This window comes from Daktulosphaira vitifoliae, unplaced genomic scaffold (genome assembly GCF_025091365.1).
Source record: "Daktulosphaira vitifoliae isolate Bord-2020 unplaced genomic scaffold, ASM2509136v1 Scaffold_4, whole genome shotgun sequence".
NCBI lineage: Eukaryota > Metazoa > Arthropoda > Insecta > Hemiptera > Phylloxeridae > Daktulosphaira > Daktulosphaira vitifoliae.
This window is the reverse complement of record NW_026099575.1, coordinates 23,431,362-23,575,540: the sequence shown is the minus strand read 5'-3', so window position 1 is coordinate 23,575,540 and position 144,179 is coordinate 23,431,362. Positions and strand designations below refer to the sequence as shown.

General features: G+C 25.8%; 1 protein-coding gene and 1 long non-coding RNA gene across 3 annotated transcripts; one reads left to right on the top strand and one right to left on the bottom strand.

The window, feature by feature from the left end:
- Positions 1-43,036: 43,036 nt before the first annotated feature.
- Positions 43,037-135,735, top strand: LOC126903854 (inactive tyrosine-protein kinase 7-like). The gene is made up of 5 exons (XM_050682365.1): positions 43,037-43,574; positions 116,607-116,815; positions 120,652-120,862; positions 129,065-129,379; positions 135,251-135,735. Exons 1-5 carry the CDS (start codon positions 43,493-43,495, stop codon positions 135,373-135,375), a joined length of 942 nt encoding a protein of 313 aa, XP_050538322.1. The 5' UTR covers positions 43,037-43,492; the 3' UTR covers positions 135,376-135,735.
- Positions 50,974-64,679, bottom strand: LOC126903855 (uncharacterized). 2 transcript variants are annotated; one of them, XR_007703622.1, is made up of 4 exons: positions 64,209-64,679; positions 52,124-52,245; positions 51,821-52,030; positions 50,974-51,461 (listed from the first exon to the last, which is right to left on the bottom strand). It is a non-coding gene; the product is annotated as an uncharacterized LOC126903855 (long non-coding RNA). The 2 variants fall into 2 exon arrangements; XR_007703621.1 differs by lacking the exon at positions 64,209-64,679 and adding an exon at positions 58,650-58,837.
- Positions 135,736-144,179: the final 8,444 nt, after the last annotated feature.

Sequence of the window (144,179 nt, the reverse complement as noted above, 5' to 3'; positions counted from 1 at the left end):
GCACAACGTCAAAGAACAAACTATTATTCTAACAATAGCTGAAAATCCAGATGACGTTGTTTATTTTCAAAAATAAATGATCCAATTTCTGTGAAAAATTTGTCCACAATGCAATAATATAGCTAGATATAGTTACCAATAAAAAATATATATAAATAAATAATCTAAAATTTAGATAATTTATAATTAAATTTTAATTAATTATACATTTATAATTCATAACAATTTCATTTAGATTATAAATGAAATTATTTTAGAAAATTGTTCAAAGAATAATTGTTGCTAATGACTAAGCTCTATGTATGTATTATATCCAATTTTTGTAAAACTTAACTTATTAATTGAAAATCTATAATTTATTTAACGTATAGCAAAGAAATAAAACGTTTTTAGCATATTATATGATAATAAGTCTCTTAAAATAAATGAAATAAATAAATATATATATATATATATAATGTAATATGTTTATCATAACCCTCTCAATTACACACAAAATAATTAGAATATTGAGAAAATTTATTTATTTTTTTAGTTACATATTAATTTAGTTTTAATTTAATATGTGTATTGATATTATTCCTTATAACTTTTAGAACTATAAACTTAATTTGATATTTTCTTTCATACTGGCAAATCAGTACTAGAGTTTTGTTATCAGATATCAGTTGCTAGTACTGGTGTGATAATTTATCTGTTATTAATACTGGTACTAAACCAAAGAATCTGCTTGACATAAAGTTCTGTATAACAATTTGTCATTAAAATATAATCTGATTTTATAAAACATAGCAATTATTTAATTAATTTTTTTTTTCAAATATAGAAAGATTTTACAAGAATTATTTGTTATAATTCAAAAAAATATATATTAATAATCGTTAAGTAAAAATAATGAAAATAAATGAAGGGTGATGGGCTTAGTGAGAACCTGATGTTGTGGTTCTATCGGGGTCGTATGGTTCAAGGGTTTAGAACGACAAAGACAAGTAGATATAAAAATATATATTAAGTTCCTCTTATAGAGGTAGAATAAACTTTTGTCTGGTTAGTTTCTAATGTCCTAACTAAGAGGCAACGAAACGGCGAAGCCAGTTCACGAATACCTCGGCAACGAGACGGCAGAGCCAGTCCACGAATACCAGAGCCTAATTTATACAGTAGAAATCACGCTAGGTTTTTTTAAAACATCTTTAAGGCAACGAAACGGCAGAGCCAGTTCACGAATACCATATAACGTGATTATGTATAATTTCTTTAACCAACCAGTCAAAATTGACACTTTAAGATATTAATTTAATAAATGATCTATTGCTTTGTCATCCTTTACTCAAATTTATTAACTCCAAATAATTGGGATAACATAAAATTACTTACTTCTTTTATTCTTGCAAATTGCTGCAAAATGATTTGATAAATATCTCGATATGTTTATATATGTTTAAAAGTATTTAATTCGCACTTCTTCAAAAGATAAATAATTAAAACAAGTTCTTTTCATATATAAATAAAACGCGTAAAAGTCAGCCGACAACAACACAGGGCTGTGACTGATAATTGTTTCTTTTTATTCTTATTTCAATTCGGAGAAAACGAACTCTCTTGCTCGCTATCACTCCTTGGAGTCTCTCTAGAGTCTCTCCCTGACTCTCTCTCTAGAGTCTCTCCCTGNGCTATCACTCCTTGGAGTCTCTCTAGAGTCTCTCCCTGACTCTCTCTCTAGTCTGAAAGGATTTCAGTGCTTTTTATAGTAAAATGATAGTACCCCCAATCCAGGGATATTGTTGTCAGCGCTTTTAGTGATCTTTTTAGTTTATTGTATTTATTATACATTACATGATAATTATATTGAGATAACATATATAAATAAATAATAAGAAATTGTGTTGACACATCGTATTTGTTATTACAGATAAATCATTTGTTTGTTTACAAGTTATTTAAAATACAGATTATACATTTTTATTAATAATTGTAAGATGCGTAATGCAAAGCATTGAGCATATTACGACATATTTTAAGTAAATTATTTATGTTGTACTCATATATAAGAGCATTGTAAAAATTAAATTAATTTTTAAAATGAAAAAAATCAGTTGTTTTTTATTTTATTAAAAAATTTTATGAACTCAATCACTTATATTTTATAAAAACACAGACTTCATANTATATATATATTATTGGAATCTTTTGAATTGAAAAAATAAACAGTATGTTATAAAACTATGAAAGAAATAATGATTAATTAAATTAATCATCAACAATAAATAAATAAATGAGGGTAAATTATCAATTTTTTTTAGCAATTTATTTTATTATTACCATTTACACTTTAATGTAATTGAATTATTATTAAATGATTTTTAAATGTTTCATTTTAGAAATTTCAAGGTATTTCCGAAAAGATTATAAAATATTATTTGAACATATTCAATAATGTTTAGTAAAATTGATAGAAAATTAAACGCGATAGGAATAGCAAAGTGAACTGTGGTGTTGAACACATTCTTTTTTATCATAAATATTATCCATTAGGTTATCCAAAAAAAAATTTGTTAATTCAAGGGAATAATTACAAAAAGAATAGTGGACATTTCGGAACATGCTACATTCTGGACAATGGATTTTACCGAAAATATAGATTGAAAGAAGATTTATACTAGGATGTGCATGCAAGCATGATGGTATGGATCGAGATCCCATTGGAGTAGTCGACCGAGTATAACGGTCCCATTGGGTTTCCAATAGTTACACCAAACAGAAGTGCAAAAAAAAGGATAATAATAATAATTTCTCTATGATTGAAAAATGTCCGCAACACGTTTGATCCCAGTAGAGTTAAAAACTTTTGGATCTGACTTTTTTTTGCCAGTGACGTTGTATTTTTTATTTCCACGTATGCGTTTCATCTGTAAAAAATGTATACTGCCATTAAACGTAAAAAACTTACACCAAATAAAAATTGCCCTCTGAAATTGAAAATTAATGAAGCGTTTGAGAAAGACGACACCCTCGACAATGAACCTCAGTGTAAAGTGGATTTTACCTTTTCAACCGGATCTTTTCATCGCTGAAAATAAATTCCAATTCTCAATACTATCCTGTAATAAAAATATTACAATGAGTGTGTGTATGTGAGTATGTTTCTTTTGTTATGTAGTTGAACAATTTAAAGTTTTATTGCAATGAAAAAATGTATTAAAGATATCTTAACAATTGAAAGAGAAAACTTAAGAATGAATAATGTTCTGAAACTAAAGCATTAAATATTATTTGCTTTACTTAAATGAAAAACAAATTGTAATTTAAAAATTATATTTAACATGATTTTATTAATATACTTCAATGGTATCAATTACATTAGTAATTCTAACCAATAGTAAAAAGTAGCCTATGTCATTGATTTACACAAAATTAATATAAAATTAATGCTTTTCATTTGATTAAAACTGTACTAAGTACAAATAGGATGAGAGCTGTTATAAAATTTTTAAAATATGTGGAAATTATTATAATCACTTTAAGTAAATATATTAGATTTCCCAAGAGGCAGCTTTGAATGGCCTCTGAATTATAAAATTAAAAACAATTTTTTGCTCATGTTTTCTTTAGTTTTATATTTTATATAAAAACTACATGTAAGTGTTTATTTGAACTTTCACTAAAAGTTGTCCCCTTTATCAATATAGCGCCAAAGTATAATATGCGTTTGTTCTTTTTCTCCGACCAACAGTAAGCAGGAATTTATGAATTGCAAAAACTGCTGTTCGGTAAAAAAAGATAGATCATATATGATATGATTTATGTAAATGTCAACTGATTTGGATGGAGTGAGTACAAACAGGGATGACACGAATCTATGTTCTTGTACAAAGCAAATGTCTGTCCGATCTAAAACAACATAAAAAACCCTCTCTTAAGTGAGACGTGATCCGTTCTGCACAAAAATCGTTTTATGTCACCGATATATTATTATTATTTTATTTTTTTTTTTGCTCGACGTGCATCAGAGTTTGAATTCTATATTGGTCGATCGACCAAATAATACGGATAGGATATAAGAATAAGTTTAAAACTATATTACGGTTAACATTGGCTCTTAAAAGCTAACCGATTTCCTAAAAATTGATTCACCCTTCCGTAAGAAACTTTCTATCAAACCGATTCAGTAATTGTTTTCTTATTAGAACGACATCGTTGTAATAATCTAACCTAGATTTCACGGTGCATTGGTTGTTGTCAAAAATTATTACATATACACATACATATGAACAATATTTTTATACCATTGAGTAAACAATTTAAATGAACGTGCAGCTAAACGTCACAGAAATAGAACAGATTCAAATTTCTTTTATGTGGATTACGTCCAATATATTTGACTCGGAAGAGAAATATTTGAAATAAACAATTTGATGTACATTAAGATTCATATATATTCAATGCTACCTCGGTAGGAATTTTTCTATGGAACATTGAGAGATTATATTTTAGGCATCTTAAAGTTTTTAGATGACAAATAAATTATTTCGACAGACAACGCCATCAAATCGAATAATATCATACTCATTTAATTATTTATTTAGTTTACTATGAAATATTAAAATAATTATTAAAAAATGCAAAGGTTCATTTTATTTGGACAAATAAACATAATTTTGTTCTGCGGTTATGTTAAGATAATAATTTTGTAAAATAACAGCTCATGTCTTATCTAAACTATTATCTTTAATTAATGCAATTTTGGTTACATATTATACAGTGATTAAATCTCAAACCATTTGACGAAATTTATCGCTACTTAACATACAGTAACATATATCCTTGCTGAACTTTAGTTATGAACCTATTTTTGAAACACTAGGCTTAATAGGTTATTTTAATGCAATCAGGTATCCGAGAATTCTTTGTAGATTTTAAAGATTAATTATTAAATATAAGTCATCGAGCCATGTTTAAAAGTTAGTATAGTATAAATATATACACAACCACAACGCTGAAACTGGTATCACGGTATATATAATTGCAAAGGGTGACATTTATCTGTTGCCGTAATAATTACTTGGGTAAAATATGATTTATTGTAGTGTTTTATCAATATTAGGCTTTAAAAACAATTTAAAATATTTTAGCTATTAGAAATTTCACTGGCTTATAATTTAACACTTGTGATATTTATTATAAGTTAAAAATACATTTGTCCTGATATCGTATCTTCTATATGTAAACAGCTCTACATTTAAACAAAAAATATTGTTTTGGTGTAAAAAATGATCATTTTTCGTGTTATAATTTTCTTTTGAAATTACTCTGAAAATAAAAACAATATTGAAAACTTTTATTTCTATTAGTTGCATATATTTCTTGAGTTATCAACCAATAATTACTTTTTAGATCATTTCCTTATATTTAAAGGGGTTTCAACTTTATTTTTTAAATAGCAACATACATTATTGATTAGATTATAAAATAGATAATAATCTAATTAAGAAAATGACTGGTCCATAGCAAATTTTGAACCATTAATTATGAAATTATTCTCATTTTTATACCTAGGCAAGACGAAGAATACGGTTGGGCAATGATTAATGATAAAAATAAAATCACCTACTCTCAGTCATACTACAAATTGTCAAAATCTTCTAAATTACTGGTTCAAATTTTAATATTGGCCAGTCAATTTCTTAATTAGATTATTTTCTATATTATAAGCTATATTAAAATTTTACATTTTTGAGGTTAATGTCTCCGACTATATACGATTTGTAATTTTTTGATGTATCGTTGAAAAAAAAAAGGTCCAATGAGAGTTGAGAAAAAGCAGTGACATAAACAAATAAATAAAAAAATAAATACATCATAGTAAAATTTAAATTAAAGCTTTGCATCGAAGCTAAAAATTAGTTGATAAATATATTATTTTTTGTTGATCAATACAAACGTGTAGCTGTTTTGTCTATACAAAACGCCTTCTTTAAATTAAAAAAAAAATTCTGTTACTATTGGAACAAATAAAATTATGATGAAAAGTTAATAACGCACCTGATTTATTTTTTCGTGGTCGTTTTACAAATACTACTTACGAAGTACGTTTCACTATTTAGTTATTGGTAATTTTTAGACGTGCTATATTTTTAATTATTATTTTTTTTAAATCTTTAATTAGTTTTTATGTTATGCATGTTATTGTTCATTTACTAATTTTTATGTTTAAAACATTTAATTTCAAAGTTAATTGACCCCGTTCATTTAATATAAATCAAAAATTAAATTATTTAAATGAAGAAAAAGTACTCATTTAAATGTTAAATTCCATAATTAATATGAAATACATACTTTTTAATTGGTAAAAGTCAAATTTCTTATGTATTTAATATTGTATAATAAAATATAAAATAATAGTAATTATAATAACGATAATAATATTATATATTATAAAAGTTTAGGTTTTTAATGATATTCAAATAAAAAAATATAATTTTACATATTTGATCATACATTAATCAATTAATTGAATAATTCAGTTAACTTCGAGATTTATTAATTTCAGTAAGTTTATCAAAAGTTACTAAAAAAATAGAACTTATAGATATTTAACACAATTCTTCTTAGGTTCAATGTTTGTACACGCAAATTAATATTATTACTAAAAGTAATATAACACTTATTAAAAGGAACAAACATTGAGAAATTAGTATTGCGATGAACTGTAAATTTAAACATTAACACAATGCTTCGTCTTATTGTGTGGTCGCTTGTATATGTTTGCATAATATATTTTATTAATTCATTAATGCAATGTCTTTCTCACTCACTTCATTATCTTTTATGTACATTACACCCCACAGCTTTTGTATTTCGAGCTATCCGGAATCCGCTGACTAGACAATTTACCGGAAACGATTTCAATCCGGTCACATGTAACGAGTACACTGCGCTCAGCACAATACATTACCGTATCTGGCAATGCATATGAACTAGATATCGGCGATTATCATAATGTGTACAAAAGAAAACGTATGGTAATGCACACACTTTTTTCTGTTCTTTAATATTGCAAACGCGCTTAAAATTTCGATATATTGAAGTTTAGAAACAACAAATTCAGTGCGTCACGTGTACCATGTTATGAACTGCTCTATATACATCGTATTGTTCTAATTTAAGTTTTTTATGAATATGTAAATAACATTTTTAAAAATTATAACAAAAATTATTTCCTATCGCACAATAATCGAATAACAGATTGAAATTAGCAATAAACATTTAAGTGTACATTAGTACAACTTTTTATTTAACTAACGAAACAGACGTTTTTGATAAATCAATAATTACCAACCATTGTCATTATGTTTATATGATGAAAAAAGGCATCTAAAAGTCATAGAATTATATAGAAGTAAATCTGTTTACTGTTATGCGATACTGTAAAAGGATAGAGTGATAGTATGTTTAATATTCAATTGTTTTGTTTTAGAATAGCGTTAATTATATTTAATGCCCAATAGAATAATATTAATATTTTGCTTTATGTACTTTTAGCTTTATAACTGACAACCGCAGTCAATTTTTATGTTTAAAATTTTATTTTACACTGTTTTTTACAATTGCTTAATATTAATAGCGAAATTTCAGCAAAAAAGTCAGTTTTGTTTATTGAAAAATAAAAAATATTCTAATTTTAACTTTTTTACTAAAAATAAACGATTTATTAAAAATTTTCAAGATAAATAATATAAATCAATATTATTTTATGTTATATATGTTTTCAACAAAAAGCAATACTTTATGAATTAATATGGAGAAACTAAAAACTACCTTTATTTCAAATTTTAACATATATTGCTTAAACTTCAACAAAACTATTTTTTGAACTAGTTGAGCAAAATGAGAAATATATTTGACCAAATTTTTAAAAGTTGAAAAATAAAGACCATCCTAATTATCAAAATAAAATTATTTATGCACTTAACTGTAGCTGTCTGCATAACAATTACTCATATACGAAAACTCACTTCATATGTAATTGTACAGGGTGTTCAGTACGTAAAGAAACAGGTCAATTATTACAAACAATAAGAACAATAGAAAGCCGTTCCCTTACTTATTTATTTATTTTTCGCTTTATCTGTCCATTAAGGGCCATAGCGGTCTACCTCCGAAGAATGAGGTTTCTTAACCATTTATACTCCGGGACGGGTGGTTAGTGCGTCGCCGGTACTTATTCCTTACTTATTGAACATTATATATATGAGTTTTTTATATATAAAATTGAAGAAGTTCAGTTTCTCTAAATAAAGCGGATAATATAATACGTATAACTTGATTGAAAATACAGTTTAACGTTAAGACGCATAAAGTTGAAAAATGGCAGTAAAAATACTTTGTGTTATTCTTAAATTAAAACGTAAAAATGTGTTTATTCATTATAAAAAGGCGAATATCATCAAATATTATTAATTGAATAATATTTTTTTGTTCTTAAGTTGTATATTTCTATCATAAAAATGTATTGGTATTTTAACATCAGAACAAGTTATAAGAGATTTTTTTGTATTAACCAATGTAAATTTATAGAATACAATTCTGTGCAATAAATTGTAAGGGTACGCGATGCTCTGATCAAAACGGATAATAACTCTGTCCCTTACACGATGCCTAAAGAAAAGAGGGTAACCAATCTACTTAGTAAACAGACTAAGGTAAAATTAAAAAAATTGATAATTAAACATATATTTTATATTTTAAGAATAATAGGATTAGAAAAAATCATGTTATTCAATTTTAGTGTCATAATTTAACTAAGCTACTACTAAATACTATAAAAAAACAAATGTTTTTCTTAATTGATCTAATTAAAAATGTCCAAAATCTCGCGATAAGTTTAATTAATGTGATCAGGACACATAAACATCATGTTATAAAGTTAAAGCAGGAATTACTATTTCAGAAAATTTAAGTAAAGGTTTTTGTCTTTGAAGGGTTGAAAACAAATTTAATTTAGTTTCATGTATTTCTCGATTTATCAGACATTAATTACTTTTTAATTCATAATTTTTAATGCACTTAAAGTGTCTAATATTTTTAATTACAATATACATTTATAATTATCTTTTAAAATACAATTTTTAGCTTCGATGCGAAGCTGAGAAGGTATTAATTTTACTAAGATGTGTTTTTATTATTTTATTTTATTTTTTTTTGTGTCTGTTACCACTTTTTCTCAGCTCTCACCAAACCGATTTTTTTCAACGATACGTCAAGAACACAAATCATATCTAGTCGAAGAAATTACCCTCAAAAATTGAAAAAATTTCCTTCGTTTCCCGTAAATGGGGAAAATCTTCAAAAAAATTTAAAATTTAAAAAATTGCTAATTTTCGACATTTTTTCATTTTCTTTTACTTAAAACTGTCATAACTTTTTTTAAAAATAATCAAATCAATATAATTTTTTTTATAGATAAATGAGGTATTTTCCTATTGTTTAGTATATTTTTTTTGTAAATCTGACCCTTTACTAGCCCACAGGAGGGGATTCAAAATGACTACTTTTTCACAAAAAATTAACTTTTTCAACTTAACTTTTGAAAGTGTTCCAGAAATACTGTCACTTCTAAATATTCCTTAAATTAAAGTTTATGTAATATACTTTTTTATGAAAAAAAAAAATTTCGGTTTTTGTTTTGTTTTCATGGTGAAAACGGACATCAAAGTTAATAAAAAAATATCATTAGATATTTCCTCTTGCCTAGGTATAAAAATTATAACAAAACAGTAGTAAACATGTTTATAAGTTAATCTTTCAAACTTCTATATAAAGAAAAAACGGTTAACATCAGCTGTTTTGTATAACTGACAAATATATTTATCAAGTGAACTTATTTATGATCATTTTTCAAAAAAAAATATCCCAAACTTCGTAATCTTTTTCTAACTATTAAGTAAAACGGCGAAAACTATTATAAAAGAAATAGGTCTCATATGAATTAATAGATATTAATTAGTACTTTTATTATATTCAGAAGAGAAAATTGGAAAATTTGCTAATACCTGATGTTATGATGTTCATTAAAATACGTTAAAAATTAATTTATTTATATAATTAAAATTAGAGTATGCATAAATGTGTTAACACTATTAAGTAAAATGTGAACCACAAGAAAGTTTTATGCAAGCAAAATACTGAATTAGTCTTTTTTTCCATCCATTAACTTATCCAGTCTTACCCTATCTAAAAAATATATTTAAGCATTTTATTACACTACTTTATCCGTTTCTCCTAATATTCGAATAATACAAAGTTTTTGGAATTTATGATAAATTACGAAATACAATGAGATTCAAACACGAAATGAAATGAATTCATAAAAAACAATTAATTGTATATAAGTTAAAATTAACTGATATATAGAAAGGAATTCATTCAAGTAAAAATCTCTTTAAGAATAGTTTTTAAAAATGCCTATGAATTTGAATGACAAAGTATGTAGCATCTCTTCACCTTCACATTTGTATTCTAAACCATTTGTATTGTAAGTTGACACATATCGTCGATGTTTTGTAGAAAGGGCGTAATCCACAATTTCAAAATTTTTCACGGGATACTAAAATTCAGTGCAGAAAATACAGTTTTAATTATGATTTTAGTAATATTATAATTAAAACTGTATTTTCTGTTTTTAGTCTTCCGTGGAAAATTTTGAAATTGTGGATTATGCCCTTTCTACAAAACACCGTCAATATAATTCAATAAATCGTTTTAGGGAATCTAGCGCAAATCATATTATTTAATGATCAATTTACTTTTAATCTATTAACAACTTAACAACTTAGATATTCTTATATAAAATTGAAATATATAACTTTTTAACTGAATAATTAGACAATACACTGATTTACCATAAAAGATTCCAAATTTTATAGTCATATTTTGTTAAATAATATTTCAATATCAGGTAAATCGCTCATTTAAATTAAATCATTAAATTAAAGCCATATTGCAATTGAGTTTATTTAAAATATAAATAAAACTAATTTAAGCTTAAAACATTTATTTAAGTGCAATTAAAGAAATTACAAGGTTTCGTTTAAGAATTTTGATTAAATGAATACAAGTAAACTATTCTCGGTACAATTAATATAAAATGTCTCATAAATAAAGTCATATATTTAGCATGATAGTGAATTACTAAGTAGAATACAGTAACGGTTCATAAACACTACATTAACACACATTTTGTAATGACATATATTTAGTAGATTTTTTAGTTTATCAATTGAAGTGTAATTGTAATAACGTGCACATTTCTATTTAAACATCTAAAAATTAAGTGCATTAGTGGATAGTATGGGGAGTAATAAATAAACGAAAAGGTTTTTTTACCCGAAAATCCTGTCAAAATGACACAAAATTTATTGGTTGTTTTAATAGAAAGATTCGGGTCGATGAGAACACGGTTTCCTTATTCAATTGATTCAACAGATCAATCATTTAGTGTGTGGTACTGGCAGATTTATCTCGATTGCCATATCCTGGACAATATCTTCTTATACTATCCCCTTTCAACGTTTGAATTTTCTTCTAATTTTTTATGTCTATGTTTTTGTGGACATTTCCGTAGCAGTTTATTTTGTATTTTTTTATTTCCTCAGTTTTATAATCTATTATTAGTGTCTTCTACGGAGAAGGCATTCATCATGTGACAGTTTATACAAAATTATTTTACCACAGAAATCCGTATTCTGTTCATTAAATTTAATAAAATGTAATATTTTATAAAAATTGGATGTAAGTAGTTATTCATATCTTTGATTTTTAAGGGAAAATAACAATGAAATATGATTCACAAAGACATTAATATGGAAAATATAAAATAAAAGATATTATTAAGTAAATTAGTAAAGAAATTTATCATGACAGAAATTTTGTGACGAATCTTGCGGTAACAAAATGAGAAAATAAATGGCTTAGAAACAATACGTTTTTGATATTATATCATTTAAGTCGCAAAACGTGGGGGGCGTCCAATTTTTAAATTTCTCCTCTTTAATTTTGAAAAAAACTAAATATATGATTATACAAAAATAAATTTTAGAAAGTAAGGCGTTAGATATAATTTTGCTTATGTGTTTCATTGAGTATTTAAAATGTCGGTAATTTATGATTTAATACTGTAATATATAACATGTTCTATTGGAAGTATTAAATTTACAAAATTTTAAAGTTTATATAATTTTTGTTCAGTTTCAAATTCAATGTTGATTGTTTATAATGTATAAATTTATTTTTTGGTAAAAATTGATAGATACAATTTTATTATTGAAAAATTAATGTACTTCTAACTTTTTTTCTTTAATTTTGTATTTTTTTTTATAACGTTTTCATTTTTTGTAATTTTATAGAAATTATAATTTAAAATATGATTATTTTATTTTATGATGTAAACATAATACAGTAATCATTTTCATAAGACTTAATGATATTTATCATTTATACAATATTTTATTGAAAAATCATTGATATTTAACTTTTATTATAACCAGATAAGTGTTAAAATTTGTAACTATATTTCATTTTTTATCATATTGAGATTGACTTAATCAACCTCTTCAATGTTTTTAGATGACAATAAATTTCTAAAAATTAAATTTTAAACAGAAAATTTTTTTTTGTTAGATCTGTGAAATTATTGTCTAAAAAATTAAAAATTATCAATGTTGTTTCGTGAACATTTTTTATAATTGAAATAGTATAATATTAAAAAATTAAAGTTTGGAAATTTTTGTAAAAATATATACTTTATTATATTTCTGTAACGAAAATATATAAATATAATATATTAATCTAAACTTACATTTTATTTAAAAATCGTAGAAGTTCTATTTACATGGATACATTTCTTCAAGTTAATTTATTTAGAATGATTATTTTTACAAGATTTTTAAGCTATGACATATTTGTTTTGTTTTGAAGTGTTAAAAATGTTGTTAATATTTTTTATATCTAAGCTGTCCACCCTACTTAATGTAGTTATATTATTATAAACAATATTTTTCTCATGTACAACATAAATAACCAGCATTTAAATTATATAAACAAGTAATTTTCCATCCTTTATATGTTTAGTTTTAGCAATGGATATGAACAGTAATTCATCGCTGAAATACTTATTTTTAATATAATTAATAATAAAAAATGAGCTTCTGTAATCACCAGGACTAAATGTTTTTATTTATTTCACTATCGATGTTTAACAAAGTTACACTAGCGTGGGTACCAGGATACAACGTTGCACTGGAAATGAAAATGCTGACTTTCTAGCCAGGAAAGAAGCAGAGAACATCTATGTTGGACTAGAACCTGTGGTAGGACTCACTGAGCAATTGCTCAAAGCGCTACCCAAGAATTGGTGAAGAAAACAACACAGGAAAATCTGGAAGTACTTACTAGTCTCTAGACAATCTAAAATGTTTATCAAGACCCCCGGTTTACTGCTGAAGATCTTAATAGCATGACTAGACATCAAATAAGCACTTTGACTGGTCTACTGACAGGACATAGTCACTTGCTTAAACATCTTTACAAAATGGGGTTATCGGAATCACCATTGTGCAGAAAGTGTGGAGTAGAAGAGGAAGAATTATTTCACATTATGTGCTAATGTGAAGTCTTGTCCACACTAAGATCAAACTACTTGAGTAAACCTTTTCCTGAAAAAGAAGATATTAAAAACCTAAGCCCAGAGAGATACTTAATTTCGAGGGAAAACAGGATTCTTTGGTCATCTATTAGGGTGATTTGATGGTCCACCCTCATCAATGATAGGTATAATGCAACAACACTTCGGTGATAACACATAGGTGAATAACCAAATCAAGAAAATTTGTTATGAGGTGTGCACAATGGACAAACAGGTCTGAGTGTATGGGCATTATGTCCACCTCGATAAAAAATAAATCTAATAATAATCAACTTAAAATAATTTTTAAATTATTATTTTTATATTATAAAAAACTTGTCATTTGTTTTAACCTTATTGTATTTCTCACACTTCAATTTTTTTTTAATTTCATTTGCACCAAACTTTTGAAATATATGTATATATATATATATCGATAATAAACAAGGTACTCTTTATTTTTTTGCTTTTTATGTCATTTGTATATTTAATTATTGGGGTCCTACACGATAATACGTCGTATTTTGGTATTAAGGCACCGGATACAATTCCGCTAGGCTATGTAGATTTCTCGTCAAGCAATTTCATTTAGAAATGTCTTTAAAATTGATAATGTATAAAAAAATGAATGAGTACATTCAATAACTTTTACAAAAATTGTTTACGATTGGATTTCAAGAGGGGCATTTTTTCCTAATTCATATATTTTAATTAATTTAAAATGTCAATGAATTAAACGAAGAAAATTGATCTGCTAGCTAATACATTCACTTCATATAATTAAGAAGTATTATAATTTTATTAAAACTATAGTAAGATTATAAAAACGAATAATGATTCGTTAAACTAATGAAAAATATTTAACATGCCGAATTTAAATTTATCAATTGCATGTGTGATATATGTAACTATTTGCCTATATAGACATTAAATAGTAACAAAGTCTGTGTATTTCAAGCTGGTTAATTTTAGTTGAAATTGAGCTAATCATGTTTTGAATTGTTATTCGTTGAAACAAGTGAAAATATTAATCCCTTTCTTGTTACACGAACACAATCCAGTAATTCAATTACTGACGTGAACCCTTAGGGAAGTTTTTTTTAAATAAGTATCCAAGCAATTAATTAACAGTGGGTTAGTTGCTGATGCCAAGTTTCTCGTTTGTGTCTATGTAAATATTTTTAACTCCTTTTAATTTTACAATTATTTTCATTTATTTCAATTTCATTTTACATTAAACAAATTTGATTAATTGCAAGAAAAGAGTGTTACAATAATAACTGTTTTAAACGTGAAAAATATGTATTTAGCTTATAATTTGTTATTTAAGTGTACATCTAATAAAGAAACAATTATTATTTTTTTATTAAAATAATTAAATTATTAAATTGTACAAAAGTAAAAGAGCAGAAGAGTATTTTTCCTGTAAATTTTATAATTATGAAATATTTATTAAATACTCTTGTTTTAATATACGGTTGACGTATTTAATATAATTATACTTAAATATCGTACTAAGAAGCTGCAAATATTGTTTAAAAATATATAAATATTTTTTCATGTCATCAGACATTACAATTTATTAATACAAGTGACATATTCATAATTTTGTTAATTTCTACAGAGTGATTCTTTTCTTATGAACCACTTATTTAATCTAAAAATAAAATGTTTATTAGTATTTTTTTTTCTTTTAGCTACATTCTTATGTCAATTTTCAATTGTCAAGTAATTTTTACATTCAACCTTTATATAGTATAAGGGTGTCAAATTTAGTTACACATAATTAACTAGCTTGTTTATTAGATATTGATAATGATCTTATTAAGAAAATCATTGAATGATAACAATTTTTACACCAGTATTTCAAAAGTTATTAAAAATTTTATGTAATAACTAATGGCGAGGTGCAAGTGCTGTTATTTTTATCATAAGACATTTCTCGCCCTCATTCTGCCCTCCTTCTCCTTCCTACTTCTAAAAATATAATATATAATGTACAAATATAAAATATAACATATGAATATTGTTTTATAACTGATAAATTAAAAAAAGTATGCATTTTAATTTCAATTAGTATGAAATTTACATTTCAGAATAATTATTAATTGAGGTGAAAACTTTAAAAGTTTTTATATATAATTAAAAAATAATAATATAATAACGACATAAGAGAAATGAAAATATGATATATTTTTTAACTATAGTTTTTTGCATGGAATTTGCGTGACGAAAAATGAAAAAATTAAAGTAAAGTCGTTATAGAAATCTGGCGTTCCTTTCAAAACTACAAAATAAAACGTAAATAGCGATCGTGAACATTTTCAGGTCAAACTCTGTTAGTTTTAGATGAATATAAAGTTTATATAGAAAAGTAGGTACATTTGTCATGATAGTAGATTGATATGTTAGTATTCAAAATGTGCTTCTTCAAAAATCGTTTTCTACAGCTTGACTTTCTGAACTCGTCTCAGTTATTATGTCCTACAAAAAGTGTACAGAGGCAAATGCATTTTAAATGTTGGTGCAGACCACATTTTACGTAGCTCCTGGGTATATTTGATATTGTATTCCGTACGATTAAGAGGGTCTGTGACACGGCATATGTAAAGAGTTAGCGGATAACTGTTAAATGATAAGAAAGCAATTTTGTTTAATGTGCTGCAACAACCACGATAAAGTATTGCAAACGACACGTTACACGGACAGATGATTGTAAGCAAATGCTCATTATTCTCAGCGTTAAACTACTTAAAAATTAATTGTAATTCGGTTAATATGACACAGGCGTCCATCTTAAAAATAATTAAACATATTATTATTATTGTAAAATATATATTTAAAAATGTTTAAACTGTTTCTATAGTTGTTTTCTAAAACGTAATACTAAAAATACTTTATAGAGTACAGTGATTTTATTTATATTTTTACATTAAGAATTGTAATTTGCGTCGACACTATGTACAATTTGCGTTGTAAAGATTTAATGGATACATATTTACACGGCATTAAGTAACGGTGTACATACTACTTTGTTTTAGAGCACCTGTAAACTTTTGTCAACTTTTTGTTCAGTGTTTGTTTTATAGTATATTAAAAGGTAAGACGGAAGTATATTTAGAATTCAAAGCGCACGCCACTACCATCCACGAAAGTCGTCTAAAAAATCAAGACGATCGAATAACTTTCTTGAATACTCATCAGTTTTAAGCCTATTCTCTATCTGGATAAATGTACGCTAGTAACACTTCAACATCGTATTTAAATCCCAAGATAACTGAAACCGTGCATGTGAAAACTAAAAAGAATCAAATCAAATCAATATTAAATTACAAATAATATTATTTTGTAAGCCGCTTTTTTAAGTCGCGCTTAGTTTTTTCTTAGCGACCAAGAGTTTTTTATTTATAATAGATGATTTTTTTACCCTGTTACGACTTTAAAATGAAAAAGAATGTTTAAAGTTGAGTGACTCAACAGATTTAAATGTATAGAGCACAATAATTGTAAAATACTGCCTAAAAATATAATAAGAAGATATAAAGAGAGAGTGTAAGTGTTAATAATCTAGCTTGACCTTTGTATTTAAATATTTTAAGAAAAAGACAATAAACTAGAGGCTCATTTTTATAAATAAAAAATATTATTATACATAAAAGGCGTTTCACATTATAACTTTGACACAAATAAATTAAGCTTAACCGACCGTGTTTGCCTTTAATACTCTTCGTCATAAAACTCACTTGCATTATTTTCATAATATTTCATAAAAAAAATGAAGGAATCGTAACGTCAAGTCTGTTTGTCTTTTTTAATTTCATAAAGAGTACGTTTATGTTACTAAAGTTTAAAAACTAAAAAATTATAATTTATCTCGGTTTTACCAAAACTATAAGAGATGCAACTAAATAAAATGTATTTGTGGAAATATATTGTTCCTATATATTATTTTAACGTTTTTTTGATATTAAATAAATATAAAATCAATGTAAAACAATGCCTTTGAAGGCTTTTATTTTTTTGGCAAAAGTACGTATAGTTTACCTTAATTATATGGGAGCAATTACTAAAGTATCGTACTTTAAATATAATTATAAGCTCACATTAAAACTTGCTGGTTATAATAAAGAAATAAATAATGAATGATGATCTAAATTATACAACCTTGACCAATTGATGGACGTTATAAAGAGTAACATTCACTTTAATTTCTATTCATGAGATCAAGTACCCCCGGGAGACTGAAGTTTGGCATTACAATTTAATAAAATTCTATGAATGGTTGGTCAAACAGTATACATTTTTTGTCGGTGAAAAAGCATTTTGTCAATTTTAATCGTGAAGAAGTTTAGCAACATGAATTATGCTATGAATATTTTTTGACAGCATTATGGAGACCTTTAGTAGTAAGTTAATGCTTATGATGTTAAATAGACTGTTTATAATTACACTAACCTTTATTAAACCGAGTACAACTAATTATAGTGACCAAATACGGTAGTTTGGCTTATTAATATATATTAATACTTAAATTATATTATATTCATATTTTTAAATAAATAGGTGTACTAGACACTATAATTTACGAAGTTTGAATTATAATAACCATGATTATTTTCAGTTGAATAAAAGTAAAAATTAACGTTCGAATATAATAAGGGTTATTCTGCCGACATATAATATGTTTACACATAATTTAGTAATAATAATTTAAAAACTAGATTTTAACAGAAAATTTTATAAAATTTTAATTGTATAACTATATAATCTTTAATAATCTTTAAAAGTAATACACCAGCCGAGTTGGGTGTTCATTAATCTAAAACGGCGACTAAACTTTAAATCACCATCTGCTGCTTTCTGACAGCACAACAAATCCGTTCGCGCTGGTATAGAAAAATCCTATGGTGTAGAGATGATGAAAATACAATTTGATATAACAAAAAACAATATCAAACTAAACTTTCATAAATGTAGAAAACTTCATACATCTGTGGTACAATAATTTAGTTGTATCTAATATGTACAATTGTTAACTGTGTGTAAAATTTAATTTGAACAGTATACTGTTATAACCTCTATAGAGGCATAACTAGATAATTATTTATTTATCTATGAATATAAGTTACACAAATATTAAACAATTTTTTATTGAAAATAAATGTCAAAATATTTGTTTATATTTTTGTTTTTTTTCTGAGGAATCGTTTGACAGCAAAAATAATAAGTATTATTGTAAAATTAGAATTTTTTTTGAAAAATATGAATATTTTTATGAAATGCTCATTTTAATTCATAATTTATAAACATTCACGAGAATCAAATATTACTTGTATAATACATAAAATGTAAAAAATTACCTTAAATTTAAAAAGCATNATAAGTATTATTGTAAAATTAGAATTTTTTTTGAAAAATATGAATATTTTTATGAAATGCTCATTTTAATTCATAATTTATAATCATTCACGAGAATCAAATATTACTTGTATAATACATAAAATGTAAAAAATTACCTTAAATTTAAAAAGCATTTATGTGGCTAAATTAATGTGGAAAAAATTAATGTTTTATGACAAACTAAAATCAATAGTCTCTTTTTCAAAAACGAATTACCACATCGTTAACACTATAGTTTCCAAGATGAAAGGGAACATAAAATGTTGGAAACATAAATTTAAACATTAAAAGGATAAATAATACAGTGTTTTTAATATGATAAGGTATTGTTAGGTTAAGACCAAAAATATTATGAACTTCTTATTAGTAAACTTGCGAGTAAAAATTATCAAAGTACATTTTATTAGGTGAATACATACCGTTTACTGCTGACTATACTTATTTAAGTGACTCTGTAACTTAAGATAGTAACTAGAAGTCTAAATTTCAAAATACAGTTTTACATCATCAACAAATAAATAAATAGTTAATACTTCAAATTCTTTCATATATCCATCTATAATCGTATCCTTATTACCAGATATCATTCCATCATCTCATCTATCTGTCTTCAAAATACTTCCTTGTCTATTCCATCACATCCTACTTTTAATGCATAGGCACTTATTACAATTAACACTTTATTCTTGAAAATTGATTTTATGACTATAATTCTGTCACTTTTCCTGGTTACCCCTACTACTTTACTTTTCATCTCCTCATCCATTATTATCCCTTTACCATTCTTTGCATTAAACTTACTTAAATATATTATTTTATCACCCTAACCTATTTCCCTTGCTTTCTCTCCCTTCTATTTAATCTGCTGCACACAACAAATGTTTACTTTTCTCCTCTTCAATACATCCACTAATTCTTTACTTCTACCAGTTAATGTTCCATAATTCTACGAACCTATTCTAACTTTGTATCTATTTTTATCTCTTTTGCACGAGTCCAGCCTAGAGTTGAGTGATGATGTTCTTACAGCGTTGACACTGTAAGCGTTGGGTACACCTGTACACATGACTGTTGAAACAGCTACCCCACAAGTTGTCCGGCTGGTATCAAATACTTTCTTCTTCGGAATTTCTCCGTGTTTAACTACTTTATATCATATCACCTGTTATCCCTGCGTACATCCGAGAGAGGACACCTAAATTCTGCCTAAATTTTGTTTAATACTTCTCTTTTTTTTACAAAATTTTATACCAGCTGCCTAATGCTGACTAATGAAGTTATGTCAGATCGGTCCTGACATAACTTCATTAGTCGCCTCTTACGATTGGCAGAGGGACCGTGAAAGTATTCCTATCTCCCATCCACTAGGAAAAAATGTCGTTTCTTTATTATCGTCAAAAAATAAATTGACAGATAACAAATTGGGTCCCCAATATATTATAATAAATTAAAGTATTGATTAGAAAATATTCTGAGTTAGTATTTCACATAATAAAATAGAAATATTGTCATTTTTTGATAAAATTCAATATTTAGATAGTATAAATTATGAACGAAATATAGTTGGTAAATCTCTAAGGTCTTGTAAACATTTAACTAAAGGTTACTATACATTAAAATGTTTCATTAGACAAGAGTTAAGTTGGGTCAACGCTTTATTTCTAGAGTTAGGATATATCGAATATGGTCGACAGTTACTTGACGTAAAAACATTAAAATTTCATACAGTTTGTATGTATAAATATTTCCGTTGCGTATTATTTATGTCTTCTGCGGAATGTAATGTGTCCATAAGACAATCAGAAAAACGTTTATGATGCCATATTAATATTTCTATAATTTATTTTATGATGATATTAATTTTAATATCCGAATGTAAAGCAACAGTAAATGATTAATATCGTCCAAAGTTATTCGTTTAGCACAAGAAAAATTACACCCCATACTAAAATACTAGAGAGTCTGTCATAAGAAATGTATTACAAATTACAATGTGCAACATGCATTTATTTCATTTTATTAATTTACTGTTTTGCCCTTTTTTTTACAAAAGCGGGTACTCTTTTTGATAAAATTATGTTTTTTACTAGTTATTTTTATTAATTGGTTACTTCAGTAAATCAATAATTATTGAATTGATATAATTATAATTATGTCAATTATATCGTATAGATTTTCTACCATTGATTATAAATTGAAATGTATCGAAATTGACTTCTTAAACATTCACTTAATGTTATATTACGTAATTTAATAATTGCATAATTTTGGCCATCTTCTACTCCAATTAAATGCTAGTAGTAAGTTTATTTTTAAAATAAGAACTGAGATTTTTATATTTTTAACGGTTCCTGTTGAGTTGGGATCTTAGAAAAATGTTTTATTTTATGATTTAGATTATGCCCAGGCTTTTTGAAAATCAAAATTAAAGGTTTCGATTAAAAACTGGTCTGAATCGGAACTGAAATAATGGTAAAAACCATTATTAGGTAGTGCACGTCAAGCACTGTCACATCACCGACCACACCGTCCCTCTAAATTATAAAATGTCTACTTTATTTTTTAAGTTATAAATTATATATTTTATAAATAATAACAGTGGCGAATTTCCGAAGGAGTTTGGATGGTCCCAGACACCGGTATTTTTATATTATACATACAGGGTAAAATCCGTATATTTATCTCATATATTTTGAACATGAATTAGCATGTTAATAGTAGATATTTAACTAATTTAACTAGGATTTACACACATCAAACAACACACAATCGAAAGTTCTTAATACCGAAGAAACTTAAAAATATTTAACTTTTTAGTATACATTTATGTAATTGAATTAAAAAATCAAATAATCTAATTGCAAAGGAACATTTAAAATTATTGGTTTTTTCATTATAAATTAAGTCTGAAATACTAACTGAGAACGACGGACCTTTTTATGTTTATACTAAAATAAAATAGCTAATTCACAGATTATATATTTTATATCTGACGTTGAATTCAAATTAACAAAGAATACACGATTCGTACTATGTATTTGCCCCACAGTTTACAGCTGTTACGCAATCGCTATTATTGTCATTGAATTAAATTCCCATATGTCTATTTTTATCGATGCCATACTTTAATCTGGATTCAGATAATAAGTAAGCATAATTACTTTATGAAAATATCCAATAATACAGAGTGGCCCACCACTCACTGACAATTTAAATAACTTTTGATCCAGTTAATATTTTTAGCTGATTTTTTTTTAAACATTAGTTAGACGTTAGGTCTATAGCTATATCTCAATAATTAATTTTTTTACATTTTATTAAAAATATTAATTATTTTTAAATTTTAAATAAAATGTAAAAAAAAATCTAAGATAGCTATTTTGTAGAGTAGAATTTAAGAAAAATTTTGTGAAATTTCAGACTATAAAATGGAAAAAAAAACAAGGAAACAGCGAGTTTTTTATCTTTGTCATTAACTTATCTGGTGTTTTGAAACAGAGTGTTTTAAATTTGTTTAATAAAATAAGATGAGGTTAACACAAATATACATAGCGTTCAGTAAGAAAGGAAACGGGTTTCTATTGTTCTCATTGTTTGTAAGAATTTACCTGCCAGATGATCATAACATTTGAAGAAAAATCTGAAAATGGGAATCGAATCAAAATACAGAGTGGCCCACCACTCACTGACAACTTAAATAACTTTTGATCCAGTTAATATTTTTAGTTGATTTTTTTTTTAAATAATAGTTATACGTTAGGTCTATAGCTATATCTCAATAATTAATTTTTTTACATTTTATTAAAAATATTAATTATTTTTAAATTTTAAATAAAATGTAAAAAAAAAATCTAAGATAGCTATTTTGTAGAGTAGAATTTAAGAAAAATTTTAGTAAAAAAATATCTTATTAATATTCAGTAGTAAATATTCTGTAGCGTTTTGAAGTTTGTGAAAATTTGAATTTTCATGTACTATTTTACGGTATTAAACATTGAAATACGTATTGAGAAAAGGACAGAAGAAAACGCTATCTTTTCAATATACTTTTGAATGAGAGTGATAAGTAATAATTGCCTTATCTAATTTCTTATCAAGGTATTAATGCCAAGTTTGTAATGTATACACATTATCATCATATGTATACACAGTAATCATGAAAAGATAGCGTTTTCTTCTGTCCTTTTCTCAATACGTATTTCAATGTTTAATACCGTAAAATAATACATGAAAATTCAATTTTTCACAAACTTCAAAACGCTACAGAATATTTACTACTGAATATTAATAAGATATTTTTTTACTAAAATTTTTCTTAAATTCTACTCTACAAAATAGCTATCTTAGATTTTTTTTTTACATTTTATTTAAAATTTAAAAATAATTAATATTTTTAATAAAATGTAAAAAAATTAATTATTGAGATATAGCTATAGACCTAACGTATAACTATTATTAAAAAAAAAAATCAACTAAAAATATTAACGGGATCAAAAGTTATTTAAGTTGTCAGTGAGTGGTGGGCCACCCTGTATATGATATGTTGCTATTACAACATCATAATGTATTTCACGTCAACTAAATTTATAAATTCCAACATTTCAAAACGAAATTTTAAATTAAGTCTAAAATTTTTCATTTACAAGAACATTAAAATGTTCTTCCTCCTAAAACCTTAAAACCCCTATTTTTTGATCTATTTAATTGCATTTCAGTAACAATCCGGATTTTTAAAAATATATAATTAAGATTTTGGTCGAGGCTAGATTTGCATATATGCAAAGGATTTTTGATTTCAAATCGGTCCTTTTTGGCATTATCTCAGTCATTGAAAATTATTTCATACATTTTATTAGTAATGAGTTATTACATTTATTTTAATTACTTAAATACGTTATGTACATTGAAGAATAATCAACGAACATTTAAGTGAGACTTAATGAAGTTTTTTTCTAGCCTTCCTACGTAAACATTTTTTACATTTCAATATTTTTAAAAATCATACAATATAATAAAAATAATACATATAATGCACTAAAATAGTCCTTCTCTTACAAATTTATTATCAAATATCCAAAGTACCAGTGCAAGTATTCCCATATTGTCAATACATTTAAAAATGAAATAAGGTTTTTTTTATATAGATGGCCTATTAGTAGATGATTTACAATTTAAAAATACATTATGTTCTTAAATTTCCGGACAACAGCAACTTGCTGAGATCTGAAACCATTTGCTTACTTGTAACGATCACTAAGCATTATACTAATTGAAGATCAAATATTTTCTGTACACGTGAAAATTTTCCTTATGGAAAAACGTAACATGAAAAATATTATCAAATTAAATAAAAGTAAAACACCAGTGGCCTATTTTTAGCTACACAAACACTTAGAAAATAAGGACACTAGCAGATCAACCTATCAAAAAATACATTTATAAGAACGACCGTCATACACCTCACCAAACAACCCAACTTGGCAGTAACGTTAAACTGTGCATCGAATCGGCAGACCGATGCGGAGCTATTTCCATATCACGATCTAGAAAATCATTACGTTCAAAATGACCTGCTTTTAGTTGGGTTCTTAAATAAAAATATTCTCCCTGAAAGTTTCCGTTTTCTCAAACAAGTGTATTATATCTGTAACATATTTTTGTGCTTTCATAAGAGCGTTCATTTTTTGAAATAAAAAAGGATCACTAAAGCGTAAAAACTTAATCGGTAAACCATATTCAACCGATGAACCACTAATTTTAAATCTGTCACCTTTCATAAAAGTTAACGAAAAAATCTTCGTCTCTTTATATTCATTACACGTATCATTTATGGAAACATTTTTTCAGAAATCACATTCATATGTTTATTAGTTTACATTATGTGACATTATTAAGATAATTAAAATTAGTAATTAAAACTAATTAAACTATCATAATACCGGTTAACAAAATATTTATTTTGTCTCAAATACTATAATGGAGTAACTATTTAAACCTATATAAAAATTATTAGTCAAAATTAAATAAAAATGAATACCAATATATTAATAAACTTGTTTATAATAGATCATAAATATTATAAATTATTACATGAAAAAAAGTTTGAATTTTAATGCAAAGCTAATAAAAACCGTTCCAAGTCATATAAATTATAAGAGTGGTTAATTTGAATTAATCAACTAAATAATTGTGTTAATAATGTGTTTATAACTTATAATTGATTATTTTATTAAATTTTTATGTCTTCCAACAAATTAAAAACTAATGATGTCTTATGCAATTCGATATTTTGATAGGCATTAATCTGACCTCCTCGTTAAAATTTAATTGAAATTTTTTATTTCACAAAAGAAAACAGTATAAATATAATAAAAAATTAAAAAAAACCCATTTTAGTAACATACCATCGTTAGATACAAGCTATATTTAATGTTTAATATTCTCATTGATAAAAATTAATAACAATTTAAAGAACGAAATGGTCTATTTTAATCAAATAAATGTTACGGAGGACTTCCCCAAATACATCTAAAACCCACCAAACAAGTGTACATGCCGCAATCACTACCTAGTGAAAGATTAAAAATAATGGCGATTCAGCTAAATAGTGCCCGCACCACAAGTATACTTGAGAAACAAAACAAATTTACAACTAGTGTAGGTATAATTATAAAAGGCCGGCTAAATAGATATGAAGTAAGTTGCTATAATCAATATAATATAGTGGCAGGGGATATTTATATTATGGATTAACATACGTAAATAAGGAAATATCAACGGGGCTACCATCGGTGTACACACACAATGAGGAACCGCACTATGTATAAGGCCGCCGATTTGACAGTACAGTAATTCTCTTTCACCACATTCATTCCACTAATAACATTTATATAAACGAAAGAAATGTTGAAATCACAACTTGACAAAAGACGTCGTTCAAAACATCAAGCTACAGATCATTAGCAGCAAGCTATATCATCGGAAGCAGAAGCAGCAGAAGACAAGCCACAGTAGTGGACTAACCATGACCGACATTGATACAGGGCGTCTTATTTAAGGAAACTTGTAACTAAACGTTTCTTTTCAGAATTATATTGTGACGTTTGAACGGCCGAGCACTTGACAGAGTATTTGATAAGTACACCAGCTGTCATATATTCTCCTGATTAAAGCTAAACGTCTGGACCTATTTGAGATACCAGCGGCTAGCGATGTGACCCTATCTCTTGTCGATTAAAACGGCCACCAATCACTTCACCGTGTATATATTGCGAGTGCGATAGATTATATTTTAAATGCGTCTTATTTTTAAAATCACAAATTTATAATTTTTTTTATTAGGGTCGGCCTGGCCTAGTAGATGGAAACGTATGTTTTGGCATACGGAATCCCGGGTTCGATTCCTAGAATGCCAACGAGATTCTTCTTGTGATTTTCTCATTGGTGGTATTTGGTCTGTGGTACAAGCCGGCCATATCACTCGTCCCGGTCATCATTAGCCTAGGCGAGAGCAATCTTTGACTACCTAACATTATAAAGAGAGCCACCACCCTCTATAACATGTTAAAATCGGGAAATAGAATGATGTAAAACGATCACAACACAACCAATTAATAATATTTTTTATTATGTATTAACTAACATGTACATAAATTAATAATTCTCAAAAGTCGAAATAAAGATTTTGATTATTTTTACCTAATTGGTTATTTAAAATAAGAGCGATATTATATACCGTGTCTGTATTTATTATGTGGTATTCAAACTTTTAAATATGCTACATCATTTGAAGAATTGCTACTCAAAAAAATAATCGTAATATAATATCCAAATGTAACTCAATTTTTTAGTCACTTTATCTCAACTAAGAGACCTATTATTATTTAAAGTAGTTTATAAAGTCGATAACAAAACACAATTCTACTATATTTTCACATTATTTCCAGTGTTTATATTTACTCAGTCTATCACATTGTCTGAATACAATGTGAACGCTCTACATCTGCTGTGATCTCTACCCTTCACCCAAGGAAAACAATAAATCGCAGACAAACATTATACTAGAGACGTAGTTGAGGTAATGTTTGCTTTCTAAGAGTAAACGTTAAAGGGAAAGACATTTTTCACATAGATCAAACCACCAGAAAATAAACTGAGTACAAATCGTCTTGTAGCCTATATTCTTTAATTATATTACTCTATCAAGGTAAAACTAATTTATAAATTGATTCAATGTTTTTTTTTTTATTTTAAATCATTGTCTCATAAAGTATTATAAAAGGCTAATAATAAAATCATGACTTATAATTTTTACTTTTATTTTTTGCTTAAAAATTATAATATTTAAAAGAATTTATTAAAATTGATGTCCCAAAAATCTTTAGACATAAATTTAAATTAAATAACTTATTGGGAAAGGGACACAAATTGATTTTTTTTTGCGAAATGTATTGTTTGTCATTCTAGTTATTATATTTTTTTATTTTAAATGCTTTGATTATGTATAAGAATTAATTATAGTATTCTAACATAATTTATTGAATATACACAGGATTGAATTAAAGTAGTTGACACTTTGCTCAACAAATAAAGTAGTTTTTATCAATCAAGTATTGTGATAATTACTATTAAGTATAGTAATTATATTAAAATTAATAATATTGATTTGATTAAATGTGTTATATTGAATACTCAAAACAATTTTTTAAGTATGATATTTCATAAAACAAAATAAAATTCATTTTTAAACTATTATTAAAGTAAAGACCCAATTTCCAAATCACAAAAATAAATTAGCTCATGATTAAAATAAAATGAACTATTTCATGACTCATTTAATGGTAATGTATAAAAATGATTTGAATATATAAAAAAATAATTACTTGTTTCTTATGAAAAAAATTAAAGTTTGGAGTTAGGCTCTTATTCTAATAAGTTATTTAATTTTATGGGCAAAGAAATAAAAAAAATAGTGATCTAAATAAACTGTTTCAGTTTTATTATAGTTATTATTAAGACTAACTAATAAGCGTCTAGATGAATGAGTGATGTGACTAGAGGAGATAGGATAAAGACGAACACATAAAAGAAAGTATAGATGTAGTTTCAGTTGTGGATAAGATAAGAGAAAATAGACTTAGATGGTTTGTACATGTTATGAGAAGAGAATAATTGGAAGCTGTAAGAAAAGTTATGGAAATGAATGTTGAGAGAAGAAGTTGATGTAGAAAAGAACAAAAAAATAGATGAACGGATGTTATTAAATGCGATATGAGTACGACTGATATGTGTTAAAATGATGAGGGAGATCGTGTCAACTGGAAGTTATGGATAAAGGCTCCAACCTCGAATAGTTAAAAGCGAAATATGGAATAAAGGCGAGGAAAAAAACTATTTTTTTAAATTTCATATTTACTGTACCGTTTATGATTTTATTTAAACCCTAACATATACTTTGTCGCATTTTAAAATAGTTGAGCATTTCATTATTTATAGATGTGAATTTATAAATAAATTTAAAATAAAATATTTTTTTATTTTTATAACTATCAACTTAAGCTTAAAAAAATTCTTCATAAGTCAAAAACGAGTAATTTAATTTTTGTAGAATTTCAAGTTATGTAACCTACAACTGAGTGCATTAATCATTTTAATTAATTACAAAATAATGTCAGGTGATCGTTCAGGCAGCAATAATGTTATCTTTCAACCTTCCATCTAATGATAGAGAAAGAAAGGGCTTTGTGGGAGTGTGTTGTAAAAGGTTTACTGCCCTGTCATCGATACTTGCGTGGTACACTCACACGCAGTACATAAAACACAGTACACATTATCTACCACTTACATTATAAAGCTTTTTTCTTTTTGTTTTTCAGCTTCTACTCTCTTTACTGACACAAACACAAGTGTAATCTATCCTACCGGTATGCTTACACTAACAAACTTTCTTAATTGATGCTTCAAAATCAACTACACATTCAGTGTTGATATAAATACAACGTTCAAATATAATATAGACTTGAGAAAACTAATCGAAAAAACAAAATATAAAATAATGAACTCAGTTAAATGCCACCCTTAAGATGATTCTAAAACTCATAGATACTAATGCAATATAAAATATTTTTTATTAAGTATGAAGTTTAGGGTTCAAACAAAAATAAGATACCATAAATACTTGATATTTACATGATTAAGAGGTAGATAAATTATATTAGTTCTACTGTACATTTCTTTAAGTCAATAAATGGTAATTATTAAATCAAAGATAAAGTTATGACAATTAGTGCCTTATTATTTAACTAAAAAAGTTTATATGTGCAAGTGAAATAATTTTTATTATTCAATGTTTTTGTAAATATAAAACAAACATTTTAGAATATCCTTCAAATTAACAATAAATAGGGAATCTAATTTATTTTTTAAAGGAAATCGTTTTTTTTAAATATTTTACAATTTTTACATTGCTGCTCCGGTCTTGAAAGATTGAATATTACTTATAAAACATATATTTATAATATAATATTTATATTTAATTTATTGAGTGAAAATAGATGTAAAACGATATAGAGTTAGTAAAATTTTTATATATTCAACATATCTGCATTCCTTTATATATTTAAAATATGCCATTAAAATGATGAAATTTCTTATTATTACATTTGATGTGATAATTAATATATAATTTTGTACAAAATTTTAGTCAAACATTAATTGTTGACACATAGTTCATTTGTTCATTGAAGTTTATTAAAATAGTACAATTTATAAGTAAATAAAACTCTAGAGAAACCATGAATTTTACATTCGCTATAAGGTACATAGGAAGGTACACATAATAATTATCTAACCAACGCACTTGGCGCGTGGTCTTAGTACTAATCTAGATTGGTTCCACACTGTTAGAGAGGAAGAGCTGAAGTATTTTCAAATTAGTGGATTCTGTCAGCTAAATTAACTGGGTGTACTTTGTAATGTGCAAAACGCAAATGCCGTTAAATTGAACATCATTGTAAACCCAACTATAGTCCTCAGATAAGAAAACAAACACGATGAAAAAACGCATAACATTTATCTCAAAAATAATTAAATTTTACATTTTTTTAAACGTTTTCTATTTTAATGTATAAAAAATACAAAAATATTATTTCTTAAAAGTTTTTATTTTTTATTTGTAATATAGTCTTGATATAGAATTTTATTTTATATTGTAATGAATATATGTGTTGAAAAAATGTTGAATTTTCATTTACTCTTATAAATCAATCAACGTATAAGTGTCGTGAACAAATTAAATGAATAGCAATAAAACATTTAGAAGTCATTTAATTATAATCTCATATAATCCTACATGAGAGAATTGAATGAATAATTAAAGTGTTCATGAAACAAATTCAACATGATCTCCCGGGATTGTTTTTGACTCCTAAGAATCAATACAATACTGGGTGATTTATAAAGAATAGAAACATTCATTTTTCATTAAATAATGATCTTTCCCTAAAAATGTTTTGAATAAAGTTTATTTTATTTTTATGAACTATAGAAAATATAAAGTTTATTATAATCGAATGGTAATTTTTAGGTGTAACTTTTAATAGATAAATGGGAACCTATTATTACTTTTTACTATTAAATAGAAAATGGTTAAATAAAATTTTGGTTGGTCTATAAACAGTTATGTAATATTACTATTTTAAATAATAATTCTTAGGTATAATAAGAGGGGTGGGTAACGTATTAATACTTTTATCTATGAATTACGGTAAAAATAGAGCGACACTAAATATTATCCTGCTCTTCACCTTCACTAAATCTTTAAATGCTAATATCTCAAAAATAGATTAAAATAATTTAAATAATATAGGTTAAACAGGAATCCCTCTAAAAGTTACATTTAAAAACTACCCTTAGAAATAAAATTGTTTTACAATATACTTGATATTTAGTATGGTTCATAAAAATAAATACAACTTAATTGAATACATCATTTTAATAAAAAAAATCATTATAAAAAAAAAAAAATGGGAAAATTACTATCTCCCATTTTTTTCTATATATATAGTGTTTGATTTAACAAGTTAAGTTAACTAATAATCAGTCAGCTATTTATAATTTAAATCGTAGAGTTGTAAATCGGTTAGTCAAAACACTTCAACTCTGTTATTCATAAAAAAATATAATTTATCTGAATCAATAATATAAAGATTTAAAATTATAATTATTTATATTGTTTCATAATATAAACCTTCTAATCTCTTCTTGTCTTTTTTTTTTATTCAAATAAATTATATTTTTTGATGTATGAGAACACAGAAGAGTTGTGACCGTCAGACGAAAAGAAAATATTAGGGTTCATTAATAACTACAGACAATTTAATACATATATATTACTTTCAATGTATAAAAAGGTTAATGAATAAAATATCTCATCGACTATTTTATAATGAAATACATTTAATTTTTTTTTCATGTATTTATCAGATTTTCGTTTTATTAACGTTCTTATTTTCGAACTATTAATTTTAATAAAATGTTTAATTAAAGCAATCAAATTTTTTACGCAGCACAACTTAATAAAATACATAATTTGGTTTTAAAAAACTAACGTGAGAATTGAAAACTCTTACAATGCACAAGAGTACTAGACTTTGATATGTCGCAAATTTGGACTTTGAAATTTCGTTGAATATACCAAAATCACTGTAGTTTGCAAAGAACTATCTATGGAGGATTAGAGAAATGCGATCGGACAAGGGAGAATCCCATGGAAACGAGCGGGCAATTTATTTTCTACATTTTCGAGCATTTATCCGCCGGAAACACTCGCTCTTTTAAGGTCAGGTACTACATCCTGTAGACATTTTGGTCCATTTACACCAGCAATTCGTCTAGAGTAGGCGACAAGTTTGGCCAGTACATATCCGGTGGCAACGAGCATCCCGTCATTAAAAATCACAACGGTCGTCACCGGTAAACCACTCAAGGTTTCTCAATGGTAGATATCTTGATCGAGTGTTCACACAGGATAGAGAAATTATTGTTCTTTTACAACACAGAAAATATCTCCATGAACATAGTGTAAATATTTTTACAAGAGTTTTTAATATTTAATTTGAAACAACAGCTTTTTCAAATATTTTAAGTTGCAAAAATTATTGATTAACATAAATAAATAAATTTATTAATTTTCAAGATTATTCTTTCAATATAAATAAATTTGTTTTTATTTTTGAAAAATTATTTTTTACGATCTTTGTATATAAAACAGTTAAACACATACTAACAGTTTAATAAAATTTACTTATTTCATATTAAAAATGAACTAGTTGGTTAACAATATTTAATAATACGTCTTTTTCGTAGACAAATATTGAAATTTTCCTCTTCAAGTTGTTAAAATGCATTTTAATATTAATATTAACAGCGTAACATTAATTTAAAATATTGCAGAACTTATTGTTGACTTTTTATTCTTTTTAACATTTAGTAAAATAAGTTCTGATTTGAGTATTTATTCAGCGTGTTGGAAATTGAATTTTTATGTTACATATTTAACTAGGTTTTTCTACCTGAGATTTTTTATTTAATATTAGAACCACAGTGCTTAAGAAAAATCATATATTTTACATGCATGGTTTATAAAGTGGTATCAGAAGCAGATAAACTTTGGATAACGAAAATGATAATGGCATTGACCGTTTCAAATAGCACGAATATAAAGAAAATATAAGGAATGTACACATGTTGCTCAATGATGTAGGAAAAATGAACAATAGGTATTCATAAAAACACTTTCCATGGCGTAAATCCGATCAGCATCATTGAATATTTCTATCCTTCGTTATTCAATTGTGAAGATTCTTAATAATTCTTATACTAAGAATGTCAAGTCATGTTTGTAAAACAAGATATATATATTTTAAATGAAAATCGTATATATTTGTAATAAACAACAATAATAAAAATAGTAATTATTACTTTTATAATGACGATTTCGTAATTACTTATAATTATTATCAATATTTGTAAATTGTAAGTGTTATTTTAATCATATTTTTATCGCAATTTTTTTATATTTTTTATTAAAGTATTTATAAATACTCAACAAAGATGAAGAGTTATTTCATAAACTTAAATTGTAAATGCTTGAATTTTGTATATATATATATATATATATATTTGTAATTAAGTTATAAATGTTATATATAATCAAATATGAATATAAAGAAAAAAACAAATCCTGAGAATCTTTAATCAAGATAAATGTATACTATAATATTTCTTACTAGTACAATTATAATTAATGGTATAAATTGAGTTTTCTGAATATTTCCAGATATAACCTAAATATTATTAGTAGAAATGTATGATTTAATATTGTATGTACTAATGATTGTATAATTATAGTTATTATTATTCATAGTCATAAAATAAATAAAAAACATAACTTTCCATTATATCTGAGATAAAAATAATGTTAAGAAAAGGACTATTTTATTTTATTTTTAATTACTTTTCTAATGTAATACTTAAAACTTTTGTGTAGTCAACACAAAATAAAACTGCAAATAATTTTTTTAAAACCTGACAACATAAACTTCCCTTACTTAAAACCAAAGCTATAAGTTACAAAAATAACTAAAGCTGCTGATTTACCATAAATTATTATTTTTTTTTTCATGACATTGAAAATAATTACATGTAACAAATCATGTTTTTGAGTTGTTGAACTTTTCATTCAAATAAATTTTGAATCATTTTCCACAAAATTGCATTTTATAATTATTTTAATACAATTATAATTTATACTTTTGTATTATAATAACAGCAAATTCTAAAAATCGTTTTTAATATAGATTGTTAACAAATTAAAAGTGTAATACATATCATTTATTTTATATCATGTAACATAAATTCATATTATTAAAATGCGTTTAATGTGATAACTATTAAAATGAAAAATCATAAGTTTACAAAAAAAAAAAAAAATTGTCTTACAGAATATCATCTATTATATGACTATATATTTTTGAGATATTACTGCAAATAATTAAAATTGAATCGGTGTAATTTGAAAGCTGTGAAAATTCTGTCAGTGTACGTCGGGTTTGATTTAATGTGGCTGACAAAGATAAATTACAAACACATCTTCAGAAGTTTACCATTACAACACCGGATACGAAATTCATTTACGGCAAAATAGTTTTCAACAAACATTTTTAGGATCATTTAATACACTTTGTCAACAACAGCTGATGTCAGTGAAAAAGTAGCTTAGTCAAAAACTCGTTAAGAAAAAATTATGAATTTTATTTATTATGATGGTAAATTTCAAAATACAGATCTATGAGTTAATTATTGTGAAATATTTTAATGTTGACACTGACTGTCCCAGATAAAAAGTTTCATCGAAAAATGAATTCGTTCTAGGGTATATAACAGGAATTTGTTGAATTTAGTTTTAGAAGGTTAAAAAATGTATGAACGTCATTTCCCGTATCGGTAAATTACACTTACGGAGAATTAGGTCACCAAAAACTTTTTTATGCACCTCCAACACTCGAATAAAGTAAACAGAGTTATTGCAATGTGATTCTATTAGTAAAGTTTATGCTATTAAAAAAATCTGATGTCCATTTGTGTTAAAATACCGACACCTAACCACAATAGGTTACGGGTCATTTGCAACCCAAAAAGATACATTAAGTTTGTGAAGTCTTTACTATGCTGTTAAACCAAAGAGAAAACGAAACCCGGTACTTCTTGAAATTAGGACGTTTATACGCCATTTATCACAACATTGTTTTTCCAATATTTTTTTAATTTTTCTTTTGCCCTAAAATTATTCTAGCTTGCCAATGTGGCAGTATTCTAACAAACCTAATGTATATGCTGAAACTATTGCATTCGTGTACAATTTTATTTCATTATTATTTGTATAACAATATCATATTTGTTTACGATGCCAGTGTTTCATAGGAACGGAGGGATTTCAGAATAAAAAAATCAAATCGTATCTAACGAGTTGTAATCGAACCGTCATTCGATAACAAGCGGGTGTACTGTTTCGTTTCCGGTGAAAATAATTATCATACAGGTAGGTATTAGCGGTTATAGTAATCGGGTTATGTCTGAAACGCGACAGGAAACGGATAACGCGATCCCGCGGACTCCGTTGGGATTGTTCGATAGAATAGTATCGACGATTTGCCCGTGTCTAGTCAAAACCAATGAAGTCGCCATCTTTCAGAGTCCCAGCCTCGATGATCTAAATAATTATAATTGTGTGACAGAGAGTGTGGTGGAAATCGATCAACAAGCCGACAATCTTGATTCAGCGTTTGATCAATTATCTTTTGGACAAACAATGAAGGTTTCCACAACTGGATGGGAATATGTACCTGATGGGAAACTTGTGAAGATCTTGAGAAGCGATAGCGTCGAAACTGTGTTACAATCAACAAATGCGGTTTTGTTGTTGTTCTATTCAACATGTTCGTACTTATTTGACAAACGAGAGAATAACTTGTAAAAAATTATGATTTTGTTTGTTAATTACGCCCGGAGCATCCGTTGTTTGATGTGTTTTAGACAAAAAGATTGTTTAACATTGTTAAACGTTTCTTTTTTTTGGTAGAATGTAGCGTGATGCTTTAAACTGTATAGTATTCACATACATATCGGTTGCAGTATTTTTAAAAATACCGGACCGATATAATATAAAGTTAAATACTATTTTCTATAAAATTCTATAATGTTTTTCTTACAGATTACTACTACCATTATTTTTTTATTAGCCAGGGTGCGTATATTGCGAAATAATGAAAGTAGAATACGCAAAGGCGGCTAAAAGCATTGATTCAGAGGTTGGTACGTTGGCAGCTATAGATACGACATATAGTTGGGAAATAGCCGAGAAGTTCGAAGTAAAAGTATTGCCAACAATGAAATACTTTAAAGCCGGAAAGTACATAAGCGATTATACAGGATCACGTACTGCTAGTGATATTCTTAAATTTATGAAATTCATGAAATCCAAAGATACTCCGGTTATTTTGAAAAAAAAAAGTACACTTTCTGATAGGGTAAGCTCCACTGCTGCTGAATAGACTTATGATGATTTTTTCAAACGTAAACACTTTTATTAAAATAACAATTTATAACGAATAAATATGTGTTTTTCTTTACTACAATTTTTGTTAAATCTTACTTTAATGTAATGATTATCATGACTTTAGAGTTAAATGAATCTTGTCAAAACATGCAGGTCCTAATAAGTTAATTGTAGCACATCAAAATGTAATTCTTAACGATTGAACAAATTAGAAACAAATATAATTCATGTAACATGTTTCAGTGAATTCTGAAATGTATTTTTTTTTTTTTTTTGATTAATAATATATATTTGGTAATTAAATATAAAAATAATAAATAAATAAAAAACTATTGATCTCTAAGAAATATAAAAAATAAGCGAGGTAAATTTATTACCATCGTTTCAGATTATGACTTTAACAAAATAAAATCTAAGTTTATATCTGACATCGTCAAAAGTTCTGGTTCAATCTTACAGGTTCAAGTTAAAAGCAACCAGAAAACTGTAATAAACTTGTGGAATAAATTATTTTTATGTTTATTATTAGCAACGACTGAATAGTAAAATTAATGTAAAAACAGAAGAAAACGTCTTTAAAGATTCGATATAAAAATATTTTTTCTAATTTCAATGAAATTTATTAACAATTTAAATTTATTACTATGCGCAAAATAAAATTCATAGTTTCAGTTATTTTATTCTACTAATTTAAAACTTATACTGAAAAATCATACAAGGATAAAATTAAGTATGGCCGGATTAAAATTAAATTTTTATAATATATTTTTATTATCCATAAGGAAGAACTATTTTATTGAAAACCTTTTTTTCTTTCATTTTTATTCGGAGATTGTTCAAATGACTTGAAAATAAAAAGTCTCGTACATAGTTATTTAAAAATTCTAACAATTATGTTGAAGGTGTTCTAGAAAAACGTGCCATAGAAAAACAACAATTGATGTCAACATGATTTAAGTCTCACTGGGTAGAATAAAAGCTTTTCTTTCAAGAGAAACTAAAATCATAATTCTATTGTACATGGTTTTTACTGCATTTTCAATAAATATAGCAAAAGACAGCATCATTTTTTAAAATAAAAATATAACACATTTTTATAAATTAGAATATTCATATTTTTATTAAGTTCAATCGAAATAATTTTAATAGTTTTATGCGTAATGGGAAAATTCAATTGATTTACTTAAGTAGTATTTAGTAAACTTAAGTTATAAGAGTTTTATTATAATATAATAATTACATATTTCACTAAAATTTCTCTAAATTAATATTTTTTTAGAATAAATATAAAAGTTTTATTATAATTATTGCATTAAAATATAGCATTAATATTGATAAAATATTCAACAATCATTATTATTGGTTTAAATATACTTTTATGAAAATTTTGCCAGTGTTAAGTTTTTGGAAATTTTACAACACTATTCACTAATTATCAAACATATTATTCGATATATTTTTAATTAAAAAATATACAAGAATTATTTTTTATCACAGTGTTTAAAATACAATTAAATTACTTGATAATCTCGAAGTATATAATAATATAATTCTTCGTAATAGTATAAAATAATAATAATTATAAAATTTAATTATTTCATTTTTTGTAAATAAGTCTAGTAGCGCCAGTACAGAGGGTAAGAGACGTAGTTGCACTCCAATCAAAATATAGGAAAGCAAACGTATCACTTTAGCATCTCCTTCCAATGAAATCTCTTATTTTTCTTCTTCTCCTTTGCTTTTATCTCAACTACTTGAGGGTTTCCACCCGTATCCTAAACTTCTACATACATATACTTACATCTGTACACACACCATCAATCACTATCAATTATTACATCCAATCACCTCTTTTTTCGGTCTTCCTCTTTCTCTTCTTCCACGGCGTTCATTTCCATAACCGTTGTTACATATTCCAATTTCTTTCTCCTTCTAATATCACCAAATCATCTAATCCTATTTTTCTCATCTTATCCACAATTGACGCAATACCTATGATTTCTCTTATATGTTCGTTCGTTATCCTATCTTCTTTAGTCACATCACTCATACATCTAAGCATTCTCATCTCTACTTTGTTGTCAACTGCCCAATACTCTAAACCATATCATAGCTGATCTCACTATAGTCTTATAGAATTTAACTTTTACCATAGAAAATAAATAGGATTAAAACAGAACCCTTGGTGCTCACCTACTCTTATCATGAAATCCTCTGTTATTATACACATACTTCTGTATCTGTCTACTGAATCGAACAAATTAATTATTGCTGAAAAAAATTTATTCAGCCTAATATATCTTTAATTGAAAACAATTTGTAGCAAGGTAAGGGTACACGTGTCTGACTTTTTTTACATCGATAATTTATATAGATCACTTTTCGAACTTACCTAAACAAATTCTATTATTTAGTATTTTGATTTTTAATATGTAAGGCAAGTTACCAGATAAGTTTGAATAAAGTACTAAAACACTAAACAAAAATATTAAAAAATAATTAATTGAAGTCAACAGCCATTGTTACAATTTGGTTGTTTTCATAATAAACAACTAACGTCGGTTTTGTGTTTGAATTTTTAATAATATGAAAACAGCAAAAGATAACACAAGTTAGAATAATATAATATTAACTAAGAAATTAAGTAAGGAAGTTTATTTTTTCCATTACTCATCGTGATCAAATTAATAATGATAAAATTTTTTATTGTAATAAGCTCTAAAACTATCAAATACTACATATTTTTTCTTTTCAGTTTTTCATTATGCAAATTAAAAATTAAAAATATTTAAGAGCTTAGGTTATTTTTCTTTTGAAAACAAAATCAAATATTCATTCTTCATTTATAGCTTTAATTAATCAACTTTTTGGAGAGAAAAATATTTTAAACAATGTTTAATAGCTATGAAGTTCAAGTTTTGTTTCAGTGATCACAAAAAACTACTCAGTTAGAAACTTATATATTTTTATTTCACTATTTCAATAATTTATAGTCAATTAATTGGATGTTATCAATTTATAAATATTTCTTTAATACATAATTTTGTAATTGTAACAAGAAGTTCATTTAATTAATCAAGCTAATTTTTAAATTTTAATGAGTTGTATAGTTTGACGCAAACTTTGTTATGTGTATGACAAACACATGGTTACTGCTTAAGTTTATTGTTTAAAGACACAAACTTGAAATTGTATTTTACACATAACCTGGCTTTAATAATTATTTCTTAGAACAAGTTAGCGATAGAAAACTTGATATTTGTCAATATAATGTTTGTGCAATTTCTAATATTTCACAACAATTTTAAATATTTGTTTTAGGTTTTAATAAAATTATAAGATTGTTTATTTTTATTAATCATTTTACTAGAACTTTTAAATATGTTTTATATTTATTCATATCAGTTTTTAAATAAAATAATATATTTAAAAACCAACTCCCTCTTGCATCTATTTCCATCCAATAATTGTTTACCTACAAAAAGAGGAAAAATTTGTACCTAGGATTCTGGCATAAAAGCATCTTCATTAGCCAATGTGACAATATAAAATATTTAAACATGTATGTTTGAAATTATTATTTCTGTAATGCGATAAAAATTTTTAATACAATAGAATAAAATAAAATTTGATTTTGTTTTGAGAAATTTTTTAATTTTATACACTATCTTATTTATTGAAATTGTTATTAAAACATTTCTTTTTTTTTTCAAATAAATATTTGGATTTATTAAATAATTTTTATAAATATTATAGAATAACATAATTGTATTATCTAGTAAAAAAATGAATTAAGCTGTATTTTTTTTTTTTTAAGAATTAACTAACTATTTTGAATAATTGCAATACGGTACTATATGTAGGCAAAAAATATGCATGCATATTTACAAACAAATAATGAAATGATTCGCTTTAAAAACAATAATAATCAATATTAATTCATAAATATCATATTCTTTAAAATACACATTGAAATATATTACTAATAATGAACTTTATTTAAAAAAGGTGCCATATTTGTTCATAATATTTTTGTGACTAAATAATGTAAACTTCAAAATAGTATTCAAGAAAATATTTAGATTTAGAAGAAAACATGACTAATTACTACAAACAGCGTAGTAGCATATCTATAGACTTTCTTTAATGTATACATTTATCCTTATAGATAGTATAAGACTTTATAATTGATTATACTTTATCAAATTCGATGCAAACTTACATATTTTATGTTTTGTATTTTGGAATATTTCAAAAGTAAATGTTGAATTATTAAGAGTAAAGTAACTTGAAAACTTAGCATAGCTATAAAAAAGACATTTAGTCAGTTTATATTACAAGATCTCTTTTGAAAAAAATATTTCATTAGTCAATAAAAGTAATTCACAAAAATTATGTTCTTTTAAATGAGTTTTCGTATATCAGTTATTGTTATTCAAGTAGCTGCTTCAAGAACATAAATGTTTGTATACTATCAATATTGTAACTGAATTTATTTTCAAAATAGCTTTATTATAACTCAGACTTTTGGCTTGAACTTACATTTATTTTCAAATACCTTTATTTCTTTGTATAATTATATAATAATTTGAATATGCTACGATTATAAATTTGTGCGTCAACATTTCTAATAAAGTCCTAATACTAATTGTAAAGTCGTAATTAAGTTTTCACAATGAAAAACAGTTTATTAAATACATCATTAATGTTAATAATTATTACAATTTAATAACTAGTTAGTGGTTCATTAAACATTCAACTTTTTTAATCGAGTAATTTTTTAGACTTTAAATTATATATTTTTTAATTTTAAATCAATGTTTTAAATATAATTTTAATTTTAAATTGTATTTAATATTTAATTAAAGATGTGTTCTTAAATTTTTCGTGATGTATATGGAGTAACGTTGTAAAACTTGTTTTTACCATTAGAAAAATATTTTGAATTTTTAGGTAGTTTTTTTATAATATAAAAACTCTAATCGGTAATCTAACATTAATTTGTTTTTTAACATAAACTAATTTTATAATTAAAAATATAATATAATTTTATAATTAATTTATTTAACTATGAATTCTTTATTATTTTTTCATTTGAATGAACGAGATCATTGTAATAAATTTATATATTATTGACTCGTTCTTGTATATAATATCAATAGATATTATGTGTGTTTGTTTTGTTTTTGTTATTTAAACTTTAATTAAAATTTAAACCCGTTATCGTAAAACGAAAAGGTGTGTTTTACTTTGTTCACCATAATAAAAATAAAACTCTGAATTAAAAAGGTCTACAACTCAGATAACTCATGGTAGTAACCATTTAGTCTCTAAATATGGAAATAGGAATAAAACTGTTTTGTCATTACTTTTTAAACAATAATTTGAATAATGTTTTTGTTTACAAAGTAACATGTCAAAAATAATTGAATGTTAATGAATAAATTTAACATTTTAGTTATAAACAGCAACCAATGTTTTCAATAATATCTGTTTTTTGTACTTTTTTTTATGTTTAGCTTGAAAATATTTTTAATTAAAAACTTTATAATAATTTCAGTCAATAATGGTTAATTATTTTCTATAATATATTCAATAATTATAATAATTCTTATGCTCGCAAATGTTAATTGAAATCAACATACCGCAAGTGAAAAACTTTTCACTTTGTACATAAAATATTTTTAGTTTATTTATTTCACACTCGCTAGCATTTAGTTATTGTTTTATTAATTAACAGGTCATGTAAAGGATTTTGTCTGTCTCCTCCAAAAAGGAATTTCTTTTTATATTTCAGGACAGATGGTTTCCCCATTTCTTGAGTAAGTTTGTTGTCTCCAGTGACTGAGATAATATTTCACTCATTTAACGAAACAGCCTAAGACTAACTATCTAACAAGTGACAGTACTGTTGTTTTACCGTCTTGACCAACTCGTTCATTTTGCTCAATAACTGTAAGTTAAATAAAATATTACGGAACTATTATAAATATAATAAGCCTTCAGTGTTATTAAAATTAAATTCTACTATAAATCAGAATTAATTCTTCGTAACGTGATGAAATATTCAAATTGTACACGTCTAAGTCAAATTGTATGGCTATTAAGATTGACAAGTATTAATGAAAATGCTTCACTAAAGTAATAGAAGTTGTCTCAAGATAATTTCACTATTAAATTAACGAATAAATTTGTAGTATCACAAATACAAAACTTTTATGGGACAAACAAATATTTTTTCGACCGTTGATTGAAAATAACAACTATCCTAATAATAAAATAAAAATGTATTGTCAGTCGCGTCTAATTTATGTATAATTAAAATTTTTGTTTTGAGTGATTATCTAATAACAGTTATTGTTAGCCGCGGCACTCTTCAGTTAACGGTTAGCGTTAAGAAATCTGTTCATAAGGCTCACGTGGACCAATAATAAGACTTGGTCTAAAATGACATAAACACATTACACTTTATGTTGTCGATTGCATCTCCTCCACGAGACACTGGCGATTAAGAGGTATAGAATGAAATCTGCATTGTTCACGTCGTTTCAGTAGCACTGTAGTTTTACTTATGTGTTTTGCATAAAACCTTCGAGTGTAAAGAATTCGCTAGCGATAATAAAAGTAGCGACAAAAAATGTACGAGTGAAGGTGGGTGTATGGCAAGCACGTGTTTTTAAAATGTTTCCCTCGGGTACGACCAAATTGAATGAGTCGACTGTAATTATATTTGTTGTTAGAGTGGCCAGTGTTTGCGCGAGTCCATAAGTGAAGATTTCGCGAGACATCCGCGTATTGTGTCCCGTTAAAGTGAAGTATATTATGATCTGATGCGGCCGCAGACGGACAAGTCGTGTGCCGTTTTCGCCAGCGTGCAAAGGTCGCTTACGAGCGCAGAATCGTTTTGATCGTCGCTAGGAGGGCGGCGGGATACAGCAGCACATCACACGGTATTTCAGCGAGAACGAACCACGACGAATCTGTGCAGTGTGTTTAACGGTCGTGTGCTGGCTGCCGAATATTAACCATATTAATTTCCATCGCGAGTTCTCGCCAACTCGAGTGACGCTAGTCAAAAACCGCAAAATTCATTTCTCTGTAAAAATATATCTATTTTTTCATCTCGCCGGCTGAAACGATGAAAAAAATCACATCTCGATGAAAGTGCCGTCAGTGATGTCATATTGACAAACGATAGCATTAACTATAGCCGTAGCGAGTTGATATTTCGTTTCGTTTTTTCAATCTTGTGATAAGCAATCTATAATGGATTGAACGTTGATAAACACGGCAAAATGCTGTGTACAACCACTTGGGGTAGTGTTCGTAACATTGGCGTCATATGTCTTTGGATGACCATGATGACCATCTGTCAAGGTAAAAATGTTTTAAAATGAGCTAACTAAATTAATGCTTATCAGTTGTTCAAACTAAAAAAAAATTGTTTTCAATGACGTGAGTTCATAAATAATTTTTTAGTTGAAATATAAAATTCCATGTGATTAATATATAAAACCATAGAAAAGTTTATCATGAAAAAATGATAAATAATTGATTAATGTGTACAAATGTTGTTTAAAAAAATATTTCAAAAAATTTTCGGAAAGATCATTAATAATAAACGCAGGTACCTAAATTCTTTAATTATTTCAATATCATAAATTAACATTAATATTTTTTCACGCATGAATAATATCATGCAAATAAATTAAATTAACGTTAACTACGCTTCCTTAAATTTGATTTCTTTTTTTTTTTTAAGATTACTTTTAAATAATTATAAAATTGTTGATATTTAAAAAAAATTAAACTCAACATTTTTCTTCAGTATCAATTTGTTATATATAAGTAATTTAAATATACTTTTAACATATTAAAATTAAATTAAATTTATTCAATTTTAATATGTTAATATTAATGATAATAATAATACACAATGACTTTATACATCTTTAAAATGATTAAATTTGAAGAAAAACAAAATGGTCTTGAGATTATAAACATTAATTAGTTTAATTTTTCTTTCATATATTTAGATTTTATCCACAAACTATAGTTTGTATCATAACTTGAATCCCTAGATTAAAACACATTCTTGAAAATTACATCAAGTACAATATACTTGATGTAATTATACATATTATGTGTATTTATAATCTAAAATACGAGCATAGATTATATTCTATGATGGAGTATATTTTTAATTGTATCAAACAGGAAAAACCTGAGATACAGTCGTGCATGACAACGAATTCGACAATAGTTCAATACAGATTTAATAGACAACATGTGAATCACCATTTTAGTATAATACAAACGTATTAAAAAAAAAGCTGTTATGATCAAGTTATTAATTGAATTGCTATAAATGTAGAAAAAAAATATAGAGGAAGTGTTTTAACAAAAAATGCCACACAATAGAATACTGAAATCCCTGACAACGCATTTTATAGAGAAATTCGATTATACTACTTTAGTAGTGCACTACAATATTATTCGAAGTTTACAGGAGACCTCGTGGAGAAACATTGGCATCGGTTTCATCGAGCACCTCAATAAGTTCTTCTATTGTTCCTGTAAGAACGTACACAAATTCTGTTTAATGTGAAAAGGGGGGGTAAATTTGAAATTAAATTGATTAACATTAGAATATTACGTATAAAAATAACATTTGAATAAAAAATCAAAAACTGGTAAAAATAGAGAACAGTTTTGATGAAAAAGAAATTATAATAAAACATAAATACTTCCAACACAAGGGAATGATTTTTTTTGTTATTATATTATATTATATAGCTTTATAAAACTATTATGAATACAAATAATATCTTGGATTAACATTATTTAAGATTTTTAAAATAATTGCACGGTATTTGAATAATTTTCTGAAGTCTTTTTTTGTTTTTCAAGTTTTTTGAAATTATAAATGCCAATAGGAATTTTATATACATATACGTATCTTATGTATTACTAAGTGATAACAATAATATAATTTTTTGTTTTATAAAAAAGTTTAAAGCAGTCCTGAGTTTGTTATTAGTTATGTTCAGTTTTACAACTATGTTTAAAAAAGGGTTATGAATAATTAAGAAGTCATAATAGTATCATTAACTCGATTGCATGATTTTATGTCAAGGTAAAAAGCATCAATCATTATAAACCCGTTCGATTAAGCTTTAGTGTATATTAATCCTTTTAAAACACCCTCATCATAATTTTATTAGAATTATCTTATTGGTTTCTCTAATAAATAATTTTAACGATTCAAAAATTATTCGATAGTAAAATTAAACTCTATGGATACCAACACTTTTATTTTCTTCAGAGTTTAATCTGTAAATAAAAAATTATCTCATGTTTATTATAGGTAAAATTTATATGAACATTATGGATGATCATTTAAGTTCAAAAAAAAAAATTAACTTGTTATACATGGAATACGGATTTGCCAAACCTACAGATACTCAAATGTAATATAAGTACTCATGTATAATGTTGGTTATTCATTCAATTTCTAACATACACTTTTATATTTTTTTATATTTTGTTAAAGTTAACCTACGCCATAAGCAAATAAACAGTATTTATGATATAACAAATCTAATAATAAAAATATGAACATTGTTCAAAAAAAATATTATTATACTGATATATCAATGAAGTACGTTCACAATTTAAGAAATCAGGCCAATTGTTACGAACAATGGAAGCAATAGAAATTTTTTCCTTACTTACTGAACACCCTTGTAATGATAAAAATAGTATAGTATTCGTGAGGTAGTATTTTTGACCAATCTGGGGTTTGGTCGATTGGTTAGCATCGAGGTTCTATCGGGGTTGTAGAGTCCGAGGGTTTAGAACAATAAAGACCAGTAAGAATAAAAAGAAATCATTAAAATTCCTTTTATAGAGGTATTATACGCTTAGGTCATCTTGTAGTGGCCGAGGTCTTGGCCTCCTCTCAGACACTCAGTCGAAGTATATCACCAAGCACTAGTTATTAATAATAAAATTAAATGATTTTGTATTTTCAATTAATTTATTACTTTACCGCTTAATTATACTAAATAATTAGATTAATGTGAATTTACTTACTTCTTTAAGATTGCTTCGTAAAGATAGTCGATAGTCAAAATATTATATACGAAACTTTTTCTTAGATTGTTCTGATTCGCACACGCGAAAATTCTATAATTTTTCTTCTTAAATAAATAAATAAGATACCGATGCAAAATAATTATGTATCAATATAGTATTAAAATGTGCCGACAACACATAGGATTGCGGCTAGTTGAGAGAAATAAATTGGACAAAAGAATTCTAAATTCCGTAATGAATTTAGAGCTTTACAAGTCTCTTTTCCTCAATATCAGAGCCTTTTTATATTATTTTTAATAACCCACATCTTGGGATATTGTCGTCAGCGTTTTTAGTGATTTTCAGTTTATTGTATTAAGTTGAAAATAACATGATTTTTATGTATTCATTATTTTTAATTTAACCATTAACATCGATAATTAGAGTGGCCGACGTATTGTGTGACGAACCTTGGCCTATGATGGAATAACAATTTAGGAATGATAAAGATCTCGATAGGTAAGAACTTTGATTAAATTAACACATGTTTTTCATATTATACAGTTCCACGAAACACATTCCCTGATAGAACTTATTACTAAGAAAAAATAAGATAGTAATTAAATGAATGTTTTTTTGTAAATATCTATCGTATTATTTATTTTGAGAATGTGTAGTGTACCGATTTGAAAATATCGATGCGACCTGCTTATATTGATTCGATAAACAATGAAAGATGAAATTTCGGAGTGACAATGGCCATGAATCCCGTAGAATGAAATTTTTAATTTCCGTGGCCGACTTAATTGTTTTTTGAACATGGAATACTGTCGTAGCTTCCGAAATAATGGTCTTGAATTTTTCCTTCGCCAAAATCCATCTAACTAAGCGTATTGGAATCCTAAAGTCAACTTTATCACAAGTGACGGTTATTAAGTTGTTCTTTAAGGCCTTAATTAAGACCTTCTTTCTACTAAGTATTTTAATTTTTTTGTACCAAAAAGTTGCTCTTTTTCTTAATAAATATAAAAGAAAAACCTTTAAGGTTTAAGTATCACGATAATATTTAAAATTGATGAATAAAAAAACGTTATTGTGTATAAATTATTATCAATTCACTCAAAAATCGCGAGCTCTTGCAGTAATAATCATTACTCCCTTGCATATTTGATATTATGTTAAGTACTAACAAAAGCTATTTTGTTTATTTTTGATCGAAAAAAAACTTAATACTAAGTGAAATTTATTTATATCAAACAAATATTTCCATTAGTATTTTTGGTTGCTTAATTCAATTTATTTATTTTGGTATATAATAGTACTTTCTTCATTTTCCATCAAAATGAATATATTACTTTGTGAAGTACACTTTATCACAAACAGCGTACATTAATAAGTACACGTGTTAAGTTATTTTTAGGTTATTGGGTTGATATGTTTTTATTTAAGACTTTATTGTGTTAAACGTTTGCCACGTGGCAATTATATGATCTGAGTTACATAACGCTCACAGATTATTTAAATAATAAATTTCCCATATTTTAACAAAAACCTTGAGAAATCACGAGGAAAAACGAAAACACGACATAACAATAAACAATTAGTCCATTTATTAATATTTTTATAATGTGTAAAATTAGAACCTTAAAACATAATTCAAAAAGTTCACGGATTTTTAATATTTATTATGTAGGACATATTGCAGTACAAATTTGAATTTTTGTTTTTACCTGTTCATAGTATTTTGTGACAATTACATTTGTTAAAATAAAATAGTATTGAAATATTTTTAATATTCTATTTTTTTAAACAAGTTTATAAAATGTATTATAATTGATCTAATAACTAACAAGTGTACGATCATTTAGAAGTAAGACTGAATAATTGTTTTGAAACGGTTGAATAGATTTTTTCTTTTTGTACTAATTAATAAACACTTAAATAACATTGTTTATAAAAGCAATATAATATAAATAAATTATATCCAAAACTGTTTTTATACAGATGTGATAAGTTCTCAAAAAAAACATTTGACATTTTTATTATTTTATTTCATAGCATTGTTTCTTTTGAGAAGTTATTATTTGCTAATGTTTACTTAAAAAGAATGTAACATGATCAACACAATATTACCGTTTTAGCGTATACAAAGAAAATATATACGATAGACCATAGCCTGATAAATTCTTAAAAAATGTTTGTATCTCAAAATCCATCCGTGAAATATTTTTAAAATAATTCACATGGGAAACCTACGTTATAGTAGTTTTGTTTGAATATAGAAATTAAAAAAAAAACTACTCCATCATTTGTACGTATACATATGCCACTAAAAAAACTACCAAAACGAACTTCATTTGTGGAAATGAAAATTATAAAAATGTATAAAAAGCCTTGCAACAATTGTTTGAGCAAAATCATTTTGTACAATACGGTGATTTTTATCAAGTTGCAATAAGATAAAATGTTATTTCTTTTTTATCGTACTTTTTTTGTACGATTTTTATGAATTCAAAAACTTTTGTTTGATCTGCTCTGTTGATCACATTACAAAATTTATTATATGTATATTGAATGTTCAAAGTTCATACCAATAATTTTATATTTAAATCCCACTAAAATTTGATGGACTATAAAAATGATTTAGCATAAAACTTCAATACTGTTATCCAAAGTATTATTCATTTGAATATTTAACAGAGAAAAATAACAAATGCTCATTATAAATTTTAAATTTAAAACACTATATCCTAAATGATGTTTGAATGAAATTGGCCATTTAATTGAAATTTAAGCTTTTGCAAAGCACCGTCATAAATATAACTGAAGTATTCGTTTGTAAATACATGCGATAAAAACATCGACAAAGATTTTAAGTCGAATGTAGTTACGTTTTACCTTAGTTTAAACAAGTAATTTTAAGTATCTCTTCAAAGAAAAAGGAATTAGAAATTTCTCTTACGGATTAGATGGAAATTCTAGAATATAATAGATAATACATTTTGTATATTCGTAAAAGAAATAAAAACAATAATTTAGGTACTTAATGACTCAAAAAAATATAATATATTTTTTTAATATTTCAAATTACTAGTAACATTAATAACATACGTATGAAATTATTATACTTGTATTATTCTTTTTAATTACTTAAATTACTGTGAAATAAACAAATATTTTTACCATAGAAATAAAGCAGACTCAATCATTATTTTCTGAATGATTTTTGATTAGAAACTGACTGACATGTTTGTGTTTTTTACGAAAATGTTTCATATAAAACTATTATATACAAATCTTTGTTTACTGTAATTGTTTTGAAAATATTTAACTATCAAAAATTAAATTTTATAATATAAATGTATTTTAGCAGATTTGTAATACTTATGCTATTTAATAAATATTTATAGTTAATAATATTGTTCTAATATATATTTATACACTACTAATATAGTTATCTATTTAAGTATACATATAGTAACCAACATTTATTTCATGATAGTTTACGAATTATAATTAGAGTGCTCTGGTTTGTTTCAAACGCAACGATTCAATCTGACCTCAAAATAAGTTCAATCAACAATACTGTAAATACTGAATACTGTAAACGATTTCATTCAAAACTTCACACTAACTCAAATTAACTAATCCATCAATTAGGATCAAATGCTGTTTCAGGTAACCCAATTGGCATCGCAATTTTAAAAACAAAATGAGACCTTATATCATACATTATCATAAATTATTATAATATATAATTTAATTAATAATAATAGTAATATAAAGAATAAAATTATATATAAATTTAATATTTTTAATAAAATTTTGATTTCAATTAATATTAGCTAAACTAAAAAAATTGACCCAATCAAAAAATAAATAACAACTTAAAGTTAATATTTTTTATTTTTTAACAGTTATTTTTTCAGAGTATTTTTTACGAAAGTGTTTTATATTTTAATTATTAAATAAAATGCATTACTCAGTTCAAGAGAATCAAATTGATGCTCAAAAATATATTCACATTCTGCATTATAAATAAATAAATATATATATATATATATTTTTTGCAAAGTATTCCTAAATATGCTATAAAATATAAAAACTTTTACCAACTAATGGTGTGTTCGAACTAACAAAATTTATAAATGCATTTAAATACGGTACCTAATTATTAAATTCACACGATTCAATTAAATGTAAATGAATTTATATTAAATAAGTCTGGGAATGTAATTTACCTTTTACATAAAAGGTATATGATGTATATCATTATATGATGAAACCCACATACTTGATCTTGTGCAATTAGATTTCTCTCTTTGGTTATAATTTATTTTTACTGAACTCATTACGGGTATTTATATTACCCTAAAATTAAGTGATCCAACACGTACCGTTTTAAAACATTTATTTGATGATTTTATTGAGTCTGTCAATTATTATCTATTATTCTGTTAATTAAATAGTCATTTATAACCGACAAATTTTGTACGCAAAGTTTTGTAACTAATTAAATTTTATGGGGTGCAATTTAAACAATATCAATAATAAGATGTTTGCCATTAACTAAATAAAAATGAATTTGAATAATTTTATAATTATACATAATTTATTCAATCTAAATATTTTTATATTTTAATATTAGATTAATTCAATAGGGAAACTATTTTTTTTTTTTAATAATGTAGTAGGGATATTAAAAAAATAAGTTTTCCAGTAGAGATAGTTACATTGATTTTTAAATTAAATCATTGAAAAAATATTACAATTGAGTTGCAATTTAAAGACAACAAAATTAAGTTCACAAAAATGAAAAATATACTGCTTAAAGAAAAAAGTATAATTTTTTTATAAGTTATGAAACATTTTTGCAATTGGGTTTTCTGTCTAAGTTTAACGCCTGAAGAAAAAGTTTTTCGTACTGTTTTCAACGTGGTTAATTTTCAATTGGATAAATATTCGAAAAAAGTACAAATGTTAAAAATAACTTAAAATAATTATAGTAATGTTTTCTTTTCGTGTACCGGTAACAATTAATCATAAACAATTACTTAGACATGTCAGATCTGCCTGATAACTGTTATAAACTTTTAATTATAATGTTTCATTTATAGTTTATAAGAACAACAATAACTATTTAACAATGTAAAACAGAATTTTAATTCACCGTAGTTCAGTGTTCATCTGAAAATAAAACCATTTTTAATAAGAAATATGTAAATTTACTTCTAAGTACAATGCATTAATTTAGGAAAACCTGGGTTACTTTTTTACAGAAAATGATTAATTTTACGTAATTTTAATTTAGAAACGCAGAGAAAATTATGAACGTTCATTTAAATTAGACAATTATTTGCATCATTTAAGTATTGTTGGTTATTTTTTACATAATTTTTTTGAATAAAAACTTTAAATTTTCAAAATCGCTTATTTTCACGATAATTCCTGAATCGCCGCGACCTTTTATGAAATAATTTTTCAATCTACTAGTGTTCAATGAAAAGACGCAAAGAGAAAAATAAAATAGCTAAAATATGATAGACCTTTCGGTTGCTTGGCAACTCAATGGTAACTAATGGCATTTAAATAGACAGATCTCAGGTGCCTGGTGTCCGCGTTTCAAAGAAAAGATGAATTACATGTATAGCATAACGTCAAATACTATTGAGCCTCGTGATGATGATGTTATGATTGCAACGTAAGGCCCATAATGACTTTAATGATTGATAATGATTAAATACTTAGTTGTCTTCCTATAATTTAGAAAATAGTTACATTTAATATTACAGAGAGAATAAGTATTATTACTTAGTGTTAGTAATATTGAAATAAAACAAAATCATCACTTGATTATTATTATTCTAAAACTGTTTTGGAATGCTTATTATTTTTTGCTCACTATGTACATGTAAAAAATGGATAATATCAATTTTTCAATTGTCACGAAGCCGTTTATCCAACAAAAGTTCTAAATAAACAAAAAAACATAATGTTACATTGTGGTTTAAAAATATTTATAGTAAATTTACAAAATGATTTATAGTTTTTGTTAAATTTTGCGAAAGATCAACCAAATTTGTTATGATATAAAAAAGTAACCACGGAATAAAATCCTCCACTGGGTAGTTTTATTCACACAAACTATTACCCTTATAATTTAAGTAAAACGATACAATTCATTCAAAAATCGAACCTCAGTGTATTACCTATTCGACCATTATAACTTTCTTTTCTCTCTTTTAAGCTTCTCTAATACCTCGGGGAATACATTTTACTTTTTACACGTATTAAATCCCCAACCTACAAAAATACAACAAAGAAGTATGTTAACATGTGGCATATTCGTAAACATTTATTTATTTTCAAAAAAAAAAAAAGGTCTGTAAGATACTCTTCCTTTTGTGTCAAACACTTCATTGATTAGACATTATGTTATTTGTACGAATTATCAACAATTATATTTAATTCCATTATCCGTGTGCTGATTTAAAATTTTGTAAAACTATTTGATAATTTATTGAGCAGTATTTTTTATAAATAGTAGATATATCAATAAAAACGGATATTAATTTATTATATTTATATCGTTCGAAAAAAAATTTAATATGTTATCTGCTTTATAAACTATATCCCTTGGCGAGTTTCATAAGTTTATTTAGTTTTGAGAAAAACCACTGCATTCAAGTATTTATTATTCTCGTCACAGTTTGGTTTATCAGAAAATATTTTCACATTACTTTTCAATGAATTCTACATTAAAGAAATGCAAGAATTATTGATATCTTTAAAAAAAAATTACAATAATTATTCAATCATCCTCGTTTTTAAGTACTACACCTCGTGTACAAAAACTTTAGTACCCGTATCCATGATTGAACATCCATATCGATGTGTTCGGCCAAGTATATAAATGAATATATATATATATATATCGGATAATGCAGTGCCAAGTAAAATAGTCAGGGAGTCAGTTTATCAGACCGACATTTCCAATACCGGAAGCACCCAACCCTAGTGGTACCCTATCCACTGTGTACCTTATTCAACAGGAAACTTTCTATCTTATCCGTGCGAGGGAACGTGTCCTGAATTCTACAGATATCCGTAAAAGTCGCCAGACCTTAATAATTCCAATCGAATTCGCATGTGTACAACGGTATCTGTAAGGAAGAGTTTGTATAAATCCACTGCGTTGTCATCTCGACCGCAAAGAATATATTGGTCGCGATCATATTACCATATATCAGCGGGCACTTCGCAAATTTTCCAAAGTTATATTTATTTCGTTGATCCCATTCTAAAAAGTGCTCAATCAAAACACGGATATTTGCTTAAATTCTTTTGGAATAGATTGAGCGAATCAATAATGTACAAAAGTTTACAGAGTTTTCCAAATGTCATTATTTACGTTGTGTGAGTTTGTATTTTTCAAGGTCTACTCGCATTATATCAACTCAAATTTAAATGAAGTAAATTTTCAAGAAAACTAACACATACACTTAAAATTACAATTTAAACTACCAATTATTTAATTAAAATTCTATTAACGTGGCAGTGAAGAATACTATAGGGAATTCGCGCACCAAAGTTCCCTTTTATGTCGTCTCGTATGAATAATTCTTTAATCGGTACACATCTTAGTGCTGCTATTGAAAAGTTTATAACTTTTAATTGTTCTTATTCGTATTCCTTGAGATTTTTAATCTTTTAAAAAACGTATTTACACATTTATGCAGTGAAATAAAATAATTCCGAATAATGTGCAGTGATAGTTTTCTTAATAAAGTAAATTGTTGTCATATCGAAAGAGCTATTTAAACATGTATATTACATAAGTTTAAAATATGTTACTTATTTATTGTTTTTTTAAAAACACATAACCATGACGAATAATTAAGTTTAACGAGGCAAATTTTTTGAATTGTTCTGTCGCCTTGTTGGGTCCGAATAGACAGGCATGTTTGTTATTTATTACTTTTATGAAACCATAAATATGTAAATTAACAACTATTTATATCATAATTTTTGATAAAATAGTTTGAACCAAGCGTATACTTGGAAGTTGTCGAAACCGACAGCTTTAGTATTTATTTACTTACTCTGTAAATTAAAGCGAATTAATCACGATCTAAAGTTGTGATAAGAATAAAAAAAGTATGACGTCAGCTAAGTATCAGCTTTGTAGCCTGAACAATATCTCGAAAGTCTATTTAGTCTAATATTAATAATGTTAGTCATTAATCATGTTTGTTTAATATATACCAGTAAAGATATTTTTCAGAAACTGCTATATTTTATTTTTAAATACTATGGAAAAGTGTAATAACAATGACATACTTTCACAACAATAGATAATAGATGTATTCAGGGTAAGCGTACGTACAGCCACCCGGTGCATTTAAACAAAAGACTGTCGTAGTGTGAAAGACATACAATAGGTGTTACTCAACGTCGTGTATCACTATTTGTCATTGACTACTCATTTGTGCGCAAAACAAAATTTAGTTTACCAATTATTATGCAGTTGATCCTGTATCGTTATTAGAATATGCCAGTGAGGCTTTTGTGCGCATAGGTAACGAATTGCTCAGAAAGTGAACAATTTGTAAAAAAAAAAGCAACGCGAAAATGAATTCATTTCTGTAATGATTCTTCTCGACTGATCATCGTTAGTCACTTTAAACCAAGGGAACAATGGTACACACTAGAAATATCTCGGCAAATATTTGAGGGGTAACTGCTCCATTTTACCCCTAGTTTATGACAGTAAAATACATGCGAACTCTATGGCTTACCGATATTTCATGTGACTGGAACCAAAAAGTTTCATTAAAAATTATTGTTATGACAAAAATAATACACGGAAGCATTTCGCGTTTATGTATCTGCCAACCTAAACATGACCGTTAAAACCGATAACAATGTTTTTATTGTATTGTGCGTTTCGCATTGCTCATAATTTTAATAACAAACAGGACGCACCGAGAAGATCTAGAGATACATTCGCATTGATTTCGTGCGGTTCGCAAAATATCGTATTTTACATAGTTGTAGTTGTTGGTAATAATAGCCACGAGAATATACAGTACTAATGGATGTGGTAATAACACTAGTGTAGTACCAAAAGAATTGGTAGTAATGATTGTTGTATTTGATTATTATTATAGCTCTTATTCGATGGGTTTACAGGGTATAGGGAAGTGTTTGAATTTCCAACATCTGTTTTGTGGCATTCCTTCGACTGCGTTCCGATACTAACTTGTACCGACCCACCAAAATAACATTCGTTTGTCCATTCAATGCCGTGCCCCATAAAACCAGTTAATGGCTTGCTATTAACGAACACCCGAAATTGTTATTGTTCCCGTCCAATATTCATCTACCGTTAAAATATATATTATATTATATTTCGAACATCCTCAATCGTAACCCACTCGCATATCCTTTCGCGGTCTATTTATTACCACCCGAAAAACAACATTTTCGTACCAAGTTGTTGGTAAAATACGATTAATAGTTTGTAAATTTCATAAAGTCTGTAATGCAGTACAAAAGTAATAATTTATAGAATAATAATAATTTGATGTTATTCGAATGAAAATGAGCAACGCTTACAACAACACTTAAAATATAAATTAAATAACCAGTAGAAATACTCATATAGATGACAGACGATATTACACATAGAAATTACTTGATCAAATATACAACGTAGTACAAATTTGTTTTATTAATTCAATTTCCCTCCCATGACGAAAACATACTTAAAAAGACGCATTTGTTCTTGCGCATATTTTTCGTCTAAAATTTTGCCTAAAATAATTATAATTTTAATATAATAATGTTTTTGATAAAATTTCTATTTAAAAATGCACATATATTTAGTAAAACTTCTAATATTAATAGTTACTAAACACGGACCGTCATGTTAACAGAACGTAGAAAAATGTATACGGTGTACGAAAATAAAAAGGCAAACCATTGACGCTTTTTACTAAAAGCGTGATAAAAGACAATGAATAAGTGAGTAGAGAGGTTTTTGGCAATCGCTTATGGACGATAAACACTGTCTTTGAACGTTGTGGGATAGAAAAAAAAAAACAAAGTAAAAACGTCGAAATCAATGTGCGCGTTTTTATATTTATATGTAACACTGTATGTAAAGATAAAAGTATCCCTTTCCCTGCCCTTCCGCTCTCTAATATGATCACTTGATTTAAATAAGGATCGTTGGTTGACGGTTGTTCGACGGCAACGTCAATGGGCGTGCGATTTCACTCCATCGGTTTTAGCAACCCAGCCAAAAAAGACGACGTGCTAATGGTACGAGGTCTTTACCCGTCTTCTGGCGTGGGAGGCGTTTTATTGCTGCTTAAGGCAAGTATTCCATGCCGCCATCGCCAGAAAGTTTAAAAGTTCCCGACCCCGTGCAGGTTATCGAGTAGTGGTGGTACGCATTTAAACCTCGACCCCCTCGACCAAATAAACGGATGAAACCGACAAAGGAAGGTAGGGAGACAAGATTTTTATTATGTCATACGCATGAAATAAGTGTAATGGATGGGGAAAACGCGATACAGCCGACCGTACAGCGCTATTATGTTATTATACACTTTGTGTGCACAGCATGAGAAGTCTGCGGACACCCCTGCGTTTATTTAAACGCCTGTCTGTGTATAAAGTGCAAGCAAAAACTAATAAAAAAGTGACAGATTCAGTCCACGGAGTTGCTTATACGACAAGAAATTCGGTGACTGACTGTAAAGACTACAAACGTGGTGGTTATCTTGTACACGGATTCTTTGCTTCGAGATTTACAGTTCATCGAGTAGTATTCAGCAGTTCTCTTTATTGACATTTTGCAGTTCACAAACGCAATTAGTAAGTCGTTTAAACCTTCATAGATGCTAAGAGAAAGCATAATAATTGAAATTCGTAAACCATATTCGACATTTTCTACGCTGTATTGATACATTGGATTCGCTATTTTTTTCTAGGAGGATCACATCAGAGATGTCAATTACAAGACTACTATACTCTGTATATTATACTGTTATATAGTAATACGCGCTATAATAGTGTACTATCACTATGACATTAAATATTCACGATCGATAGTTAGTAAACTGCGCAAAATATTCAATTTAAATTTGATTCAAATCGTTATTTGTCGTCTTACATTATAACAACACAATTTCCAAAACAATATTGCAACTATTAGTTGCCAGGTTGTTCATGAATGAGATTTCTAATAAAACAGAGGCAAGTATTTGCATTAAGTAGAAAATATCTAATGTAATCTGAGAAAAATAAGACACGTTCATTATGTTTTTGATTAACTTTAGTGGTGAAGCGTGTAAAATATTCGCCATTCATTAGTAACAAAATTCAATATTTACGAACAAATCAAAGTAAAATCGACCCTCTATCATTATCGTAGCAGGTTTTATTTATAGCGGATAAAAAGTGAAAACAAATTCAAAAACTTTTTCATGAATATAAAGAGACAAAATATTTTATATTCTATTACGGGCTATTGATTTATTATAATGTTTGTATTGTGTCTGTACGAGTAACCCAACACCAGCATCATATAATTATTTTAAAAGTGTTGATTTACATGATGGAAAATGTTTAAAAAGTTTCTCAGAGTAAACGATTATCTCTTTGAAGATTTTTCTAATTTATTTGCTACTTTTTATGTAATTAAAATTACTCCGTACTACATAATTTTGCAACAACATTTTTTCACTAGATTCACGGTATCTTTTATGTATTATCTTCAAATCTACATCAGAGTACTCCATTACTTCCATTTCATTTATTTCCATTTAAAAAGTGGTTACTCAAAACACTTTTGGCTATTAATAATATGACGCACAATTTATATTCACCATGCCAAGTATTTCAATGTTTATTATGTAGTGTTTGTTTTCAAGTTACCTACGATTTATGAGAACTTGCATAAAGTTTACTCCTGACATCTTAAAAACGTGATTGGTTTTAAAAAACACGCGTATTATTTATTACAAAGCATTTTATTTTTTTTTTATTATAATTTACTTTTGAATGTAAAACGTTTAACGGATGTCGGTACTTTTTACAACACTACACCAAAATTAAAACTTATTTTGTACATGTTATTAGAATGTGCTGATATAATTATGAGTGTATTGTAATACGTAAAATTAACATTTAATATAATAAATATTGTCATAACTTAAATGAATTACTTAGATAGAGTCTATGAAATTACATCCCTTGAACGATTATGAAGTTTATTTATATTTGTAAAATACAGGTGTAATCAACTAATAGAACATTTAACACAGTAAAAAAAAAATTCATTTATAAATTATTAAATTTACTTACTTTTTTAATATATTCATAAGCTTTAAGACTTGACTATTTTTACTCAATCTATTTTAGCTTTGATGCGAAACTGAGAAGGTATTTTTTTGTTGGAGGTATTACATTTTTAAAATAATCCTAATTAATAACAATATACTATGGCAGATTTAATATTTTTATTATATATCCTATGTCATTGTGAATGCATTTCAATCACTTTTTTGGGCCACGTTCTTTTGTAAAAAAGTTATGAAGTTATGAGATTTTGCTGTCTCAAGCGTCCAGGGGTTTAAAAACAGTGATCTTCCACATATATATTATTGAATTTTTGCTGAGCTACATCCATTCGGTATCAGACTAAAACGTTTATTATTAATGAAAAAATAAACTTATAACGCAGTCTGAAACAATAATAAATGAAATAAACAAAAATAAAAACAAACAAAATCGACCTAGCGTAGAGGGTTTTACGTGAACTCGTTTTCTCCGTAGAATAAAAATTTTCAGACAACAGGAGAGAAAAAGATCAAATACGCCGTCACATCAATGAGTTTATGCGGACTATTATATGACTTACAGTATATAAACCAATTATTGTAATATTCTAAACAAAAAAATGCGCATTTTTTGCATGATATATTGATATGGAGTGACGGTAATTGGGCCTGAACTTGGCATTGTTAATCTAGGGGTGGTATCGAACTGAACGTATTTATTCTGGTTGGAATATTATGAAATACCCTCGCCTTAGATCGCCATCGCTTTATTGTCCTATGTCCATAATATATCAAATGTGACGTTTATAGTCGAAACCTTCTTCCATTCGCATTCATACCCGCCCCGGGCAACGTCAACGTAGTATTGAGATGTTCCAAAATCCTAAGGTTAGACACAAGCGATGGCGGAAGTCGGTTGCTGCGACAGACGCTTGAAATTAATGCCGGTTTTACTTAGAAACTCGAGATTCCGGCCGAAAGGCAATTTCAGAGAGTTTTGTTGCTGTGAAGTTTTATAAAAACATCTTTCTATCTGTTATCAGTTTGTTATGATTCTGCATAATTTATCACAAGTGTGCTATTTTCGACTAATAAACTATTGATGAGTATAATTTGCTTTTTTTTCTTTTAGTAGAATTTTTTTACGATTACAAGTCTACAAAATTCATTATTTTACTACACTACCAATGTTATGTTCCATGAAGTATTAATCAAAATATTTAGTAGTGACAGTACTCTGATGCCCCGGGCTATTTCATTCAACTCATATACTATATTTGGTGGTTCATTTATCACGAATTAATCAAAAAATAAAAAAATGTAGGGAATTTCTTTTTTTGGTTTCTTTTAGATACATTTTTTATTCAATTTATCAATCATGAAGTATTTTTTTTTTTACCTTATAACCTTCTAATGTTATCCCTTATAAGGTTGTCAACTTGATTTTTTAAACAGCAACATACATAATTAACCAATTTATAATACCAAATATTTTAAGTCAGCTCCACCTTACGGTAGGACAGTATTTTTTCACAGGATATGGGTGTTGTTGTTTATTATTATCAATTTTCTAGCTATATTTTTCCTAGAACTTTGGTATATAAATGTCAATAACTTCCCAAATATAGGTTTAAAAGTTAATATCGACTAATTATTTTTCTTTATAAAAACCAGTCCAGACATTAATATAAACTAGTTAATTATGAATGTTGTCATTTAATTTATAAAGTTGACGCCTTTATAAAGTATAATGAATGAACATAATAAATACTTCATAATAAATAAATAGAAAAAAACATGTACCTAAAAGAAATAAAAAAACAAATTCTATATACTACTTTTGTTTTTTCATTAATTAAGTAGAACAGAACAAATGAAAAACTTTGTAATTAATTTTGAAATGATTTTTAAAGATAATAGATTATTTTAACTTAAAATAATTATATTTTTAATTTAGTGTTTAAAACGCAGTTTATCCTATTTATTAAATCTTTAACTAATTTGTTTTCATAGATTTTACTTCAAGTTATCGTTTTTATTTCCTCCTTAATTAACGTACCACTAAGCTGTTTATCGAAATTAATCAAATATTTAATAAAACACAGTATTAGTTCAATCCAACCAGCGAAAAATTAATCAAGATTTTTTTGATCAAATGAATGCATTAAAATATTACAGCTACAAAAATTTAATTAAATAAAATTCTTAATTTACTAATTCTATACAAAATGTTTACGCAAACAATTATTCTACATTGTTTCAAAATGTTACTCAAACATATAAACTCTGATATAAAATAAGGAATTTATAGAAAATATTAAATTATATTTATGATTCATAAACTAAAGTTAGTATTAACAAGAAAACACAACTTAATAATTAATGTTTGCTTTAAATTAATGCAAAATATAATTTTCTAACAACCCTTACAGTTAACATTTATTAGCATACAACTGTTGGACATCAATGCAAATTTCTAGGGTAAATGAAATCCTAAGATGTTTCATTTGACTTATATTCAACTAATAATTACTATTAGCTAGTTTAGCAAGTTTGTTCCAAATCAAGCATTCTATTTTACTAATAAATACTGAGCAAAATAGTTACAAATAATTTTAATAATTAAACCAGTTGATATACTGGTTTAATTACAAGTCATAATATAAATTAAAATATTTAAAACTCCATTGGCTTTGATAGGATCAACCTATTTTTATAGCTATTAATAGTATTTCTTTAATTATAGAAGAATATATATTTTAATTAAAATTTTAATTATAAAAGACAATAAGAAATAAAAGATCAAAGACTTGTTAAACTTCTGATAATAAGCTGAAATCATTTACAATTAAATAAAAATTGTAGTATAAATTACTATTTCAACGTGTACGATACTGGTATATAAGTAGGTCGATTAAGATATACCAAAATATATACTTGGTTATATATTAATGATATCAGGTTACAAAAATTACTCACGTGAATTCATTGTCACTTGTCAGTGTTCAAATTGCTTTTTTTTGCTAAAAAGGTCCTATTATGACTCTCAGGTTACTGTCACCCTACCATGGATATTTTTCACTAATGGAATTACTACCCAAATCTCTTAAACAATTTGGTAAAATAATTTAGTTCAATTATAATAAAAGAGTTATTCATTTCAATATGTAAGCTTTTATCGTGTTATTATTTTATTATATTTTAAAACATCGGATCGTAAACAAAATTTAAAAAATATTAGTAATTAATTAAAAAAATAAATCTTATGTTTATACACACACTCATACGTAATAATTATCTAAATAACGAAATAATCATTTTTTTATTGATGTAATCGGCAACATCTATAGTATAATAATTAACTTTGATTATGTATTAATTTAATGGCTATATACTCTTTCACTACCATAAAAGTTAAAATAATTTATTTTTGACATTAACTATAAAATCACTTACCATTTCAACTAAATAATAAAAGTATATAAACAGCATCAATATTGTAAAAATATACAATTAAGTTAAAATATAGATAAGATAAGTTTACGGTGAATAATGTATTTTTGTATTAAGAAATATAATAGAATCATTCATAATAAATAATATTTTAGCTTTGATAAGTTGCTGAGAAGATATTGATTTTATTACATTTAATATGATCTGCTCCTATTGGATCGATTTCATTTAACGACATATAATATTTGACTCATCAAATTGTATCTAGTTTAAGTTATCAACGCCATTATTTGGAAAAATTCCCATAATAGAGAAAAGTGTTTCAAAGAATTTCAGTCGATATAAAGCTGTTTAATATTATTTTTTTTATTATTCAGTTTACATTAAAATAATTCTTTAAAATTTAGGCGGATACAAAGTGTATTTTCACAATAATATACTTTATTTGGAAATCCAAACGATAAAGTACTGAGGGCTTAAATCTAATGTCGAATTTAAAACTTATACTAAATATTTTATAATTATAAAAGAAAATGTTTGTGAAAACTTAATATTTATGAGAAAAATTATGCTACCACAGTAACAATGGTCAAATTTATAGTGTCTTGTTTTACAATAGTTCATAAAATCTATATGAAGTGTCAAATTTTATTCATTTTTCTATACATTTATTAAAATTTTAAAAATCTCATTGATATTTTTATCAGTAACACTTTAGATAATTTTTTTTCTAATGTGCATTTTTTTCGAAGTCTAATCCAAATTTTAAATATGAGAAGTGTTAGAAAGTAGTAACATACATACAAAAATTCTTTTTAGCTTAGATGCAAAGATAAGGATGACCGCTGAAATTGAACAAAAATGTAATTGTAGTGTAAAAAATTACATAATCAAACATGATTTAAGTGTTAGTTATAAATATTTTCATAGTAAATTTTTGCAACTTTTAATGTAAATTCAATATATATTGGCTGCCTTTTACAAAAAATATTTGAACTTCCAATGATTTAAGGTGAATTCATGTAACGAAATAGACACTTTTAGTTACTCTATTTTTCTTAAATTAATAATTATGTTAAGATAATCTTTTTTGGTATTTTTTAGTTTTATGTTATTCTTGATTTATCAATTATTTAGTTTTTTTTTATTCATGCTTATATATAGACACTTATATTTTATAAGGGTGCCAACTTAATTTTTTCAAATGGAAACATACATATTTAACTAGAAAAATGATTTAATTAAGAATATCTAACTAGTCGATGGTAAATTTTATTCATTATTTACAGAAGTTATAATTATTTAAAAAATTATAGTGGAGATAAAATGTGAATTATATTATTAAATACTATACAAAATTATTTAATCAAAATTTCATACTAAATTTAATTACTATATTAAGTATCAATTTATGTATTATATTAATAAGTCATTAAACTCGTAATGAGGATATAAATAAGAAAATAGGAATCCATACTTTTATATTAATTCTATAATTCCTTTTTAAAAATTAAACGTTATTTAGAGATTTTCATCGAAGCGTTTTTTGTGATAGTAATTTTAATCACTATCAGATATCATGTAAACTTATTTTCACTGTGCTATGTTTATTATTTTATTTAAATTCTGATAATGTTTTTGAACATCTACATTCTTTAAATCTAAATCAATTTAAATTTTTTAAATTTATTTTCAAGATTTTATAAAAAGGAAAACGTCCAGATAAAATTTCTTTTTTTAGTAATAAGTGAATAAAGTAAAAATTAGTAAAATTTTCAATTATTTTTTTCCAATTTTTCTTTATAAACAATCGCATTAAAGCTTTTTATGCTAATGATGTCAATCACTGTTAAATTTTAATTTATATTGGAGTTCTCTATGCCAAATCTTCATTACGCTCGACTGTATTGAATTTTCATTTTATTTCGTTTTATAAGCATTTATATTTTAATGCAAAATGTTCAATATAATTATATTGTTATGATAAAATATAAAAGAAACAATTATAAAAAATTAGGTCAAATGATTTTAAAATCAAAAACAACTTTTTTGGAGTAATTAATTCTATGACTTTTAACTAGATTTTCTCTAATCAATTTTATTTTTATTGAGATAATAAAATGAAACATACCGTTTGCATTGTGTTATTTTTTATAGAATAACTTCTTTGTTATTAATTCCCGAAACAACAAAGTGATAATATCAACATTTTTTAGCTTTATCGTTTATTTTACATATTTTTCTAGCAAAAAATATATTTATATAACATTAAAAAAAATAATTAAGTTAAAAAATGTGCTCGGCATAAGATTTGCGAGTCTCTGTAAAAAATGTGAAAAATATAGTATATACCAGAACATCTTTTCTTAAAAAAAAACATAACAAAACAAAACTTGTCGGATTGCGCTGAGAATATTTAATGTGTTCGGAAAAGTTTTTTTGTTTATGCGAAACGGGTCTTTCCGGTTATATCATGACAGCTTATTATTCACCGTGTTGAGAAATTCAGTAGTTAGTTCAATAATATAAAATATTATTGTAATATAATAATGCATATAAGCGTTTACGCATAGTTTCATAGATAATTTACCTACTAATAGCGTACAACATTCGAACTTTTTAATATACTGAAAAGTTTTAGAAGAATGAATCAAAAATAATACTCCGAAAACTCGCCTTATCATAATATTTAAATTTATAAAAAAAACATGTTATTTTTTCCTTAAATTATTTGCAAATACATACAATATAAATCCTATTTTAATATTATTACTATTTTTTTTTTTCATAAGCTTTTCCATATATTAATTGTCCGTGTGTTAATTTTCAATTCCTAACGCTCAATACGTTAAATGTGATTCATTTGAAAATATTTCAGTATTAACGGCCATGTAGCTATCAAAAATATATGTCGAAATACTTGTTTTATGACGTCCATAAAAAAATTCTATGAAACTTTTGTAAAAAGTTATTGTTTTGAATGTTATTTTTTTCTGCGAGTTATTGTTTTGTTTTAGGGTTTGTTAGTAACTAGGGATCTTTAAAGTATTTTCGTTTTACTGGGTAATATAACCCAATATCTTATTTTTACGCCTAAAGAGACTGGATACCTAATTAAAGAACCGGATTTAGTAGCTTGAGGGCCATAAGTAAATTATTCAACAGGGTTTTATTGGTTTGGTTGAGTTTAAATTAATTGTGTACTACAAGTTTGAGAATTAATTATTTTACTAAAAAAAAAAATTCATAATTTATCTTGATTGTCTTGATGAAACTGAAATCGGATGAAAAATAAACTTTAGTTTCATAAAATTATGAGAATAATCGATAGTATTAAATATCAGTGTTTGCATCATGTCATTGAAAATTGTTGGTGGTAACAAATATCCTCAACATTACACAAACGTTCAACACGGTCATGTTGGTAGACAAGTAGCTAACGAAATGTCGGACTCCTCTCGAGACACCAGAAAATATGATCACATTTATTAGTCCTTATGAACTCATGGTACTATATATTGATATTTGTTACAAAATACTGATACTTTATAACTAAAATACTGGTTTAAAATGACCATTGTATAACTAGTTATACCATACCCCATAAACTTCCGGTATGAATTATATTCATGCTAATTTTTTAATGGTACGACAGCGTTATTTGGATTTTTATTATAATACATTTTAAAAATAAGCATGTCTTAGGGAAAGTAAGTTTCACGGCAAAGACAACAGTTTAAAATACTCAGACATTTATAAGAGACAGTAAACATTATTCTCTTGTAAAAATCCCAACAAAAAAATCCTAGCACAACAAGCAAATTCGTTAAATATTGATACAGATGGAACAGATCTAACTGACAATTTTTATGAATTTTGATCTAATGATGATTTCACTGTAATTTTTTTTATCAAATTTTGTTTAGACTACAGCATATATTTTATTACTTATCTCTAATTAAAAAATAATAATAACCTAAAAACTAAATATTTCAAATTTTTAATATAGCAATATTTAATGTAGCATATTTTTTACAATAAATTTTGATGAATGGATAAAAATGTTATGACGAGTACGTTGTATTATTATTTTATTTTTAACATATCTTTTTACTATCAACAAAGTATTAAATGAAATAAAATTAAATGCTACATTTTACTCATATAATTGACATTGTTGTTTTATAACGCAGTTTTATTACTTAAAATTTTGTATAAATATACTTAAGATTATACGTGAGGGACAATTATGTGTTTAATGAGTATATTGTAACACTACGATTCATGCAAGTGTCATTTGACCTGATTGCGCTTCTCCATCCGTTATATTGCCATGGATTCGCATTGAAACTGTTTGCTCACTGATACTTCTTTTACCTCTTTTTTGACTAATTAATGATGTCCACGTGTAATGTTTGAATGACACTTATGATAATTATTTAACATCTCAAACACCAGAAGTCCTGCCGTACTTATATTATTATAGCACTAACAATACGTGTTAATTAATATTACATTTTTGTACCAAACGGCTCTATAGTTTTTACAGTACCTCTTATCTTTTTTTATGTAGTCGTGTATATCACTAACGTCGAACGGCGCGCCATTATCACACAGCTGATTGCTGTATGTTGTCATCGATTTCACAGTGTGTAATAATGTGTGTGTGTGTTTTTACATATCAGTGTGTGCTACATAAATAAATGTACCATTATAGCTTATTGAGTTAAAAGCATATAAATACATAGAGCGAGCATGTAGTGTAAGCGGAGTATGTGCAAATCTTAACATTTTTATCGAACCATCAAAATTTTTTTACTTTAACCCCTTTTTTATACATTATTTCCATTAAAAAATATTCAAATATTATCTCAGATGATCTTTAAAGAGATAATAACTTTCCTTTTTCTAAATTATTCGTTTAAAAAATATAAACATTTAAAATGTGAAATTCCATGATAATTATTTAAAAATCAATAGGAAATTTTAGAAATAAAGGCATAAGAATCAATTTTGGCCAAGAAGAGTATTGGTTGTTATAAAGCACATTGGTTCTATGAAAAAAATAATTTAAATTCTGATAATAATCCTTTTAGAGCTTTTTTTATTGTTAAAATTAATTTATTACTAATAATATAACATAAAAAATAGGGTTCTTTTGATTGTCGTTGTTCAACTAAGAAAACATAAATTTTAAATAAGTTATCAGTAAATTTTTCCTTTTCATGTATGGGTAACCATGGATAAAAAGTGTTTAATAAAATAAAAATTAATACTAAAATAGTATTAGATTAGATTAGATTGGTAGTATTTACTTTATTTTTAATAAATATTATTATTATTATTATTATTGGAATATTTATTTTTATTAAATAAATTGATAACTTAAACTCTTTTTTAGGTCAAATTTTACCTGTCTCAACTTGTATTGAATTTTTTATAGCCATTAATTGATGGATTTAAATGTTAAAACTAATTACTTATTTTAATTTTTCATCACATAAAATTAACTCCTGATTAATTATTATTTTTCATATTATCCACCAATGTTTAAAAAAGCAATTTTTATTTTGTGCCAATAGGTTATTTTGATGGTACTCTGTTTACATAATTCATTAATTTTTAATTAACCCGTCAAAAGTTTAAGCGTTCGGGTGATCCTAATAATAGTATTGCTAGTATGTTGATTTTTGACGTTAAAGAGAAATAGGATTATATTATTATTATTAGATAAAAATGAAATTGTGTAGAAAAATAAAAATTAATCTACATGTCAAGTCGATGAGATATTACGGGACACATAATTTACCGAATTCTCATCCTTTATGAATACACTCTAATTAAAATACATAATTTATAATGTAAAACTCATTTACGGGTAGGCACTAGAAGGAGATCCCGTGAGTGTACTGACGTTGCTATACCTCTATATAATAGAAAAATGAGTAGACTTGCATATTAATGAAATGTCGGTGATGAAACAATTTTTTTTTTTTAATGCTTAATCAGTCAATTTTGTATAACGAGTGTTAATATAAAAAAATCATTTATCAGGCAATATTAAATTTGCATTAACTAAAGTCTATTGAGTACTTACAAGTAACAAACATTGTTTTATATGATAAAAAAAAAACGATAATACTATATGAACATTTATTTTATTTTTTTACCTCATAACCAGAAATACAATAATAAAAGGTATTATTACATGTCACAATATTGTGACGTTATGTTTATGAAAAATATTTATTTAGGTAATTTTTCTTTTTAAATATTTTTTTCGTTATCATCTTTTCTAAAAGGTTGTATTTCATCAACCACTTTAAGTTAATGGACAAATGATTGTTTATAATTGGTAAACATTTTATATCTTATGCTCGCGTATATCAATTTTATATTAAACTGATTAAGGAACGTCATATTTTATAGAAAAAATGTATGTTATGTAAACGCGATAAAATGCTTTAAAGAGAATTTACAGAGTTATTTTTTATTTCAATTCTACAAAAAATAGCAAACCTTCTATTAATATGTTTTATTCGCATCACGAAGATCATTATCAATACAACGTGTTGTATTAGCCAAGTAGCTTCAGGATAAAAAGATGCAAGTACATCATGCGTTCTTCAAACAAAATTCTCTTTGTCGAGAAACCTCAAGCAATGACCTAATTGTGAGCACATTCTCTATCCTCATTATAAATGATGTTTTTTTTTTCAAGTTTTATTTCAATTATTTGGAACTGCGCATATATTAAAACTGTACAGTTCACATACTTTTTTCGTCAACGAATCAAAAACGTGCGACTTATTTTAAATGATTTATATCGACCATATATGTCAACATTTACCCATTTTGGAGAGCGAACTTAGGCAATTGGTGCAGAAAGGGCGACTAAAAGCAATGGTTCAAGTCCTGGAACATAACAAACATTCAGGGAGCGGTATTCGCCAACTTTCCGCTCGTTATAAATATTTCATCATGATTATCTGATGGCGACCACAACCGTTTATGTTTAATAGGCGATAATATTGTGTGTATATATTTGTATACTTACAATTGTAGTGTTCTTGTTTATGTATGAGAAAATGGGGTTAGTGTGCGAGTATATCCTTACTTTAGATTGATCAAGACCATCCCAATTTTTCTAGTTCCCTTTGGCTGTGAGAATTTCATCACGTGCTTTTACATGTTTAAACTTTTTTAGGCGTTCATACTTTTTTGTATGTAAATTGTAAAATATATACTTGTTGGAAATCATCCAAATCTTAAATATGATCATTTTCTTTAGAAATCATTTTTATTTCACATATAAATATAGACAGCATTTTATGTAAAGCTCTGAAATAATAAATATAACGCAATATGTTTACCGATATCTCTCGATTCAGTGATGCGTTCGAATAAATTTAATACTAATACATACATTGTGTGCAAAATTATTAACATCACTTCTATGCGATTTTTAAATAAACTCTTAAAGGAACTTTACACTTCAACGTCTATGTACAACTCATGATACCTTTCATTATTTTATATTAAATGTTTTACTTCTATGCGATATCATATTTTCAATGTACGTTTAACTTCTTGTTGATTTAACATCCATTGTTGTTAAATAATTTCTATTATAGAGGAGGTAATTTGAATACAAACTCATAATAAAATTCATTAGAACGTTTCTATAAAAATTTATATCAATAATATCAGTTATATATTGGCAAACAAACTTCTCAAGTTCATTAAGTAAAATCAAAACTATTATTAATTTAAAAAACTAAAAAATATTAAACTCAAAGCCAAAAAAAATTAATGAAAAGTCGCGCATACGTATTTCGGAAACAATGTTACCATTATCAACGCTAAACACATACTATGTGTTTATAAGTAAGTATATGTTTAGCATTGATAATGGTAATATTGTTTCCGAAATACGTATCCGCAACTTTTCATTAACTTTTTGTGGCTTTGAGTTTAATATTTTTTACTCCATTTTTTTAAATTTCATGATATAAAATTAAATATAAAATTTGTTGAACTTGGTTTAATTAATGCATTTATGGTCAAAGTAGAACAACTTTTTATTTAACACATATTAATATTATTGAAATGTATAATAATTATTATACAGACAAGTTGAGAATTTTACCCGTTAATATTGAATGTAGTATTAACGGAGTAGTAATAATTTTTAAAGCATTATTTATAAATTATCAACATTCAAAATGAAATCTATGTAACCTTCATGTCATTGAATAATGCACAATGGGTATACATTAGTCAACAACAAATATTCATTAAAACAAATTGAATATTACATGTCATATTTCCATTGAGCAAAATATATATATTAGCAGTAATGACTGATAAATAGTAACATTAAACATCACTATTTGAGAAGGATAGTATGACCGAGTCAGTAATGCTGCAGTGCTTGAGAGGTGGGAAATTTGGTTACAGGCGATTACATTTACTGAGCGAGAAATCAGTTCGTAGTTGCATTCATCTCTTCGGCGACAATCCATTTTGGAGTATCAATGTTTAAGAAACCTCCTTCTTTGGGGGAAACTGCTATGGTCTTAAAAAGCAATTAAAAAATATATATATACGAGCATTTGAATAGATTAAAAAACAAGTCAATGATAATTCATTACGAATTTATCGCCTAATAGACATGTCAAACGACAGCCATAATTAGATAACACGATGGGCTGATAATTTCATAATGTCATTTAACAGGAGAGTTCTTGTGAAAAGCTTAAAATCGACTTTGATCAAATATATGTTAGTCAAATGATTGTTTCTAATTGAATTTCATTTAATCATGTAATAAGCATTGATTTTTTTACTAATATGAGTTACTCATTACTACTCATAATACTTCCATTAATTGGAAGTATGAAATATTTACAGATTTTTCAAAATATGAATATTTTAATAATCACTTTTTAAAAATAATAAGTTATAGTTTTATGTTATGCCTTTTATAGTAAATAACCACAAACAACATTTTTCAATTAATAAAGTAACTAGACAATTGTCTAGCTATAAAGAAACAAAATTTAAGATCATCTTAAATTTTAATTTGAGTAGAATAAGTTTTGTCCTTATATATATATTAGATAAGAAAAGTAATGTAAAACATTCAGTAAAAAAATATTATATTTGTCAAAACATCGTGGACCACTGTGTATATGCGAAATGATTTGCTCGCTATGCCTTATTCAGAATCTTCGAAATTACAAGATAAAACATAATATTTCCTCTTCAGAAGTTTTTAGGATTCTATGCAGTGTATTTATACAAAATAATATTGTTCTACTCTCACTTATTTCCCCTTAAAATTGTATTAACATTAGTTTTATAAACGGAAACATGCATTTAAAAATATGAAAATAACTGGTCAATGATGACTTTTAAATCACATTTTAGAAAATTATTAATATTTAAAAATAATGAATAGTGATGAATCTCGGGATCATTTATTTTAATCTATAAACATTTCTAAACTGCTCACACCTCGGTATAAAAATATTTATTTCTTTTAAAATCGGTCATCATTTTAAGAAATCCATGATATATATTTTTAATAATCGTTTATCGAAAAATGATAAGAATATTAATTAAAATTGTACATGTATAAGTACACTCATGGTATATTACCACGAGACATTCACAGCACCCCTGTGATTAATAGTTTTATCATAATGAACTATATACTAAAGTGCATGAAATGTGATAAACCAATTTTTAGAAAATATCATTAAGTTCTAAATACTACTGAACATCTCTGACATACATGAATTAATAAAATATTTATATATTTGTTATCTAAATAACAAGAACCCTATCTTGTATGACGTTTAAATAACTTTTTACAATGTCATCTGGCTAAGATAAATGATTATAATAATTTTATTTAGATAAAAAAATTGAATTAATTATTTAGGACTCTCCAACACTGGACATAATCTTCATATGATGTAATATTTTTATTTTAAACTTCATGAAGTCATAATTTTTCAGTTATACTGTTGTTGTAGTACCAAGAGATAATTTTATACATTTTTTTTCAATAATTTTAATGATATATGTTGCTAAAGTAAGTTAAGTATCAAACTCAAGTCATATTTTTCAGTATGTTCAGGAAGTCAAGAGTTCTACTCCCGATCAATTGAATCATCCTACGTATCTAAACTCCACCTATCGCAAGATTTGTTTATTTTATATAGGTTGCTATCAATCAAAATAAATGAATATAAAATAAAAATTTCCTTGAAAAGTTGTTTGGTAAAATAAAGACGGATAGCTTGTTGAGTATGCATTGAATATCTTTCAATATGACATTATCATATTAAGTACTAAAATTAACCATAAAGAAACAAAATGTACTATAAATATGACAGTGAAAATGTGTTTACTAAATATCTAGTAACTATAAAACATTACCACAATGATTTCATTATTCAATTAATATTAATTTAAAATTCAACTTTAAATTAATATTATATTTATTCAAAATCAAAAATTGATCTTTTATCTCCAGTTGTGAGCTGTTAAAACTTATCGGCAGTATTTTACAGAATTAAGAACAACTTAAAAGTTTTGTAATAGTTAATGGGTAGAATTTTATCTTAACTTATAGCTGTCAATAGAAGTTAAATTTTAATAAAAAAAATCAATCTTATATGTTTGGAAAAAATAAGTTTATACATAAGTAGGTTGAAATAATGTATTTTTGTGCAAACCCGCACTTTTGTAAAATAAGAATCAAGTCATCATCATTGTTTTCCAAATTGACATTTAAGAATTTTTGAAGTACGTTATACTATAAGTATGTGCATTCATGCACGACAATAAAGCATCAATTTTGCCTACGTGATACGCCGTGTGGTAGACAATCTAAACGCGTTATCGAACAAATGTATTGGTGGTTCACCAAACACATGGGTTATATTAAAGCAATTAAAATTAACAGAACAAAATATAAGCTACCAGTAACAAAAAAAATTATTTTATAGCATTATATTTCGTGTAATAATTAACTGAAATAATTAAGACATTATTTTTGTATATATTTACAGGAAAAATGTGTTCCACATAATTTCAACAGTAAATATTTAAAAGTTCAGAGTATAATTAAAGTTATGATTAATATATATTCATTTAAGTTATTTTATATAATTAATATATAAGGTAATATTTCCATTACAATCAGTAAAAAAAAATACGTTTTTTTAAATCTTCAATAAGAATCCAAAATTTTGGCCCTTTAATAATTTAAGCTGAAATTTACTATCATTATAAAATGAAATGTATACGGTCAATTTTTGTTTTCGTCTAATGGTTTTTAACGATATAACTGTAAAATATTAATTTTGAAAAATACTTCGTAAAATATAATCATTAAATTATAAATGATATATTATTACTAAATATAGTTATTAGGTAGTAATTCTAGACCATAGTGGAAAGCAGAACAAGATAATCTTTTTTAAATTGGAATGTTTGGGAACTTTTTATAGAAATATTTTTTAATACTTTAACCAATGAAAAATGTTTTGAAAACATTTTAAATGAATACTAATGTTTGTTTCAAATTGCACTTAAACATATTTTACAAAAACAATATAAAATTGTTGTTTTACGGTGCGAGGTTTTAAATTAAGTGTGAATAAATACTTCTTTAATTATAATAACTAAAAAAACATTACGAATGAAAAAATATTCCAAATTTTAAGACTTACAATTAGAGGAAAAACCAGGGGAATTTTCGAATAACAATGAAATGGAGAAAGTTATTTTTCATTATTTGTAAATAAAAATAAGAATAAAATTATTTATTTAAGTTAATTGAATTACCTCAGATACTAAAAAAAATAAACCTTATAATTATCTATAAGCGTATAATAAGAGTTATTAGATCAATTTAACCATTTTATATTGTTATGCACCATTTTTTTTAATTAATAAGTTGATAAATTAAAAAAATTATAATATACATCTAAAATTCATTATAAGAGTGGAAAGGTACTCCTTTTTAATTGAGAAGTAAATAAATAATATATATTTGAAGCATAACCCAAATTAATCTATAGTATGTCTACTCGTTTCACTAAAAAATTTGTCAATATGCCCCAAGTGTACACAAGGTGTCAAATTTGGTTTTTTTTCTAATTAATTAATAATTTTTAAAATAATTAACATTAATTAATGAGCTTTTGGCAAATTGGACTTAATAATCTAGTAATATTTCTATTAAGTTTCAAGTTTTTATTTGGTGAATACTTTTTTAAAAATATTTAATTAAAACTCAAGGGTGTTAACATGTCCCTCTCTACCCTACTTACGAGTTTTCTAGGTTAATTGTTTGACCAAAGAATATTATATAACATAAAAAAATCATTAGACAGAAACTGTATTAATACATTTTTTGAATGTGAATACAAATTAATAATTTGACATTAATTTGTATAAAATCAAAATAAAATTAGATGAAACATAATTATATACCTATGCATAACATATATATTTTAACATTAACAAGTTAATAGATAAAATAAAGAAGATACTTTTTGTCTTTCTCAATAATTCCTTCTTTGAAGGTTAATTTTCAATTATAACAAATTAAGAATTTTATAATAACTATATATAGATTATAATAACAACACAGGCTGAGTTATGATATTTCACTATGAGTTCCTATATCTTATATTGTTTATTTCTTGAATAATTATTGTTTACAGTTTTCAGTTACGAACATGTTTATTTTTAGTTAAGGTCCTATTATTTTTAAATGTAATTGATTTCAAAATAATAATACATAAACTTTTTTTAAATTAAAAATATTTTATGTTTTTATTAATTTTTTTTTAACAGTGTAATATTCTGACAAATGTAAATGGTCTATAACCACAATAAATTCAGTCTGTCGATCTATTATCGGATGTATGTTGCGGATGGGACTTTTTCCTTTTATTTTCCAATGATAAATGGATTTTTATTCCATGTACCGGTTTTTCTATTCTATTGTGCTTTGAATAACAAATTAGAAATTTACATTTATTTGCACGCAATTTACCTCAGTCGTTACTTTGTTATAAACGTTGCTAGTAAATCTACTTATAATAACGATTGTAAACTCCACATTTATTTAGTCATTATATTATAGGAAAAAAACACTAGAAAGAATTACCTGAACAATTTTAAAGTACCATTCAAAATATCCGTTAGTAATTAAACTATTGGATTGAAAGTACTTGAGAATTTCAAAAGTTAATTATTGTTACAAAACAAAAACACATGTATTTCAACGAACCATATTAACTACTGTGATTTAATTTATTTTTTTACAGGTTTAGTTGGAAAATTAAGTTATCACAAAAAACATTTTGTCCTGAAAAAAGTTCACTTTTATAATAATAATTGTTGCGCTATATTCGACGTATGAATTGATATAACTAAAGACTTGAGTAAATAGTACATAAGACTTATGTACTAAAGTACATTAACAATAACAGAAGAACTACACATTTCTTTTAAAAAATTAATTCAAATAAACTTCTTTTAAATATTGTGATAACTGCATCATTCACGGGCATTTTAATTGCCTTGATTATTTTACGATACGTTGAACATGTAAAACTACTAAGATGAATATTTATATTTTAAAAATCTGACGGTATCTATGTGATAATTCTTTTATAGCAAAGGCCGCTTCGGGTCGTTAAGCATGTTTCTTTAAATTTCTTAGCAGCGTGTACATAATACTATAGAAATAAACACAAGTGAAAAAAAATGGATGAAAATAACATCTTGTAGTATAAAAAAACGGTATTGTCATACAAAAGGATGAAGACAGTATATATTTATATCGTGTATATAAACGAGAAAATACGAGGTATTATACGTGTGTCATAAATTCGTGCAAACATTGTTGATTTCTCATGTAAAAAACGACGTCGTCTGGCGAGGTTAACAGGCAATGGCATTTGCTACCTAGTGAATGTAACTTCTCGTTATTCGCGTTTTATTATTTCTTTCTCCATCTTTCGTAAAAACTGTTTAGCATAGCCATGCATGAAAACGCTTTATGAAAAATTATATTCTTTATTGCATTACTTGGTTTATTTGATATTTTATCATTTGTATGTGAGATTGAGCAATGATTTCGCATTATTTGATATTTTTACCTGCCATGTTCAATTTAAGAGCAATAATGATAATGACTCTTGCAACGTGATCAGTAGTTAATGTCCAGTATCTATATGGTACCATGCAATTGTGCGTTTCATAGTAAGGTTTTTCATATCAGTTGTCCATTTCGATTTACTTTTTTTTTGTTCTAGTTTAAACTCATTACGTCTGTATTTCTCTCCGTACACTTGCTTAAAACACTCTACGTTGTTTATAATTTATAAAGTAAACGCAATTTGCTAAAGGAAACATTTACAATATAAACAGCATGAAGCATTTCAAAATAGGATTCAATTGGATACGCTTCTCATGACACTAAAAGTTTTGCATGCGTGTTCATTTTTCTCGTTATTATTGTTTTCCAACATGCTTAAACTCTGCTATACGGAGTTATTTTGTTGTTATTTCATATTTTATGGAGTTGAAAATTAAATGCATCCAAAATAAATGAAAACTACCATAAAAACTAACTTGGGTAGGTGAGTTATACTATATAACATGTCATTTAGTTAGATAGCAATCACATTACACAAAAGTAATGCACATAACACCCTGTCAGCAGTTGCCGCTGAAATGCAATTTAAATATAGAATTCAGATGTATATAATACATAAAATGCTTTATGTATACACAATATAATATTACCATATGATTAATAATTTTATAAATCCAAGTGTTTTATTTACATAAAATATCAGCCACGTAAAAAACCACTAAGTATTCGATAATGTTATCATTTATTAATTAGCTTATAGCGTGTTTAGTATTCGTAGGAAATTTTACTTCCTAACAACCAAATATTTTGTACGATAAAAAAAAAATCATGCCAACAATTCAGAAAATAATTTCAAAATAAGTTATTAATTGGCTGTATTATATTATATTAAAATGAATACTTTTGGCATAATTCCATTGAACTTTTTTTGTAGAGCTGAAAATAGGCAATTTTTATAAAACGTAATATTCCTTTTTTAATCTTCAATTTTCACGCATTAAAAAGTAGCCAAGATATCATTTATACATAATTAAGAGATTAGTTAGTATATTAAATCACATATCATATTTCTATTGCGATTTGACTAGTATTCAAAATGAAATGCATATAACTTCATATAAGTTGTAAACATCTTTTTTACTTTACGTAACTTATAAAATTAAGCATGTATGCAAGATTCGATTTAAAAAAAAAATTTAATTAAATTTTCAATCAACTAATATAATATTATAATTATTAATATAATAATTGATATTCTAAATGTATCTTCTCATTATCTATAGATAGTTATCGCTACATTTTTCTAAAAAAATTGTATGTAGACGCAATAGATATTCAACGGTAAAGTTTTCTAAAACAATTTCAATTGTTTAATAAATTCAAATATTATCAACTCTAAGCTGCTTCAGCGTTTGAGAATATAAGCTCTATACTGAAAATCAACATAAAACATAATTTGTCATTTTCCTTCCTCTTTGAATTGCTTCCTTATAACGCCTGTCTGTTTGAGCACAAACCATAGTTTTGTAATTGTCCTGTTTAGCAAATGTGTCATGCTCTTTGGACTGCCAATTGTTAAGTTTTAAAGCACTGTTGTTTTCCATTTACACAATTTATGAAATATTACATTAACGTGCATCTGTGTCACCGCGCTATGCACTTAGCGGATCTCTGAGCCATCAGAAATAAAGTAATTGTTTACCTGTGTAAATACCAGGTTTACCAATAGAACCCCCCCCCCCCCACCTTAGAGCTCATAATTAATAATGTTCAAACATGTATAGTTGTGGAACAGGATTATGTGTAAGATACAATTATTGCCGTGCTCTGCATGTACGGCCTTACCTAGCGGTGTAGTTGCATTAGTAAAGATACACTTGTAGGCTCATTTAAATGGTCCGGTAAACTATACAGGACCAGAGCTTGTTTTCACTGCTTTGAATAAACAAACCCCAACAGCGGATTATTTATTTCGTGTAATTACTTTACATATAAATACACCGAGTATGTTTGTTTATTTTAGACTTTTAAGAGTTTGCTCTTAATGTAGGGTTACCTCAAACTTTATAAACGACACTGTAACAAGGTACTTAATTTAAAAAATAAATAATCGTATCTCTAATTGTAGTTATGTATTATTCTAATAAAGAATTACGATTAATGATATTTGATATGTAATGAAAAACATTAGTATTAATCTATTTTTAAATAGTGAATTTTCGTTTACATTTAAAATATTGTTTTATAAACTTATAATTAACTAATTTTAGCATAACACGCTTGAGGATAAAATTAATTCATTAAAAATAACATTACCAAAGGCTTCTCTAATTTTCTTGGTATACGGGAAACCTTTCTTTATTAATAATTAAACAGATGTTAATGCCACGACTTTCTTTTAGATAAATTACAGTAAAATTTAATTAAAAGTAGTCCTAAAAATCATTTTGAATTTTAAAAGAGTCGTAATAAGATATTTAAAAGTATTTACATTTTGGAAAACGTAGTAAAGTTTCATTTTACTCGTTCCTAAATTGAAAAATAAAAGATCATTAACGGTATCCGTTTATTCATAAAGTCCAAGTACAATTTACTTAGAAATCCTTTGAAAAAATAATATAAATTTTTTAGTTATTTGAATTAACTTGTAGAGTGCTGTATCATATTATTGAATATTAAAATTAAAATTGTGTTTGAAACGAATAAAAAATATACAAAATCATTCAGATCTACGCATATAAAAGAAAATTTCATAAAAATACAAATTAATTAAAAAAATAAATTATACTTGATATTACTGCTGCTATTAAAAAAAAAGTGCCACTTTGGTTGAATATTTTTCATAATATATTGAAATAGTTCCAAAATCTAAAAACTTGAATTTAAATCAAAATTATTACTACGTACTTAAAATACTTTCCAGAAATAACAATTTAGCAATTATTTGTTCTCTCAAATGTTATATAATTTTTGTACTTATTTATTAAATTTAATTTAGTGTCAATAACAACTTTTTAAAATAATTATTAATTAATCAAAATGTAGATTTAAATTGTTATGCAGTTATGATCAATTCTATAAAGAAAAATGTTATATTCGCAGAAAGAAATTATTAAGAAGTTTTTTGTGTTACAAATAAACATCATTAGTTGAATTAAATTTTTCCATGAAATATTTTCCTGTAAACATAAAAAACAATTTAATATTGAATAAAATACTTTGAATTAGTAAACAGTTTCATAGAACATCGTCATTTACTATTACAAGAGCAGTACAAATGATTAAAAATTTAATTAAACAAATAAAATGATATCAATTAATTAGAAGTTTCAACGGATAGAATTAAAAAAAAAAAATCTTCAAAACCAAATAAAAAATATGTTTTAATTAAAAGTACAACACGCCATTTATTCCTTAGCGAATAAAGTGATGCTAAAAAAAAGAATTTAATATTCGAAATTCATTTTTACAAATAGTTTCTAAATCGAATATCACTTTGAAATTCTTAGATTATAAATAGATTTTAATGTTTCCTCTACATATTATACTACTAAAAATTAAAATACTGTATTGACATTATCTAATATATTTAAAAATCTGTATAGATCACTGAAGTTTTTTATGTATTGTTAAAATAATGTGGAATTAATGCATATTAATAATAATAACACTATAAATATAAATAATAATTTATATTAAATTCTAATTGTATTTTTATTTTATATAAATGGCTATTTTATATGTAATCTATTGTCTTTAATTTATTAAACTAAATTGAAAATACGTAATAAATTAATAATTATAATTGATTCAAACTAATACACCATACAATACACGATGTGTTCAAATGAGTAAATAGAAAATTGTACACAAATGATAAAACTCTATAGTGTTTAGTTGTGATACTATTTGATTCTATCCCAAAATTTTAATTTATTTAAAAAATTACTTGAAATCATACATTTTAACACTCTACTTTTTGAAATTAAATCAAACTTTTTGGTACGAACATATTTAAACTACAACTAAACTAATATTATCAGAATTTATTTGTACTATGTTATAAAAAAAACTTAAATATAACCAAAAATCTTCATTATTTTAAAATCCAATGAAATCTTTGTACTCAATAAATAATAATTCAATATTATGATTAGATAAAAGTCTAAAACTATTTCCAAACTTTTCTGAAATAATTACTCGAAAGAAAACTTCATGTAACGATAAATTAACGCAATAAACGATTTGAAGTCTAAAGTGTATCTAAAAAGTGATTCTATTTTACTCAACTCGATTTCTCTTAAAATATAAAATATTTAAACAATTTTTTTGGGCTTTTATTAGATACATATTTATTTCATTTATTTATTATAATATATTTTTATGTTTAGCCTTAATGTATTACAGAGATGTATTTATTACTTAATTTTTTAATCGTATAACATAAAAAAATTGCCTAACTAAGTAAATTACAGGTTAATAAAACTTGCTTCAAAATATATTCACAACTTTGTATAAGCGAGAGAGCGACCGAGATAAATGATAAAAATAGCAACATCCGTGCTTTAGCTCCAGTGTGTATTTTAAAATTTTACTAACTTATTATCATTGTTAAAAACAAAAAAAATACTAACTTTTAATAAAACAATTTAGTAAAAGATATATTATTAAAATTATATGAAAACTCCTATTTGTTACTATTTATCTTTTTACTTTATTAATATTGTAAAACTTCGTTTTTTTTAAAAGTAATTATTGTCAAGTGCAACGTACACGTTGACACATTTTAAGTATTATGATATGCGACCTTTAAAAAAAAAAAAATGAAAAAGTTTTGTTTTTATATTATTAACTTTTTATATTATTAATTTTTAGCAATGCTAAAAAATCCAATACCAATAAAATTTAATGCTTTCATAATATTGTCATAAGAAAACAAATCAATGCACCTCCTTATATCTCTAATTATACACTCCATAACGACCTTAACTTAAAACAGTCTGTGAAGAAGCCATATCCTACTATAAAAGATTCCACATTAAATTAGTCTCCCAATCTAATCTCCTAATAAAATACCTCTCCATACTTTGTCCATACCTGAAGACCCACACAGCCGTTTAAAACGTAAGTGGTGCCGTGATCTTCTATTTAATAATATCAATTAATACTAATATAATTAAGTCATTGGAAATATAAAATAAAAATTTTAGAAGTATAAAAAATAAAAAAAAATCATGGGAAGTGTCACTAATGAGTGGTTTCTATTATCAAAATGTATTCATGTAAATTTTTCTACTCTTATTGTATAGGCTTATTGTGCTCATTGTACAGATTGTATATTTCTAATAAAAAATAAAAAAAATTTTAACTCCAAAAATGTATTATTAGTTTTCGTAACATCAATTAATGTAAATACATGATATTCAACGAAAAAAAAGGAATATTTAATAAACTAAATTCATTAGGAATTCAAAATGGTTTGTTAAACACAGCCCACTAATATAAACATAGACAGTATATTATTGTTCTGTTATTTCAAAGTTTCAATAGTGCTTAGAGATTTGAATATTAACTATTTTTTAACATTGACAATTCGTCATTATTATTATTCTAATAATAATGACGAATTGTCAATGTTAATGATTATTCTAATCATTCATTTGAAATTTTTCGATAAATTTCACTACATTTGTTAGATTTTCTTATTATAATAGTTTTGGAAGACTAATCGAAAGTTTATATGTATATAACCTATACATACTATGATGATTCCATGACTGTTAATTCAAACGTCTATAAAAACTGACAATGACTTAAAGCTATCTTATCATAGTTTACTTATTTCAGTGGATAAATTGTGCACAAGTTTTTTCATAAAATATTTTTCAAAAAAATTCTATAGGAACTATTCAATTTTTAATTAATTTTTGCAAATTTTAAGTATGCAATGTATACATTATATATGCATAATTGTCAATGATACTTTATCTTACGTTATATGAACATATATTTGATAAATCTAATTAACTTAAAATTTAACAAAACAAACTCGGGTATGTATTTCAACTATAATGTTTTTTACCTTTAATGTTCACTCTATAGACCATTTAGATTGTAATCTAAACCATATATATTAACAACTCCGTGTTTACATATATTTATATATGTGAGCATTTGTGTCTAAAAAACAGATATAATGTATATCTACCTTTTTCTAAAATAAGATTTGGAAGTATTTATATTTAATCCAAAAATAATATGCTTTCGGTCACTGAATCTTGTACCATCAAATTGTTTAAATAATTTATTAAAAATTTATTTTAAATTAAAATATTATACGCAATGTTAAAAAACAAAAATTATAATATTTGTTGGACATGATACCGGAAAATAAATAAACCAAATATTAATAATTATGATTATCAAATATACAGTAAACAGTATACGAAAATAATTATTATAATCCTTAATATAAAGTTAACGTTAAGACCAATACATATTGTCTTGAAATTTTCAATACACGTTAATTTCTATACATAATTATATTTAGTGAATATTCAAACAGTTTTGCATATACCAACTAGAAAGATAGAAAGGTAAATACTTGTAAAACAACCTGATGTGACGTTGAGGTAACACTTAACGATCTAAATTTATTTCAAGTTAAAACTTCAATAGGAATTCAATATTCCATTTAAAATAAAAGAGCATTACTTGTAGAATTTTTATTATTCTTTAATTTTACTATCAAGGTTACTCTATTTTTGGAAGTTACTCCAAACTACACATATATATATAGTGGTTTTTTTATTGAAATCGACTCAATAACTTACAAAATAATAATAATTTAAACGTTTTTTTATTGATTACTTTTAGTTACATATTATTCCTTAATTATTTATATACAATTTTGTTTTTTCAAATGGGGACATAAATTTTGAATTTAATAAAATGTTTGAAGTTTTATTTTAATAGTAAATGGTGTTTGAATTTTGAACATAACTTTATTCGTTAATCATATATAAAACTTAATTTTCAAATTTTTGAGTTAATATACATATATAATATATCTGAAATTACAAATACAGGTAGATATATATTTTTTTTTTATGACGTTGCTATCACAGATACGCTTATTGTCAATTTTAACTATCAACAATAATGCATTCTGTATTTCCAGTTAGTGTATTTATAAATATAAACTCACAAAAATGTGCCTTAATACCACACTTTAAGCATATATGTATTAAAAATATATGTTACTAAAAAAGTCCAAAATTTTATTTTTCTAAACTATATTTATTTTGAGAGAAATCGAGTGGTATATGATAAACTAATCATTCTGTATATTTCACTACCTTAAATATTGTAAACAAAATGATCCAACTAAAAAAATATTTGAAAATAAAACTTTTGAACTAGTATTTCGGAAGTTATTTATACTTAAAAATATAAACTGGAGTCTAAGTGCAACTTATATTATTTTTATCATTACAAATCTATCTGTCACGCTGCACCTCCTAACCAGGTATAAAAATGTTCATAACTTACGAAGTACTAGTTTTAAAGTTATTATCGACCAATCAATTTCTAAACTTAATAAGATCCTTATAAGAAATAAAGAATGGTCCTCAAAAATATTTTACCCATTATAAATCAAGAAATAAATACTATTAAACTAAGTAAAAAAAAATCCTTAAAATTATTTTAAAATATTTCTAGTGGTCATCGATAAAGCAATTACTCAATATAAAAAGTAAGCAAAAGTTAATAAGAAGTTTACACTAATTGCGAGCACAATCGATGAAAAAAAAAATCCATTATATATAAAAACAGTAATGGTTTATTTTATTTCAATTTAATTATGCTTTAGTTTTTTTTTCAGTCAATAATTAAACGAATTATAATAGTTCTTTTTTGTAAAGATCAATCTTGGTATTTGGTACATTTTTATAATTTTAAACCATGATTTAAAATTAGGAGCTTCGGTTATGCCTTTACCTTAATCCTAACCTAGTTGTAGTAAATAAATCTAATCTGAAATTTGAGTGTCTCGGAAGTGGCCAAAACAAATTTTAGAAATTCATGTATTCCTGGATCCTAAATATTTATTTTTACCAAATATAGATCAATCAAATTCGTTTTAACTGAAATTTTATTTTAGATATAAATATTACCACTTTTGAAAAAGAGTCCCCAGAAAAATATTAAGGGACTATGTATAAAAATATCTATGTTGCCAGTGAAGTATTAATGTTACAAAGAAAAATCTAATTAAAGTTAGCGTTTTCAACGACCGTTTTAAGTGTTCTTCTATAGCTAAAACCGCTGACGCCGCCAACCGTTTGTTATGAAAAAAAGTTTTAATTAAATTTACCAAAACCGAAAACTGAGACATAGTGATATGAGAATATTTTTGGATAGATGTTCCATTATTATAGCAACATTGTAACAGTTGCTTTATGAATTAATATTATTAACACGACAAAAATATGATAATAACTTATAAAAATGAAATAAAATTAGTAAACTTTCTAATAAACACGCATGCAAATGAATCATAAATTTCATTTTATACTTATAAATACGCTGTGAAATTAGTTCTTTAGCTTAAATAGATTCTCAGCTATTTTACTGATTAAAAAGGTAAGACACAGACAGTATTATAACACCAACTCATTAGTTTCCACGAACCGCGACAACTATCGCCAGTTAAAGGTTTATTTTAATTTAATCCACACTGCAGTGTAATCATGTACTTATAATTTATACAAAAAATGTTATCTAGTCCTCTAAATACAAGGAATTAACGTTCATGGAGGGATGTTGCAACACTACACTATTAACTCGTTGCCTTTCCATTTTCTCAATCTGGTGCTCAGAAATATTAATAGCATTACTAAATTAGTAGGTATAATATTTTGACTAAGCTGTATTTAAGTCTAATAGCATTTCTGCTAGTTTAGTGTGCCCTCTGAATTATAAAAAAATAACATTTGTCGCGATGATTAAATAGAAATGTTCATACAATAAAAACTATCCCTAACAAAATTATTACATCATACATAATACGCAAACTTCATGAAGATAAAGTCAAAAATGTTTATAAGGAAAAAATTAAAATGTTTGAATGTATTTTAGTAAAATATTTTGATTTGTAAAATTGTTTTTTCTCGTAAATTTGATGTTAGATTTGAAATATAATATCCTGTTTAAGAAGCAATAACTGTAAAAACTAACTTGGAATATCAAATAGATCTGATATTTCAAGTGTATATAGTAATAAGGTAACTGAATTAGTTATATAGCATCCCATAATAAGTGAACACTATCAGTATTACTTGTATTTTTAATTCTCTAACATCCAAGTTATGTGATTTTGTTGATTTGTGATACTTAATATAGAAAAAACAATTTTGATTTCTTTTAGTTGCATATATTTCTTGAGTTACCAACTAATACTTACTATTTAGAACCACCCCTTATAACTTAATGGGGTATCAACTTTATTTTTTTAAATGGCAACATACATAATTGACTAGCTTATAAAATAGATAATAATCTTATTAAGAAAATGACTAGTCAATAACAATTTTTGGACAAGTACTTGGAAAATTATTCTCATTTTTATACCTCGGCGAGAGAAAGAGTACGGCCGGAGATAAAAATAGTAATACCCACTCCTCAACTTTTTTTTAAACATTGTATTTACTTCGAGAGTAATCGAGTGATTAGTAATAAACCGATCACCTGTATTTTTGAAGTTTAAAAAATTACTTAATAACTAGACGAGTTACCCAATAGTATACATAGTACTACGTAGCTACGTACTTTTATAAAATTTAAAACGATGGTATTAAAAATAAACAATTACTTTCAAAAACTTTTTAAATCAATGTTATTTTCCAATTTACTCAAATATTAATACTAAAAAATTTAATAAAAAACTTAATTAATATCAATTTTAATTTAAGTTATTCATCAATCAATAATGAAAAGTATGAAATAAATACTTTTTAATATAATTATTTTTTATATGTATTTTTATTTTCACGGAAAATTCGTATGCTAACTAAAACTACTAACTATACATATATATTAGATGTAATATACATCTAATATAAATTTATACTATACATAAGTTTCCAACATGACGTTTTTAAATTGCTTTAGTTTTGGCGCCAACAACCATTACTATGCAAAAAAATTTAATTTTTTGTTCATTTTCTAACAGTGCTTTGACATTTTCATGACAATGTTAGAATATTGATTGAACATTCGACTACATATTCTGATTTATACAACAATGAATTTATAATATTATTATTTGTTTAAATTATTTACTTGGAATTGACGGGGATGTAAGACATGGGATTAAATGAGGGTAGGTAGAGTGGAGAGAAGCGTCTGGTGTGTTATGCGATAAAATAATTCCTATGAAGCTGAAAGGTATGTTCTATAAGACTGTAGTGAGGCCAGCTATAATGGTTCAGAGTTTTGGGCGGTTGACGAGAAAATAGAGCAGAGAATGAGTGTAGCAGAGATGAGAATGCTTAGATAAATGAGTGGAATGGATAGAAGAGATAGGATACGGCACGAACATATATGAGTGTCAATCGTGGATATATGAGAGAAGATAAACTTGGATGGTTTGATCATGTTATGAGGAGAGAGGAATCGGAACCTGTGAGAATAGTTATGAAAATGAATGTCGAGGGAAGAAGAGGTAGAGGATGACCAAAAAATAAATGGTGGGATGTTATTGAATGCAATATAAGGACGGCAGATGAGGGAGATCGTGTCAATTGGAAGTTTAGGATAAGGGTGGGTAACCCTGAGTAATTAGGATTAATGCCAGGAAAAATAAAATTTACTTAAAATTTGTAATTAAGATTAAACATAAATAAAAAAATACTTATATAGAATAATACATAGTATTCATTTTTTTTTTTTAATATACTCTTATATATACATTTTTTAAGCAACAGTTAATAATTAGTAAAAGTTCTTTTGATAACCATTAAACATACCATTATCATTATGTGTAACCATAGATATATATTTATTTTTACTATGTAATAAAAAGATATTATATTACCACATGTTATAATCAGTTAATTAATTTAAAATTGAAATTTTTATTAAGTATTTGTCTTATTTTTCGTTTTCAGGTAAGAATTATCCAAGTCTGTTGAATTGTGTATGCTATCGCAAATCGTAAATATTACTACATTCAAGTATACAAAGGAAAGTATTAAAATTGATATTATGCCAAAACTACTATCTGAAAAAAAACAGTGAAATTTATCACCAAATTGAAATTTCAGTTAACGATACAGTAATCCAAGTGCTACTCATTGATATATCTTATTATGCTAATAAATAGTGATGTTCACAAAAAAACCCTGGTGAACGACATGCAATAGTTTAACATTCTTCAGAATTCTCAGGACATAAAAATAAATAAGTTCATGTTAAGCCAAAAACTTGTTTACTTGATACATCTATTTTTGGTAATTTATTCTATCTCTCAAATTCAGTATTTTTTTCTCAAAAGTTGTATAAATAAACCGTCAATGATAATATAGAACACCATTGATGTATTGTTAAAAATATCAAGTTTATTCATTAGGCGAGTTTCTAACTTCAAAATATTCTGCGATTTCACCAAAAAAATTAATTTTTCTTTAAGCTAAAATTCGTTGAAGATTTTAAGTTTTGACATGAATTTCGCTTTTTATTGAATGTTTTACTTATTTCATTCATCTAAAAATTATTTGTTAATTTGAAGATTACTAATAAACTAATAAATTGTATTTTTTTGTAAGAATTTCGAACTCGAATAAAAAAGTAATGCTTAATACATATAACCATAGGAACGTAACAATTTTTAGTAAATAAATATACCTACATTTGATTTTCTAAAACATTCTCTCGTTATCAGAAAGATTAAAAAAATATTTTACAAAATCAATTGCTGCAAATTATTGGCGACTCAATGGCATTAAAACAATAATTAACTATTAACAGATATATTATTAACAAATGTTTTCAGTGCAGTTACAGTTTAGAGACAGCCCTTAAGTCGACAACAAATGCTTGTACAGTTTTGGTTGAGTAAATATAAAACGTGTACATTAGTTTAAAGTCACTAGCTGTGGCCTATGGCTGTGACGGTACAAGTTAGGTACAAATATTTACTTCCGTTTGTGCTATTGGTCTAGTGTGCGATTTGCCGACCACCCAAAACACGACCAGTATCACTGTGCAGCCCACACAGAAACAGCTTTAGACCCAACCCAACCCAACTCTTTAGAGTACCAGATGGACAAAAATATATATATCGTATATAGTTATTATTGTAACTGTTTATTTATTTCAGTAGTATAAAAGAAAAAACACTTTTGATGAAAAACTAACACAACCGAAAAACTTATTCACTTGCGATCTTCACGAAAAACAAAAGTAAATAAGAAAAATATCTCTTTCTAGACAGTAACAGTACAGCCTATCAATTTTAAAAGCTAAAATATTCATATGTTTTTCAAAATGTCTTCCTAGAGCACATCGGATTAGATTTCTATTAAAATTCATCAACAACTTAAGTCAGTGAATATTATCATAAATTACATTATTTTTATTTCGCTATAATGTAAAATTTTATTACTCTGTTGTGAAATAACTTTTTTTATATACTTACAATTTTCGGTTTGGACAATTTTAAACCATTTGGGAAGCTTTATTCTAGTTATTTATACTCTTTTTAAAGATCGTATAGGATCCTCGACATTTTTTAAGTTTCATAATAAAATAATAATTTTGTTTATTTATTGCTCGATAAAACGATTATACTTAAAAATATAAACAAAAGCAAACGCCGTTAATATTTAAAAATATATTTTTGTTGCACTCGAAGATTAAATATTGGAATTATTCGACACGTATAAAATAACAAGTGCAAGTAAATTATATTGTTGTAGTAAAGTATCATAATTTATTTCAAATAAAGTTTCTTTAGTATAAAATAAACGAATATCCATTTTGAGTTTTATAAGCTTACTATAGTACGTTAATACTTAAGTAGTAGTGCTCTGTAATAATTTTGAATTCATAAGTATTGCAGTTAAATATACAAAATTTCCTATAGAATAAAAGTAATGAACACAAAATGTTCTCGTTTAAACCAAAATATCTACAAAAATATCAACAATGTTTTAAATATACCTCAAAAAGATTTTCTATTGTAAAAATATAGTATAATTTCCACAAAAACTACCACAATACAAATAAATAAACAGTTGGAAAGTAGTATGTTTGATTTCCAGTAAAAATACATATTATATTACATTTTTTATATCACTTCAACTAAAATTTTTTTCTTGATAAATAATTAATTCTTCCAAAAAATATAGTTAAAAAATCGGCAGTATGAATGAATATACAATGAAAATTGTTAGTTGATTTTACTGAGAATTTTTTTTAGTTTATAATAAATTCTGAGTGTTCATCGGCTTTATGTTTGATGCTATTTTTTTGTTCATGCGAATATCGAACGAAATAGGATTCTTGGGATACTTACAAGTTATTAATAGAGTCTCAATTATTATTTACGAATAGCTATTGACGATAAAATGTACAGCACACACGATAATAGTGAAAATAAAGTAAATCTTTAGGGAATTGGTCGTTCAAGATTTCAGAGTGACCCACATACAACAGCAAAACTAGATACTCAAATGCGAATCCTTAGAATATCCGAAAAGAAAAAATCTAATAACGTTGGCATAGAATACTAATGAACTAGATATTGTGGCTATAGATTTGTAAAACGAACACTTAAGATTTTAGTGTAAAGTCTAGTCTACCCAATTAATGTGAAACAATAGCAGATGTTTCAACATAACTTCCATTTTGGAATAAATTGGGTTGATGATTTTTTTTTAAAGACCGGTGAGCAAAAGGGACGGGCGCTCCGGGGCCAAAGATTTGAGATGTCCATTTTGAATTGAACTAATCTACTAAGATATATTTTTGAAATACAATTATCTTATATTGACATCTCAAAGTATTTCCCTGAAATTGTATTTGTTTATTCTGCAAATAAAAACGGTTTGTTTAAAATTTGCTAACATAGAAAAACATTAATTATTGTTTGTGACTCCGACAATACAAAAAATATGTACATGTATATAAATATTCATATAAATACATAAATAGATATTATTATGGAGCGTCGTTATTATTATTACGATTGTGTTGAGTATCAGTATTAGACGTTTAATTTCCAATTTTGATTCTATTTTCTCAACTATGCCACGTTCATCTTTTTCGTGGATAAATATGCCAAACTTCTGTGCATATTTGTTCATGTGGTTCATCGTTGTGATTGCGTTGGAACACGTTTTTACTGATACATCATGATAATTAAAATAATTTGTGTTAATTAATAATGGAGACGCGTTATTCACCAAAACCATGACCTATCACGCCTTGTTTATCACTTATGTTCCATGATAACACCGAATCAGTGCTGACATCGTAAACTAGCCGGTGTGTTTCTGCTGATAGATCATGTCAGTGTACGCGTCGTGCGTTAACATAATTTTTATACACAAAATAATGTAATTAAACTGTATCACTACAGCCCAGAGCTTATAAGATTATTAATCAGGCCCTGATTCTTATGAGTACTTAAACCGAAAAATTAAAAAAATTATATTTGTATAAATTATACAAAATGTAAAATTGTTGATTTAATTATTGTATACTTAGACTTGAATTATGTTCGACCAAGACCGTCTTTAAAGGGACAGTCAGCCATCCACTTGGCAGAATTTAATCGTTTTAATCGGTGATTTTTTAATATAAGAGGATTCTACTAAACAATAATTCCTTATTAAGATTTAGACCTCTATTTTAAGAGAGAATTTAAAATCCCTTATATTTTATTTTAGCTTCGCCGTAATAGTTTTACATTTATTTGTACTTAATAGAAAATACGATCTCAATAAGAATATTACTTTTATATTATAAGTTATTGAGAGGGTTGGGATAGACGAAACACGTGTAATATAATAACTACATAATAACATTATTTAATCATATTTTCTTATTCTTTACGAAATAGAAAATAATGTTATTATGTGGTTTTTACCCCAATCCACTCAATTACTTACAAAATAATTACTATTAAAAGTAAAATCCAGATATTTTTATTTTTTTTATTTTTAGTTTTAAGTACTTTTATGGTTCATCTCTTATATTTCATAAAGGCGTTGACTTTATTTTTTTAAATGGCAACATACATATTTAACTAGCTCATTAAAATAGAAAATTATCAAATTTAGAAAATGCATGATTCGATTTTTTTACCAGTGTTTCGGAAATGATTATCATTTTTAAATATATAAAGACATTAGACTGTCGATGAGGTACGGGTTATGGCTATTTTAAAGTTATTAATATTTTTATATCTCGATAAAATGAGTCCGAGAAATGTCTAATGACATATGTTTATTCACGATTATTTTAAATTAAATTTAGAGATGGTTAAAAAAAGAAATTAATATATACAAAGCTATTAAATAAAAATGTTCTCCAGTATTAAATTTCCTAAAATTTTAGTACACTTAGGTTAGGCAATTTGATTATACAACAATCAAATTTCAATAACTTGCATGAAATATTTTGATCGTTAGAATAGTAAACTATTATACACAATGTGATATTGGAAATTTTATATCTCTACTTTTGTATAGGGTTTTGGGACATAAAGAAAGATATATGCTCATAACTGAAGGGTCTCTCTGATAGTAGCCTCACATATCATGTGGTAACGTAGAAAAAGAAATGTTCGTCATTCAATGAGTAGCCAAGGCGAATTTTTCATGGGATCCTAAACGTAAACATTGATTTTTTTCAATGGCGGTATCAGTGGCAGTTTACACGATGAGTAACTATAGTAAGGGTTTGTATGTGCGCGTAATGCCGCATGTTGTTTATAGCGGCTGCTGCAGATCCCGGGGATCATCGGGTTTTCTACATAAAAATAATACCCTCCTGCTATTTGTAACAATATAACATAAATATATCTCGGTTTGAAAGCTTTTTGCCAAAACGGCAATATTAAAAACTACCGACGCCGGAAAACCGTTGCTAGCGATGCGCTTTTCCAATTCGTGTTCTACACGTGTGTATGTTTGTAGTAGAAAATGAAAATTTATAGCTTTTTTGGTTTACCGTAGAAAAGTTTAGGAAAATCGTAAGCCCCAAAGTGTGAAAACGATACTTGATCGATTCCACGAGAATAACAATCATTTTCAATGAAAGTTTTTAATATTAATTATTACATTTTATTTTTTATCTATATTTTAATTATTAAAATACTATCGAGTTAAAATGGAAATTAATTTACTACTGAGATATTAATTTTATACAATTAGTAAAAATATAAAGTAAAGTTGTCAGACTTTTGTTGTGTAAGTCTAAAAGAATTTAAAAAAAATATTATTTCATCATTATATTTAAAACATTTTAAAATCTTTCTCAATCAATTTATGCAAAAACTTAAATATAAATCAAAACTCTCCTAAACATTTAACAGTAAATGATTTTAAAATAATTCAAAAAGAGAACGTTGTGATTAGAACACAGAATTTTACGAATTTAATAAGACACTTAACAGAGTTGCACATTTTAACCAGAGTTTTTGTCAATCAGTTAGAAACTTATCAATAAATTTATTTTATATAATCTATATGAAATGTAATTTATTGTTTCTTTTTTAATTTTTTATCTGTTATGTTAAAATATGTCTAAGAAATTATTCCTTAAAACTATTCAATATATTTTAATATTAACTATTAATAATGTAAAAGTTTATATATAAAATTATTTTTGAATAAAACAAAGAAACATAAGTTTTTTGAAATATTTACACTTCAAAAATGTAAGTGAACTATAATACATATTTTTTTTTAGCAAAATTTAATTTTTCAAAAATTTAATAATTTATTAACATGTATTAGAGCTATCCATTAACGCTAAAAGAAGAGATCTAGGGGTCTAGCTCCTTAATTTATAAATTCCTTAAAATAATTCATTAAAAAATTCAGCAATTATTATTTATTATTTTTAGGTTAGAAAAAATATATTATGTCTTTCTCTATTTTTTTTAATGTGATTATGGAGCTACCCCTGCAAAGGAAGGGCCTATCATGTAAAAAATCCTTAAAGCCTTTTTGGCCTTATTTTGGCCCTGAATAATTTATTGAATGAATACACCTTGCTTACTATATTACTACCATAAAACAATATGTTTGAAATCGTTTTATAAAACTAAGTGCACCTTAAACGTCAAAAGTATACGTCATTCAAAAATATTAAATAGTAAAATGTTGCGTATATTTTTTTTTTTTTTAGAATCGCAATGTAAAAAATTTATGAACTTCGAACTCTAAACCGCCATTAATCAATTGAAGTAGGAATGGATTCAATGAATACTTGATTTTTTACAGCTTATTTTAGATATCATGAAATTCAACTATTACGTTATTTTAAACTTGAATTTTTGTCAATAATTTTAATTTTCTTTATGTTTTATAATACAAGATACGTGCAGCGATACTCGCATCTCTAAAATATATGACACCCTTAATATTTGTTTCAGTTTATACCCATATATTTTATTAACTAATAAGCTATAATACACTTCTTCCAGGTTTTATAAAAAAAATTGAATTTGATAGACAAACAAGTTTATAGTAACTTTCCTCGTCGATTACAATATATAGCTTGTATAAGAGGTTAATTTAACATTTTCTTTTTCGCTAATTGAGAAAATATAAAAATCACTTCTTTTAACTTAAATAGTTTTCTCTGGTTTTTAATTTACGTAATTTTTTCTCAATTTTAAATTTTATATTCACTAATATTCTGAACTCTTCAATTTTTATTTTATATTTAACTTCTTTAATACTGATTTTTTTCATTTATATATTTTTTATTTTAAGAGGAAAAATTCCTCAATATATTATTTTGAGAATTTTTAGAATTTTGTTATTATTTGAAATTTGATAATTTTTGTATTAAATCAATGCAAGTATTTTAATTATTGGGAATATTTTTTTATATTAAAAACTTTAGTAAAATTTTAACGAACCCTTTTTTTGGACTTCACTTATAGTAACTCAAATTAAAAGATTATTAGTAGTACTAAAATGATATTGGGTTAGGTTACTATGTATTAATTAAAATAATATATATTTCTCAAGATAATAATATATATATCCCAAGATGTGTACATGGGTTTCATAAAAATTACGTAAATGGTATAGTGATGTTTATTTAGTAATATAAATTTTATAAAGATTAATTATCAATATTTTTAATACCAATAACACCACGAGTACTGCCGTTTATCTATGATTGATTAATTGAATGTAGCCACCTAATTATCTTTCCACAGTAATATAGTGACTATATATCTGTGAACCTCTAAATTGACTTCAGAAATAGGCACATATCAAAGATCTAACTCTGTCTATTAGATACGTGTAAACGCTATTGATATAATTAATTAATATTTTATTTAAGATGAAATATGTGCAAATTGCTAATTTTGTAAATAAAACAAAATTTAAATGATTAATTGATTTTCTTTTTTCCCACTTAATTTATGTTCTCTAAATACTTAACTTTATGAATGTTTGGACAATATAAATTTTATCTTGGAATTTCCAGTGAATATTTTGAAATAAGTAACTGGTTTTTTTTTTATTTAATGTAAATATGATTGCTTTTGATTCCTTTCTTTGCGTGTATGTCCAATTGTTTATCTGTGTGAATAGTAAGAGTACACTGAGAGTAAATCCAAGAATCAGCCAGAATAACTATTTATTTATGGTATTTATATGACGTCTACGTTACCACCCTAGTCAAGTTGTGTCACCAACGCTAATTTAATTATTTTATTAGTTGATTGTATTAATTACTACATTGTAATGGTACATTTAGATAAGATATTGTAAAGTAAGAGAAGTATTTTAAATATATAACGTGCGACAACATCGGATGGGATTTTTATGTTCGTTTTGTGGTGGCAGCGCTGGTGAAGTGTTGCCATGCATCGGAGGAGTGATAAGAAGTAATATTGGTAATTGGTTGTTTTTTTTTATGAACAACGTATTTTTTTTCTTCTCTCTAATATAAATTAAAAATAACAATATGAATTAAATGGATACATTAATGAACTATGATTGAGAGTACAGTGAACAAATGCGCACGAATATCAACTAACCTAAACTCCTAATCCAATGAACACGGTTTCACTGAAACTACGGAATTAAGGTCAGAAATTAAACTACCACTACTCATACACATACTATACAGCACATTAAAATTAATATGTTTATATTTATATCAATACTTGTATACATTTTATTATTGTCTAACTCAGAAAACCATTATTTACTACTTATGTTAAAAAATTGTAATCAAACCAATTTTTATATTTGTAAAATAAAACAAATACCATTTCAACGTAATACCTTATACAGATATCACAAATTACCCCAAACGTATTAATACATTGAAATATATACTTTTTAGAATACATTAAACATTTAATGACTAATAAAAAATAATAAGTGGTTATACATTTTTAACAATATATGTTATGCTTGGTTCAGTTTATAACTACAAATTTAATAATTAATGAGCTATAATACACTTCTTCCAGATTCTATAAAATAGTTTTGAAACTATTACAAACAAGTTCATGGTAACTTTCCTTGTTTACTAAATAAAGCTCACATAAACGATTAATTTACATTTTTCTTTTTTCGCCGATCGAGGAAATTTTAAAATTACGATGTTTGCTTATGACACAGCGTTGATTAATGAGTGTAGTAAAACATTTATAAACCAAAAATGATATCATTTAATTTTAAGAACGCCGACAAACATCTATGTAAGAAAATACAGTATATGTATAATTTATTAGTGACATAAAAAATGGAGAAAGTCAGTAATTACGAGAAAAATGTTTGAGCTTGATTAGTTTTATGAAACCTGAAAATAGTTGGAGAAAAATCTTATTAATGAAAATACAACATTTGTTTGGTCCAAATAAAATTTGTAAAGTCAAACACGAATAAAACAACTAAAAAATCTTTATACTCATTCTTGGAAACATTTTTCTAAATTAAAAAATTGTCTAGTTAGATATTGTTTTACAAGTGGAAACAACGAGCGCTATTTATATCTCAATCAGACGTACATTACGTTCGACCTTGTAAACCTGTCGGTACAATTTATTTATTTATCTATTTCAACCGTAATTGGCCAATTGACGATAGTGTCGAGAAGCTTTTATAGTTCGAAACGAATTATTTGTAAGGGCTCCGATGTTTTGACTTTTCATCGATCAAATCTCAATATGACAACAATTGGGGTCTATCATCGATTGTGTTCCAAGAACTTAGCCAAATTTAGTTCGATGTAACCTTACAAATAATGCAAATCGAGTGAAACGAAGGTTTCTGATACACAACTGATTTATAACGGAGGTAACTCTGCATAAATTAGGTGTGTGTTTGCTTTGCTAATTGCCAGAGACGAATCGGTGCGACGCTCTGCTGGAAAGGATCCAAATGAGTATTATCTCACTTAATGTCGGGTGGTGATGGCACCCACAATTCGATACAAATGTTCATGCAGTTCTAAAAACTCAATAGATGTCAATAGATTTTTCTTTTAAACATCTCGCTCGAAAAATAACAGTATGTTAGACATTGTAAATTAGTCGTCAATAATGTTAACTATGTTAAAATTGTATGTAATGGCAAATACATGAAACATTTTTCTGTTGAGCATTGTACGCCTGTTGGTACACTTGAATGGAAGTTATTGGATACACGGCCGCCTTGACCTATGCGGAACACCGTCCAACGACGTTCGCTATACACTATTTGATTTCCCGCCATCGTCGTCGTTGCCGTCGCGTCAAAACATCTCATTGGATTCTTCATAAAGCGCCTTTGTTTGGCTGTTGGTTGTGTCGTTTCCTTTGACGAGCTAATTTGTTCAGTGTTAGTTCTCGTGTTTCGCCTGAGATTTGTCGCTCCTCTACCGACCGACATTTGACATTAGCAAGTTTTGTTCGCTACACTAGTCCGTTCGTTAATGTCCATGCGAATTTAATTCGACATACGTCTACTTAAGCACAAACGCCATGTGTGCACCGTTTATTGACGTACACTTGTAATATAATTAGCCCGGTTTGATAGGAACCCTTCTGGATTAATTAGCCCTTTGGTTTTTTTATCCATTTTCGAGAGTTCGGTCTGTGCGTCTTTTTTGCCAGTAACGAGTGCATTTATCGCATCGTGGCGTGTCTTGCCCGTCACATAATATTAAAATGTCGTCGTCTTCGCCAATCACTGCCCTTCGTATATGGCTGTGTAGTTTCTCACGCCAATCGGATTATTGGATGTTCCCTACGAATGTTGGACTGCTGTTCAGTTGCAGTATAATTTGCAAATCCTGTCCATAATACTCTGACCTTTAATAACGGATCAGTGTATTAATTTAATAAGACACGGTTCTCTTGCTCTAGTATTGTTTACTAGCAATTCGTTATTTGTTTGCATTTTTAATTACTATTTTTCTCAATAGTAGTATTTATTTTTTATTCGTTCTCAATTATCACTTTTTAGTGACTGTATTGTTTATACATATCTAAAGCTGAATTCTCAACTGAATACAATGCTTATAATTAGTGTATTGAATATTTATATTTATTTGTTTTATTATGTGTACTAGTTATTTATATGGTTTCATTTATTGGCAATATTATTATAATTTATATTATATATTTGCGTGGTCGTTGGATTTTTTAATTTTAAAGAAAAATTCCAACATCAAATTCCTTTTATTCTCGATAAAGCATCCGTAGTCGACTGTAACCATTATATAGTGTAAAACCAGTAAACCGGCAAAACTCATAGCAGCCGATACAGTTTTTATTTAAAAGACAGTCGGCAATACACAATACCGTTATATTTACAATTTAATTAATAATTCCAATGAATTTGCTTTAAAATTATACTTTAACTCTGAAAAATATAAACGATCTTACATTATTCAAATCTCAAGCTCTTAAGATTATTATTATTATGAACGATAAACTTAATTAAAACGTCGCCCAGTGGAAAAAATTTAATTCCCGAGAATTAAATAACTCAAATATATTTCTTATTCTTATAAAATTTAATGCATACTAGTTAATTATTCTTCTTCATTTTTGAAAATATTAAATGAAAATTTATGTAGAAATGTTAATTTTATTTATAATTTCTAAGTTGGACAATTATTTTTAATTTAAATTAATCTTTAGAACTCCTGCAATTTTTACATATCTAATAAGTAATAGTCTATACTTGTGTCTTAATCGAACTAGTCATATGTAGAGTTCACTAATATAAAAAATATATTTCCCAAAGAATCTCGAATGAAATATAAAAATGTTCTGGCGGTTTTTAAGAATACTACCAAAATAATTTATTAAAAATATTACTCTAGAAATAAATTATTATTTTCTTTTAATCGTATATTTTGGGTTTTGTAATAATTAAGCACACAAAAGAACGAAAAAAATAGGCCATGTGGATAAAACACAAAGTTTTTAATCAATATTTCATTATTACGAAGGAAACATTTAAAAGGTAATTTACCAGCACAAAACAACTCGCAATTAGTGGTTAAATAGTTATTTTTAATCATTTTAAATGAATAGTAGGCCTAAGGAAAATCGATTCAAATAACAAATGAGCCTAATCAGAAAAAAAAATGCTAACCAGAATTTCTTTATTCTTTTGTATTTCATAACTCATACAATAGCTTTGTCAAAAACAAAGATTACACGGAGTTCTCTACAAATACAAACCCTTATCTTTTAGTGAGATATATTTTTTAAATTTCTTTTGAGAAATTTAAAGAGAATAAAGTCTGTCGGTTAGCTATCTATATTAATAAGTACTTAAGAAAATAATAATAAAGTTTATATAGAGATTGAAATCGATTTCATGTGCTCAGAAACGAGCTGGCTAGTAGATGATGTGCGATTATTCTGATTTTAGGATTAATGTACATCGTTTCAGAGGAAAACAATACCATTAAGCGTTCAAATAGAGTAGTGCAAGTGCTAATACTATAATACAAATATGTATACCTAATACACAAATGTCTTTAATTCGTTTTACATACAACTCCATTGAGCTAACACATGTTTACCGTGACATATTTGCATAAACTGAATCGATCATTACAAACAATTCTTCTACTCTAATCTATTTATTTATTGATTGATGATTTCAGAGCCTAAAATAATATATCTTTTGACACAATGTGTCCTTACAAAATTTAAGTGTCTTTTCTGAATTATGAAATGTAAGATAAAGTTTTGTAATGTGAATTTTAGTTTAAATAGTATAAATAGCGCTTTTTGAATAATAAATGAACTTTTCTATTCAAAAATTATCTCGAGGTAATTATGTTTTAAAAATTGTAACATGACAACCACAATAAAATATCTGTTCAGGCTACGGATTTACACGATGATTGAATAAAAAATTGTATTCCTTCAAATCGGAAGTGTTTTATGCTCTAGATATTTTCATATGTGCGTTTTATTAATCTTTATTATTTTATATGCACAAAATTACATACTTGTATATATATATATTAAATTGAGTTTGTATATTTAAAATGATATTATAATTTTCAATATACAACCTTTAAGTTTTTTTCAAAGCTGATAGCCACAAAAATGGTATTCAATGATTTTTAATGATGTGTATATAGAAGGCTATTTTATGTCGTATATTAGAAAATGACGAGATAAATTTATTAAATAATAACTTATTTAATTTTGCACCACTTCAACAACGTAAATTTTTATTGATCACCTTTGAAATTTTTAATATATTTTTTTTCTTCTACAATATTCCAAATTTCTAAAATTTTGCATAAAATCTATAAAAAAAAAAAACAAATTAAAGACCTTAAAATATTGTTGATTTTTCAACATCATTTCTACACAATTAGAGTCATAAATCAATCTATTAGTCATAAATCAAGCTTAAATTGAAACTATTCGATTTGAAATTATTATTTAATTAGTTAAACATTAATAAATGAAAAGTCTAAAGCAGACAACACTGTACTGCAAACTTTTTAATTGATTAGTAAAAAAAATTGGTATCTTTTTAACTTATTGATGTCGAAAGCCTACATCCTACCATTTTCATATTTTTTCATTAATATCGTAACACTACAATGTAGTATGTATTTGATAAACATAAAGTAATTTTTTATATACACAAATACATGTAGTTATTATAGAACACACAAATAAAAGTGTTTCGATTTTTCTTTATAATTCAAAAAATTAAAATAAAAATATATTTATTCGAGTTATATTCTTTAATAGATAATTATTTATCATGCTGCATAATTTTAATAGTTATTATTTTTGACAATTTTATTATGAGTATTTTGAACATAATATAAGTACTTGATTTAATTGCTAATTTGTGTAAATAATAATTTTGTTCCATAGATATTCTAGGAAATAAAGACTTTATTTATATCTTAAAATGTCCAATTAACTTTTTTTTTTAATTAGATGATACATACTGGTTAAACTACAAAAACGTTGTACGTAGTGCATATGATATTGTAACAAAAAAAAACAATTTAAAACCATGTACTGCTTTGTTCATAAAATAAAATAAAGAGTATACATTACAGAAATGAAAAAAAAGTTTATATCCAATATATTAGCACTATTAATTAATAATGTATAAATAAATACCTATAAAGTATTTCTTAATGAATCATTTAGAATCTAGTCGTGATTTGTAAGGTTTATTTCTAATGTATTTAGTCGCTTGTTGCTCGAGTAATGTACTTACGGTAAAGACTGCGCCGGAGAAGTTTGAGTCTGATTTCGTATCATAATATACTGAACGTTTTTTCATCGACCAACATTAGTGCTCACGTAACTTAAACGTGTAGGTAAAATATATGGCTATAACATACTATTACAAAAAATGTCTTTCCTATAGCACAACTGTATATTATGTAATATACCCTTATATTTTTTGCACAACTTCCAAGATTTCACCGTGGAAATATCTCTGCAAGCATCTATACCTGAATGCATAAAGTTATGGTTATCACCCAAAGTTCGAGTAAGTTTTTTATTATTTTTTCCTACATTCTATAATGTTTAAAATTACGCCTATTTTATGTTGTAATATATTATAGTAAATGTGATTTTAAAATAATCGCCTAATGATCTATAAAAAGAGAAATTAAATGATCAATTTATTTATATACTTTTATAATTTTTTATGCTGATAAATAATTTATGTGAAAAACTTCAACTTCTAATTCAGTTAGATGAACAAAAATATATTACAAAATAATATTATCCAATGGTAATTTCAAATTGAGTTTCTTCTGTAACGACTATTAAAAAAAAACACAAATAATTACTGACTTGAAATGCAAAAGGGGTTACTATAAAAAGTTCTTTAAGTCTTTAGAGTTAAAATTTAGCTAAAGAAACTCAAAGAAACCCCTTGGTATGGCTTATTAAACTCGTTAATATAACTCTTGAGTGAAATAATTTGTTATAAAATCATCAAAGTACAAAGTTTTCATAGACGTATACTAAATTGATGTATTAATTTTATTATATTTAAAAAATCTAGAAATTATTATTTTAATTATAATGTAAATATAATAACATATAAGTAATTATTATTTTATATAAATTTTAATTAACATAATTAGATGAGAGATATTATTTTACTTATGTAATTTAACAGCATCGATAAGCATTAAGTTTTAAGTATTTTTAGCGTTTTTTAACAAGTCGTTGGATATAACGACGATTCTTTAATATTTGTTGAAACATTAATCGAGTGCGTTGTTCAACAAAGCGATTTTCAATAGGCCATCGACTGAAATTATAAATTAATGAACGTTTTACTGATTGTTGGACGTAATGACTTTCTTGGTTTTATGTACATACTAAAGTCATGACAATGGTTTTTATCGACGCCCCAGAAAACTAATCCATTTCCTTTTTTCACACCCGGTGTTGGCAAAACGTTTCTTTCGATCGCAATTTCCGTTCTGGTGACTTTTCTCTGGCCCCTACCTCCACTCTACACGTCTCTACCATGCCATTCACTTTTTGTCTTTATTCATCTGTATCTCTACCACTACCTTCTTCCTCGCCTATCGTTTTAAAAAGTCGAGATTTTGCATTTAATTTAATGAGCCGGGTATTGCACTCAGGAAGAGGATAAATTGTCAATTGAACACAAGTGTTATTAATAAAGTGTAAAATCGAGCAGAAATTCGATCTTAAAAAAATTCTATAAAGGACTAATTATTTTTTGTCATTTCGAGTAAAGTGTCAAAGTTAATTTTGTAATAAAACTAAATACCAACTGTCTAACATTGTAGATTTTTTTTTCCAGTAATCTATAGGAATTTATGAACAAATATATTTTTATTACTTTAAAAAATTATAATAAAGACATAAAAATTTACAATTTCAATATACTATTTTACAGAATAATTATCTCAGAAATACATAAAATCATCATTTATTTTAAAATACCATAAATATTTTCATAGTTCCTATAACATTTATATTGTTATTAATTATACTAAAATACCGCAACATTACGAGTACCATTATAAAAAGAGTCGATTTCGAATTTTTAATAGTTGTCAAAATAATCATTATTATATACAGCTATAGTTAAAACCAATAGAAAAATAATGTTCATCTTTATTAATGAAGATTCGGGTAAAGCTTGTCAAATACGTTTTGTACTATGTTTAGGATGAATTTTATTGTGACAAAATATTACTAGAAACGATTATGTCTAAACATAAATTACACAGATTTTTATTAATGTACAGTGTAACAAGGTTCTTCTTTTTTTCTTAGTTACCATAAAACCTTAAAGATAATTTTATACGTATGGCTCTAATACTAAGAGAAAAAAATAATAATACATGTAAAATATTAAACATTTTAAATATTTTTAGTGATATATATTTTTATGTAAATAGTACACATATGGCTGATTAGGTTTGTCAAATAAACTATTTAATTTGTTTAACTTGTATTTAACATGTTAAGACCATTGGTTTAGACAGTGTATTTCTCCATTTACACATTGCTATTATAATTGTTTAACATTACCAGTTTACAGTTGTAGTGCAGATAGATATTTTTCAAATTATAAACTTGTAAAAACATAATTAAGACCATTATTTCAGAAAACTGCTTGGAAGAACTCTTTAAAATATATTCTGAAAATGACATTGATATAGATAAAATTACGAGAAAATAATAGATGTTAACAGATATTTTTGTACAAAAAACTAGTGTTTGATAGTATTTTAAGTCTTAACATTGGTAATAATGCTTTTATTAAAATATATATTGGATATCAAATGACTTATGTATAACCCCTCCCATAAAAAATCTGAACGTGCTGTTATTGGTGTAAATTGGAATAGGTACAAGGATTGATGGGTACCAAAACAGGTCTTTTGATTTTTGTATCATAGTATTTTTAACACATAAACGCCCCTGATCCAAGAAAGTAGTAAAATGTAAGGAAATCTACTGATTAAATTTTTTGATTAAAAAAAAAGTTAATTTTTCACAAACGAAATATTTTTTGTTTATTTACATTAAATAGTGAAATGTACAAAAATAAATTTAAAATTAAATTTTATCTCTGGAACTGTTGGGTTATTTTAAAAAAAATATGTGTTGTTGTTACTGCTGAGAATAAGGTATAGACTTCTATCATGACGTTAGTTTATTTAATAATTAAATATTCAAATTAGTTGTACTTGGTTTTCATTACTTGAATACTTGACTTATTGTACAGTATAAGAGAAAAATACAATACTATCCACCAAACCATTTAACTCGCCACATTACCACACACAACATGTTCATTATTTTATTATGTACTCTGAGACATAAAAGTCTACATAAAGTGTTTTAGATCCTGGTACTAGTATATAAAATGTTAACTATAAAATTTTATCTAAAAACTTTTCATATCATACTACTGTTGAGGCACCTATTATGATGAACTTTATTTTGTTTATACTTATTTTATTCCTATTAATAATAAAATGGTTAATTTTACTTAATAGTCAATTAAAAATTATGGTTTCAAAGAAATAACTAGGGGCAGTATAATACCAAAGTCTTATGCTTTATCTCCTTAAATACTGTTTCATTAAATACATAAATAGATCATTAATATTCACGTAACACGTGTTACTAGATCTTGCACGATTATAAATTATATAAATTCACAACTACATAAAATCAATTTAGAATAATATTAAATTAAAAATATTTTATATAGTAATGTAACGAACTCATTTCGACACAAAAACATAATTTTCTTACCTCCAATTCTATGTGAAAAAATTTTTAGTTTGCACATTAAAACTTAAATTTATCAAATCCGATTCAGAAATACTAATCTATTTTAGTTAAATATTAATTCAGCTAATTGTATGATAAAATAAACTCTTACAAAGTAATATTTATATACATTAGAATTAATGGTAAAAACATTATTTTAATACAAAGTATTTCAAGAATTTTAACAATGTTATTTTATAAATCAATAAATGAAAACAAAAATATGCTATATATATATATATATATATATATATATACATAACATTCTCTTTCAGTGTTGTAATTGCATAACGAGTTATCGCCTAGAACGTGTCACTAAATATTTGTTAGAAGTAAATAAATAAAAGTGTAAGGAGTAAACACAAAAGGAAAAAACTAGTACTTCTTGAATTTACAATCTATGACCCTATTTAACCTTCATTTTTTGCGCTAACCTAACCTTGCATTCATGAGAAAACTGTTTGAACAGTAGCCGCATATTGTTTGTAAATAACCAAACTATAGGGCACTGTTATTATCAGACAATTAAAATTGAAAAAAGCCTATTTATAATTTTATTATACAATTAGTTAACTGAAACTTAAAATAACTCAATATAGTTCAAATTTAAAAACACTTTTAATACTAGACTCTTTTAATTATCTTGGATAACTTTTATGCCATGTAATATTTTCCTTAATTATTTGAAAATTAGTCAATATATATGACTTCCAAAAGTTATTATATCGGTTTACTTAAGCGTTAAATTTTACTTAAATTTTTCAAAACCAACCTTTATTGAACAGCCTTTAACAATTTTTTTTTTTTTTTATTGAACATATAAATTGTTGTTTTCTAACATTACTTGGTGAAGTTTGATACAAAAAAAACATTTGAGTTGTTATACTCTGGCATAATATAAATAATATATTAAAAAATCAATACCTTTTCATCGTTCTCTTTATTAAAATAAATCTATTTAATTTACGTTATTATTTTATCAAGAGTTTGATTGAAAGATAAAATAAAATAAAATGTTTTAATAGAATAAAACGTTGTTACGTTTCACTAGCTACAATATTAGTATAAGCGTCAGATGTTTTAAGTAGGTAAATTTGTGAACATTTTTAAAGGCTCTATTATCAATGAAAACTTTTGTTACAACACCTGAATTTGCATACTATATAATTCCGCGCAAATATTTCGAAATTACGAAGTTCAAACGAGTATATTGAAGTAAACTTTAAGTATACAAGTCTTTACTCAACGAACTATGTATATTTCATAATATATTTACTTAATGTTTCCTAATTCATTATTAGACAGTCATGAAATTTAAATAACATTTAAATTTTAACAAACATTGTGGAAGCAGTCTATGCCACGTCAGTTATAGATGTATGCTCATATTTATATTATTTATTAACGACATTATTTTCGTCTTTAATAATTTTGTTCAAAAAAATTCTCTTACTCTTTATACGATATGAACAAGCTGTGTTTGTCACGCCCATACATCTGCACGCCATAAATAAGTTTTCAGGATAAAATATTAAAGTAATCGTTAACTAACAACTTTTTTCCGGTAAACATTTTTGCCGTAGATTTCGAGTTACAATTAAAGCTACATGTTTATGCTTCTCGAGTTATTGTAATGTTGAAATAAAAAATTCGAACATTAAAATTGTTAAAAAAATTACCGCTTCGTTATATACTCTTATTAAAATCGTTTTTCGCGAGACAGCTACATTAGAAATCAATCGCCCAGAGACCTTTAAAAAAATATTAACAAAGCTATTTTGCTCGCTATCAATAATGTCAATAAGAATATTAAGTGCTCGCAAGTACCCCGATCATGATAAGGTAGTTTGCATTGTATTCCGGAGTTGTGCGCATGGAATGTCAGTCATCCCTCGGGATATCGTCCGGAATTCCTGGGGGAAAATGAAATTTACCGTTTTACCTTTTACGGCGGCCGACCAGCAGTTATTCTTCATTTCGTCGAAGAATCTGACATGAAATATATTAGGGCCTATATGCCCTCCCTCTCTCCCACGGACGCCCAATCTACGCCTTCCAGCGGCCATCGTTATGTGGTCCGCGTATATTATTGCAGTGGACGTTCAGATGATTTTCCGGGCCGAAAAGTTTCATTTTGCCGGATAAAGTGATCTGTCACATACGGTGGGTTTCCCTAAGCCTCGCCGCTGTCGCTTTAAATCACTCGGACCTCGACAACCCTTATCGCCGCACTACGGAAATCCTCGCGTGGTATAATAAGCCGATAAAACGCATTTGTATGTAGGTGCTTTCGGACTATCGTAACGAAAATGGAACCCTGCAACGGTGTTAGGTTAGGAAATAAAAGGACGTGTGAACAACATTAAACATTTTGAATTCAGGTTTCGACCACGGTGAACGGCAGTAATGTACAGCCATAACGCTGAGCCATTTCATTCATTATATTAATTATACTTGGTCGTTTGTAGAATAATTAGTGAATTACCTTGAAGCGTTCGCCCAAAAATACTCATATGCACTGGAAAGAAATTAAGTTGGAACTCGGATTATTTGCAAAAACAATCAATACAAGCAAATCTGATTCATCGCCCATTTTTTTAACATTTAAATAAAGGTGACGCCAAAAAGTTTACTTTTTTACTTCAATATTCGGAGAGAAATGCGACATTTTACTAGTGCGCGCGTAGCGTAAAAATACTAAAGATATAATCGGCATAAAAAAAAACAGTAAAAATATCTTTAGCTCATTTTATTATCGCCCGCCGAAAAATCATTGGTAATTTTTTTACTAAAATAATATAATTTTATGATATTTCGTGTCTGAAAATATTCATTTAAATCTGTAGTCCGTAATGCATAAAACGCTATAGATTTTCTCGAAAATGTTTTTTTTTTCGACTCTGGATACGTAGTAATCTACTTAAATAAGCTAGACGAGTCGTGTGACTTGTAAAATGATGCGTGTAATATTAAAATCGTAGAATCATTATTCATACGTATGAACCATTGAGTAACCCGAAACTCGATTGAAATTAATTCTGTCTATACTTACCCTGATAGTACAGTTACCAGCTCGACTGTACTATCATTGGGTCGATCTGATTTTTATCAAAAATGCTTAGGTTACACGAGATATTTAACACTACCACTTGAGTAATTCTTATTTAAATTAAACTTGATTCGATCAACTTTCAAAGGTACAAATCAATAGTCATATTAAATTATGAACTGTTTACTATATATATAAGAAAATTGATTAAGTTTTATTCGTCAACATGTATTGCAAATATTTATTATGTACTATGTGTTTAAATATTGTTATTATTAGTTGCTAAAATTATAAAAGTTATTGATTTAGTGAAAATCATTATAGGCGTACGGTAGATTGGCTTCATTAAAGTCATATTTTTCCTGTACATTTACCATACGGCGGAGTTACTGAAGAATAAAACAATGTGCGCTTGTTAATATTTTAATAATTGTCTACAAGGTATTGAACAAACGCGTCAACAACATTTTCATCGATGTTTAAAATATTCTTTTACTAAAGATTTCGTGTCACCTATCAAGCATATCTATGTCAAAGTTTTCGTGTTTTGATTCGTCAAGTTAATTTCGAACCGCATAATATACACAATCGCAACATCAATGAAATATAACGCAAAAATGTTATTACAAATGAATTTATAAAAATTAAAAATAATGCTTACAACAACAATAATAATGTTGACGGAAACTAAAGAATAAAGAGGAACTTTTATATAAAACTCGTGAAGGGCGTGGAGGGACACTGATTTAATGGAGTTGCAAAAAGTTGCGTGAAAACGTCAAAAGCAGGACCACAGTCGTGATAGTGGTGGCAACCAGCGAAGATGAAGAAGAGACCGCCCGGGTCGGGACTGTAAATTACCCGAAGTGTTCCCGTAACCAACTAACGTCGTATATCATTGCGATAGAAGTTTTCAGCAAACAGAAGGGATTCCGGACGCGCTGCGACTCTCGTTAAAGTTGCCCGCGTATGTGTTAAAGGTTTTATTTGGCGTAGGCAGTGACAAAAGGCTGACTCGAGTTACGTGTGTGCGAATTTTCTAATATTCAGTGGTAGACGCACTACTGACCACCGAAATCCGGATGGTTAAATTTGGAGGCAAATATAAGCTGCACCTGCATAATTGTTTAGTGTGCTGCTCGTCTACTGAAAATTAATAAAACTTTATGACTTGAAACAACACCCAGGTGTCACATCATTATTGTTACCGGATATTGCAATCAAAACGACCAATTTAAAGTTGTGCATGTACTGGATTAAGAGAAAATTCAACATTTTTGCATGCTTATTGTTAATACGGATTAGTATTTTTCTGTTTATCTTATAAATTTATTTTAATAAAACATTTTTTTTTATCGAAGAAATACGATACAGTCTGTATAAAATATACAATAAGTAACAATGATTATAAATATATATATATATATATATATATATTATTATATACAAGTAACTTTGTAAAAACAATAACTCGTGAAGAGATTGCCCAATGGCAAGACTCCGGCTGACTTAAGTAATTTAATAAATTATTCAAAAATAATAATGATCATATAACATTTATTTAGGTGACTCCCATAAGAGTCGCCTATCAAGACAACAACTTAATTAAGTTAATAATTTATTAACAAACTATTTACTTATTGTAAAAATTGTACATTTTGTAAATATTAATAAAAAGATAATTGAAAAAAAAAACAATATTACTAAGGTTCTAATGACAATTTTATTAGAGATGATTTTCCTTAATAACATGATACATTAAAGTTTCTTCAATATTTTTAGTTAGCTTTTTAAGTTACTTATTTATTTAATATGTATAATTAATTTAGTTAGTTATTATTTTGTTCTACTTGTCTTTGCAGACATTATTCGCCTTAGGTGTTTAAATAAATAGATAAGTTTATAAATAATTGGTGTTATTTACAATTCAATAAAACATCGCGTAGAATCCAGGAAAACGTGTAAAATATTTTTTCTACTATATTCTTGGTCTTATTTACTTTTACTTGTGTTTCTCTTGCTAACACGTGACATACAACTTAGTTTATTTGGCTTGTTACATTAGTTACACATAAGGTTACAAGTTTGATTTCCTTTCATAAACTATTTATGGTCTTCATTAACGATCTCTAATAAAAACATGTTAAAACAGTTATTTACCGTTGATATATTTTTTTATCATCTTATAGTAAAATAAACTCGTATAAGAAATATAATGCATAATTAATTAATTGCTTACATATTATAATTGATCAAATTATAACCAATCGCTCAAAAATCTCATCAGCTCTTCAAAAAGCTTGATAAGAAAACAAATGTAGACGGTAATGCTGAAAGGTAAATCTACTTTTTTGAATTTTCATATTCTACAATGTTTGTATCTTATCGGTAACGTTAAAGCTGAACGACCAAAGATATTTATATTAATCATGTTTTGTCAAAATAATTTGTTATTTAAAATACGACTATTTTGACTTTTATGTTTATAACTTAAAAGATTTTAATTTTAAATTTTATAAACGAAATTAGTATTAAAGATAATATCTTAGGATTATTTTCAAAAAATTGGTTCGTCAGTAAAATAAGAATTTTATAATTTGAAAAAATAAGGATGTTTTCTTTATTGTGCATAATTGAGTCAATTTATTGAGAAGTTTTGTTTTTTTGCACTTCAAAAAAGTTGATTTGCATATACCATCGTTGAAATTTTTAATTTTTTTGTAGGCTCTTGAAAATTGTTGTATCAGTTTTTGAAAAAAATGTTATAATACATGACAAAAAGTTCATTAATAATTAAGGGAAAAATATTAGATTTATAAATATGTATATTCTTTTTGACCTACAAAATTATCAGAATTTAATGAACTAACAGATTTTTCGATACAACAAAAAGAATATTGATATTTATTTTTCTTTTACATACATGTTTTAATTTATCAATCATGAAGTACTTATTATGATCGTTCCTTATACACTATAAGGATGTCAACTTTCATTATTTATCTAATTTAAAAAATGACTAGTTGATAACAACTTTTTGACCCGAATTTGAGAAGTTATTATCAATTTAAAGAAATGACAAGAGATAAGGCGAGTGCTATATTTTTATTACTACTCATCACTTTTTTTTCAATCCTCTTTAAGCCTAGATAAAAAATTTTAATATTTCTTGTCTGTACAATGATTTTTTTTGAGCCACCCTACTGTACAATGTACAGTGTACATGTATAAATAAAGCAATATAATTTGTAAAATATTTTAATTTCAACGTACTTATTTATCGAAAAATTGAAGTAATTTTAAGAAATAAGTAAAAAAATCAAAATTCGGTGATTACAATAATCGTAATTTATGGAAGGATTATATAAAAAGATCAAGGGAAATTTTATTATCATTTTGTTCAAAATGTCCAATATATTTTCTAAAATATCGTTAATAAATTAACTCACATAGAATGACAATATTTCCAATAAATATTATTTTTTACCAATTCAAAAGTCATTTTAACATAAAATGCTATTTTTTTAAATCATAAAATTTCGTGTGTTGTTTATAAAATCTTTTTTAGAGTGATGGAAATTGGATGTAGTTTTCCCAATAATCTTATCCAACTTTTTTCATTATTTGGATCAAATAAATCATTTTTTTTGTCCATAAATTAATAACAAGTTATCCGTAAAAGAATTTTGCATTCTTATAGTACTCAAAAGCATTGATCATCAAAAACTAGAGATAGTTTTTAAATTAAATTAACATAAACCATTATGTATAATAACTTTTATGTTATTTCTTATAAGTTAAGTAAAATTTACTTTTTAATATATTTCGATTTTTTTATTCGTTATAATTTCTACTTTTATTTATGATAGTCATAAATTATCTTTTTATAAACAAAATAATTTTAATATAAAATAAATTAGGTAAATCAACAATTACTTTTTCAATTATTGTGGAAAGGATGCCATGTGCCCGAGAAATAAATATTTTATATATTTAATATATTTTTTATTGAAAACTTGATCGCATAAAAATCCATTGCAAGTATAGTAACTTTCCCATAAAATTAAAATACACAAAAATCAATATAATATTTAAACTTAATATTAAATTAATAAAATATGTAAAAAAAAGACAATTTTACCATAAAATATTACATTAATAATTCATTATTGTAAAATAATATATTGATTCATTATTATATAATATAGAAATATAAACACCCCAATGAATACAACTTGTAGTTCAATTACAATTTAATTTTGCCAATTAACAATGAACGAAATCTATCGATGGCACAAACATATATTATATGATTAATGAACAAAAAAAGATGTTATTTTCTATAAAATAATAAATAATTCTTATCTGACATACTAATCATTGAATTTCATAGCTTAATCCAAATCAAAAAAATGTTTATGACATGTTATTTATTAGTTTTTCTACAAAATGTTTAACTTATTTTTTCTTTCATATATAGTACTTTCTTTTAAACTATATTTACGGTTTTTATTTCAATAGAAGTGTGATTCTATCAAAAAATTAAATGCATTTATACTAATAAATAAATTTGAAATTAATAAACTAAATCTATCTACATCTAAGTCTTTTGTTTTTATACAAATTATTTCCTGTTAATTTGTTACCAATATAAATATTTTCTGCTTAACTTGTTTTTTTTTATTTAGTTTAGTGTAATTATAATCGTTATATTTTTTATGGAAACATGTTTTTGTTCATGAAAACACTATTGATAATTTTATAATATTTAGTTAGATTATTAATTAATCGGTTGTTACACAAAATCTTAAAAAGAAAATGCCTTTACAACAAATTATATCAACAAAGTTCTACTATTTGTCATTTATATAAAATGTTAGCTTTTTAAACTATTAAATTTAATAAAAACTAATATGGTAATTTTATTCCATAAAAATGGTAATATTTTAATTAAAAATAATAACTATTTATGAAGAAACCTGAAATATGCCACTTTTATTTACATTCATTTCAATGAATTTATATGAAAACGTTTATAGTTTATACTCCATCATAGAAACTTACAACTATAATATAAAATACAAAACAATACAAGAATAATAAAAAGTAGCCTCTATATATTGTTGATATTGTTCAACAATATCAACTATAGGTATTGTATACTTTAATCAGTCTTCGAGTCTCATGAGTATAATTACAATATCCATGAAACTTTTTTATTCTTTTCTACTTTTATCTGTTTGTAAATTGAAAATGGTAATTCACACAGACAGGCGAATTTATATTTTTCTTTGGTAGATATTTAAATTCGTCTACTTTTTTATTCTTTTAGCATAATTTAAAATTGAATGAACCTCTTAAAATATTTTAAACTTAACGAATATTAATCAAACGATTCCCANATGAACCTCTTAAAATATTTTAAACTTAACGAAAATTAATCAAACGATTCCCATAAAGTTATAAATAATTTACTTAATCTTGGAAAGTTGAATTTTTTTATCTGAAAAAAAAATGTTGACAGATAAAAATGTTTCTNCATAAAGTTATAAATAATTTACTTAATCTTGGAAAGTTGAATTTTTTTATCTGAAAAAAAAATGTTGACAGATAAAAATGTTTCTCTTAACCCATTTAAGAACAAACTTCATATTAATGTTGTTAGTTACCCTTTATTTTCGGTTTCAAAAATAAATAAAAGTCGGATATATTTATTTATTTAATTTGTTTTCATTTTTGTTCTGTTAATTCGGTCGCATTTTAAGTTTTTTTCGTATATTAACGTTTTGGGCAGGGAAGTTTGCTTTTAATTTTACTTATACACCGAGACTTACTATCAACTACCTTTAGGTGGTGTTGAACGAAACAAAGAGAATTTTTCAATTCCACCACTGTGTATTGGACAAACTTAACGAGCGAACTCCAAGAGTGCACTGGGCAACTTTTATAATTAATTGTCATTCGGCGAAATGTATACAGAACAGTGATAATAATTCGCCGGTGAGGAAACGATAAAAACGAGACCTCACATTATTGAGTTCATGATAATCGATTGAAGAACGTGATAAACTCTTAAGTCCACGGGGACAAACTTTCACAAAAACGTTTTATACATCTAAGGTTTTCTTTGTCCTTGATAAATTTATGTCCATAAGTGTAAACTTTTCTATAGACCGTCTTTTATAGTGTTCAACTATGTTTTGGTCAAGTACCAAAAACTAACTTAATACACTTTTTTTTTTCAAATAACTCTTAATAATTTAATTATTAAATATATATATTCGATATCTACACCGATAATAACAAATTGAATCATGGGGACCCTAGGCACATAAAAATTATAGTAATTCTTTTTTATGTTCGATGTAAATTTAGTTTCATAGATGTATCTGCCTATATATTAGTAAGAAAAATGGTTGCTCGTAATTAATGGTAGTTTTATTGAATTTATTAAAAAATCTAGCATTATTATTATTACTATACTTATTCTTATTTTTAGTGGTTTAATTTTAACCCGGCCATCTGTTTACCTTACTCTCTGAAATTCATTTAGCTGCTCATATTATTCATAAAATATTTCAAGACTTTTAAATTAATAGATATTCTTCTAACATGACGCCAAATAGTGAGGAAAGACAGCGAGGAATTAGAAGAAATAATTAAATATTCAATAGCTTTTATTCAATTCTTGGAAATTCTATCAAAAAGTTTAAATATTGTTGTTAAACATTATATTACCGTTGATGGATTCAGAGTCATAAATCTGATTTTATTTGAAAATACAAATGCTGACATATTTTTAAGTTAAATAATAATTATCGAATTTCAATTATAATTATTTTGGTTCGATGTAATTATACGAATGTATTTACTTTTAAATTCGGTTACCTACTACGAAATTAATTTCTACTTAAAATACACTGTTGTAACTTCTATTCAGTCTTACAAGTATACTACTCTATCTCATGTATTATATAAATTAATATTACGAATCTCATGCCTTGATGTAGTTAGACACCATTGAGCTCGCAGAATTGGTTACACTAATCCGAAATACCAAAACTATTCAATTAGATAACCTTAAAGACTCAAATACAAACTTTAGTCTTACATCAAAGCCGACGGTAAGAATCAGACTTTAACAAACGCAGTGCAACTTCAAAATTGTTCTTATTATGAACATAATTCGACAAGTTCTAAACCGAACGAAAGTTAGTCCAACTAGTTCTTATAATTAAAAGGGTACATCAAAATTTTTTACATTGAAAAAGTTTCTAATCTATGAAACAATTTTTCTAGTGTAAAATTTGTTATATTTTCAGAATAATTGATAATATTCACTAAGACACACAAAATGATTTTTTTTTAATGTTGCTGGGTAAGTGTATGTAACGATAACTTTGTCAGACTCTATCTATTTGTAAATTTAAATTTATGATACGTACGCAATACTTCATGAATGCCATAAGCTCATGATTGAATGTGTAACCCCATCAGCGATGACAAAATACATCAAAAGCAAACGTCACGTGTAAAGCGCGGCGTTCCATTAAGGACACGAAATCGCGTGTGTCTATAGAAGTGTGTGAGAAAACGTCAAAAATTCCGAGACGCGCTTGTCTTTTTAGGTAAACACGGATTAATCATTTCCGGTTTACACGCTGTTTCGTGTGGCGTAACGTCTAGGATACCACGACTACCCGATGAAAGCGAGTCAGTGATTTTAATGTTAATGTTTCGAAGCAGGTGTTTATAAAAAAAAGTGCGCTTTCATTTTTTCAAAATCCTTTTTCACTCACGTTTTTTGTACGGCGACGACTTTTGCCTGCCGTTTTCACCATTAACGTTATACCTGTTACACACGCAGCTTCCACTATCGCTGTCATCCTCGTCTAACAAATGGAACCCAGTAATGAATGATTAATAATAGCTACCGCGTTCGTAACGGCTGCGCCCTTAGCACGTACATTTTTTTATCTGGTAAAAGCATATGAGCCATATAAGCATTCAGCTGAATACATTTTACACTGTGTAAATGCAGCATATTTCGAAACAACTGTTGCTGCATTCAAATCCTGAACGCATTACACAGAAGACTTCAAAATACCGTATTCATTCTTTACCGTTACACTTTTCCACAAAGTAATTTTTCGTAAAAAGCTATCATTTAATTATTTATTTTTGACCCAATTTTCAAATTAAATAATAACTGACACTCAAGCAACGAATCCTAATTATTTAACAATGAACAGATTATTCAAAGTAAAGAAAACGCATTTTCAAATTGAATAATTTATTTTTCCATTTAAATGTTTGAAATTTATTCATATTAAGTGTAAAAATATTAAAATATTAAGTGTAAAATTAGCAAAAATTACTGTCAAAATCACTATTTGTAATTTTACATTTTATACCTTAAATTTCTATTGGTAACTAACAAATAAATTGTAAATTATTATTTCAAAAATGAATGAATTTTTTACACGTTTAATTTCAATTAAAAATAACTTTGCTATATTCCGGTGACTAAAATAAAATTCTACTTAAGCTGACAGTTATATTTGTTCTGTCATTGAATAGAATTTTAGTCGTTATCAAGACACAAAAAAGCTGAACTAAATAAATTGAAATTGAACTTAAGTTTATTTGACAGTTTTGTTAAACCCTTTACATAAGTAATTTCTGGAAATGCTCTAATGTTGTCTATGAGTGTTTTTAAGTTGATTTCATTCTATTTTTCCAGGAAAATTGACTGTGTTCACACAAAAACCATCTCGCAGACTTACAACACAAGAACCCTCATCGTTGACCGAGCGGTTACAGGTCACGACTGTGAACAGCACAGATCTGCTCTATCCTTTTTTTGATTACTATGTGCCGAGAAATATTACCACTACAATTGGACAAAGTGCTTTTTTGCACTGTCGAACAGAAAATTTAAACGACAAGTCGGTAAGATTTCTTTATCTGATACAAAAAAATTATTAGACTTGACTAATTTACATAGAACATTTATTGTAATTATGTCTTACAAAATTAAGTAAAAGAATTATTCAGTTCTAAGATTGGTTGTTAATTATAATTAACAACCAATTTGTTCAATATTATTAATACAAAATAATTATTTTGTATTAATAAAATTGAAAGAAACTATGAATGTGTTAAAACTTTGAAAGAAACTATCTACTTCCCAAAATGCAGCAATATTTTTGCTTTAGAACTGTTTATATGATAATTCAATTTTAAAGTTATTGATCCCAACAAATATTTAAAATAGGTTTATTAAGAAAAAATAAATATTTTTTGAGGTTTCAGTTTAATTATTTATTAATTATTAACATTCATAAAACAAATAAACAAAATAAATCTATTTAATAATATTTATAATTAAATTAATTTGATTAGAGTTTGAATGTGAAATATGTAACTAATATATATTAATTAATTCATTCATTAATATTAAATAAACTATTTTAACAAAACTGAGAAGTATCAAAAGATTATTACTGTATAAATATAAATAAAAAATGTAATTTTTTTGGAATAAGTTGATTTTTTGTACCTATATTACATTATTTACTGATAATATTTAATATTATTATTATAAAGTACTTAATATTTACTGCGGTACATTAAATAAAATATCATCTTGAATAAATTATTCTCATGAGAACTAAACTTACACTGTAACTACTTAAAGAAACGGTTGTTAAAATGTTAAATGGGATTAAATTTAAACTTACGTAGAATGTTATTTGAGGTTGTTTTATAATATAAATATCTTTGTATTATTTTTCACTAAAGTTATTTGCTTTAATAAGATGGAAAAAGATTAAGTATAACATTTTTTTCCTTGGTAAAAGTATACAATTCATGTAATTACGAATAGTTGCTTGTACAATAAGAACATAAAAACATATGCAATATTTAAAAATATTTGGTGTACTTATAAATAATCTTATTATTATAATATATATATATATATACCAAAAAAATATTAAATCTTCTTCAAATTCGATTACAATTTTTTTTAACACGAGTAATACATATAATATTTAATTATTATAGAATATTTATACTTTTAAAAAACATTTAATATATTTTAAGTTATAATTTTCATTAATAACAAACGTATTCTGCTTTTTCATAAATGATAAAAATAAAACAAAAAACTCGAATCAATAAAAAAAGTCTATTTATTTAAAATCCATGTCCATATCAACTTATCACAATATAAACATCTTATTTAATGAACAATTTGATTACACAAGATGTCTACATGAACAATAAATTATATATATTAATGTAAACTAATTCTAATTTAAGCCTAGAAATTTAATAATTAAATTTTCATATTAAAATTTTTATAATAAACAGCAGAAAATAAACGTAAATTTAAATTCAATTAACTTTGGTTTATAATATTTAAACTTCTTTAAAATTTATGTTAAAATTTAGATGTAAAGGATTTCATTACTAATTTTTGATGTTACCTAATGGATATTAAAAAAGGTCTAAAACACTTTTTGTTTCATTTTATTCTGTTAATACAATGTAATAAATAAAAGTTTGTTATTCTTAAGTTAAAACTCAAAAAAGTACATAAAAATTAGGAAGTTGTAAACTCGTATAACAATAAACCTCTCTACGAAAAAATGTATTATTTTAATCAATATTAAATGTTTTGTAATCTTTATTTTTATCACCATCTAAAAATTTATTTATAACTTTTATTATGAAGTTTTTTTGTATTTTTTTTTTTTGGTTAAAAAGTTGTACACGTATAAGGGATAACCATTTTTTTGTTTTTATCGCTTAAAATTGTGTAATCATAAACCAGTTTAGAATATATTATTAATGCGTGACAGATATTCAAATACTAAAAAAAAAAAGATATGCGATAGATTACAACTTAGATATATTTTATAATTTCCAATAAATAATTATTATAACTTATTTCTTTACTGCTTTCATATGCTCACTTTGTGTAATTGTTATAATTAGGGTACACAGGGTACTCAGTATACAGAAATGTTGCAATTAATGATACTGTAGCGTCATTTTATTCATAACTAGTGCTAAAACTGGTTAAAATTTCATTTTTTTTTTTTATAAGGCTTGAGCCGTAAAATGTTAAATCTTTTTCGTTTTTAGTCGGTACAAAAATAGAAATAATATGACGACTGTTAAAAAAGCTTGAAAATCAATAACTTTAGAAATTAAAATTTTTTACAAAGAATATGATTAATTAAATTAGCTCATTCTCATTTTTATTCCTAGTCGGTACGAAGAGTACGGCCAGTAATTGACTAGTGATACAAATAGTAGCACCCACTCCTCACCTCAAGTCATTACTTTAAATTGTTAATAATTTCTGAAATACTAGTCCCAAAGTTGTTATCGACCAGTCATTTACTTAATTAGATAGTATGTATATTATAAGTTAGTTAAATATATATGTTGACAAGTAAAAAATAAAGTTGAGAACCCTTTAAGTGATAACAGGTAATTCAAAAAAATAATTATTAGCTGATAAATTAAAAACTATATGTAACTAAAATAAATCAAAGTTTTTTTTCCAATACTATAATTATTTTTTGAGTAAATAAGTAGTTTTTAATAAACAGATCACTCTGTATATATAGATAACTATACTATAGCTAACGTGATATATTTTTCCAATTTTCGAGTAGCATTGGTTATATATGTCAAATTTATTACTTTTATAATATTCTATCGCCGTATATTGACAACACATCATCAAAAAATAACTTAGGAAAATAAAAGTATCAACGCCCAATTTTTTTTAAAGAGGGCGATAAGGAGTTTTGAAGTAAAGGTTTATATCTCTCTAGTCGAAAGTGATAAAATAAAAGTACGCCCTAGACTATACTGGTTTCAACTAATCTATAAATCATAATAGATATAAGGCACTCACAAAACATTGAACTTAAAAAATCGACTTTTAAACTCAGATTTAACATTTAAGGCAGTTTAGTTCAATAGTTCTCCCTAAAATCTTTAGTTAATTAACTTTTTCTTCAAGGTGGTTTTCGTTATTACATATCAATTTTAACCCGACTAATTCAGTTAAGATAGAAAATTCAATGACAACAAAAGCCCTCATTGTTGACCTTACACATAAAACCATAATATTGAATGAAAACTTTTCATTAAAAATTATACTCTTAATAATATTAGTATTTTTTTTTTTAAGTATGTAATTTTATAACGAAATTAAACTCGCTGTTTTTTACGTTTTCTTTGAATCTATTCGATAAACTAGTTAAAATAACGTCCAAGTACTTTTTTTCGAAACATTAAATTATTTTTATTTGTTGAGGTAATCACAGGTTCTGAGGGATTGAATGATCGTAGAGATGTGAACGGTATATCAAATTAAACATAACAAGTTACCTACATAGGCGATTTTCCATAAAAAAAATTTGAAAAAGTTATAGCCCTTCAAATGCCTTTTGTCGGTTTTAAATTTTGTTAACACAATTTCAAAATGTACATTGATTATGGAATTATAACGAATTGATGTTTTAATTATTTTTTTTTAGTTATTTTACTCTAATTACCAATAGCGAAATTACTAAAGCGTCAATATACTTGAATAATTTAAACGTTTGATATAATAATTGTTTATTATAGTTTTAACAGAATGTTCCAATTTTACTTTTTGCTTGTTCTTATCGTTATTTCATAAAATATATTTAATACTTAATTAATCATATTGTCCAAAACTAATAATAATATCGCTGATTATAATTTTCCTTATATAGGTATCATGGATGCGAAAGCGAGACTTGCATATACTGACAGCAGGAGTACTAACTTACACCAGTGACCAGAGATTCCAAGTTATTCATCCGGATAACTCGGACAATTGGACCCTACTGATTAAATTTGCTCAACCGAGAGACGCCGGAATCTATGAATGCCAAGTGAATACCGAACCTAAAATGAGTTTGGCATTTCAACTTAACGTCGTCGGTAAGATAAAATATCAAAAAAATAAATTCTGAAAATCATTGTAACTTTATTACTCAACCTGAATTTCCAAAGGTTCAAATGTTTCTTCATAGAAGAAAATAGGCTTCACATAGTTGAAGTTTTATAACATTTTTAATTTTCAAATTTAAATGAATTATATCCTAAAGGATCATCATTTACAAATTTAAATAACAAATTACTAGAATAATCATTTTTTATTCAAAAATTATCGTAGTGAATTAATATATTAGTTCTATCAAAATCTTTAAATTTTTTTTAAATTTAGATATATGAAAATTAATACCCATTAAATTTATTTAGTTTTTTACTAAGAAATAATTTTACTTAAGTTTTCCATTATAATTATGAGGTTTATAACCTATCATAACTTTTTTCAAAATTTTCCATTTTATTATATAAACGTATTACTATATTTACTGTTTACTACTATATTTATTTATTTAATGGTATACAGAATAAAAAAAACAAATTCATTTTCGTTTGGTCGTAGGTTAATTTTAATTAATTTATCCAATAAAAATAATCCCCTAAAATATAATTGAGTAGTAATATGTTAATTCAAGTTTTATTTGTTTATTTAATCAATAATTCATACTATGTTTTAAAATAATATAGTTCAACAGGTATTTATATACCACTTGGAAAAATTTTAGCCCTATATCAAAGCTTAACAGTTATGTATTTTCTAAATATGTATATATATATATATATATGACACGAAATAGGACCGAGTGTGAGTAATAGCTAAGAGAAAATAATTTTATTGTGCGCTGTGGTAAACGTTAATTATTATTATACCTTAGTACCACTATATATCATTAGATTAAAAAAAAACACGTTGTGTGTAAATTCCAAAGGGTCAGTTTTTATTAATAAAAATATACCTAAAGCGGACATAATAAAAGGAGTAAATGTAGCCATGGCTGGTAACTTTATAACACTTTAAAATGCAATTTTACGCATGAAACTGACGGTATGCGGTTAAATCTGTAATAATAAATTAATGGGGTTTTCATTAGCAATTTGGTAAAAATGCGATCGTGGTACTGGTAATTAAAAGGTATATATTATATATTTTTTTATGCGCGCATACAAAAATGGTAACCGTTTTCTGTGTCCGTAAATTACTTCCGACAATGTCGACAATGCGAACAATAATACCAATATAATATACTGATTATATAATTGTTCCCCGTTATAATCGGAACTTCATTTAATACTGCCAAAAAGTATAGATAAAAAATTACGCTTAACAATAGCAGCTTTTATGGTCTGCAGAGTCGCATCTATTTTTTCATCTTTAAAAATAATATACGAGTACTGCGAATTGTGTTGTGGCGTACTATTAAACTATTGAACTCAAAAGCCATTATTTTATACGACATAGGGGTGTGCACAAGTTACATCAGAAACGAGCTCCTCGAGTGTTACACAAGTGTTTGCCTCGAAGATTTTTCGATTCCGACAATGTCCGCGTATGCCGTCAAACAGGCGCCAAATCAGTACATACGACCAAGAAAAACGTGCTTTATGTTGAGATTATAAAATCAAAAACCTTACAAAATATAACAACAGTATTTGAGTGTTGTACGTTCTGTACTAGATGTAAAAACAACCCGATGAAAAGCTCCTAAGTGAAAACGATAAATTTATCATAAAATATTTGGTTGTTCAGGTAGATTTTAAAAACGCAAAATGTATTTATTTATGTTTTACTTTATACTGACTATTATTACGTTTTACAATTTCCAATAACCTGGCCATGTTTTCAGAAAAAATACAATAAGAGTAAAGCGGTACTTAATTTACTTTACTTTCGACTTCATTAACCTTTCTTTATGATCAATTTACTTGAATGCACACTGTAAACTATAAAAAATTATACTTAAAGTTAAGTTGTAAATTAAAATATCTTCTCAATACCGCGTTACAATCAAAATAATATAGTATTAACCGAAACCGAAATAATTCATTGACACAAAAAATATTTAACATAATTTGGAATAACAATAATATTAAGTGATTATAAATATGAATGCATCATATATTTGTAAATACACATAATAAAATTATGATTTTAAAAAACACTAATATATTTTTTCGATTAGTTATTATTTGAGGTTTGTTGGTTTTTTGGAGGACCAATATTAAATTATACTTAACACAATTAAACTTGTTTCCAAAATACACTTAGTTTTATCATAACTTCAAAATTGAATTTTATAATAATTAATGTTATTAAAATAACTGCACAAAACACATTCAACTCCTTTTAAACTTCGTTTATTTTAAATTATCTATTAGCGCGCTTAGTTTAAACAATTACGTAGTTATTTATTGGTATTTATCAAAAGTTACACTTTTATACAAAAATATCTTTTAAAAAAAACATTTCTTTTAAAAAAATGTTTTCGACGTTGAAAACCTAAGGGTTTTATACAACTAAGAGTTATATTACAAAAATATAGTATTACGTTAGAATATTCTATTTCATTTATTAGTAAACAGCACATAAATATAACTTAGATGGTTTAAAAATAATAGTAATTTAAATATATTATCTTAGTTCAAATAAATTGAATTGTATTTTCGTGAGGTTTATGACAAACTACTAAAGCACTTGCTATTACATTTGTCATTCCCACGTATATTTTGATCATTTCGGACACGTCATCATATTACTGTCTGGTGTGTACAACAATCTATTAAACTGATAAATGTTGTGAATGTCTCTTATAGCGCAACACGAGGACCACATGGTCAAATATTGACAGTATGAAAAAACGAGTACGCTTCTAACGAATTAGGTATCTCCTAGAGAAGGATCGCCTAACTTATAATACATGTTAGTTGGGGAAAAAAGGTTGTTTTTCACCGACACCTTCTACCGTTACGCTTGTTAAATTTCTTGTCCTAGATAAGAATCAATGGTTTCTGTTCGGTCGTCTGTTGATAATTCTTACTAGAAAAAGGATTGCCCTCATCATTCCGCTTTTTGTTTGAAAACAAATGATAAAACTTATAAATTACCACAAACACGCTTCTAAAAAAACAAATTTTTATAATTACATTTTACCAAATTTCTAATTAGTTTATTTACAATTAAAAATAATTATTTTATAAAAAATACAATATAATTGTTCTTAATTTTGATCTGGTATTAGCTCTATTTAAAAATAAATTGCCTAGATATATTTAAATCGTTCATAATCATTTGATTAAATATATTTAACATGAGATATAATTTTAAGCTCAAATTAATTAAACTTTACTCTATTTTTTACTTTTTGCTTTTACTAATCCATAAAATTTGTACCTTAGACACTTACTCCTATCACTAAAGCTGGGCTTGGAAAGTCTGAACCCCTCCCAGACATTCATATTTTTGCACTATATAATATGTTAGGTAACATTTTGATAAATATTCCAAGTAAATTTTATTCATTACAAACATCCCCACAGAAATTTTTTGAAAAGACGCCACTGAATATTACACTATTAAAATACAGATCAAAAAAATGTGTCATGTAATATTTATGAATTTTTTAATTATTATTTACCGTTGAGTTTCATGGGGCTAATTCTAAATGTGCTATTAGTTTTTCTCTACTGTCCATACTTTAGCCCCGACTTTAGTATTTGTAAAATGACTGTTTATATATACAAAATGTGACTTTAAGTTAAGTACAGTCGGGATCCAACGTAAATTTAATCATTAAATTAGATTTTCAAAAAATTGATGTCACCGGTAAACAAATGTTTTCAATATATTAATAAAAATGTTAAATAATCTGTCCAGTTTTCAAAAATTTATTTCAATACTAAGAGAAAACGAAAAATATCAACACGAACTGTATTTTCAGTACATTTCTCTTTATTACGGCGATTGAATGAAATTTTTCAAAAATATAGCGCTTTTAACTTAAACTAGATAAGTTTTTCGATCGTTTGATGTATCGTTGATCAAAATCTGCCCAGTAAAAGCGGAGTAATCGTGTTGAGTAACAAAAAAACAACAAAATAATACTAATAATTTCTCAGCTATGAATCAAAGCTAAAAAGATTATTTTTTTGTCTTCGGTACAACTTGGTTGTTTTATATAACTTGATAATTTCTTATACAAAATTTAAAGTCATTCTATCAAGTTTTACCTTTGAAGTTAAGTTTAACAGTGGTTTTAAAAATTATAACCATAAATTTTTTTTTATTTATTTGTATGTTGTTGTTGGCAGTTATGTTGATAGAAAATGTTATAAAGTACCAAAATATACAGAAACATTGTTTTTTTTAATTATTTTTATTTAATAATCGCTCTAAATGAAAAAAATAAAATACAATGAGTCCTAGCATTGTTAAATTCGTTAAAAAATAATAAATTATAAACTTATGTATTTTTGTTGTAGAGCGTAATGGTGCATTTTAATTATATTACATAATTAATTAAATAATCAAAATTCATAAAAGTCTGCATAGTCACATAAATGAAATAAACAGATATATATAGATTTTCTTTAAAACAGTAGTTTTAATGAAATTTTTTGAAAAAAACCTTTTTAGAATTTCTTATTGTGTAAGACTTATTTAAAAAAGATAAATTTAATTTAGTTTATAATTTAGATTAATATAAAGATAAAGTAAACTGCATGTTGACATCCAATGAATATGTTTTTTTCTACTATAAAAGTAGATTAAAATGATCATAATTCATTTTTTTACACGTTATCCAAAAATTCAATAAAATAATGGATTATGTGTTTATGCAAATAAACATACATACTTATATTATAAAATATATTAAATAAAAAAATAGTTTTTAATTAACTAAACAATCAAAAACATTGTTTATGGATACTTTCTCAAAATTACTTAATTTTAAAGTTATATTGCTATTACATCAAGAGCCATGGAAGAGGATTTTATATTATAGGTTGAGTGAATGATTGGAATGATTGATGATTGGTCATCGCTAAATAAACAATACCATATTGATTGAATTCATTACTTTAAAATATTTATTAATTTAAGTAATACCCATTAACTACCTAATAATATAAAATCAACAAGGTATTATATCCTAATTACATATAATCTTAAAATCACTATGGTACATTATATAAAATAAATTAATTTTAAAATAAGAAATTAATTTGTAATACTCACTAATTCTAACACAACTAAATACTGATTACCAGACAATTTATATGTTAGTATAAATAACTATATATAAATGTTCATAATAAATAAATAATAGAAATACTTATAAACGATAAATTAATTCGTTGTAGAAACAAAAATGTTTGAAATATTTGTATCGTTATAGTTATTTAACAGGCTCATTATGCATATTATTTGCATCATAAAAAAATAGATACTAATAAAAATTATAAGTTAATTGAAAAATTGTAATTATAGACTAAAATTAGTGGATTTAATTTTTTACAAAAATCTTAAACGTTTCAATTATTTTAATAAAAAAGAACATTAATTTTATAAGTAAATCTGAATAATGTTACTTTTAAATGAAATTTCCACAAGCAAAATCGTTTAGGGAGTGATATTGTTTAACGTCTCACCTATCTATTTTTAGTAAAAAATCACTATTTTAAAATTATATTTTTAAAAATTCTAGGATATACATACTCATAAAGTAAAAAGTTTCAACGCAAATTACTTATGAAAAACTTTAATCCTCTTACTCTTAACATAGTATAACTAATCAAAACTTAACCAATTGTATTATAACATTGGGAAAAAACTCCTTGACAAATGAGATATATAAAATAAATAATGCAATAAACAAATAATTTTATAACAGTAATATAGAACTAAATATTATGATAAACTTTTTAGAATAGGGTTAGAATGTAATTATTTTACTTCATTGAATAAATAATTTAACTAGCTAAATATTTCATATCACTATTAAACATTTTGCAGAGATTTTAATTTTAATTTAAATAAATGTTATAAATACTGCATATAACTAATTCGTAGAAAAATTAAAATAACTCCATACGTACAAAAATTCCCTACTTATTACACAAATGTTTACTGCGATATAACATATATTATTTGATTGTTATGCCGTTCAAATAATGCCAGACAAAGTATAATCATCATTATGATATCGCGAAAGTTAAAATATGGCGATATTAAAATATTAATCAATTAAATAATATTATTTTATTCCAATATCGTACAGAATATAATTACATTTTTTTTTTTTACTTATAAAGATAAGATACAGTTAAAACTACCAAAAACATATAATCTAATTAAAATTAATATTAATAGAGACTCCCTGTAGGTAATTTTCGAAATTTCTATTTTTATAGTCATATATTATTTTTTCAGCTTCGATGCGAAACTGAAAAGTTATTGGTTTTGATGATGATGTGTTTAATCATCAAAATTCTAGCTCTCATCGAACCGAGTTTGTTGATTTAATACATTAAAAGAACTCGATTTAATTCTAGTAAAGTCNAATTTCTATTTTTATAGTCATATATTATTTTTTCAGCTTCGATGCGAAACTGAAAAGTTATTGGTTTTGATGATGATGTGTTTGATCATCAAAATTCTAGCTCTCATCGAACCGAGTTTGTTGATTTAATACATTAAAAGAACTCGATTTAATTCTAGTTAAGTCTATCGCCTCCAAAATTAAAAAAATATCTCAAAATTACGCTACCGTAAAAAATTAAATTATCAAAAAAAATTTCCTAGTAATGTCCTATTACAATAGTTTATATCACTCATAAATACCACTTTTCTATGTTTGTTATATTTATTCGTTCACGATATTAAAATCGTAACTACTTATATATTTTCGATTGACAAATCATTGCAACATTTAAAGTTATTGAATATTTTTCTGAATTATTTCAGTTATTTAGTCGTAATAGTTTCTAACCACTTTAGAATATCGGCCGAGGTCGAAGTCAGAAAACATTTTTCCAAAGCTAATTGCCTGTCAAGAACATACATTCATTCACACCAAAACATGAAACACCAAACAACACAAAAAGTCCAAATGCCATAATTATATTGACAATAATGATTCAAAAATAAGAATTTATTTTCATCCTATCTTTCTCTACAATACTGTTTCCATGAAAAAATACAAGAACGTTAACGGTATGATGTTTTTCATAAATTGAAGCATTTTTTTTTTTTTTTTGAAATCACTTCCCTTTGAAAAATTTCCTTTCGAATTTTCTGTTTATATCGAATATTAAAAACGTTTCAGTATATCAAAGAAAATTAAAATATTCAAAGAAATTTCAATCAAAAGAACTCATATTGAAATAACTTTTATTTTCAAATCCAATTTTGGTAACCTAATATATGTGTAAAGTGACAACACTAGTGAAAGAACACCACTAAGGTTTTATCTAAAAACTAATTTGATTATAATAATTTTAAAACAAAGAAAATAACTAAATATCACAATTTTTTATTTAATATTATTAGCTGTTTATTTACTGACAAATTCCAATTTTTAATGTAAAATTATAAATTAAAATAGTTGTTTTAATTATAAATACTTTTGCATAATTACTATAGAGAATTTTACAGAGAGAAAATATTTACTAGCTCTATAAGCGTGTAACATAAAAATAATATTAATAAAGAACTTTAAAAAAAGAAAAAATAATAACATAAAAAACAGATTATTTAATTTAGTAGCATTATAATTCTTCAGTAATATGCGTTTTAAATTAAATTTTGTAATGTTTGAAAACATTAACAATGGCTATTATTTTGTATTAATAATTTGAGGATTATACAATAATAGCCAAATACTAGTATTTTTATAAAAATAATTCAAAAATTAAAAATAACAATATTATAATAATGAAGTTTAAATGCTAAAAGAAATCATATTTTACTTGGAAAACTTTTTACATTTTTTTGCTAAAAATTTAGTGTTCTATTAGTCTTACATCTGTGAGGTTCGCTTAGTAAAAATCAGCTTTGATTACAAAAATGATCTGTTGTAATTATAAAATGTATTCTTTTGATTTCTACATTTAATCGTAGACATCACCTTTTAATGCCATTAACTAAAAATGCATCAGCGGCAGATTAATACCAGTAAATGTATTACTAATATGTTCTTAACAAGCAAAATTTCCAGTTCTTTTTATTCAAATGTCACTTTACTACTATTATTCTAGAAATGAGAGCTCGAATATGCGGACCTCAAGAACTTTACGTAAATGAAGAAAGTGAAGTAACTATGCGGTGCGAGCTAAGTCAAGGTCCACACGATCTTGGCACGATATTCTGGTACTTAGGGAATACACCAGTTTATACGGACCAGGTCAGTCTACAGTCGATTCGACAACCACGGGTTAGTGTACATACCGAATGGGCAGACGGACTGAAAAGTACGCTTCACATAGCTCGTGCGAAACTCAGTGACTCAGGGAACTATACCTGCGTGCCTACATTTGGACAATCAGCTACTATTAATGTGCACGTTGTAAATGGTAAGCGTTTCAAAATATTTTATTTTAATCTTTATAAAAAGTAATCAAAATTAATTGAATACAAATTGGCCTAATCCTAGTTGTCAGCATTTAGTTTTTAGAAATTTGGCGCAATTAATTTGACAAATTCAATAAAATAACCTATTTTAAATTTATTTCAAAAAATGATTATAAATGTAAAATTCTCAATTTCTTGTAGTTTTTATGTAATCAATGTCAAAGATTACGATCCTCAGAGACGTTTTTTTGGAGATCCTCGGGTCAACTCCCTTCGAAACTTAGAGCTTAACTGAAAAAAGTACCATGAACCATACTAGTGATGACACAAATTGAATTTTTTTAGAATGATTATTTCAAAAAAATTTGAGAACATTTTTTTTTTACTAAAAAGACGAGAAAATTAAATTTTACTAATCTCTATAATTTAAAAAAAAAAACAAAAATATTTTGAAATACATCACTGGCAATTCTTAATAGTTTTATCACGCAAAAGTTTTCATGGTAGTAACTAATAAGAATATTTTCTAAATTAAAATTTATTGTTTAATAGAAATCCATAAATATTATATAGCATTAATAAGATCGCTAAATTAATATAAACGAATGTACTTCCATATGTTGTAGTAATAATAGAAATAACTATATATAAAATACAACGATAGTTTNATAAGATCGCTAAATTAATATAAACGAATGTACTTCCATATGTTGTAGTAATAATAGAAATAACTATATATAAAATACAACGAGTTANTAAACGAATGTACTTCCATATGTTGTAGTAATAATAGAAATAACTATATATAAAATACAACGATAGTTTTATCATCAGTGAACCTTTAATACATAATTATCAACACTAAACTTGGATATCATATTCAAATAAATACAAATTTATATTTTAACAATTTTATAGTTTCCAGCAAGGATAAGGATAATATACTTTATAGTTTAGTGTTCCCAAAGGTGCTATGTAAGCCGATTATCCTAGCCATTACTCATAACCTTAGTACAAAGCCTTCAATACAATATGCTAAGAGATAAGAAAGTATTCGACGTAAAGACCAAAAATACCTTTTATCTTTTTAACCTTTTTAAGTAATACAGTGAACATTTAATTTCAATAAATACATAGTATTTTTAAATAAAGTGATCAATATTTATATTTGTTTCTATGTAAAAAAATTGATGAGTACAAATAAATATTGGCGGAAAATATGAAAAATGTATAATTATTTCAAACATTATAGACAATTTTCATTTTTGAGTTACAAGAAATCACAATACTAACTAAAACTATGACATATACATTTCGCAAAACCAAATGTAAATTATTATTAGCAAATTAATAAATATCATTTAACTTATTTTAAGTACTAAAATATATTTTAAAAATAAAAATAGAATATCATGTACATATAAATGTTTGATATTTATAGGTTATAACATTATTATTAATTAGTCATTGACATAGAACTACAAATAATAGATTTTTATATGAGTATAAAGTTTTATACGTTACATGTAATAAACGTCACGTTTGAAATCCAGAAAAAGGTATAAAATATTATATTATACTACGGTTAAATTATCGATAAATATTATACATTTTTTAAATTAAAAATATAGTTTATACTCGACCAATAAGTTGTTTAGAAACAACATATTTTGCAAGTAAATTTTCAGTTTAACACTTGCATGTTGAATGCCAATTAATAGGACATCTTTCCACTTTTATTATATTTGATGTATTGACACTTACAACTGCATATATTTTTGTTTAATGTTTCATTATTCAATATCTAATTGTACACATTGTTTTACAATATTAGTAAGTTTTCCTCTAGATTCCTTCATGATGTTTTTCAGAATAAATGGTTCTAAAAATAATATTTCACCAGTAAAACAATGAATTAAACAAGCTAATGTTTTTTTTGTTAGCTGTTTCGCTATTCCACCTTTAATTAAAAGTACTGAATTAGTACGAAATTTTTTATTGGCACAAAAATTATTGTGTACTTCATTTAATAAATGAGATGAAAGAACTTTTCTAGACGGTGGAATGTAAGTTAGCCTTAAACTTTTACAGAATTCTTTGAAATTTTCTGTTTCAACCACAGAAAAAGGATATTACATCCAAAAAAAAGGTCGCTAATTTATAATTAATATTATCCATTCTAGTAAGAGTTATTTTGGCATAATATTTTTCAATACCATTTTATTTTTGTTCTCACAGGTCTAATATCTGAACTTGATTCTACAATTTTAACATTACTTTCATTTTTTATCATTATATTAGAAATACACTCACTTAAATGTGATGCTACAGCTATGTATAACAAACCATTATTAGAGTCAGAATTTATAAACTTGTTCTTCTACGTTTAATATGAAAAAAAATAATTTGAAAATCTTATAAAGTGGAAGCATTTTTTTTTTTTAAGTTTTATTTAGTCAGGTTATTAATGTTCTTGTTTACTTAAAGATTCACATTTATTTCTATGTATAATAAGGTATAATTTATTAATCTTACTTAACATTTTTATACGAATCGAGCAACTAGCAACTTGTTTATAACCTATAATAGAACACAAATATTAATTGTCAATGAAAAAAAATTTTCTATATTTATTTTAGCTTTGATGCGAAGCGGAGAAGGTATTAATTTTACTATGATGTGTTTTTTTTTTTTTTTTTTATGTCTGTTGCCACTTTTTCTCAGCTCTCACTGGACCGATTTCTTTCAAAAATACGTCAAAAGATCACAAATCGTATCTAGTTGAAGACATTACCCTTAAAAATTGAAAAAAATTCCCTCGTTCCCCGCAAATGGGGGAAATATCCAAAAAAATTACAAATTTAAAAATCGCTAATTTTCGAAATTTTTTCACTTTTTTTTCTTAAAACTTCCATAACTTTTTGAAAAATCAACAAATCAACATAATTTTTTTTTAAACTAAAACCTTAGATATTTTCCTTTCATTTGATATAATTTTTTTGAAAATTTAACACTTAACCTGCTCATTGGGGGAGATTTAAAATAGCAACTTTTTTACAAAAACTAACTTTTTCAACTTAATTTTTGAAAATGTTCCGGAAATACTGCGTCCTTTAAACATATATCAAATTAAAGCTTATTTTATGTACTACAAAATGAAAAAAAAAAATTTGTCCCGACACTTTTTTTTCTACATTTAAACGGCTGCCGTAGTTAAAAAAACACTATTTTTGTGTTAAAATTTTCGATTTTCGATTTTAAATTTTCAACTTAAAAATGCTATAACTTTTTGAAAAATGTATATATCAGCACAAATTTTTTTTTTCTAAATACATTATAAGTACATCTTTCATTTGACATACTTTTTATTAAAATTGGACAATTTCCCCTTATATAGGGGGCGTTCAAAACTTAAAATATTGTAAAAAACAACTAACTTTTTCAACTTAATTTTTGAAAATATTCCGGAAATACTGCGTCCTTAAAACATATATCAAATTAAAGCTTATTTAATGTACTATAAAATGAAAAAAAAAAATTTGTCCCGACACTTTTTTTTCTACATTTAAACGGCTGCCGTAGTTAAAAAAACACTATTTTTGTGTTAAAATTTTCGATTTTCGATTTTAAATTTTCAACTTAAAAATGCTATAACTTTTTGAAAAATGTATATATCAGCACAAATTTTTTTTTTCTAAATACATTATAAGTACATCTTTCATTTGACATACTTTTTATTAAAATTGGACAATTTCCCCTTATATAGGGGGCGTTCAAAACTTAAAATATTGTAAAAAACATAGATCTTTTTCAACTGAACTTTTGAAAATGTTCCGGAAATACTGCGTTCTTTAAACATATATCGAATTAAAGCTTATTTTATGTACTATCAAATCATAAAAAAAAATTTGTCCCGACATCTTATCTTCTATGTGCAAATGGCTACCATATTCAGAAAAAAAAATGTAATGTTTGCGATAAAAATTACATTTTATCGGGATGTTTTTTGTACTTAAAACTGCCATAACTTTTTCAAAAATGAACAAATAAAAATAATATTTTTTTGTATTGAAACCTTAGATATTTCCCTTTCATTTGATATAATTTTTTTTGAAAATCTAACACTTATTCTGCTCACTGGGAGGATTTAAAATAGTAACTTTTTTACAAAAAATAACTTTTTCAACTTAATTTTTGAAAATGTTCCGGAAATACTGCGTCCTTTAAACATATATAAAATTAAAGCTTATTTTATGTACTACAAAATGAAAAAAAAAAATTTGTCCCGACGATCTATCTTCTATACGCAAATGGCTACCATATTGAAAAATATACTATTTTTGTATGATAATTATGGGTTTTGTATTTTATTTTAATAGAAGTTGATGTTGCTTTTGCAATTATCCATCAATTTTTTAAAATTAAACACTATCTACAGATTTGCATCGAAGCGTTTCTTATGATAGTGATTTTAATCACTGTCAGATTAAATCTATACTGAACCCAACTATGCAATGTCTCCACTATGCCGCGACCCCACTGTGCTACCGTTTTTTATATTTCAAGTCTATAAGTTGAAATATTTATTACCTGTATTACTTTTTTCTTTTGTTCGAATAAAGTTGGAGTCTCATCATCATGTTTCGGATACTCATTAATTTTGTTTGAAAATATTTATTTAATTGACTTATTATTATAATTTCAATTAAATTAGTACTAAAATCAAAATTTTAGATTTTTTTATGAAAACATGATATCACGATGTTTAAATTCTGATATCAATAGTCATCTCGCAATAACAAAAAAAATTGTAAACTATATTATGCGTCATAAATTCATAAATTTATACACTGTATACATTTTATATGTGCCAGCCCTGATTTATGCGCATTACTGTAGCACAATTGCCTACTCGTTACGCCGTTTATTATGAACTTGTCACGTGCATATTTTGTTAGTTCTCTTTTTTCGATTTTAAATTGCCTCAGTTAATAAGTAATGATTTTATTTAGTGATGTACAGCTAACAATTTATATGAATCCATGTGTAATTCAATTTGTACTACTATTAGAATAAATAAACATATATGTAAAAATTAGATTACAATTAAATATAATCTTATAGCACAGTTGCTTAAGATAAAATACATTTCATAACAGTTTATGCATTTTTTATTCGCAGAAATCGGATAAGAAAATTACTAAAAATCATGATGCAGAACATTTTATAATTCAATTCCAACAACTAAAATGTTATTTCATATTTTACATTATACAAAAATATCAATTTATGTATAAATAAATGCATTGCTCTCATTTCTGAGTACAATTTAAATATTTTTTTGCGGTAGATTGATCTGAAATATTTACATATCTTATCATTTAATAAACTCGATGTAAAATTCATATAAACATTTTAATGTATTTCCGTTAATTATAACTTTTATCTTAAAAGTTATGAAAAAATAAGTGGTACAACAAAATAAAACATAGTAAACTTGTGTCGTCGATGGATATCTTCTTTTATCAATTTACCCCTATGTATTTTATTTTCGGTTAATATTCTTATGGTATACAATCTTAAACAGATTTTAAATATCTATATAATTGTAATAAGAGTAAAGTATAACTATGAACATGACACTTGTATCAAAGGTAGCTATCAATTTTATACTATTGTTAACAGAAATTTAAGTTTAGCTGACAAGTTAGCTTAAAATTCATGTTACACAATAAAAACAACTACTATTTTATATAAACTTTATTTTTTGTTTACACGACTATTGCTGGTTACTTTTTTTAATGTTTAGTAATTTTATTGACAATTTCTAATTTATAAACTCATTTGATTGTTGTATCTCTGAAATTTTTCAGGAGAACATCCGGCAGCAATGCAACACGGTAATCGAAGTGCAGTTAGTGGGCAAATGACAGTGCACGTGCTCGTCCTCTTAAGTCTACTTATCATGTTATCCAATCCAGGGCTATTTGGTCACTGAAATACATTCAAACTTGGAAATACAGAGTTGTTATGCACAACAGGATATTCGCCGTTCCAGTGTATTACCAACAAATCATGTACATAATATTATCCTAAGTATTTTATAAATAATCGTTGTACGTACGCCTGTACAATAATTAACAATTAGTTAACATTACTTACTTTTGTTTTGTTTCTTCATTGTTATTGTTATTTTTTCTTCTGAGGATATGGTACGATTCGTCGAGTACGTATTATTCGAGTTGAAATATATTAGTTTTGTTTTTCAGATAATTAAAATGTTAAGTTTATAGATAAAATAATGTATTAATTCTGTTGATTTATTATTTTTATTATAGCAGGTCAGTTAAAATTGAAATATTATACACATTTACCAAATGCATTTTAGAGGTATGCTACTTCATAAAATAAAAACATTAACTTCTTTATTAGAAGAGCAAATCAATTAAAACATAGGTATCCAGAATTAATTGAATAAATTATAAATGAAATAGGATGCGAAATTTAATTAATTACATTGTCCTTGATACAGTTCTTGAAACTCATCGTTGTAATCTTTCCTCGAAAAGTTTACCATAAAATGTAATTATTTTTGAACGAAGCCATAAATAAGTACAAAGCAAGTTAATCAATAAAAAAAACATTAAAATATTCATATCAGTAGATTAAATAAAACCATTGTATAATTGACATTAATCTAAAATCATTTTTACTCCACAGCAATACGCTTTTATTTATAAATAAGACAGAATAGATGTAGTTAAAAGCGAAGGGAAAGTATAAGAAACAACCGTTGGTAAACTAACTAAATTTCAGGTTTTTTTATTATTATTTTATTTTTTGTTATATAGTAGTAGCTTAATAACAGTCAAATCACATAAAACGTATCCGAGTATAAAATTATTTAATTGACAATCGTTTTAATGACACCTTTTGATCCGTTTCATTGAAATGTTTTATCAACGCAAATGTTTCCAACGAATTTTGACCAATTAATGACTTAAAACGTTAACAGGTCAATTTACCAGCGTCAAAAGATCATTTCTAATTTCATTTACTACAGTTGATTAAATATTCACATCAGATGCAACAACATCGAAGATGATGTCATGAAATGTGTTTAGCATAAGGACATTGTAATGCATTAACCATTAAAGCGTGACATTGGCACTAGCATTGCAACGCTATATGCAATTTTGCGTATAATTTATTTATCTATACATTGATTTACTTGTACAATAAAGTTAACGACTGAATGGATACTTCAAACGGCAATGGACCGAACAAACTGTACTTAATATTGTACCAACATTATAGTCTTTGCTTTATGTCCGCGACCGATTTATTAATGTATAATACAACTGCAATGATATTATTACTGTGTATGATGCCAATAGTAAAAGACTGTGTAAACTTATAACGGTCACGCTGTCGCGCCGAACGTTTCTACACTATATTATATTTCAAGTTTAGCGATTGGAATTTTTTTTTTCTTAAAGTTTCAAAAGAAAAACAAAACTGTCACATGTGTAGTAGCGTCTCTTTAGGACTAACTTACAGTTTGACAGATTGTACGTCTCGGGAAACAACCGCGTTCCTTCAACGGTCTGTTAGCATTTAGCTAAAAAGTTTTATTATTTTCCGAAAACAATAACAAGACTTTTGAACCTCACAGTAGTCGATAAACCAAATTTGCAAGTATTACAAAACCATATTGTATGATTAACTACACTTTGGATTTAACATGATGTATGTGTAGTCGTTTGTTTTGAAAATTAATTTCTTCACGCACCACGGGAAAATAACTTTTGAAGATAATGAACCTATTTTTCTTTCTCAATCACTCGACCCGATTGTCAAGGATTTTTTTTTTTTTTTAACGCTATTTATCTTAATAATGTCGTATATGGGATCTATCATATTATTTTTCTACTGCAATTCGTCACAAATCACACGTCTATCAGAAATTGAATATGTGTGTGCGATAAGTTCATCGGCGATGCAAAATAATATTGACAATACAGCTGTTTCACGTGTAAGATCGCTGTAGAACGTACACAATGGTGATATCTATTTTAATGCTTTTGCAAAAGTTACGATGCATACATTGTTGTTGCTCGACAACTCTTCCAGGTCACATTTTCAATGCCTATTTGAATTTCTATAGAGAACCTACTCGATTTGGCATTCTCAGAAGGAATGAATAAACTCTAATAACATAACCCACACAATACTAATGTTGAAAATGGACGAAAAGATTCAATTGATGTTAAATGCCAATTTTCACAAAATCAATTATTTTCAATATAATTTTAAACATATAAACTTTTTTCTTGGGAAACTTAAAATATCTCATAACTATTTTCAAACATTCTAAAACATTTTATCTAATAACACAAAACTTGTTAATTAATTGACAATAATAATGATAATTATTGTTGTTGTTGGTTGATTAACATTAATTATTATTGTTGTTGGTATAATTATTATACCGACTATAAAATATACCCAGGAGAGAATAGATTTAAGCTCCTTACGATGAAAATAACTTTATGTTAAACAGAGTATGTTTACATAAAATTGTGTAATAAAGTATTGTTGTGTTTTTTCTTTGATTGGTAGTAAAAAAATGTCTTACATATCCTTTCCAATGGACATTGAATAAATTACAAGTATATCTCAAGCAATTTAAGAAATCAAAATCAAAATAAACACAAAAATATATTTTTTTTTATATGAGAAGATTTTGCTTGAGTATTATAAAAATTACTCTTTTCATTAAAAAAAGTGTATTTATACAACAAATCTTTACAAATTTCATTTTTCACCGTAATTTCAAATAATTTTTGAACAGTATTTTATATTACTTTCTATTGAAAACATAAGTATGCGAGACCAAAGTAAAAAAGTAACGCAAATTAAGTATCATTCATAAAATATGTATATAAGTATTACTTTTAAGGACTGGCGCTGATTAATTGATGTAAAAGTCTTGCGTGTTTTCAAACATAATTTAGCCAGATTTTCCCAGAATATTGTATTGGCTAGCTTGTTTCTCCACAAGAAACGGAAATAATGCTCCAAGAGGTTTTTAAAAAAGGTCAGGCAAAGCAGCTTAATGACTTAACAGGTACTTCAAGCAGATTTTTCGTCTTTTGACCGTTGCCATGCGTTTGGCAAAACCAATAATAAACAATTGGTCAATCAGATTTCTTTTGAAAACTGTCCGTGTACACTTTGTGCAATTTCCAACAGTATTAAATCCGTATTACGCGGTTACTTTTTGCAGTATAAAAAGTAATAAAATTCAATTTCTACAGTGACATTTGTACGACAGTAGTTACGGAATTGTTCAATATAGACAAAAAAAAAACTTACCGCTTTACTTATCCAATGACGACGAGCTATTCCGTTTGTAATAAATATTGTGATTATTTTTTGCGATCGCGTTCATGTAAGTCTGGTACATTTTGGCAAACATGAAAACAAAAGCAATAAATGGACATTACTGTTCGTAGATTAAAATAAATTATGAGCCGGTCACTCGACATAAGGCAACTAAACGAAATACAATTTTAACCGTCTGTGGCGACAACAACTAATAACTTTAGTAAAACGTGACAAGAGGTCCATGTAGGCACACAACGTGGTATATAGAGCATGTTGCGCATCACTTTATTAATTTCTAAAAATAACCTTACGAATAAAGATCGAGTTGTTCACTCGCTTGTTTTTGCTATAACTTTTAAATCCAAAAACCATTTAAACACCAGGTGTTCATTTTTATTTACCTATACCTCGGGCGTTAACCCTCTACTTCTTTACGACTACCTTGAACAATATCGCCACGGAATAGACAACTTTTGATAAAAATATCAGCACATGTATTTGAGCAGTAAAGTCGACTCGGCCCAGCAGTGTGGGCGTCTTTATTCCCTGTATATCTTTTTAGAACCCGTTGGATTTATTGTGCAAGTTGTATCGGACTCCCCGATAGGGAAACTCGATATATTCAGACGTCTATCGGACTTGGTGTAATATGTTTTGAAATACAATGTAAGAACTGACTAGAGACGTTATACGATGTACAGAAGGCGACGCAATGTCATGCAACATAAAAAAATCGATTTTTTCAACGAATGATTAATGTATTGTCTAGCAAAATATAATTCTGAATTCTGAGTATTTTTTTTTTCGTTTTCGCGTTAAACGAAAAATATTCATTAATATTTAATATCAAAACTTCAATTTGCGATATATATATATATATATTTTTAATTTTAGAAAATAAAAAGAGATGTTATTGCCCCTTCATTAAACAGTAAATCGTTTTTTTTATATATTCTCAATATTATACAACATGTCAACTTTTATTCAGTGGGTTGTGATTTGTATTTAGCAGACAAGCGCATTTATTTCTCATACAATATTCATTTAGAGTAAAAAATTATTAAGGCATACATTAATACGATATTTTTCATCACGCAAAAGTGTCTTTTGAAAAGTTAATTATACCTCTGATTTTTAATGGATAAACATTAAATTACGAAGGCGTACTTTTAATTTTTTTTTTTTCGTTTTTTATCGAGTTTGAATTAAAAAACCCTTTAGAATGCAGAATTATTCCCTTAAACATTAATATTTCAAATATCATATAAAACCCGTTTATAAATCGCCTTATATTAGGATGTAATGTATGTTTTATATTACCAAAGTGCTAATACCTACCCTGTCCTTAATTTTTGATTTAGTCGATCACTATAACGTGCTCCAATACTAAACCTCCTAATGCAATAATATTATACATAAATATTTAAACATGACACTTGGATATTAAATAACAACATGTTATAAAACTTAAGTCAATCATTGATGAATTATCTATATACTTGATATACGTATAAAATACCGCTAGTTCGTTTTGCTTATTACTATAAAATCGATTATACATTTTCATCAACAATTGTAAGTAACAATTAATTTCCCCAGATGATTTTAAAAATAGTTAAATATTTTATTTATGCATTAATAATACAAACATAATATTTCAGCCAAACAGTACTGTAGCCAGATTTTTGCTTGGGAGTCTAAGAACCTTTTTTTTTTTTGCTTATCACATACTTTTATTAGCTCCTAAGTCTTAAACTATCAATAGTAGTAATTGGCCAATGGGCGGGCCATAGCCCTTTTAGTCCCCCTTAGATACGTCACTCTAGCTAAATATATGTTTACCATAAAATTAAACATTTGCATTCAAAATACTATAATATCTTGGGATTGCAATTGATTTTACTCGACATTTCATATTTACTCGGCTCGAATTATTATTTCATTGCAAGTGTACCACCAGTGGATAGATAATTTCAGAGAGATTAAATTCTATACATAATTTTCACATCTCTTTGGATATAAATGTACTACAATTAAGTGTATTATATTGTTTAAAGTAACCATGTTAACAAAATATTTTCTTACTCTTAGGCTACCTCAAGAAATAACATTTTCTAGTAAGTAATGACCAACCAAACATGCAAAAATATTAAAAGCACGTAGGTAAAATTTGTTGAAGTAACTTTTATACGCTCATTTTAAGAATATACTCTGAGAGCGAACTGGATACGATTCTATACGCCATTTTTTTTTTTTTTTTGGCAACAGAGTTACTCTAAACTAAGTTATTAGTTACGTGAGGTTTACGGTAATCTTTTATATTGATCTCTGAAACCAGCAGTTTTTAATATACTTTTAAACAATCATACTTATATCATTTTCTTTTTTTCTTATAATTGTTTTATTCATTTTATTATATTACAACTGTGTCTTTATTTCCTTGACTTACCAATGAATAATTTATCATTTTAATGGTAAATATTTTAGCTGATCTATTAAAATATGATATATTGTTTTTATACTTTTTGGAATTTTTTTACATTCTTGTGTATAAGAAAATGTACAGAGTAATATGTTTAGAAAACAAAATCAATCACGTGACTAAGTATGTAACATATAATATGTGAATGATTACTTATTGTTTTGTAGTTATAGATATTGTAAAATTTTATATATTAATCAATTATAAAGGTTCATTTATCAAGAAATTGTAAAAAATGTTTATTAAAAACTTTAATTTGTATCAGATTTTCATACCTATATTAGATTTTTACTTGAAGAGGATTCAAATGTTCTATCTTTTTGTAAAAATTTACTGTTAAAATAATTATGTCTTTTTTTTCAATACATTATTTATTATGTTACACATTTTTTTAGAGAAATATAACATTGTTATTTTGTTAATATATGTATATAATATTATACATACTTACTGAAATTGTTTGACAGAATTTATACATTCCTGAAATTTTCTTCAAAGATATTTACTTATACCTATAATGAATACCTAGAATTTGCATCATTTATCTAATGTTAACTTCTTGGTATTTTTTGAATCATAACGCTCATCAGGATCAGCACAAACAAAATACTACGTTATAAATAAAAATATATTGTATATTGCTAGCGTTTAGAGATATCTACCAATTATTACATAAATAAATAAGGGGAATAATATATATGTCAATGTTGACGTATTTATATGTTGGTGATAAAAAGAGTATAGCCGGGGAAACATAATAATAATAATAGCAGAAAACACTCATCATCTTCAATATTTATTTTAAATTATTTATAATATCCGAGATACTGGTTCAAAAGTTGTTATCGACCAGTCATTTAATTAGACCATTATCTATTAAACAAGCTAGTTCATTAAGGATATTGTCATTTGAAGAATTAAAGTTGATACACTTATAAGGTAAAGGTATGAACATAAAAATACGTCAACAATGATAAATTGAGAAAAACATTGAACTAAAAGAAATCATTAAAAAATGATTAATATTATTCCCATTTTTTGATTAATCAAGTTATTCATGATAAGTGAATCACTCTGTATACATATACATGTATATAATACTTTGATAATGTTTGAGTAATTATTACTGATACATATTAACAATTTTTTCTTGTACATCATTTTAGTTTACTGAATTAAAAGAATTAAAATTGCAACAAAATAAAAGTATACGGAGTTCTACGAATATACTTCTTTCTTTAATTATCATGGGTATCGTAAGCGACAAAAACATGGTGTGTATTAAATGTTGACAGCTTAGTATGAAAAACTTCTAAGGAGATATATATTTTAGGAGAGTGTTACTTATAATGAATTTTAATATTAATTTATAGGTACATAGTCTGAATTTTAATTTATTAGAAAATAAAATAATAATTGTAGACAACTTCTTTTAATTAACACAACAAAGTCAACTATTAGCTACTATTAATATTAATAATTAATTAATAAAACTCGAAAGTAAAAAAATATAATCTTTCATAAAAATGAATGTTTGAAAAAGTGCTTTAATTCTGAAAATACAAAAAATTTTAATAATATATAAATAGAAAAATATTTTATTTCGAAATATTTGCACTTTTAAAAAAATTCACATATTTACAGTCAATAAAACTGGACGGTATTTAGGAAAAAAAAGAGTACAAGTTTTGTATTATTCGTGAAAATTGTAAGCAATTCTACGCCAGATCTACTTATATTATGTTGTAATGGAAGAGTAAAAAGTGTGCCCAACACAAGACCCCTCTAAGCATAATGATACTGAAATTTAAGTCGATGAGTCCTAACGTTCTTAAACCTTATATTCTTACAAACCATGTGTCTGTCACATACATTACTGAACACAACACACAAGACTAACAAACAAATACCACAGTGTTTATTTGCACTTAAACACAGAAATTCGAAATACATTTTAAGACTACTTAGAGTAAAATCAATTTATTGTTATTTTTGGAGTCGGTACCGACCAAGGCTAACAATCGTGTATCAACACGTGAGGGCAGACGTCGTTTTCGGTTGTCTGCCATTTCTAAATTTTCAAATTTGTTTTTATATAAATCGCTGGGCCCGGTGTTGGGCAACACCTCATGTCTGTTGTGTACTTGTCGACTGTCAAATTACATGTATACCTCGTTAAAATACATTTGTTATTTGGACTGGCAACAACTCCAAAACAAACAAAAAAATTGTATATTATTATCCTGGTAAATTTGTTTTATTCTAAACAGTCTAAAAATATATTCCCAATTTCTGTAAACACTATAATATTTGCTTGTCAGACTTATTTGTTGTGTTATGTAAAGTATATGGCAGATGTATAGTTAGTAAGAATATAAGAGTGAATTAAATAAAATTATATTCGTAAGTCAAATGAAGTAATGAAATAACGCAATCATTTTAGTGCATTTTTTCATATCAGATTTTTTTTTTTTCACATTAATTTTCATAACCAGTCACTGAATTCTAGTAAAAGATTTCGGTTTTTCTTTATGATGCAAATGATTAAATAAAAATAAGTTTAATTACTTTTTTTAGCGCTTATTATATAGTTATAATATGCAGTGGCGTATTAAGGGTATAAAAACCCCCAAGAGAAGTTTGTATTTGATGCTACCCTAAAATTTTTGGCTTAAAAAGGTCGTGATAACCTAATTTTTTCTAGATTTTTAAATAACTATACAGAATAAAAAATGTTTGGTAAGTAAAAAAAAAGGACCAGTACAGTAAAAACAGGGCATAGTTGAAACAAGTATAAATGATATCTGACGGTGATTAAAAGTACTACCATATAAAAGCTGCAATGCAAATCTGTAGATAGTGTTTAAATTTTCAAAAAAATTGTTGAATTACTCCAAAAGCATCATCAATTCCCTATTTCGATGATTATA

What these genes read in the sequence shown, in the direction of transcription:
- LOC126903854 (XM_050682365.1), top strand. Translation starts at nt 43,493, where the DNA reads ATGCTGTGTACAACCACTTGGGGTAGTGTTCGTAACATTGGCGTCATA. An exon ending in ATTTCAACTTAACGTCGTCG is followed by an intron (nt 120,863 to 129,064) that starts GTAAGATAAAAT and finishes CTATTATTCTAG; the next exon opens with AAATGAGAGCTCGAATATGC. An exon ending in TAATGTGCACGTTGTAAATG is followed by an intron (nt 129,380 to 135,250) that starts GTAAGCGTTTCA and finishes GAAATTTTTCAG; the next exon opens with GAGAACATCCGGCAGCAATG.